The sequence below is a fragment of the Ascaphus truei genome, chromosome 3 (assembly GCF_040206685.1).
Source record: "Ascaphus truei isolate aAscTru1 chromosome 3, aAscTru1.hap1, whole genome shotgun sequence".
Taxonomy (NCBI): Eukaryota; Metazoa; Chordata; class Amphibia; order Anura; family Ascaphidae; genus Ascaphus; species Ascaphus truei.
The window spans coordinates 340,789,220-340,933,398 of record NC_134485.1 but is presented as its reverse complement, the minus strand read 5'-3'; positions in this window follow the sequence as shown (position 1 = coordinate 340,933,398).

Genomic DNA, 144,179 nt, shown 5'->3' with positions numbered 1-144,179 from the left:
ATTTTGTATGTGATATGAAACAAAATCTATAATACGTCAAATATGATCTTAAATACACAATAGTGTACACATCATTGTGACACACATGTCACACTCCAAAAGAAACATTGTATGTAACCATACTGCACTAGCTATTGGCTATCGACATAGTAGGTTTATTGTGTATGCATAACCAAAAAGAGCATGTACATAAAATATAGATTTAGTACACATTATTTCCTCACGTACACACAACACCTTTTATTGGTAAGAAGTATAATACAACCTGTTGATGAATGACATACTGGTGCCACATGCAATTGTCCACACAGCAGAGAAGAGAAAGGTGTGAGAACCATATTCATCTGTTTCCTAAGTGAATGGTATTTGTACAAATTTATCATTACAATGAATTAATACATCTATGTAGTTCTATGAACATATATGTATTTGCTTTTGTAGCCATGCATGTAAAATGGTCTGCAGTTGTCTCTCCTGCTGGCAGTAAACCTGGTAAGTTATGGGCATGCCAGCAGTAATCATGGAGGTTTGCCCTCACACCCTGGTGAGGTGCCCTATGTATGGATGGGAGTGGCTACATGCTCTGGGTCCACAGTTAGTGACGTCAGAGATGTGCCTGTTTCCTGAGGTATATAAGGCACAGCACTGCCCAAAGTTAGTGTTGTTGGAGGGAGAGCGGTGGAGAGAGTTGAAGGAATAAGTCTGTGTTGAGACTTGGCAAATGAAGGGCCCACTAGTGCCGTAACTAGTGGCCCATTTCTACATCAAGCCTGACAAGACCACACTGTGTCCAGGGACCTGGCACAGGGGTGATCTCCCTGTGGGGAGAGGGGATCCCACTCCATTGGGAGGGCGTACCTTTTCAAGGGACAGTATGGCGAGATGTGCAGCTGAGCTAACTGCTGCAAGGGGCAGTCTGTTCACATCAACATCAATAAAGATGCCCTGTTCAAAGACAACCCCACTGTGTGAGTGTGAAGTTACTCTCCAGTGGAAGTCACCACCAAGAAGGAGTTCCTCATTAGACCCATCTCCCTGCGGACGCAGAGATCCTGATGAGGTGAAGGCGCTGCACGTGATATAGGTAGGACTCACACACTACCTCAGCTGCCTGTCTGGGTTGGCAATCCCCGAATACCATCAAGCGGGAGACTCAGGAGTCCTGTTGTCGACAGGTGCACCACCAGACACGACCATGTAGTGGGGGCTGGATAGACCACAGGGGCCAATATGAGATTGGTTGGGGGCCCAAGACCCGTTACACTTACATGAAAAATAGGTGTTTATGACATTCCGACGTGTCTCCACACCACCGGCTGTTTGCTCAGTGTCAGCTGGTAAATTGACAGGATGCTCCTCCTCCAAGCCCTGATGTATGTCGGTTTGTACATTATTGCGGAGTGCCAGATTGTGCAAAATGCAACATGCAATGACAATATCTGACACTTTAGCAGGCTTATATTGCAATGCCCCCCCAGTTCTATCTAAACACCGAAATCGTGTTTTCAGAAGCCCAAATGTCCTCTTTATGATGGATTGGGTAGATAGATGGGCAACATTGTACCTCTCCTCTGCTTCACATTGAGGATGTGCCACAGGGGTCAACAGCCATGGCCTAATTCCGTATCCTGAGTCACCTATAATCCATCATGTAAAAAAATGAAACAATTTATGTTAACATTATTACATTGAACAGTTCATAGAAAAACTAGAATTGTTTGTTAACACATCATAATATGTACTCACCCACTAGCCAACCAGGTCCAAAATAGCCTTTTTCGAAAGCATGGAAGACTGATGAGTTTCTCAGGATAGAGGAATAGTGACTGGAACCAGGGAATTTGGCTACCACATGCATAATCTTCATCGTGGCATCGCATACCACCTGTACATTCAGGGAATGGTAGTGCTTACGGTTGCGGTAAGCATGCTCACTCTGACTAGGCGGGATCAAAGCAACATGGGTGCAATCTATTGCACTCATCACACATGGTATCCCGGCTATGGTATAAAAGCCATTCCTCACTTCCAGCCACTCTGTGTGCTCTGTAGGAAAATGAATATAATTCCTAGCGCGTCTATTCAGTGCACATAGAAACTGGGTAAAGGCCCACGAGAATGTAGATTGCGAGACCCCGCACACTATGCCCACAGTTGTCTGGAATGACGCGGAAGCAAGATAATGTAATGAGCACAGCATTTTAACAAGCCCAGGGACTGCATGACCTGTGGCTGTCACAAAATCTAAATCTCCCCGTATCTCTTCATAAAGAGCTAAGATTGCTGCTGAACTCAAACGATAGCGACTTATAATCTCCTCCTCACTCATCCCATCTAACATGGTTCTCTCCCTGTACAAACGAGGATGAGGCACAACTTCTCTCCTCTCTCTTCTCCTCTCATCTCCTTGCCCTCTCCCTCGACCTCTCCTCTCCGCGTCCCTGTCCCTGACCCTGTCCCTGTCTCTGTCCCTGCCCCTTCCTTGGCCTGTGACATCCTCTCCATCAGCAAGCCTCTCCTCTAATAGAATCTTCCTCCGTCTCATAAACATTCGCATCATTTTCAGGTCTGTAGCTGTCAATGCACAGGTAATTGCCCTCCTTTAAATACCTATGTGATGATGTCAGGTGACTTGATGAAGTGCAAGGTGTTACATTAACATATCCAAGTTGTTAACTCCCAACGTGTATCCAGTACCAATTAAAAGGATTATTTATGTGTGTTCACCAGGCAATCATGATATTTGACAATGATGTAACGTTAAGCTTTGTACAACCATTTATTGGCAAGTATTTCTGGAATGTGTAATGCATGTACCACTTCTGAACGCAACACTCACTCATCTAATTAGGATACAACCATGACATTGACGTTGACAAACTACGTTGCAACATGTGTAATTTGGCATGTTATTGTCACCTGTTCACATGAACTAATTGTTATGTGCATATGCATAATGTATGCCATCAGGATAGTTGCTATTGATTCTGTTTCAATCGTGTAAAAATGAGTAACCAATATAGATGTGTGTATAAGTTAGCATGAAGTGATTGTAATGCATCGTGTACAATGTAAACATGCAATGTTATTGAGTGTCCAATTGCGGACGTCATCAAAAGAGGGAGGTCCCAAAGTACATGTAAACATGAAAACAAACAGCTACATTTACATTTGATCATGCGTTACACATTCAAAGCATTCTGTAATGTATACCAACATTAGTATACGCTGGATCTGTTAGATGTGTGAAATCTGTTACATCATATAATAAATTAAAGCACACTTAAGTAACAAGTTTCATATTATGTGACCTGTTCTTTTAAGAGTTGAGTATAGGATTTTCCCTTGACACATCATAACATTAAGACTAATGTGACACGCAAATCATAACATTGAAAAGTACAATGTTATGCCAATAATAAACGTAAGCGCTGACACGATGAAGTGAATGACATCGACACTGTAATGCCAAGCACATTTTTATTATGAGCAATAGAACGTAAACACTCCTATAATGTTATAAGTCCCCGCTCCATTGACTCCATTGATGTAGAGATGAGCTTTTTTTTCTAAGTGCCGTCCCGGCAACCTTGCCGATCCTTCTCCCCTCCAACTTGCCAACTTTAGTTGGCGGGACCAATTGCCGTTGAAATCTCCATTTCTGAGTGCCGATCAGCACCGATAAGCTGATCGGGGCTACTTGAATACAGCCGATTTAAAAAAGTGCCAAAAAGTGCCAATAAGTGGGTTATCGGCAGCCGCATGCCGATAAATTTTTATCGGCAAGAAAAACTTCCGATTTTGACCACTTATCGGCGCTTACTGAATCTCAAATCCAATTTTGGCGGGAAAATGCTGATAAAAGCCTTATCGGCGCTTACTGCATGAGGCCCTTGGTGTCTCATTTCTCAATTTTGCACATCAAACTGAATAAAATCTTAGTTATTTAATTTAATTAGTTACTCAATGCTTAGGATTCAACACTGAATCAATGAAATAAATGTGAGGACTTCCAATTGTTTATTCAAAGGTACCAGCACCCAGTGCCCTGGAGTCAACAAACTGTTTTAAAGCTGCAGCCCATGCAATATCCTACATGTGTGTTTTCCCCCCCAATAAATCGGTTCTGTACTATGAGAAAATATTTGTAGCATTATTTTTTTAATCAATTCTGAATGACATTTTTAATGTATTATAATGTAACAAGCATTTTTTGTTTCTATAGCAACCATTTACAAAGTCCCATCCCCTTCTTATTCTGAAACAGGCCCTGACACAACCTTTTTGTGGCCTGCCCGCTCTGTAGCAGTGCATCAATTGTATCTAGTGACTGCCTGATCACATGATCTTCCCCACAGAATTTTGCAACGTTGGTCCTCTTCTGCTGCACTGGCAGCTATTTACAGTACTGAATACCTGAGCTGAATCTTCGCCGATCTATCACAGGAGAACGGATCGATCGATTGGCAACTTAGCTAATTACTTATCATTGTGTGTATTGTATTGATGCACATATTAAAGGGAAAAAATGACAGCATGGACTGCTGCTTTAAGGCAAAAAAATACAGTATTGTAGCCCCCACAAAATGCAGTATTTTTATGGTGTAAGTCATTAATTTTGTACCAATTAAAATACTGCACTTTTTACCACGGCCGCTAAAAATATCAGGACCGGCACCAAAATGACTAAATACCACAGATTTTGTCATTATAATGTAGTCATCAAGTTGCGATATTTATCGGAGATGGCCTAATACCAATAAATACCCCATTTTTTAATCACCTACTCCAGGCTGGTGTTAGCTCTAAGTTGCCTATGTATATAATGGCCATTATAACATTATAATGGCCTTTACATACATAGGCAATATATACTAAATCAATATGAAATGTGTGAACATTTTTCACATAACACATTTAATGAGATATTTATACCTTACTACAGGGGTAGGCAAAATGCAGCCTACCCCTACCCGAAGCCACACCTGGCTGTGTGATGGTTGCCTGTGACCTGACCAGGTAGGTACCTGCTCCCCAGTCTCAATCCATGGTACGGACGAGGGAGGCAGTGTCAGAGGCAGTGTGGCGGTGGAGGAGGCAGCAGTAGCACGGTGGAGACAGCAGCTCTGCGGCGAAGACAGCAGCACAGCGGGATCCCACTCAGGTGTTTTTTACACAGGAGTTAGTACTGACCAGAAGTCGGGCCCAACTTTCGTAGTCAACGCCTGGGTGGGCTCCAGCTGCTCTGCCGACTCTTCTGCCATAGAGCTGTGTCTCCACATCTCAACTACTGCAGTCTCCTCCCCTGCTGCCGACGCGCTCCCTCTGAAGCTGCCTCCATCACCTGCACCACAGGTAGGGAATGGGAGAGAGGGAGTCAGGGAGAGAGAAGGGGAGACAGGGAGACAGGGAGGGGGAGAGGGAGAGAGAGAGAGAGAGAGAGAGAGAGAAATAGAGAGAGAGAGCGAGAGAGAGAGAGAGGAGTGAGAGAGAGAAGGAGTGAGAGTGAGGGAGAAGGAGGAAGAAGGTAGAGTGAGGTGAGAGAGAAGGGGAGGGAAGGGAAGGTGAGTGAGTGAGTGAGTGGAAGGCAAGTGAGGAAGGGAGAAGGTGAGTGAGGGAGGGAGAAGGCAAGTGAGGGAGGGATAGGCGATTGAGGGATGGAGGCGAGTGGGAGAGATGGGGAGAATTAAAGAGAAGGGGACAGTGAGAAAGGGAGGCAGAGGGTGAGGGGGGTAGGGGAGATGCAGGTGGGGAAATGTTGGTGAGGAGGGGAGCTTTGGTAGAGTTCATGGGTCACAGACTTAATGTAGAATCTATATTAAGTATGTGGCCTGCAAAGCTTACCAAAGCTTGTCCAGCCAAAATAATTGCCCCCCCTCCCTGTTTTAGTAACACAAGTGGCCGCTAGTCGTGTGATATTATGACTAGCTGATCATTAAAGCCTATAAAGAGGTTAATAAATGAATAAAACTACAATGGGGAAAAACAAGACATTACCATCAAAAATTATAAAAGAAAAAACATTTTAAACATAAACGCATTGATTGTCACTGTTTCTAAATAGGCCCTCTTAATGGAAGCCTACATTGCCAATGTGGCTATCTGTGGCAAGCTATAGTAAAATTGTTATATTTCCTGGATGAAAGCGGTCCTCATTTTCTGTGCGGGCAGCCACCCGGAACCAATTCCAAAAAGGGCTGATGCCGAACTATAAGAAAAAGAAAACATAGAGTCAAGTACAGTACACCAGAAATAAGGAAAAGTCAAAAGGTAACAAAAGAGGTTATTTAATGACTTGAATAAATCATGGCAGCATCCAATGTTTCGGTGCAGACAGGCACCTTCTTCAGGGGTACAAATAATGACACCCAACACCAATAATTAGAGTCCGCAATTAATTACCCACCACCCATCTCCGTCCTGATGTGATGTCGCGCTGCCGAGTGGCCTTTTTTGTTACCTTTTGACTTTTCCTTATTTTTGGTGTGCACGACTATTTTTTTTATCATGATCTTTATTTCTTGACCTGATTTTTTGTATTAGCACCAATTTTTGAATCACTCTAGACCCCCTGCACGGGCATCCCAAGTGGCTGAACCTGATTCTCTATTTTTCATACAACTATAAGAGAAGCCATAAAAAACAATCCCAGGCCTTATGGCCACCAAATAAAATTATAAAAAATAAATATAGGCTTGATCGCCTATTTATATTCCAGGCAGAGGGCCTACTTATAATCCATGGCCATCGATGACTTGTGGAGGGGAATCCTCAATTTGTCACAGCCCTGGATCCTCTGTTGATTGAAATGTTTTCTTCTGTGTATTTTTTCTTCCTTTTCTTCTTAAAATATGTCTTTATTCTTCTTTAATCTTCAGCCACCGGATGTGGCCCCCTTGAAGACTTCCGGTCTGTGAGGGCCTTGGTCTTTGGTACAGGCTAGGGCTGTCACAGAAAACATGTCATTTGGACACATGGTACTGTACATCAACTAAACAGATTGTTTGTCAGATTGAAGACCAGAAGTCTTCAAGGGGGCCCCATGCATTGGCTGAAGATTAAGGAAGAAGAATAAGTTGTATTTTAAGAAGAAAAGAAAGAAGAATAAGATTTTCAATCAACAAAATTTCCGGGGCTTTGTGTCAAGTTGAGGATACCCTGTTGCAGACAATTGATGGTATAGATTATAAATAGCCCATCAGGTCTGGATTATAAATACCTGTAGGCCATTGGGTCAGGATTGATTATTATGGGTTTTTAACTTTAGTGTTTGGGTGGCTATCGGGCCTTAGATTGTTTTTTATTGCTTAACATTGGAATTTTTGCGAATTGATTTCTGTAAAGCTTCTGCTTGATCCGTGCCGGGATTTCACTACGGTCCAGGTTTTCTGTTTCTCCTGCCCTTTCTGCTCTCTGTGGTCATTTTGGGCACTGACAGCCTGCTTTATAAGGCTGCAGTTACCATAGGGAGTCGCCGAGCAAAGTTCTGTGTGTTTGCAGCTCCTGTCGGTCTTTGCAGTTACGCCTTACCCTCTTGCTTGTTTTAGATTCCTGTTGCTGACCTTGGACCGTGACCCCGACCTCGCTGCCTTCCGCCTGCCCTGACCTCCGCTGGCCTCCTCGACTTTGCACCTCTGCCGCCAGCCCTGACCTCTGCCTGTCACCTGGACTTTACAACTCTGCCACCAGCCCTGTCCCTGGCTTTCATACTGACTACGGTTACTCTTACAGGTCTCTGTCCTTGGGTTGTGGTCGGTTTATGTGTATCCCTACCTCAGCCCTGTGGGTTCGCCTCCTGATTTGAGACGAGTACATCACAATTTCAAGGGTTTACCGCCCCTAAAGATGCGGATGGCATTCATCCAGGGTATGGTCAATTACCCAATTTTCTTACAGCTTGCTATTAATTGTCAATATGGCTATCTAGACTTCCATTGAGAGGCCCTAGTTAGTCACAGTAACAATCAATAGGTTTATATTTAAAGTGTTTTATAAAATATATATTTTTTAATTTACATATCTTTATAGCAATTTAATGTTTTTTCCCCATTACTTTTATATGTAACCCTATTTCCCCCACCCAATCTCAAATAGGGTCTCCTAAGGGAAATACTTCTCTTATTACATCGGTCTGAATGGTGCATACCTGCTGGTAACAGGGCACCCTGGGTCTCCCGCATGATGTTATAGGGGAATACCAGGACAGACGTCTGGGGTTGTGCCTGAATTCTACTTACAGGTGCAGCGCCTCCATCTTATGCAGCCCCCAGTGGTCTGGGGTGAAGTATCTGCAAAATAACTTGTCCCTCTTCTCCCAATATACTTCACTTTTAGGCAAGAGGTATAGGTAAAATGCAGCAGTCTTTATTGGTCTTCCTCTTTAGCAGCAGTCTCAATCACAGCAGTTAGAAGGTTCTTCACCTTCAGGATGTCCCTGAACTCACTACTGGCCAAGGGCACCAAGAGTGGTTCTTGCTCTTCCCCTACCCCCTTTTAGGGTAGGTGGTATGGGTCTACCTCAAACTCCCCTAAGGGAGGGCCTCAAGCCTACCAGCTCCCTGGCAGCTTGGCATGTGTATCCTGTCTCTATCAAAGTAGAGACTAACTCACTAAATCAGTAAGTAGCTTCAGTAAGCTCCACCCCTGTGCACCTTCACTGACTCATCGCACAGCATGTGTGGGGAAAACCCATGATTGCTCCTTGCAAACCTGCCCTTACTAGGTATTCCTGCCAGCAGGAGGACATAACTATAGCCCCAAAACTACCCAGGGCTACATGTATGTTTGCATTATTAGTGGCCAAAGCCCTATTAGCCACATTTGTCTAAGGGGGCATTTGACCATTACTCAACAGAGGGGATGGGGTATGTTTGTTGGGGAGGTAGTGCTAGGGGGGGGGGGTGGTGGCAGTAGGGGTTAACTCCTTGTTTGCCTTAGTGGTTACATAACAATGCTTTACTAGTTACTTAGATAGCCAACAGGGGTCGGAAGTGTAGTTTACATTAAATACTAACCACTTTGATACCTGTGGTATACCTAGGTAGGAACAGACATAAAATGGGTTAATGTAATTTCTACCATAGGGTTATGTAATAATTAATAACTAATATTACATAACCCTATGGTAGAAATATGTCGTTACTCTCTCATGCGGTTTTAATGTGGTAATGTATGTGTTTTAATGATTCCATTAATTACCGCATCGCGACTAGTGTTAAAATATCGCACCGCTGAAAATATTACTGCAATATTGATGACTTAGATCGTAAAATTACGATAATACGACCCCTTTTTTTGTGTGTAATATTAACTGAGTTTTAAGGTACATTGATTACACTATGCCAGTACCTCTTAAAATATGAAGGATTATATTTCTTAAGCAGTGCTAAGCCATAAGACAGCGGTGTGCAAACTGGGGGGCGTGATAATGTCTGCGGGGGGCGTGGGTTTTACAGAGGCCCCTCACTGTTCCTGAAGGCACTGTAAGGTCCCGCGCTGCGGGGACTCCCGCTCCCGGCATCCCCCTACCTTGCTCTTCTGCTGCCCCGAATCCCCGGCGGCGTTCCCGTGCCGTCTGCGTCACCCCCGCGGCTGCACTCTCTCTCTTACGGGTTGCGCGCGTCATCCTTACAGGCGCGCGTGGACCCAAGCCTCTCTTACCTGGCGTCCTGAGCCTGGTCCCGCCTCCTTCTTGCGGGCATGCGCACTGGCGCGCTCCCCAGCCCCAGCTCGATAGGTCCGCCCCCAGGCTTCTCTCTCCTATCAGAGTTAACCCCTGGACTGCACCTCCGCTCCTCCCTTTCCCCTGATAAGCCCCTGCCCACTATTTAGTCCTGTCTCCCCATTCTCCCAGTGCTCTGCATAGCTACTATACCTTGGTGCTGTCTGCTTCTGCTTGGCTCTCTTGTTTTTCAGTCCCTGTTCCCTGGATTCTCTGCTGACCTCCCTGGATTTCGACCTTGCCTTTGGACTTTGACCACGCTGCTTTCTGGACCCCTCGGATTTGGCTATTGGACACTCTACCACGCTGTCCTATACCCCTTGGACTCGGCAAATGGACCCTCAATGACGCAGCTCTCTCCTCTCCTCGACCCAGGCTTACGGACACTCTACCACGCTCCCTTCTCTACTCCAGGACCATTGGCTTACGTACCCAACCCTTCTACATCGGATTTGGCAAGTACCGAACTACTTCTATTTCTGTTTCCCGGATCAGCTACGCTACTTCCACACTCCGGCCGCGCCCCCATTTACTGCTAGGTGTGTGGTATTTGTCCTTTCCATCTCAGTCATGGGGTCTCATCTGGTTTGAGCTCAGGCCGAGCGTTACAGGCACTTAAATTAAGTGCCGGGGAAGCGGCGAAAGCCTCTGTAAACTGCACTTACCTCCGGCGGCTTCTGGAGACGCGTCGCCATGGTAACGCGGCGTCATGACGTCAACGCTGGAGCAGAGGTAAGGGGGGGGTTCAGAGAGACGGGAACAGCTGGCAGAGGGTGGCAAGGAAAAAAGATTGTGTTCCCCTGCCATAAGGCACCCTACAACCCATCAAAGTAGTGATGGCATGCGCATCTCCTTAACTAACACTTGTAAGTATGTAATCCTCTTAAACCTTCCCTAATACTGTACATCAACCTCTTAGCAGCAGGTAGCATGCCAATGAAAAAACCTTTAAGTCTGAAAGGTGGGAGTCATCCACTGGGCTAAGGTGCTCTCCTGCTAAGGGCTATGGGCTACAGTTATTTTTTATCTCATGCGGTAAAGAGACAATGGAAATGTCTTCAGATGAAATGCATTCACCTAATTTGATGTGTTCTTTTAAATCTGGGGGGTTTCTTAGAGCTTGCTGGGTATCTGTGTGATCTTTAAAATCGTCTAATGTGAAGCAAATAAGTTCTCAAAAAATGGATTCCATTAGCAATTTTCATCATCTCTTTTCAACATTTAAATGCTTTTCATGAAACCAGACTAGAGGCCGATTGTTGGGCCAAATGTTTCATTTCAAGTAACTACAAAAATGTGTTGTAAAGCATTGAAAAGACAAAAAATGAGCATAAACTTGTAAATGGTGTATAACTGCTTTCTCTTAGCATTAGATCAATTAAGTATTGTCTTAAGATTAAAATGTTTCTGTACTGTACAAAAATGTCTACTACCAACTTCCTTTGTAGAAGGGATGTCATTAATAACGACATTTTTGGAAAACGACATGGCTTGAAAAGCATATACATTCCACAAGTAGGCTCCAACTGAACGTATGCCGGCCTCAGTGTGATTTCTCACTTGCAATATCTTCTCATGCTATTTTAGCTCTAGACCTTCTTGCTGTGTGGCAGGACTTTTTCTCACACAAGCTCTTCTAAATGTCCACCCTATTTTCACTGTGTTTACTTTCTTACTGTTTGTTTTCTCAATTGCTTCTATCATCTCTAGTCATTCATTTCCCTGGACCCTCTGAACAATGCTCTTGCTGCTGACTACAATAAGTCTAATGTTCTCTCCTTCCCTCCACCATTCCCTACTCAAGTGAACTATGTCTATCTTGCCTTGACAATGCAGCTCTCTCACTCACTTTTGCTCTTTCATCCACCATTTCTCTTTCTCTGCTTCTGTACAAAGTAAAGTCTGTTCAGGTATTAGTGCACACTAGTCAAGATAGTGTAGCCCTGGTTCCTATCGGACACAGACCACTACCATATGCTGTATAACCTGTAGGCTCACAGGGCCTAAGCCTCTGCCACGGAGAGCCTGGAATGCTCACAATACTGTTAACTTGGTGCAGCGCCTCCACCTGCGACAGCTTCCGCCCTAGGGGAAGTGGGTCTTCGCAGGAACTTATGTACATGAACACACACACAGCAATACCTTAACCAATATGCTTTACTTATAGCAAGCGTCAACGTAATCAACAGGTGCCCCCTTCCTAGAGGAGACACTACTAATAGCGTCCTATGAACGCTCACTCTACCTCTCCCTTCACCGGGTGATCCCACCCCGTGTCCAGTTCCCTCTTGAGATACGTTCCCCACCCCCATGTGAGTCAATGGATGTATGAGTGTGTGACTGCGTAGCCACCGTGTCCCGGAGTGAGTAATGGTACCGTTGGTGCACTTGAAGTTTACCTGCCGGGCACTCCAGTACACAGTTCTGCAACTGTCTTCACAAAGGATCGGCGTGGGCGTAGATGACGTCACCCGTAGGTGTCCGGGGCGATCCCACCCAGACACACTGCTACTTGGTAGCGGGGCCTGGTCCCAGGCCTCCTGCTGATTTAGAACTGTCCTGTACCGATCGTAGCACAGTAAGGGGATCCGGAACCTGACTATGGCCAGTCCCTAGCTCCGCTGCACATTACTGGGGCTCAGGGCCTAGCTGGGCCTGGGGCATACGGCCTAGGTAGGGGGCGGCTGCCTCCCTACACCGGAGCTCCTTCTCCTTCCTCCACCAGCTAGCTCTGACTCATCGTGCGCCCCCAACACTTCCTATTCCTCCCTCAACTCGTACCTCATTGGTCCTGCCGTGTCACGGGAGACCACGGGGGCTGCTGGGACCCGACGTTCCCTAACTCCCTTCCTCCCCGAGGTCTCCTCCTTCGTGGGCTTTTTACACCCGGCTCTGCGCATGCGCAACCTCCAGCCGGACCTGGTCTGCGCCACCGCCACCTTTAACATGGCAGCTCCCTAACGCGGAACCTCCGTTATTGGAACGTTCCCTAGGTGTAACATATCCACCCCGTCACATCAAAAAGGGGTAAATGGGGGTCCCGGCTACAATAGCTAATAACAACCATAGCATGGGAGTAGAAATGAATCCAATGTAGAATGACAATAATCTCTATTTCTGCCAATCTCACTGAATAAAAATGCTTTAGCTGAAACCGCCTAGTCCCCAGAAACATTGTGCTGTGTTCAGTTTCTGCACTAAAACTAGTAAATATGTTCTACAATCACTGTTTTTATTGAGTGAGTGTAATGGAGATGATGGATGATTGCAGTACTTCTTCTACGCCATAAATGTCAAGCTCAAGTGACCCAAATTAGTCAAACTTATATAAATATGGTATTGATTAAAAAAACAATACTCTGAATTCAAAGATTGAGATTCCTTTAAAGTCTATGAGATGATGATTGTTCATCAATGAGGCTCACTTCAAATGAGTCAGGCTTGTCAAGCTTCAATAGTTTTCCTTCACTAAAACATCTAAAAACCCAGTCTCCTTTGTCCGCTTCTCCTGTGTTCTCTTTGCATTGAACAAACCTTTCCTTTTCCTGTCATGCAAACTAATTACTATGTCATCTTGCATCTGTTTTCCTACTTTCAAAATATGGCTACTAACGCTAGAATTTAATGAGAATGCAGTATATATGTGAACTGTAAAGTTGTACAAATGGTCTGTAAAAAGTTTTGGGAAAAAATAAATCTGCGAATTTCTGCGAAAATCTGCGAAAATCACACATCTCTACTGCTGTTTTTCAAACACCCCCATGTCCCCATACTGTACATACTCCTTAAGAACTATAGACACTCTTCCTCACCTTTTATTGCACTGCAACATTACTAGCGCTAACCTTTCCTTAAAGTAAAGCCTAACCAGTCTAAGTTCTTTCAAAGCTAAAGCTGACTCACATGTTAAACTTTCCTGCAATGTCTTTATACATGTAATGGTGTTTCCCCCACCCTCTGAGATATCCCCCTGTTACCAGGTGTATGGTGCATGCTACCTGTTGGCTCACTATCCTCAAGCGTATCTCGTTCTCCTGCGCCTTAGTGCTTCAGCCGTTTCCTTGGGACTAAACTCTCCTTCAGCCCACCAGTGATCTACTATGTCTCTGTCCTCTAGCAGAAACCTAGTGCGACGCATATGGGACATACCCCTGGAACTTGGGATCCCACCAAGGTAAAGATTTTACTGGGCCCGCCTTAGTGGACCCAGAGCCTGAGGTAGTTTTAGACGAGAACCCTGAAGTGTCTGTATTGGCCAACATGGCATATTTACTCCCCCCAGAGATTACACTGTCCGTGGACTCATCCTCCTCTGGTGCAAAGTCAAAGTCCCAATCCCGCCAGTCCTGGGAAAAGGTTGCTGGTTTCAGTCGACTTTGGGCCCATCTCTTAGCGCTCTTAGAAAACGAGGGTCTCGCAAACATGTTTGGGGCGGTACTAGTAGGGTATTGGGCTGATAAGGTCCTTCAAGTCTCGGTCAGAGTCCTCGGTCTGAGCCCTACACTGATTCGATACCAGATATATGCTCTTGATGTGAGGTTCCGCAAATGGCTGGGGTTTCCAGCCCATCACATGATCCTTGTACTTGGCCATATCTTTGGGGGATTCACAGATTTTCTGAGACCCAGGTGACCCACACCACTGGTAGGTAAAGCGGTACTAACCGGAGCAGGAATCGGTCCTTCCTCGTTCGCATCCTGCTGACGTCATCTGACTCTGGTCTCGCGGGACCCTTATGGAGGTTGATGTCACTTATCGGAAGTACGTCAACATCCGGTCTCTGCTTGGTTGTGTTGTTCCCATCTGCGTAGGAGTCGACACTGGAAGGCACCTCCCCGCCGGAAGTCTCCATCGGGTCCTGCGGAAGGTAAGGAGGTGGCCTCTTACCGCTCCGCTGATCCACCGGAACCCAGGGACTCGTTGGATGGGAAGCTAGTTCGCCGACCAGGCCATAATAGGTCCTGTTCTTGCAGCAAAGTGAAAAGACCTCCCAAGCTCACTCCTCCTTACCTTTTTAACTTGGGAGGTCTTTTCACTTTGCTGCAAGAACAGGACCTATTATGGTTCTTTCCCCTCATACATAGGTAAATGAAAGGGTTCACAGTGTAGTGTAGGACCTGCATTATTGGTTATACCTTGACGTTTGGTATGCAGGCTTATAACGCTTTGGCCAAAGGGTTTAACTAAATAACCAAGTTATTATTATTATTGAAGTATTTGAACTTTGTACTTATTACCATGTATGTTTTGTCAATTTGATGTAGCATTGGGCACCCCTGTCTTTAGGAGGTATAGATAACTGGAAATATAGAGGTATAGCTATAGAAACCGGTTTTATTCTTCTGAACACACAGTATGAAGGCAGTCCCTGCCCAATAAAGTCACTGATCTAGCAGGACCAGGACAAAAAGGTAATCACTCACTCTCCCCCTCAGGGAAGAGGATCAGGGCCTGCCAGTGTACAGCATTCCTGCATGATACCTTGTCTCTCTCAATTGTAGAGACACTAATGAATTAGGTGTTGCAACTCCCTTATGTACAGTAGGGGGAAGGCACTAGGTCTGAACCCAGGATTGGGCAGAACACAGACCTAGCCCCACCTCCTCCCCTGTCACTCACGGAAGCTGCCTGTGTGGGGAAACCCCATGATTGGTACTGCACTGCCTGCTCTTACCAGGACTTGCATGCCAGGGAGGGCAGAACGGTAGCCAAACCAGGCATGGCTACATATAGTACATAATGTATAAAACCCTGTTCACTTAATGTAACTATGTATTTGTAACCATGTATTTGTCATCATAACTCTGTGCCCAAGACATACTTAAAAACGAGCGGTAGCTCTCAATGTATTACTTCCTGGTAAAACATTTTATAAATAAATTAAATAAATTAAATAAATAAATAATGTAAGTTGGGTAACTTTTGTTGCAAGTTGAAAATAAAAATGCTGTGAATGAGGTTGGATTTATCTATCATCCAGAACATGCAATAACGTGCCCAGAACTGTGCCATCAAGCTTACAATAAGCTACAGTATGCTACATTTGTATCTAGTTCTCCAGAGTCTGAGTTTCTATCTTGCTCTTTCCGACATTAGTCTTTAATAACTCTAATCTCCTTAAATCGGTTCCCATTACAATCATGTCACTTACATACTTCTCCTCTTCAAGCACTGCATTCATCTGACCCTCCTTATATTTCACTAGAACTCTGTTCACATCCTGTGATCCTCTCAAGGTTTTCTGACTTTATTGTTACTACTGATCTCTCAAGCGTGAACACTTTTTTAATCACTTTTTACTACCTGAATCTATGTTATCTTTAATTAAAGTAACAATCCTCCCAAAAAACACAATTAAAGTCATAACATAATCCGCTAGTTTATATTGGGGTTATATATTTCTTGATAAAAAAAATGTTTGCAAATAGTTTATTTTTTTATTCGATTAAAACCTAATTACTATTTCAGTGGCATCAGCTGTTATTATGACATTCTCTGTTTTAATGTGTGTGAATTTCAATGGCTATTTTAATTTCCGGGGTAGGCACATTTTCAGCAAATGATATTGCCAGAATGCAACTACAGAATTAAAAAAAGTGTGCTAAATACAGTAACAAAATGACTTCACAATGTCACCAAAAAAAGGATTTTTGGGGGGGGGTGAGTACAGGAGATTGCTGCTTTAAAGTATATTGGGCTATATATTTTAAGAGGTACATGTGCGCTGATGCAGTTGGGTAAAATAAAATAGTACTTTTTTAAAGCGATAGCATTCTGCATTAATAAAAAAAAAGACATATGCCACGTTTACGGTGATGGAGAAAACCAATGCAGAAAACCGTCATAAAAAGTAACGCAAGCTGCACATTTTTTAATACATAGACCTGTGCCAATCCAAATGTACTGTAACTCTGCCCTAACTGCTCCTACTTGCTCCATAAATTCCTCATCTCGTTGCAGACAGACACAGATGTATCTGAAAATGGCACAACTAAGATGCTCTGAGTAATTAGATCAGTGATTCCCAATCTTTTCTGTTTGGCGGAACCCTTGAAATATTTAGAAAAATCTCGTGGAAACCCTATCTGGCTGATACATATTAGGTTCGACAGGGTAAATCACAAAATTTCACACTTCACGAGCCACCTCTATTCCCCACCCTCTACCCATGTATTTCTCTCCCCTCCGTCTCACTCACTCTCCCCCCTCCTACCTCGCATGTATTTCTCCCCTGCGTCTCACTCTTACTCCCTCTTTTCCTCAATCCCCCTCTCTCTTGCCCCTACTCTTCATCAATTACCCCACTCTCACTCAATCCCCCCACAAAATACATACGTAAAAACCCCACCCCCCTAAATACATATTAAAAATACTCCGCCCCGCCAATACATATTAAAAATGACCCCGCCAATACATATTAAAAATGTCCCCGCCAATACATATTAAAAAGACCCCCGTCGCTCCAATACATTTTAAAAAGACCCCAGCCACCCCTATACATTTTAAAAGACCCCATCGCCCTAATACATTTTTAAAAGACCACCACCAGCCAAATACATTTTAAGAAGACCCCCACCCTCCCAATACATATCTCCCCCAGCACCCCTCATGATCAGCCTCATACCTCCCCCAGCACCCCTCAACATCATCATCCTCATATATCTCCCCCAGCACACCTCATCATCATCCTCATATACCCACCCCACTGCATCTCACATCAACCCCCCCTGCATCTCCCCCCTGTAGCTCATAAGCCAAGCCACCACGGATCTCCCTTGCCCCATCCCATACCATCCCATATGCCTACTTCAGGCGGTGGCGGGCAGAAGGTGGCGGCAGGCAGAAGGCGGCGGCATGAGCTGCGGGCAGGAGGCGTGAGGCTGCAAGCAGGAGGTGGTGGTGCAGACTGCAAGCGTTCTAGCTAGCAGCAGGCTCCAGAAATGCTGCACTTCTAGAGTGCGCTCATACGTCCTGAGATCGGGCTCAGGGGGTGGGGGGAAGGAGGGGGATAGAGATAGCCAAGGGGAGAGCCAGGAAAGCCATCGCAGGCCACAGTGAGTGCGGACGGCTAGGCGGAACCCCTGGGACTGCTCCACGGAACCCCAGGTTTCCGCGGAACCCTGGTTGGGAATCACTGAATTAGATCATGAGTTAATTGGGACTGACATTCTTTCTCCCATTCTCTTATTCTTACTGAGCCATGTTTTGGTGATTGCTAGAAATGCAAAGATATAAATAAATATATATAGGGTGGCCTAACCCTCCCCAGGACACCTACCCCAATAATCCACCCTAAACACCTCACCCCCTACTACAATAATGGACAGAAGGTCTATAGGCTTAATATAAATGGCCTATAGGCCTCATATAAACCTATAATTTAAACCATTGATTATCACTGTGGCTACCTAGGCCCTCAAGTAGGTCTAGATAGCCACATTGGCAATCAATGGAGACCCTAAATAAATAAATGTATTACCCCAGCCTGGATGAAGGCCATTTTCCTCATCCTCAGGGGCACCCGGATAATAATTCAGTAAAGGAGCGATGCACAACCATAAAAAAAAATCCAAGCCCAAAGGAGAATTAAAAAAAGTTCTGAAATCCATTCAAAATAATCCCAGTCAAATGGCACAAAAATGGGAATGAAGGGAAAATAAATCCAGACCCAAAGGCCTTTTCTATCCGATGTCATCCTGGGTGGACGTCTGTCCTTGCAACGAATCCCTTGATCCTGCGTTGATAGAAGTGCAGTCTCTGGTGACTATGGGGCCTATTCACATAGCAGTGATAAGTGGTTTAGTGAGCGATAAATGCCTTTATAGCGTGATACTCCCTGCTCTGCTATTCACAAAGCAGCGATTACAGTGCAGTATCACTCTATAATGGCTTTTTATTGCAGAGAAAAACAGCAGAGAAAAAAAAGTCTTCCGATAGGCCAAAAAATGGAAAACCTGCCGTTTATTGCCAGTAACTGCTATTCACAAAGCAGTGATAAATTTATCGTAGTATAAAATCTTGCTATAGGTTGGTGCAAAACAGATTGAGACATGCATAAAAGCATTATTATTTTTTCAGCCCAGTATTGATACAAGAGGCCGGAATTGGCCTCCGGGTGGTCCCCACGGGTGTCTGGGGGTCCTTGGGTGGTTCCCGTTGGCATCTGGGGGCCCCACCGGTGTCTGGGGACCTGAGGTGGTCCCCAAGGGTGTCCAGCGGCCTCCAGGAGGTCCCTGCGGGGGTCCAGGGGCCCCACAGAGGTCAGGGGGTCCTCGGGTGGTCCCTGCGTGTGTCCAGGGCTCTCTGCTGACCTGCTGTACCAATTCTGTGCCAACAATAAAGTGCAATACACTGTTATAAATACACCCCCCTCTCCCCCAATGCATACTGTACAGTAATGGTCAAAATTACTATTATCCAGATATGGATAATAGTGCATTTGCGCATTTAAAATAAAACATAAATAAGCAGCATAAAGTAAATTAAACTTGCACTTACCCCTGCCACGATGAAGACCGTCATCATCCTCATCATCGTCCTTGTCCTCCGTGGGCATCAACAGTGCAATAAAAAATACAAACTAATGGCCCCTAACCCCTTAATCACATTAGCAGTTAGTAATCTCTAAAGTAATTAAGGGGTTAACCCACCCTCCTCCGATACCCACCCAGGAGGCCTAACCACCCTACCCGGGGACACAACCACCGCTACCCATTTATTTGCACAGTGTTAAAGCATGCCCATATAATATGGGCATGATTTAACACTATAGCAATAAATGGGGAAGCAAAAAACTGGCCCAAAATAAAATACATTACATAGAAAAATAAAACCATTTCAAATGCCAATAAACCAATTAATTGACACAGTGTTAAAGCAAGCCCATATAACATGGGCATGATTTCACACTATCACAGTCAATGGTCAACCTAAAAAAAAAAACTTCCACCAACAATATCAAATTAAATCAAAATAATCACAAAATAAACAACAATAAAAAAGTAAACACAAACAAATATATATATATATATATATATATATATATATATATATGTATGTTCCTCCTACCAATTAGATTGTAAGCTCTTCGGAGCAGGGACTCCTTTTCATAAATGTTACTTTTATGTCTGAAGCACTTATTCCCATGATCTGTTATTTGTATTATTTGTTATTTATATGATTGTCACGTGTATTACTACTGTGAAACGCTATGTACATTAATGGCGCTATATAAATAAAGACATACATACAGTACACGCAACAAATGATCCAAGGGGATAAAAAAAAAAAAGAATTATCCACAGATTGCACTCATCCACAAGATATGTCTTGTAGCAGAGACAGATAGTCTTCTAATAATGTTCAATAAAGGAACTCATGTCCTATACCTGGGCTAGTCCAGTTCCAAAATGGTAACAAAATATATACCCATGAGACAAGTGATCAAGCCAGAATATTCCAAAAAACACAAAAGTTTTATTTAATAATTGAACTCACTAAGTGTAAATATATACAGTGTTAGTAAAAATAGATAAAAGTCCCCAACGGTGAGGCATGGATGCATTTAGATGAATTACATAAGCTGTACAATGAAATAAATGCAAATCTATGGAGTGTCATCTAAATAAGCCACATTAAATAGGGCTACATAGGCTATTAGCCAGATGGATTAACCCTATTCTCATACAGAAAATCAGAAAGCGTTTTATTTATCTATGATATACTATCTTGAGATAATGAAAAGTGATCATTGGTAAGGTCAAAATACACCGTAGGTCTCAATGCCCGATATCTATAATAGGTCAACATTAACATAGGTTTGCATAACATCCCAATCTGGATAGTCTCACATCAAGTATTGAAAGGTGCCTCTACAGTATATAGATGGAGAGGATTTCACTGTGTTACAGGTAGATAGTATCTATATAGGGCTAAGCTACATAGTATATCTATTTCCATTCCCATGTAACACTTAGACCACCCTATATAGTAGCAAAGCTAGATGCCATAAAAGATGGTCAATAGATAAAAGCTATCTATAGTGTATAAAGCTAGAGCATGAAATATTACTATACAACCGGTTTCTCTGAGTAGGTGGAGCGCATCCAGCTACAACACAAACAAATACCAGAAATCAACAAAGCAATTACCAAATAAGCACCAGAATAAATTCACATCTTTTCCAAAACTTGACTCTGTCACATGGTTTACTACAACAAATCAGATTGGGGATATACATCTCATAATCTGATTGGTTGAAGTAACATGTGATGGTAGCCATCTTTGTTTTTGTGACGTCATCTTAAAGGGAAAGGAAGCACAGCCATTCTGATTGGCTGGCTTCACTCCTTTTACATGACATCACATCCTAAAAAAAAAAAAACTGGTCACATGGTTATCCCAGCCAATCAGATGGCGTGGGAACCACTTCTCACTCAAATATGACATCACAGAGGGGCCGGGGAGGTTAATTGTAGGTTGAAATGAATGATAAAGACCCGTAGAGGAGATGACTATTAGCACTAGCTGAGATTTAGAGGGGCCAGTATATCTGGGTAGGTAGTATAACTGCAACGGCCATTACAGAGGGGCAACATAGGGGATGGGGGGATATAATTCCCGGAGCACCGATACAAAAAGACTACAATATGCACCAGAAATAGGAACAGATTATACACAGTAGTTGAAGAGAGCTAGGTTCAAGGTAGGCTGGGAGAGAGGCAATACCCCAGCTATCAGGTGAAAATAGTGATGAGATTTAGGAAGTTCAAGATAGGAGTTCCATCAGAGCCTAGTTGGGTCCCAGTTAGAAGTAAAGACATGGTGAGTTCTTTCAGTTGTTATATTTAAGATTTGAGGAAGAAGGTTCCAAATGCGCACAATCTCATCAGAATTGGAAATATATAGAGAAGAGAAAAAGGCACACAATGGTGTAATACTGTATATAACAGTTAGAGCAGAGAAAGTATTGCACTCACTTTTGACGAAGTCAAGCGGGCATTTCGGTTGCTAAGTTTAACCACACTGGTGTTGTAGACTCTCCGTTAATAGGACATCTCTGATGGTGTATACCGTCTCCAGTGGCAGGACTCGCAGTGTCAATACAGGCTCACCGGTAACAGGATATTCTCAATAAAACAAATAAAACACAGATAGTGTAATACTGTATATGTGAGTAGTAGTAGAATGCTAAAAGCAAAATGAGCACTCACATTTTATGTGAAGGTAAAAAGACTTATGGTTGTTAAAGTAACCAACTTTGGAAGGTGGTTCTGGAATCACAGGATAATCCCCTCCCCCCCCCCCCCAAAAAAAAGGAAAAGGCCTCAGGAGAAAAGGAAATGAATCTTTATAATATATAAAAACAAAAAACAGTAAAGCAACCAGATAACCAAAAAGAGCTACACTGAAAGAACTGGATCCCAACTCCCAGTAAACCCCAGTGATGGCCATACACCAGGGGATATAGCATAGAGGAGGTAACAGTGCTCCAGATAGCTCCCAAGGGTCTCGTGCAGTCTGTATAGAGAATAGATAATGTCCCAACGCGTTTCGTCTCATCAGACTTCTTCCTTTTGGGGGGGGGGGGGGATTATCCTGTGATTCCAGAACCACCTTCCAAAGTTGGTTACTTTAACAACCATAAGTATTTTTACCTTCACATAAAATGTGAGTGCTCATTTTGCGTTTAGCATTCTACTACTACTCACATATACAGTATTACACTATCTGTGTTTTATTTGTTTTATTGAGAATATCCTGTTACCGGTGAGCCTGTATTGACACTGCGAGTCCTGCCACTGGAGACGGTATACACCATCAGAGATGTCCTGTTAACGGAGAGTCTACAACACCAGTGTGGTTAAACTTAGCAACCGAAATGCCCGCTTGACTTCGTCAAATGTGAGTGCAATACTTTCTCTGCTCTAACTGTTATATACAGTATTACACTATTGTGTGCCTTTTTCTTTTCTCTATATATTTCCAATTCTGATGAGATTGTGCGCATTTGGAACCTTCTTCCTCAACTACTCAAGTGGCCCAGAACGAACCCATTTGTTATCCGGTGCGGCACCAATCAAGGAAATCCATATATTTGGACTATAACGTATCCTTCTAGCTCACAGGTTTTTTGCGCTTGTTGTTTCTCCCTTTATATTATATTTAAGATTTGCAGTACTGATGGGGTACGCTTTGGGTAGCTATGGTTATGTAATAATGTCAAAAAATTACAGTTATGTTGTAAGTTATGTTAAGAGTCATATGCTGGGTATGGAGCGGGCTCTGCCCTGCTCGGGTTGTCTTCATGCCCTGTCCAGTTTGTGTGGGGGGGAAGCCCCTCAGGACCAACAATGTCCCTTGGGATGCTGGGCACTTTTGGTGTCTGGATCTAAGGACCCTAGTATGTCAGGGTCTGGAGAAGAGTATTTCCCCAGGGGCATTTGGGCGTAGGGCTACATTGACCGTTGAGGGGCCTGTTAGAGTGTTACTGTTTCCCTGTTCTTCTCGTCTGTTTGATCCCCCCTTCCTTTCCCCCTCCCTTTCCCCCTCCAGGTTTGTCGGATTGGTTAAGCAAGAGATCAGACGTTGCAAGTGGCAGAAGGGGCTCCTGTGCAGTCCTAATATGGGGAAAGATAGGATAAGTGGTCCCACACCCACACTCACATGGAGTTAGTAATTATATCACATAATGTCAAAGGTTTGAACAATCCAGGAAAGAGGCGGTGGCATTATCAGACTATAAGAGGAAAAAGGCAGATGTTATCCTATTAAAGGAGACCCACTATAGTCTGGCAAGTCACCTGAATTACTTCGACAAGCAGTATAGGCAGTGGAACCTCTCTTCTGCTAGTGTAAAGAAAAGAGGAGTCGCGATATTGCTCAACAATTGGTTTCCTCTTGTCAAAAGAGATGGGAGGTTTCTCATATTAGTAGGAAAGCTACAAGGACAACATCTGACTTTGGTCAATGTTTATGCCCCTTGTGAACATAATAGAGAGAGGTGATCTGGCACACACACAATCAACAAAGGTAGATGTCACCTGCCGGTGCCCATGGACCAAGGGGGATCGTCCTAACAGGTCCCCAAGTAGTAACACAGGTAAGGAAAACAGTCCAGGCACACGGTCTTATCCAAAAGTAGAAATTTTAATCCAGCATAAATCCAACGTTTCAACTGCGTATAAGCAGTCTTTGTCAAGGTGACAAATTATAAGCTCCCCATTTGCTGAGGATGTACAATGCGGTGCTGGCGGGAGCTTCATTCCCGGACCAAATGCTTCTATCTCCCTGATACTCAAGGAGGGCAAAGACACGACAAACTGTACAAGCTACAGACCAATTTCATTAATAAATACGGATATTAAAATGTATTCCACATTATTAGCTAACAGGTTGAGTCATATCCTACCCAGACTGGTCCAACTAGACCCGGTGGGTTTTATAACTAACAGGCAGGCGTCTGACAACACAAGACATATAATCGATTTGATCGAATTGGCTAACAACAAAAGAGTGCCTACAATGGTGTTGAGTTTAGATGCCATTAAAAGCCTTTGATAGGATAGACTGGTCTTATCTTGAAGCCACACTGAGGGCATTTGGGTTCAGAGGTAGAATCTTAAAAGCAATCTCAGCTCTGCATACCGTGCCATCAGCAAAGGTTTTACATCAGGGATTCCCATCAGAGACTTTCCAAGTTAAGAGTTAAGACAGAGATGTCCGCTTTTGCCATTGCTGTTCGCATTGTGCATGGAACCATTGGCAGCACAGATTAGGAGGAACCCGGATATATTGGGACTACAAATTAATGATCAGACACACAAGATAGCCCTATATGCAGATGACATCATGCTCATGCTGTCAAGGCATCTCACCTCGCTGCCCAACCTTATAAGCTTATTAGAAAAGTTTAATAGAATCTCAGGATTTAAAATCAATCCAAGTCTGAGGCCCTAAATGTGAATCTACCTAAATAAACGGAGAAGCTGATATCCTTACATTTTAACTTTAACTGGCAACCTAAAGCGATTAAATATTCCTGGCCTGAATAGTGGGGATTTCAAAATTTGGGCACAAAAAGGGTATAACAGACTTACAGATCTGGAGGGTAGAATTGGAATCAAATCTTTTGAGCAAATTAAATCAAACAAAAACATCCCTAATTTGGAATTTTTTAGATACCTCCAGATCGGGGCCTATTATAATAGAATTTCTCCACGTCCACCACTGCCGAACTTTGAGAAAATCTGTATTTTAGAAACAGATACTAAAGGGACTAACCTCTTGAATGCACAGAGAAGTGGTCTATTCTAGGGACAAGAACTCACAGAAGCACCAATATATAGCTAGTTGGGAGGCAGACCTGGGAGAATAGTTAGATGAGGAAGAGTGGGACAAAATATATATATAACAGCCAAAAACTCCATCTGCACGACATTAAAGGAGCACGTATATAACCTAATGAGGTGGTATCTCACCCGACTTAAGCTATTTAAATTTGTTCTAGGTTACTCTCCATTGTGCCCTAAACAATGTGGAGAGCCAGCGGACTTGTTGCACATGCTGTGGTCCAGCCCTCGTCTTAAACCCCTGTGGGAAGAAATTAAAGATTGGCTACAGAGGATCTTGGGCCTCGATATCCCTTTGGACCCATGATTGTTCCTGTTGAACAGACCAACGCAGGGAATATCCAGATTTACTCTTAAGTTAATTGCCCATTTTGCAACGGCAGCGAGGTGCGAGATCACAGCATTGTGGAAACAGAATGAGATTCCTACAGTGGCTAAGATTAGAAAGAATTTGGTTTGTGTGCCAGATGGAGAAGCTTACGAGTCTAGTTAATGACACTGGCAATAAATTCCAAAAAGTCTAGTTGCCATGGTTGGCTCAGACAGACATCCCAGGAGTGAATACCACCACAGTGTTGCTTTGATAGCTGCAAATGCATTCTCCTTTGATTAGTGGAAGGGGATCCCAAGATAAGGGGAGCCTATGGGACCGCACGGGAGTCAACCTAGACGGAGAGTCAATAATAATAATAATAATAGCATGTTCTTGTATAGCGCTGCTAGTTGTACGCAGCGCTTTACAGAGACATTTTGCAGGCTGGGGTCCCTGCCCCGTAGAGCTTACAATCTATTTTTTGGTGCCTGAGGCACAGGGAGATAAAGTGACTTGCCCAAGGTCACAAGGAGCCGACACCGGGAATTGAACCAGGCTCCCCTGCTTCAAACTCTCATTGCCAGTCAGTGTCTTTACTCACTGAGCCACTCCTTCTGAGAGAGGCATAGGGTCTAGAGACTCAAAAACCAGACCATCCAGACACTTCCCCTCTCTATCCCTTGCCTTCCCCCCTCACTCCCCTCTCTCCCCTCCATCTTCCCACCCGTTGTTACTTTATTCAGATCATTTGATGTGTTTTTATGATTGACCTAAGATGAGGATTACTGACTATGGAATGTTATGTACTTTTTGTGTAAAACTCAATAAAAATGTAAGTTATAAACAAAATATGACATCACAGGCCGTATAAAAGTCTGTGCAGTCTCATTTTATGGCAAGAAGCTGAAGAGTGAAGATCTCCTCCCCTATTGATATTAATACGTATCAGCTCCAGAGACTCCGGCATCAAACTGATGCAGGAAAAATGCATTTTTTCTTCTTCTAAGTCCCTCTCGCCGCTTTTCGGCAGCTTCTCACCACCTTCCTGCCAACTTTTCCTGGCGGGACGATTTTAATGGAAAATCTCAATTCTAGAGTCGCGATTAGCCTCAATAAGCTAATTGGGGCTACTAGAATTGCACGAGTTTGAAAACCTGCCGATAAGTGGCTTATTGCCTCTCTTTTGGCGATTTTTTTTCTCAGGAATTTTTTTTGCTGAAAAAGGCTTTTAATCAGCAATTTAACGGGGCTTACTGAATAGCAGTAGGCATATTTAACAAAAAGAGCTCGTTAAGTGGCTTATCGGTGCTTAGTCCATAGGCCCCATAGTCAGGTGAAAATGCACTGATTTTATCACTGTTTAGTGAATAAGCTCCTATGTCTTCTTTTCTTCATCTTGTCTCTTCTTTTTTCTCTTATTTTGTCAGTCAGAATGTTGCCCCTTGGTATCCGTCTGGTCTTCTGAGATGTCACAGACCTTACAGTATATAAGGTCTGTGATGTAACAATAGACCAGTCACATGGTACACAACCAATCCTATTGGTTGACGTACACTGTGGTCCCCTCATTTTAGCCAGAAAATGACTTCTTAGGCAAAATTGAGGGAATCACATGGTATATGAAGCAACCTGATTAGTTCATGTATCGTTATTATTTCCGTTTTTTTGAGATGCAAGGTCATCTCTAAGGTAACGAATCACATTGTACATGAACCAATCAGATTGCTTCATGCACAATGTGTTTCCCTCAATGTTGCCTGTTATTTTCAGGCAAAAGCAAGAGGACCACGTGGTACATCAATCATTAGGATTGGTTGTATACCATGTTACTGGTTTTCTGAGATATCGCAGGCCTTATAAAAGGCATGCGACGTCTCAGAAGACCTAAAGAAGACCAAGGGTTAACATCCTGCCTGAAGGAAGAAGAAAAGAAAGAGGACATCTTTAAAGGAAGAAAATAAGAAATACTCACCGGAGTCTGCTCTTCAATCAAATATCCTAAATCTTAGCCATTTGTTGGATTAGGATGAGGATGAGGAGAACAGCCTTCATTCCAGCTGAAGTGAGTAATACATTTGTTTATTTTGGCTCTCCATTGATTGTCAATGTGACTATCTAGGCCTCCATTGACTGTCTAGGTAACCACAGTACCAATCAATTGATTTAAATGATAGTTTTTATATGATGTGATTGTTTTTTTGTAAATAAATATATTTATAAAGCCCTATAAGTCACATTTGGCTATTTGACCTATGGCCCATTACAGTAGGCAGGGGTTGTTTTATTAGGGGAGTGGATTATAGTGGTGGGTGCCCTGGGGAGGGAGGTTAGGCCATCCGGGGAGTTACCAGGGGGTGGGGGGCTGAGTTAACCCCTTTCATGCCATAGTGGTTGTACCGCTATGACATACAATTGGTAGTATGGTAGTTAGGGTGTTTGTATTAACCCGTTGGTGATGTTAGTGATCATGAAGGAATGCGTTATGCATGCCTTCATGGTCACTATGGATTACAAGGGGTTAATACACAGGTCATAGCTAAATTATTTGGCCCAGTCCAGGGTATTCACTTTGGCTTCCTATATTGCTAATGCTTTTCTCTTTACACACTCTCTCTAGGTGACCTAAGCACATCTCTTGGGTTCAAATATCACCTCTATGCTGATGACACACAAATTTACCTTTCTACCCCTGACCTTACACCTGCTGTACAGACTAAAGTTTTTTAATGTCTCTCAGCTATATCATCCTGGATGGCCCTCTGCCGACTTAAATATAACATGGCAAAAACAGAGCTCCTCATACTTCCTCCCAAACCCGGCCCTACTACCTCCTTCCACATTACTGTTGGAAGTACTATAATTCATCCCGTAGCCCAAGCATGCTGCCTCGACTCCTCTCTCACATTCTCATCTCACATTCAAAAGGTAGCAAAAAACTGTTGTTTTTTTCCTCTGTAATATTACCAAGATACGCCCTTTCCTCTGTTGCACGACTGCAAAAACTCTGACACAGAACCTCATTCTCTCCTGTCTCGACTACTGTAACAACCTAATGTCTGGCCTTCCTGCCTTTCACCTTTCTCCCTTACAATCTACCCTAAATGTTGCTGCCAGAATCACTACTATTTCCAAACTCTGTCTCAGCATCTCCCCTGCTGAAATCCCTCTCCTGGCTTCCTATCAAATCCCGTATCACACACTCAATTGTCCTCCTCACTTTTAAAGCTTTACACTCTTCTGCTCCTCCTTACATCTCAGGCCTAATTTCTCGCTATACACCATCCCGACTCTTGCGTTCTGCTCAAGGATGTCTTTTCTCTTCCCCCTTTTATATCTAAAGCCCTCTCCCGCCTTAAACCCTTCTCACTGACTGCCCCACACCTCTGGAATGCCCTTCTCCTCAATATCCGACTAGCACCCTCTCTATCCACATTTAAGACCCACCTCAAAACACAAATACTTAAGGAAGTATATGAGTGGCTCCATGGCTGATAATTAACATCTCATACATAAACCTTGGCAGATGCACTTTCCAGAACGCCTTCCTACTGTCTCTGTATGTTCTTCCTACCAACCAATTCGATTGTAAGCTCTTTGGAGCAGGGACTCCTTTTCCTAAATGTTACTTTTATGTCTGAAGCACTTCACCCCTTTGTGTTAGTTATATTATTTGTTATTTATATGATTGTCACGTGTATTACTGCTGTGAAGCGCTATGTACATTAATGGCGCTATATAAATATACTGATGCAGCGGCCATTATTCGAACACTTACGCGTCATGTACATCGGAATCCCGATTTGAAACCGCTGGATGAATTCCAGCCTTCCCGCACTAAAATGCGAGCGCGGCGAGTGCAGAAATATGAATTTTAGTGTTCTGGCTTTTAAAAACATGAAATTGACACAGTAGCACAGTACTGTACACATTACAATTCATCCATTTTATTGCAAAAGAAGAAACAGAATCCATGAAATTGAAACAAAACATTTGCGATAAGCGCGGGTGCCTGGGGCGATTTGCCGCGTTCATGCTGCGTGGGGAACAGCAGAGAACTCAAAATCGGTGCCGTGATGAGTTCGAATAATGGCCGCTGCATCAGTACAGACATACATACAAGCCAAAGTGGATCACTTCAGAACCCTGGACAAGGCCAAATAATTTTCTGCTACCCGGTGTTGGGTGCTAACAGCACCTAATGCCGATATATCCATGACCTAAAAAGAGATGTTACAAAATGTGTTATTCCCTTGATAAATTGAACGCACTGTTGAGGATATGTGTTGAGGTGGTAGCCACCTCTTTTGCATATCATTATCACAAACGGCCTTTAAAGTTACATGGAGGTCATCGTTACTTAAACACAGCACTTAACGCCTCATTAATGAGCTTTGAGGATCCCCGTTAACACTAGTGTAGCTTAGCCTCCGGCCACTACTTCTCTTCCTGGACTTTTCCAGTGTAAGTCCTGTTAGGTGCAGGCAGTGGAGGGGTAATTGCTTCAACAAGGCCTGTGTGCTTTTGCAGCCTTGGATGTATCAACAGTATCCAAGGGCGGCCTTAGCAACAGCCAGAGATTGCCAGCCTGAGGGAAGGATACTAATTGGTTCATCTGTAATGATGACCAATGAGTATTCAACCTGCTCTGTTAAGGGACAGGGTTGCAATCACCAACCCCAGGTTATAAATTCTGGGACTCTCCTAAGTTCTGGAGTTAGTTAGTGAGTTAGAGCTGTCTTGCTCTCTTTCCTCCCCCTGCGGAGTGAATACATCTACCCTTTGTCTCACTAGAAGGCAGAGGAGGAGTCCATAATGCATGGTCTGGTCCTCAAGCCTTAACCATGGCCTTGCAAGAAGGGAAAGGTAGAAAAGGATGCACCTGATCTGTTGTAACATCTGCCTGCAATAAAGATTCAGTTGTACCAGAACCTGTATGAGTCAATGTCCCCTATCAAGAAAAAGGGTGTCAGTATGGATTCTCCTTCCACACCAAGGACCCATACTGACTGGAGGCACTGCACCAAGCAAGAACTAAGGTCACTTGTGAACCTGTCCTGTTTCTCCCCACAACATCGCGGAGCACTCAGCCCTCCTGTTTATCAACAGGTACAGCCCAACACCTTGAAAGTAGCCAGATAAGAAGGAGACCCCCCAATATCACTTAGGGTGGGGGTACAAGGGCTACATTAGTATAAGTATTTCATGGACTTCTGAGGATCTACTCCATGGGGGTTATTCATTAAACTGCTATAATGCTGATTGGGGCACTATCACAAGGAAACTCCTATTAAATTCAATAGTTCCCAAAACATCGTTAGTACACTTTAATGCTGCACCATTTTCATGTAGAGCACAGCGTACATTGCCAATTCTACTTTAAAAAAACGATATTCTTATCTATATGGCTACTTATTGCTAGCACACAATTCACATGATGATAAAACCATTTTAGTCTTATCCAATGACTGAATTGTTTTAAAATGTGTATACATGAGCACAAAGACACTGCAGTACCTTTTTGCTTTACAGACTTATTATTATCATGTATTTGTATTCCACTGTGTTGTGCAGTGGGGTTACAGAAATTTGATAATGACATAAACAGAGTTACATACAAATACGAATAAGGACAAACCTGCACAAACAGATACAGAGAGAGGTAATTAGGGCCCTGCTCGTGAGCGCTTACAATCTACCGGGAATGAAGGACAATGTTGAAAAAAAGGTAAACTGATTGCTCATTGTGGGAAGGCGTACACCTCAGGTTGGAGTATTGTCCAGCCTGACAGCTCATCCTATTTGTGTTAGGGCTGTTTCAGTGCAGAGTCAAGCAGGGAGTTGGAGTAGAGGAAGTGAGTTAGGCGGTTGTATATGAGTCGCTCAAATAGCTTGGAGGCAAAGGGTAAAAAAGAGATAGGACGGCAGTTAGAGAGGGATGCTGGGTCAATAGAGGGTTTCTTTGGACAACTAAAGTAATGGAACATGCATGTAATAGTCAATGCCTGTCCAGGAAACCGTTTTCTTGACAAAATTATACGTCAAAGAAAAGAACAAAAGCATACAGAGTATGACTTTGCCATTGCAGGGAAAAGGGACACTGAAGGACTCTGCCACCATGTCTACCATTTCTCTTTTAATGTGTATGAGAATATAAATGCATATTACATTGCATCATATGGAGATGCGAAGAAAAAAGTGTCCTCCGTCGCGTTGACTCAGGTATAGTTGTTGAGGATAGTCCAGATAAATGCAAAAGAAGACAACAATATATCAATAAAGGTTATATACCTACTAAAGTACTTATAATAAAGTACTTGCACTTACAAATTAAATGTGGCTTGTACTGATAATTTTCATCCCATCCAGAATAGCAGGGGTTAATTAGGAAAGGCTAGGTAAATTAGATATGGCCTGTACTGATGATTTTCTTCCCATCTGGAGTAGCAGGGGTTAATCAGGAAAGGCTAGGTCTCCAATGCATTCAGAGTATGCAATGGGAAGAAGAGAAAAAGAGAGAAAAGATCATGGCACAATAAATGTATTAACAAGAGATTGCTTAGAACAACGGTGCACAAACTGGGGGCGGGAGATTTTGCTGGGGTGGTGCGGGCGTTTACAAGGGCCCTGCGCTCTTCCCCACGGTATTTAAATTAAATGACGGGCGAGGCGTGAGGCCTCTGTAACTTACTTACTGCTGCTAGCCTGGCCTTCGGCAATGCGGAGGGGGGTCATGGCGTGACGTCACATGACCCCTGCATGCCGGAAAGGAAGTTAGGGGGGGCGCGAGCACCGGAGGTTGTAGGCAGGGGGCGCAGCGCGAATAGTTTGCGCTCCCCCGGGTTAGAACAATATTGCACTTACAGCCAATATGTCTTAAAACAGCATTTTGGATAGCTTCCCAGCGTGTGGTAGTTGGCTTCTCCGAAGCTGGACTTAATTATACCTCTTTGAAAAAAGGGCTGGGAGCCCGAAACGCGTTAGAGTACCTCTATAGCGTCATGTGAACCCTGTTTGTCTTGTTCCTCAATAAAGAAGCTTATTTGTATTGCACCGGATCCAGCCACCGTCACATCTTTTTTCTATATGCAGCTCAAAGCAGTGCACTGCCTGCACGTCCCGTCCAGGGATACACCCTTCAGTATCTATCTTGCAGTTGCACGCTAAACACAGGACTTCTGGCAACATTGCCAAGTGTGAGTACGCTTTATTATTTTTCTTCCATGGATGTTATCTAGTCTAGCTCCAGGGGAGTGTTATCATACCTGGGATTACTAGCTGGGGTCCCACTGTTCATTTATTTTGACCAGTATGGCCAACCTATGTTGTATTTCCCTGTACCTCCCCATTATTGGAGTATTATTTGACTACATCTGCTAGCAAGTCATTATTGGATTATTGCCTGTGTTGATGAGGAAAGCGATATGAATTATTGGATTTATTACTGGACTAAGTGATACATGCATTTTCTCTGAGCACAGTTACAGGGCTTGTCTCTAATATTGCCTATATTGGACTCTTTAATCTTCCTCTATTTACACATTTGTATTGTATTTACACATGACTTTTTATTGTTTATTTATTAATTTTAGGATAGTGAGTAGCGCTACCTTTTCCCCTTTTTTGCATCATGGAGATGCAACTGACTGGACAATACATTGTAGTACATAGCCGCACAAGTCTTAACATGTAACTGGTTCCACTGTATACTATATAACCATTTGTGTGTTCATTACAGTGAACCCCCATTTGAAAATCTACCCTGCAAATCATTTCTTTGACAGTGACCAGCAGATGTTGAGTTACAGTACCTGTTGGCTTTATGCCATTATACAGGAACATAATGGCCTACATATGAATAGTGTTCTCTTGAATTCCCTGTCACCTCTCTCTCTTCATTTTCTTAAGAAATCTTTGCGAATAGATGAAGCATGTCAGTGCATATAGTGATCTGATAAAGTGACAGGTGAGAGAGGTGGACATTTGTCACTAATATTGTATAATGTTTCGTCTTTACATCCACATGACAATTTGACATAACAATCACCACAGAGGTTGCAACCCTTTTCATTTTTCTGTGATACTTGTAAAGCTTTTTGTGACATTCCTTACAGACCACTGGATTGAATTGATGGTTAAGACCTCTTTAGTTACATAGAGAGATCTTTGATATAGTTTATTCTGTTGCATTTCAGATCTATTAAACAATGAATTAAGTAGTTTCATTGAGTAATTTTAGTGACACAATACCGTATAAACATGATACAGTATGTGATAACATGTTTGTACTTTGTAAGATTTAACAGACGTAATTTTTGGTTGTTATGGGTGCAATATTGCAGACAATTTAGTAATAGTGCATTATCAAACACCCTGTGTTTTAACAGCTTTGCTGTCCAGAGGGGACCACAACACCTTGATGACGAATATTTGTTGACCAAAACCTATCTATATGTAGCCCCCTGCTATTTTCCATAGCCTGGCACGTGTCCTGGTAATAGCAGGCAGTGCTAGAGTTAGGCCGTGTCCATAGTGGAACGTGCTATTTTCCCCGCTTCCTCCTCCTCCTCCCGGCGTCACGCTTCAAATTTGCAAAGCGCCGCTCTCTGCAGCGCAATTGCGCTCGCACTATGCGCATATGCATTGTCGTCCTAGTGTATGTTTCAGCATAAGCTTTATATATATATATATATATATATATGTATATATATATATATATGTGTATATACTGTATATATATATATATATATATATATATATATATATATATATATATATATATATATATATATATATGTATATGTGTCAAAAGGAGTGCTACTGGGCATGGCTAATTGTATAAAACAAGAAACAAAGGAGTCCAGAGCACCATCCAATGTGACAAAAATACACAGTGAAATACCTACATATCTCTTGAAAAAGGGTCATTTAGTTAACCCTTTGGCCAAAGCGTATAAGCCTGCGAGCCACTTTCAAGGCATAACCATAATATCGCAGGTCCTAACACTAACTGATTAAAATCCTTATTTACCTGTATAATTAGAGGAAGGATGGTCACGGCATTGAACCTGTCTCAACCAGCTTCATGAAAAGAAAACCTGCTTTACTTGGACAGTGGGGAGGGGCGAGCTTTAAACCCTGGGTGGGAGGAGCATATATAAAAATTGATTAAATATAATAATATATTTATTATATATTTTTGATTTATATATATATATATATATATATATATATATATATATATATATATATATATATATATATATATTTATATATAGTTCCACGTTCAAAGACAGTGACAAGGTCAGTACCTTGTCATTGTCTTTCAACTTGGAACTATAGATAAATTAAATATATATACTGTAATAAATATTTTACTGAACTGGTCCTTCAGCTTATTTTCCCCACTGTTTTGTAGAAATGTGTTTTATGAGAACATGCATATATTTTGGATTGTAAGTTATACAAGACAAATGGCTGTAGTCATGTTTAAGATATGACGTTGATCTGAATCAGTAGCTATCTCCCAAACTCCCACTGCTGTGCAATTGTAACTAAAAGGGTTTACATCCACTACATGGCATTATAACGGTACACATTTAGGGCTTTCTGGTGTTTTTTTGGGCCAATCTCTTTGCTTTTAGGTACTTTGTACCACATCAGACCTATTTGATATTGAGATAGAAACATCTTTGAAGCACCCCAATGTGATATAATGTAATGTACACCAAGACGCCTAACTTCTCCAACTACTCCACAAAACTGCTCATTAATGCAAGTTTCAGACACTGAAGCTGAGAAATGCAACATGTAATTGACTCTTTTAGCATCACTTTAATATCAAAACACTAATTTGAGCTTATCCTATATTTGTTTTTACAGTATTTTTACAGTATGTTTATCCAAAGGAAGGAAATAAAAAACCCCATTGAAATATCATCCAATGATGGTATAAGGGGGAAATGACATCCTTCCCATGTCTAACCATTTTTTGGAGATATCTATTTGTGACCAGGTCTCCCCTCTGGGTTTCCCCTTTTCCTCAATGATTTCTGCTGCCGCCGTAAACAGGCGGACCCGCAGGTTAGGCAGAGTGGAATGCGGACAGAACAGGGAGCGCTCCGATGCTCCAGAAGCTCCGTGGTGGGACGCCGCCATCTTGAGTGTGCACGCGCATGTGTCGTGATGTCTTGCGCATGCACAGAACATCTCCAAGGCGCTGTGGCCATTACAGGGCTTCACCCATGCGCAGTATCAAGCGGCAGTCATGTTGAGAAAAGCTCTGCATGTGGAACTACAGCCCCCTGAAGGCACGGGGGCTGCTAGTCAGGTGGCTAAGTTTAGCCAATCACACGGCCGGATTCCCCTGCTCTCACATTGATACATTTGGAGAGACCACGCCAGTCGGAGCTGGGACAGGGTAGGGTGAGGGTGTATGTGCATGGTGCCTGTGGCCCCTGCACTAGGCCAGAGACCCCTAATAGGCCCCAGCTAGGCCCCGACTCCCATGTAAGATTGTGGATGCACAGGGACAGGCCCCTTAGATAGGGACTCTACTCAATTAGCATTTTTAGTGTCAGGGATACAACAGAATGCCGCACAGCAGGTGCAGCCTGTGGTCTGGGACCAGACCAGCACCGCATATAGAGACTATCAAGGTGGGACCCTCCAGCTGGATACCACCCCAGGTGGAGGCGGATGCCATCACTGACGGCGACGGTGCTGGATCAGACGGTTCCATTATCAGCTGGTGGTACCGGGCGTTGGAGCACCGGGCAGGTATCACACCATCTACAAGTGCACCAACTATAACACTTATTCTGGGTAGCGCTGTCACACACTTCTGGGTGGGTTGTCTACTGTGGACACCAGGTTGGGTAGGAGCCCAGGGCACTTCAGTACGTTGAAAACACTCTAGCCAGGGTGCGGACTAAGTGGTTGGACAGTGGGATACGGTGTGTGGGTAAGGCCATGCGAGGCCTGAGTTATATGTGTTATCATGTTACCGTTTGCATGTCAGTAAACCTGTTATTATATACGCTGTGTGTACTTATTGCATTGGGTCCTGTGAAGGGGTTATCCGGCGCTGTCAGGATCCCTCATAGGTGGAGGCGCTGTCACCAGATGATCCAGGTACACCCCAGGCTCCCAGCAGTGGAGGTTTAGGCCTCCTTTGAGCCGCAGGTAAAGCACCGCTACACTCAGAAGCCGCTACATCTCCCATAGGGTGGGGGAAATTGCGCTACATATTGTATCTGCCATCACAGTCTCCATGGGTAATGAATTCTACATTTGAACTGCCCTTAATGTATAGAACCATTTCCTTTGTTGCTGTTTTCCTATTTTCCTCCAAACTTTAATGGTCATCAAAGTAATTCCCATACTGTAGGTTTAAAATGGCCCAGCATTATAGCATCACTGTTTGCCAAGGACGCTGAGAAGCTGTAATTCCTGCCTAACTCCTTCCATTGACAGTACATATAATGCATGTTTTGTCCCAAACTTGTGTTTCCCTAACAAAAAATGCCATTTTAGTTACTAGTTAAAACCTATGGCTTTTAAAGTGAATGCGAAGTCAGCCACCTATGTCTCTGAGTAGTTATCCTAATGGAGGCTACAGTATGTACCAAACTCTCCTGGGTCCGTACTTGGGGCAAAGAATAGCACCAAAAATAATCAAATAAAAACCACCACTGATTTCTATTGGATGTTTTAGTTTGATAAATAACTGCAATTATTTTTCTAAAAATGTTTGCCCCAGTATTGAGGTTGGGAGACTGATATATAGGCCCCTTTCCCCCACATATCGATTTTCCTCTCTGCTGCTACTGTATTTACAATTATACTGATAAGAAAGGCAGAGGAACAAGAAAGGCATGATGATGATCACAACTATCCATAAAACACTGCTAACCATCAATAAAGAGTAAATCATTTTCCACAACAGGAATCATAGTCCTAGTACTGTACTGTAGTTCACATTTCCAAATTAGGCAGCAATCACCATTATCATTATCAATGAATTTGTTACCAGTAAAGACCACCCACACGCTACTACCTCAAACACATGTCCATTAGATACCAACAATAATACAGTTGTTGTTACAACTCTGAATCAACATGGACCACACAGAGAAGTATTGTATTCTACTATTGGGACAGTGTCCAATTGTGTACATAGCAACACAACACACATCTGCTTTTTTCCCCTTCTGATTCTCGTGTAAATACAGTACGTTTTTATCTACAGATTAAAAATAAATAAATAAAAGGAAGACCAGAATTGCTTTATGTTATAGTATGTAAGAGACAGTATGTAAGAGAGAAGAGGTATATAAAAACCCTAGTCCCCATGGATTAAGGTTTAACACTTTTGTTTACATACGCCATTTCAGTTTGGAAGAATGAATTTTATTTTTGCAGGTTCTCTTAAATTGTACTTTTCCAAATTCATGTCATAATCATTGCCACTTTTAAACTGCATCTGCATTTTTTCATCTGATCCCCTAACTAGCAAGTGACCATGATAGAGATATATATATATACAGTGTTCGACAAATAGGCATAACCACACGCCCGTGGCGACTGGATTTAGGCCGCTGGTGAGCCGTGCTGCGGCTCTCTTAATTCCCCTGCTCGCGCCAAAATGTAATTACTTTTTTTTTAATAATCCCTCTCCCTGATTGGTCTGACGCGGGGAAGAGGGCCGGCTGGCAGCTCTGGGTCAGCCTCTCTCTCTCCCCCCGCCCCTCCCCCTGCCCCCGATCCCCGCTTGCTGCCAGGGGCGGGAAGAGCAAGGGAGGCGCTTCCCCTCCGTCCCATGCTCCTTTGGCAACCGGGCAGGGTAATGGGAGCAGTGAAGCAGGCTGGCACCTCTGACTTCCGTCCCCATGGATGCAGCCGGGGAAGGAGGGGGGGAGGTGTGCGTGCGCGCGCAAAGTTGGCTGCTGGATCCAGCGCGTCCCTGTCTGGCCACGTTTCCCATCGTGGGAGGTTGGTGTGGCCGTGCGGATGTCCCCCGCATGCCCCCACATACACTCAATTTCACCCGCAGGCCCCCCAATGTCGCCCGATGTCTCCCGCATGCCCCCACATACACTCCATTTCCCCCGCAGGCCCCCCAATGTTGCCCAATGTCCCCCGCAAGCCCCCACATACACTCCATTTCCCCCGCAGGCCCCCCAATGTCGACCGATGTCCCCCGCAGGCCCCCACATACACCCGAGTTCCCCCGCAGGCCCCCCAATGTCGCCCGATGTCCCCCGCAGGCTCCCCAATGTCACCCAATGTCCCCCGTAGGCCCCCCAATGTCACCCGTAGACCTCGATGTCGCCCGCAGGCCCCAGATACCCACATACCTCTGGTGAGTGGGACTCCCGGCTCCGTTTCTTGTAGTGTGTGTGTGTGTGTGAGAGAGAGAGTATGAGTGTGTGTGTGAGAGTGAGAGGGTGTGTGTGAGTGAGAGGGTGTGTATGAGTGAGAGTGTGTGTGAGTGAGAGTGTGTGTGAGTGAGAGTGTGTGTGAGTGAGAGTGTGTATGAGTGAGAGTGTGTGTCAGTCAGAGTGTGTGTGTGTGTGTGTGTCAGAGTGTGTGTGTGTGTGTCAGTGAGTGTGTGTGTGTCTGTGAGTGTGTGTGTGTCTGTGAGTGTGTGTGTCTGTGAGTGTGTGTGTCTGTGAGTGTGTGTGTCTGTGAGTGTGTGTGTGTCTGTGAGTGTGTGTCTGTGAGTGTGTGTGTCTGTGTGTGTGTGTGTGTGTGTGTGTGTGTGTGTGTGTGTGTGTGTGTGTGTGTGTGTGTGTGTGTGTGTCAGTGTGTGTGTGTGTGTGTGTGTGTGTGTGTGTGTGTGTGTGTGTGTGTGTGTGTGTGTGTGTGTGTGTGTGTCTGTCTGAGTGTGTGTGTGTCTGTCTGTCAGTGTGTGTCAGTGTGTGTGTGAGAGAGTGTGTGTGTGTGTGTCTGTCTGAGTGTGTGTGTGTGTGTCTGTCTGTAAGTGTGTGTCAGTGTGTGTCAGTGTGTGTGTGTGTGTGTGGGGGGGGGGTAGGATGACTGACTGGGTCACTCTATCTCTATCTGTGTGTCGCTCTCGCTCTCTCTGTGTGTCGCTCTCTCTCTCTGTGTGTCGCTCTCTCTCTCTGTGTGTCGCTCTCTCTCTCTGTGTGTCGCTCTCTCTCTGTGTTTCGCTCTCTCTCTCTCTCTGTGTGTCGCTCTCTCTCTCTGTGTGTCGCTCTCTCTCTCTGTGTGTGTCGCTCTCTCTCTCTCTGTGTGTCGCTCTCTCTCTCTCTCTCTCTCTGTGTCGCACTCTCTCTCTCTGTGTGTCGCTCTCTCTCTCTCTGTGTCGCTCTCTCTCTCTGTCGCTCTCTCTGTGTGTGTGTCGCTCTCTCTCTCTGTCGCTCTCTCTCTCTCTCTCTGTGTCGCTCTCTCTCTCTCTGTGTGTCACTCTCTCTCTCTCACCCACTCTCTGTCTCTCTCTCACACTCTGGACCTGGATATCGTACTTACCCTATGTATCTTAACTGCCCTATATCTACACCGAAATAACCTATACTGCTTACTTCCAGATCTGACTCAAGCTTCACACAGGAGTCATCAAAACCCCCCTAACCCAGAAGACAGGTAAGAAACACCTCCCCTCCAACATATAACATTGCGGGAATGAGGTACCTGAACTGCGGATCAGGTAAGATCACACATACACACACACACGTAACAAGGACTAATTGTAGTATAATGTAATACAATAAATAAACTTATGTCAAAAACGAATGTTGTTCTTACTAGTAATTTATTCAATTTATTTTATTTGACTTTTTTAAGCGGGGTGGTGTTGGGGGCGGGACTAGGGCTGGGTTGGGGGCGGGTTTGGGGCGGGGTTGGGGGCGGGACTAGGTGGCGAGTAGATTTTTTGTTCAGCGAGTAGATTTTTGGGTGATTTGTTGACCAGTGTATATATATATATATTTATTTATACACACACACACACACACACACACACTATATTTCCAGTTATGCTTCTGGACCTAAATTCAAAGCTACTAAACACATTCTAAATTATGAGCGTGTTACATGGCAAAGGGCTTTCATTGCACTGCACCTATATTACTGTACATGTTTCTAAATGGGGTCCGGATGAATAACTACTGTACTGCCGATGATTCGCGAACATTTTACATCTAGCTTGGTGCAGAAGTTAGAGCATTTGAAAAGGGCTTCTGTATGAATTTTATAATCACAGCAGCATTGTACTATAAGACTGCCAGTTGAGTCATCTAAAATGCAAACATCTTCATTTAACAAATCGGCAGTTGTGTCAAATAAAGCTGTGTTTACCTCTTGGGCAGCATGTAGCTTTCAGTAGGATGTGAAAAAAACAGAAAGTGAATCCCTGCGCTTCTCCCATTGGACGGACACTATTTTTAATTTATTTATTTATAAAATGTTTTACCAGGAAGTAATACAGAACATAGGGGGCTATGCACTAAGCAGCGTGTTTGTGCGCCGATTGTAAAATTTTTGCTCGGCCGTTAAAAAGTGAAGCCAGAGGTGCGATTCACTAACAAGTTCAGGGCATTTTGTTCCAGCCGAGCAAAAGTCTGCCCGATCACGCGAGCTGCTTTTTTACCTCACTGCAAACTCGCGCTTAAACTTGTAAAGCATGATAGCTGAGAGAAAAAAAGCCGCCTGTAAAAACTGCATGGAGACGCTGAGTCTTCATGCATGGCTCTTACAGGCGATCGTACTGTATACATGTAGCCAGGTCCCCTCTGGCTCCCTGGTTCATTGCCTCCCTCTTCCCTTACCTCCGCCAGGGTGGGGGCTGTTGTGGGGGCGAGTGTGTTGCCAGGTGCTCCCGGCGGCGGCGAAGGCAGGGTGCCGCCATCTTTACTGTGTCCGCGCATGCGCAGAGGCTCGCACATGCGCAGAAGAGACATGGCGGCCATCTTGCGGTTGGCGATAGGCTCACGCAGACGTGATGCGGCGGCCATTACAGTGAGGGAGAAATGGCAGCAGAGGTGCTCCATAGCGCAGGGCCAGCCCCAGTTCGGGCGATGAGGTGCTCCATAGCGCAGGGCCAGCCCCAGTTCGGGCGATGCGGCGGCCATTACATGGGTGTGCAGGTACCGGGACACTCGCGCATGCACAGTGCAGATCGCGCACACGGCCCAAATGCAAAAGAGGTCTGCAAGGGACTACAAGTCCCAGGATGCTTAGGGGCATACAGGTCACCTGACGCCAGGGAGCAATAGGGATACAGGATTCCCTGAGAGGGAAGGATATGTTTGGTGCGCTCAGAGAGAGGAAGTTAGTTGGAGCTGGGACACAGACGGGAGGGTGGGTATGTGCAGGGAGCAAGTGGCCCCTGCACTAGGCCAGACATCCCCCTTAGGCCCCAGCTAGGCCCCAACTCACCTCAGCTTGTGGTTGCTGCAGGCACTCCCCTTAGGATAGGGACAGGGTACTGTAGAACCTAGACAAGTGAGGGTCCAGCCAGGATATCCTGGCCTTGCTGTTGAAGGTGAATTATCCTCTGCCGCAGCAGAGGCAGAGACTGTCCAAAGGTGGATCACTCCATGCGGGAGCCATCCACCGTTGAGAAAGAGACGGAGGCATCTTGGATCATCTCCTGGAGCAAGGGATTACAAGCAAGCATCTGAGCGTCCGGGTGTGGACATACCCGGCAGGTACCATCCTCTCAACACGTGCACAAACCAGTATACCTTATCTAGTACAGCGCTGATCACGCCTAAGGGTGGGGTTGTGGGTCTCTTGTGTGACTCTTGGGACTTGGGGTACACAGTGTTGAGTGGGAAGAAGGTGTGGGGTTCAAAGCCCTGCGAGGTGACTGGGTAGTTGTACTATTAGTGTTACAGAGTGACACCGTTGATGATATGTAATTGTTCTGTTGTTTTGCATCTACAGTAAACTGTTTTATATATACTCCAGTGTATTGGTTACTGTGGGTCCTGTGTCAGGGGTCATTCTACCCTTAGAATCCTACACAGGTGGAGGCGCTGTACATTGTGAGTATCGTTCCAGAAGATACACCCCATGCTCTCACTGGCGGAGGTTCAGGCCTCCTGTGAACCTGACAGATAAAGCACCACACCTGGTAATACTTATAGATTCCCCTCACATGCACTCTATTTGTGATTGGGGGGGGGAGACTGTGTTACATACATATAAATTATAAAACTAGTGTACATGAGCAGGGGTCTTCTGAGCTGAACCGCATTGGTTTCAGCCTCGGGGACCCTCTATTTCATGAGATACAGGCCCTGTTATGGGGTGCCGGGGGGAAGGGGGGAAGGGGGGAAGGGGGGAAGGGGGTGGGAGGGGTAAGAGGGTGGGAGGGGGAGTAAGGGGGTGGGAGGGGGAGTAAGGGGGTGGGAGGGGGTGTGGGAGGGGGTGTGGGAGGGGGTGGGAGGGGGGGTAAGGGGGTGGGAAGGGGGTGGGAGGTGGGAGGGGGGGTGAGGGGGGGTGAGGGGGTGGGGGAAGGGGGTGGGAGGGGGAGGGGTGTGGGAGGGGGTGGGAGGGGGGAAGGGGGGTGGGAGGGGCGGAGGGGGGAGGGAAAGGGGAGCGGAGGGGGGAGGGAAAAGGGAGCGGATGGGGGGAGGAAAGGGGAGCGGAGGGGGGGAGGAAAGGGGAGCGGAGGGGGGGAGGAAAGGGGAGCGGAGGGGGGGAGGAAAGGGGAGCGGAGGGGGGGAGGAAAGGGGAGCGGAGGGAGGAGAGAAAGGGGAGCGGAGGGGGGGAGAAAGGGGAGCGGAGGGGGGGAGAAAGGGGAGAGGAGGGGGGGAGAAAGGGGAGTGGGGGGGGAAAGTGAGGGAGTGGGGGGGGGAAGTGGGGGAGGGGGGGAAAGGGGAGAGGGGGGAAAGGGGAGAGGGGGGAAAGGGGAGAGGGGGGAGAAAGGGGCATGGGGGGGAAAGGGGAGTGGGGGAGGGGGGGGGAAGGGGAGAGGGGGAGTAAGGGAGTGGGGGGGAAATGGGAGTGGGGGGGGGAAAGGGGAGTGGGGTGGGGGGAAAGGGGAGTGGGGGGGGAAGGGGAGTGGGGGGGGGAAAGGGGAGTGGGGGGGAAGGGTAATGGGGGGGGGAAAGGGGAGCGGGGGGAGGGGGAGGAAAGGGGAGCGAGGGGGGGAAAGGGGAGCAGGGGGGGAAAGGGGAGCGGGGGGGGGAAAGGGGAGCGGGGGGGAAAGGGGAGCAGGGGGGGAAGGGGAGCGGGGGGGGAAAGGGGAGCGGGGGGAGAAAAGGGGATTGGAGGGGGGGAGGAAAGGTGAGCGGAGGGGGGGAGGAAAGGGGAGCGGAGGGGGGGAGGAAAAGGGAGCGGAGGGGGGGAGGAATGGGGAGCAGAGGGGGGGAGGAAAGGGGAGCGGAGGGGGGGAGGAAAGGGGAGCGGAGGGGGGGAGGAAAGGGGAGCGGAGGGGGGAGGGAAGGGGAGCGGAGGGGGGAGGGAAGGGGAGCGGAGGGGGGGAGAAAGGGGAGCGGAGGGGGGGAGGGAAGTGGACCGGAGGGTGGGAGAAAGGGGAGCGGAGGGGGGGAGAAAGGGGAGTGTGGGGGGAAGTGGGGGAGGGGATGGGAAAGGGGAGTGGTGGGGGAGGGGGTGGGAAAGGGGAGTGGGGTGGGAAAGGGGAGTGGGGGGGAAGTGGGGGAGGGGTGGGAAAGGGGAGTGGGGGGGAAAGGGGAGTGGGGGGGAAAGGGGAGTGTGGGGGAAAGGGGAGTGGGGGGGAGGGGAGTGTGGGGGGGAAAGGGGAGTGGGTGGGGAAAGGGGAGTGGGGGGGAAAGGGGAATGGGGGGGGGAAAGGGGAGTGGGGGGGAAAGGGGAGTGGGGGGGAAAGGGGAGTGGGGGGGGAAAGGGGAGTGGGGGGGGAAAGGGGAGTGGGGGGGAAAGGGGAGTGGGGTTGGGAAAGGGGAGTGGGGGGGGAAAGGGGAGTGGGGGGAAAGGGGAGTGGGGGGAAAGGGGAGTGGGGGGGAAAGAGGAGTGGGGGGGGGAAAGGGGAGTGGGGGGAAAGGGGAGTGGGGGGGGAAAGGGGAGTGGGGGTGAAAGGGGAGTGGGGGGGGAAAGGGGAGTGGGGGGGGAAAGGGGAGTGGGGGGGGGAAAGGGGAGTGGGGGGGGGAAAGGGGAGTGGGGGGGTGGGAGTGGGGGGGGAAAGGGGAGTGGGGGGGGAAAGGGGAGTGGGTGAGGGGGGGGAAAGGGGAGTGGGTGAGGGGGGGAAAGGGGAGTGGGTGAGGGGGGGAAAGGGGAGTGGGTGAGGGGGGGGAAAGGGGAGTGGGTGAGGGGGTGAGGGGAGGGGGAAAGGGGAGGGGGGGGAAAGGGGAGTGGGGGGAGAAAGGGGAGTGGGGGGTGAGGGGAGGGGGAAAGGGGAGGGGGGGAAAGGGGAGGGGGGGGAAGGGGAGTGGGGGGGGAGGGGAAAGGGGAGGGGGAAAGGGGGAGTGGGGGGGGAAAGGGGAGTGGGGGGGAAAGGGGAGTGGGGGAAAGGGGAGTGGGGGTGAGGGGAGGGGGAAAGGGGAGGGGGGAAAGGGGAGTGGGGGGGAAAGGGGAGTGGGGGGGAAAGGGGAGTGGGGGGAAAGGGGAGTGGGGGGGAAAGGGGAGTGGGGGAGTGGGGGGGGGAAAGGGGAGTGGGGGAGGTGGGGAAAGGGGAGTGGGGGAGGGGGGGAAAGGGGAGTGGGGGAGGGGGGGGAAGGGGAGTGGGGGAGGGGGGAAAGGGAAGTGGGGGAGGGGGGGAAAGGGGAGGGGGGGAGGGGGGGAAGGGGAGTGGGGAGGGGGGAAAGGGGAGTGGGGGAGACAGGGGAAAGGGGAGTGGGGGAGGGGGGGGAAAAGGGGAGTGGGGGTGAGGGGAGTGGGGGTGAGGGGGGGAAAGGGGAGTGGGGGGGAAAGGGGAGTGGGGGGGAAAGGGGAGTGGGGGGAAAGGGGAGTGGGGGGGAAAGGGGAGTGGGGGAGTGGGGGGGGGGAAAGGGGAGTGGGGGAGGTGGGGAAAGGGGAGTGGGGGAGGGGGGGAAAGGGGAGGGGGGGAGGGGGGGAAAGGGGAGTGGGGGAGGGGGGAAAGGGAAGTGGGGGAGGGGGGAAAGGGGAGGGGGGGAGGGGGGGAAAGGGGAGGGGGGAGGGGGGGGAAAGGGGAGTGGGGGAGGGGGGGAAGGGGAGTGGGGAGGGGGGAAAGGGGAGTGGGGGAGACAGGGGAAAGGGGAGTGGGGGAGGGGGGGGGAAAGGGGAGTGGGGGAGGGGGGGAAGGGGAGGGGGGAGGGGGGGGGAAAGGGGAGTGGGGGAGGGGGGGGAAAGGGGAGTGGTGGAGGGGGGGGAAAGGGGAGTGGGGGAGGGGGGGGAAAGGGGAATGGGGGAGGTGGGGGAAAGGGGAGTGGGGGAGGGGGGTGGAGAGCAGTGGGCATATGTATTGTCATAATTTATGTACGTGCATGCCCCCCCCCCTCCGGGCGTCCATCCCCCCATTGGTTCGGCGGGTGGTCGCTCCCTCGTTCCCTGTGACTCTCCCCCCCCCCATTTCCCGTGACTCGCGGCTCGCCGCCCCCCCCCCCCCCGTTCCCCGTGACTCACCCTCCCCCCCCCGCCGTTCCCCGTGACTCGCGGCTCGCCCCCCCCCCCGTTCCCCGTGACTCACCCCCCCCCCCATTCCTCGTGACTCGCGCTCCCCCCACGGCGCCCGCTTTCCCCCAATGTGCCGTCCGGCTGAGTGAGGCGTGTGCAGGTGGCGGCAGGAAGCGCCCTGTGTGGGCGTGTGTGGGGCCTGTGTGGGCCTGAGGCGCGAGGCTCCGCGCCTGAAATAGGAGAGTTACTGTCAGGGAGCGGCTGGGGTAGGAGGGCCGCGCTTCCCCTCCGTCTGGAGCCGGTGCAGGGCGGTGCACGTGATGGGGGGGGGGCGGACAGAGGGGGGGGACGGACAGAGGGGGGGAGGGGAGGGGGGGGGGGTGTGTATGTGTGTCCTGTCTGTCTATCTGTGTCCTGTCTGTGTATCTCAGTGTGTGTGTGTATCTTTGTGTGTGTCTCAGTGTCCTGCCTGTGTGTGTGTGTGTGTGTGTGTGTCCTGTCTGTATATGTGTGTCCTGTCTGTGTATCTCAGTGTGTGTGTGTATCTGTGTGTGTCTCAGTGTGTGTGTATCTTTGTGTGTGTCTCAGTGTCCTGCCTGTGTGTGTCTCCGTGTGTGTGTGTGTGTGTGTGTCTCAGTGTCCTGCCTGTGTGTGTCTCCGTGTGTGTGTGTGTGTGTATCTCTGTGTGAGTGTATGTGTGTGTCCGGCCAATGAGAGGTGTGCGGGGGCGGGCCAAGGGAGCCAATGAGATTGCCGCTAGGGACACAGGGAGGGACACAGGGAGACACATACAGACACGGACACATAGAACACTTTCACAAATATATAGTAGATATATATTTGTTTTACATTTTCAGTAGAATGGGAAACACAAGAATTGGTCACATCTCTTGATTCAAATTTGGAGTCATGTTTATGCCCCATCAGAATGTGTATTGCTATAGTATAGACTAATGCTGGAATTAAGCATGAGTAAATTCTGCTTAGTGTATCTACTAAAAAAAGGTTTCTAAATTTAAATGAAAAACTCCTGATCCAATAGTAAATGGGATTATAACTACAGTACATTGTGTGATACATGTAATATATACATGTAATATGAATACCTATCATAATGTTGTGGCTGAGTATTTGCAAAGAACGTTAGCTGAAAGAATAGCTCTGTGATGAGGACACTATCTTTGAAGTGAGTGCACCCAGTCCAAATCCCAAGGCATTTTATTTCTCTGTGCATAAAGCATTGAAATTAGATTGTAAGCTCTTTGGGCCAGATACTCCTAACTAGTAAATTATATTTATAGTACTGAGCACATTTTATATAGCGCAATGTTAGAAAACAATATGCACATATAATTTATTAGATTAAGACAGGGAACCTATATTCCAAAAATAAACATTTTTGTTCCTGTGGTATACAGTGCTTTAAGTAGAACATATCCCTAAAGAGCTTTGTACGCTTGTTTAACTATATTGCTTCTAATGCAAGTTGGATTTGTGTAGCCGAGTTAGTTTGTAAAATGGAGAAAGCAAGTGTGGATTTCTCCTGAATTGCTTCTTTGAGAGCGTGTTTATGGTGAGTAATGCATTGAGTTCCAAATATAGTAAGCGGCAAGGAAAAAATGTTGCATTCATAAAAAGGCAGTAGAGAAAAATGGAGCAAAGAGGACTGAGAGGTACTGTAGGCTTGTGAAGAATGGTTGGTGTGCAGATGAGATGAGTACATAGATCAGTGTTTTTCAACCAGGTTTCCTAGGAACCATTGGCTTCTGCGGGCATCCCAAAACGGTTCCCTGCAATTTTCAGGTCATTTGAAAATTGTACCACATACAGAAGAATTTACAATGCATCTGATCTCAGGCGCGCTATTAGAGAAGGTTGGGGTTCCTCACAATGCATCTGATCTCAGACGCCCTATTAGAGAAAGTTAGAGTTCCTTACAATGCATCTGATCTCAGACATGCTATTAGAGAGGGTTTTCTTTTCTATCTGTTCCAGGATACTCAATTTGGAAGCCATTTGAAGCAGCTTAATTGAAGCTGTAGCACCTGTCCCCCCGACCCCCTTACGGGAGATGTGGCAGCTACATGGGTGTTCTCTGGTGCTGTTAGCTCACCTGGGTCTTGCGGGAGGTCTGAGGGCTCCGCTGGTGTTGTATGGGAGCAGCGCCTCCATCCCATGAGGATCCTGGCAGAGGCAGGATGGTCCCCACAGGCAACTCTCTTCTCCAAATAACACACAGTATTGTTGGTGCAACTGGATCTTTATTCAGCCAACAGCTGGTCATCCTCCACAATCCCTGGAGCAGACCCTGGGGGCTTAAGGCCCCAAGAGTCCCTCCTCAGCTCTTTCACCCCCTGACGGGGCAAAATAAATCACTCCCACTCCACTGAGGGAGAGAAGACACACACCAACCACACCCAATCAATTTGGTGGAGTGTCAGCTTTTATACCCGGGGGGAAGGACTTGTAATCCTGCCCCATAACAGGGCAGGTCCAGGTACTGACAGGCATCACACCATATACATGTGATCCAGTCAGTACCCTCCCCAGGTATGACACTTCAACTGCTGGTTTAGGCCTGACCCTGGATATGGCAACACAGTACCTATCCAGGCTGCAACTGCAGGCTAGGCCCAGCGCAGGAGTTTAACCCCAACACTTCCTGTTCTTATCAGGACTTATAGTTTTGAGGCCAGTGAAAGGTTATAGCCAGGGGCACTAGGCTACATCCTCCCTCTAGTGAAAAACGACCCTGCGTGAGGAGCATAATTCTGCACCACCCGTAATTGTGCCGGTCCACAGAATTACAAAACACATAAAATACACTGCATACAATACATTCAATTTTTTGGCATAACTGGTTCTTCCTTTCCAAGAGAACCTTTCACCCAGTTGCAGTACAGTTCCTGCTGTATGTACCTCCCGCCTCAACATGCAGTACATTTCCTGCTGTAATCTCCCTTTACAATTTGCAGCACCTCCCCTGCCATATCAATAGTAGTGATCAGGGTCTGGCTTCTGTACAAGCTTACCCTCTTTATCAGGCTCTATCACTGAGCAGCACCTCTTCTTGCCATATATTCTACCACTGACGCCCTTACCCACTCTTCCCTATGAGCTTCTGCGGTTCTCATGAGCGCTTCAGGGAGATAAGGGTAGTCAAACTAATGAGAGCGCCTGAACCGCTGGACTAGGACTCTCTGCACATCTACTCTTCATGAGATTTTGACCACACGCCCTGTCTGGCAATTCCCAGAATTGTGGTCCCTCCCAGGGGGAAGCATAAAAATCTTCCTCCTTCTCTTATTGCTCAAACAGTCCCTGGTCCATATGTTGGCTATGCTTCCTCATAACCTCTGCCTCCTGTTCTGTGGTAAATTTGCCATTCTCCCACCAGTGATCTACCTGATCGCCCCTCTCCAGGATAAAGCGCGTCCTGTCTAAATGTGGCACATAACCCCTGAACATAGGATCCCACCACTGGTACTCATCGTTAGCTTTGTAACAAACATACATATTACAGTATATATCGGGCCTGCACAACTTGTAAAGTGAGAAGGACAGAACTGCTCCAAGGAAAACTGATTCGGGCCGCATGGGTAAAATCATCATATTTCCGCCAACACCCCTCATCATCATCCTCATCATATCTTCTCCCCCCCCAACAGATCATCATCATCATTTCACACGCACACCCCCCCCCCAAGATATGGGGGTGATGATGAGGGGCGCTGGGGAGATATGAGGATGGTCATACCAGATAGGGCCGTAGACTGTTGTCTTGAGCCCCAGGAATGCAGTTCCATTGCCACCCCCCCTCCCCCCCCCAGTGTCGGCGGACTTTGCGAGACTCCCTCTCTCTCATACACCCCCATCTCTCCCCCTTACACATAATTCTCCCCCTCTACATCACACACAATACCCCCTGCACACCACACACATCCCACCCCCCTGCACCTCACATCACCCTCTCCCCCACTGCACCTCACATCACCCTCTCCCCCCTGTACCTCACTCACATCACCTCTCCCTCCCTTCATCTCACATCACCCTCTCCCTCACTGCATCTCACATCACCCTCTCCCCCCTGTACCTCACTCACATCACCCTCTCCCTCCCCTGCACCTCATATCACCCTCTCCCCACTGCACCTCACATCACCCTCTCCCCCACTGCACCTCACATCACCCTTTCCCCCCTGTACCTCACTCACATCACCTCTCCCTCCCTTCATCTCACATCACCCTCTCCCCCACTGCACCTTACATCACCCTCTCCACCTGTACCTCACTCACATCACCCTCTCCCTCCCTTCATCTTACATCACCCTCTCCCCACTGTACCTCACATCACCCTCTCCCCCTGTACCTCGCTCACATCACCCTCTCCCCCACTGCACCTCACATCTCCCTCTCCCCCTTGTAGAGCGTGGGGGGGTGGGGTCAGGCGGCATTAAACTGCTGGCGCTCCTTCCCTAAGTTGTCGGCAGAGTGGGAAGTGGTCGGCAGAGCAGGCTCAGGGGGGGAGGGAGAGCATCACAATGCTGGTGCTCCTTCCCTAATGTGTCGGCAGAGCGGGTGTGGGGGAGCGTGTTACAATGCTGGCGCTCCTTTCCTCCTGTGTCTGCAGAGCGGTCTCGGGGGGCGAGGGGTGCACAGGGAGTCATCGCGGTCCGCATAGGGAGTCCAGACGGGCCGTATGCGGCCCGCGGGCCGTATATTGTGCAAGCCTGTTATATACATTTCCAACATTACACTTGGGTGACTTGGGTGCCACGGGCATAGTGGGTGATTGTGGCCGAGGGGACAGGGGATGGATGATATTTGTTACTTAGGCCAAGGGTCTCTGGGCAGGTGGTGGGGACGGTAAAACAGACAGAACAGGTAGTAGGGGATTGGGCTGGCACCTTTTTGTCCATGACTGGCTTAGCATCAGCCACCTCCGTACCCGGAGAAAGAACAGTGTCCTGGGCCCCAACCTGGTCAACAGAAAAATAGGACAATTTGCGCAGATCACACTGCGCAAATAAAAGCGTTAATTTTTCCACACCCCCAAGCGTTTTTTATATTGTACAGTCCTGGTCCAGGCCTTTCACGCCCCGAGGCTCGGGACCACGGCCTCAGTACTGGCTTTAACCAGCAATTGGTCTCGCTCCCGCTCCTGGCACTGCAACACCACAGGTTGTACTGCGGAAGTACTCACCGGAGCAGAAGTGTCACTCGGAAGATCACATTGAACGACGGCATCAGTTGGAGTAATCCCCACCGGCAGCGCCAGAGGAGTTCTAGAAGCAGCAAAAGAAGTAGTATCGGATGGTACTATGATCAGGGACGCCTCTGCATCAATCTGCGGGGCTGAAGCATCCTCACGGGCCCACTCGCGTCGTAGGTATTCCTTCACACGCTCCTCAGTGGCGGCCATGCAGGCTTCCGCCTGGCCTGCTGCATTTCCTGGTGCTGCTGTTGGAAGTGTCTCGTGTCCTACCGCCCATGCCGCATTGATATTCTGGATCACCACTGCCGGGTAGTCACCTGGCACCAGATCTGCGGAGACAACTGTCACATCAGGAGTGATGGATGCACCATCTGGTACCTCGATGATGGATGCACCCTCGCCGACTGTCCGCCTGGATCACCGTCGGGGTTACCTCATGCTGGAAATCGGTCACGCGATGCAGAGTGAAGAGCATCCAGCAGTGCTCTTCCGCCTGGGCACAGCTGGGCAACAACTCCGCCAGGGCGAAAGAGAAGTACTCAGGACCTCTCACACCGGCCGGCGTGGAAACAGGTAAGTCCTCCCTTGATTCTCTTGGCTCCCCCGGGCTGGAAACACCGCTCTCTTGGAGGTGGTGAGCGCTTAGGGACTCCGCTCTTGAGTCCGGGCTGGGGTGGTAGTACTCTCCACGAAGGACAATGCTGGGAGCATTGCAGCTGGAGTGGAAGAGATCAGACAAAATGGTTAGGTAGTCCCTCTCTGTATCTGCAGAGGAATTCTCCACCACCCGCTGGAGCTTGTAGATCAGTTTGACCCGACTCCACATCTCCGCCGAGGATAAGCCCGATATAGGTTGGTCACAGGCCGGCAGTCACGGTTGCATGTAGGCTATATCTCACCGTTGGCAACGGGCGTCATCTCCTATCTCGCCTTCCAGACATCCGCAAATAAGGCAGACGTAATGCAGGAACTTCTCTTCCCTGTCCCGCAACATTAGGATGCCTCTGGGCAATGCACATCATTGGTAGGGTAGCTTATCCATGATGGTAGAAGTGGGGACATGTAACGTTGCTGACTGCAAGACAAGATACGGACCCGCAGGGCAGGGGTAGGGAGTAATACACCAACCTTGGCCTGGGATCAGAGGCCTGGGATACAGGGGTAGTCAGGTATGGTTCCAGGATCGAGGCAGGTGGCAGGCAAAGGGTAGTCAGGTCCGGTTCCAAGGTCGAGGCAGGCGGCAGACAAAGGGTAGTCAGGTCCGGATCCTTGGTCGTGGCAAACAAAGAGTGGTCAGGTTCAGTTCCAAGGTCAAGACAGGCAGCAGGCAAAACAAAGGCAAGGCAGCGCTCAGACAGGACAAGTTAACAAGTACTTTGCACGAGCAAAGACTAGTAGCAGCTGATTGCTATATAAAGGCCAGAGGCAGCTGCTGGCAATGAGAACCAAAGAGAGGCTGATTTCCTGTCAGGGGAGTAAGGGCAGGATTTGCCAGGAACAAGATGGCCGTGGTAGCTTTGGACCAGATGATGTCACTTCCTGTCTGCATTCATCCTGAATGTTCAGACAGATCCCTTATAGGACAGTTTGGATGTAAGTCCCATCACGGGCGGTGCTGTCTTTCAAGTCATATCCCCCTGGGGCATGTGCTGCAGCGTGCCTTCGGCTGATACCTTGATGGTCAGTCACATCTCAGCCCTGGAACGTGTAACAAATAAAGGTACCCGACAGATAGTCCAAAGTGGGGGTGCTGTCTTTCAAGTCATATCCCCGGTAGGCATACTTATCTGTGGCACCTGGCACGATACAGTCTGTTTCAAGCACCTCTCAGATCTTGCTTTAAATGTCCCGGACAAGGTAAACTGATGGCCTTGATACAGTGTGGGTCAGACACCTCTCATGCGGCAGCGGTGGAGTTTGCATCGTGAGCAGATACCATCCTGGAGTATCCGCTAGCAAACAGCTGGGAATACTGGCCTGGATACGGTGAGTGTCCCCATTCATTTCTCCTGCAGCATATTCTCATCCAAATTAAGCTGCCCCTGTTGCTCATCTCAGCAGGACCTCCAAATGTAGCACATGTAACCTCCCCAGCCCCCTTTATGGGAGATGTGGCACTTAGGGTTCCTGGTGCTGTTAGCTCACCTGGGTCTTACAGGAGGTCTGAGGACTCTGCTAGTGCTGTATGGAAGCAGCAATGGGACAGGCTTTTCCTCCTTAGGGTGCCGCTCCTCCATCCCATGAGGATCCTGGCAGAGGCAGGATGGTCCCCACAGGCAACTCTCTTCTCCAAATAACAAACAGTATTGTTGGTACAACTGGATCTTTATTCAGCCAACAGCTGGTCATCCTCCACAATCCATGGAGCAGACCCCATGGCCTTGAGGCCCCAAAAGTCCCTCCTCAGCTCCTTCACCTCTTGACGGGGCAAAGGGAATCAGTCCCACTCCACTGAGGGAGGGAAGACACACACCAACCACACACAATCAATTTGGTGGAGTGTCAGATTTATACCCTGGGGGAAGGGCTTGTAACCCTGCCCCATAACAGGGCAGGACAGGCATCACATGTAGTGCCAGATCCGTTGGCCAACAAGGGTTCCCCTTCCATCAGCAGGCACCTTCGTGGGCAGCCCCATGGCAGGCCCCCTCCAGGAGATCCTTCCACCCTCAGATGCTGAGGGTAGGCAAATTCTGCTCCCCCCTGTGCTGTGGCCCTCCCTGCCCCTTAGGCCCATACCTCCTTCAACCTCCCCTCAACTCCTCCCCAGGCATATAGCTCCTCCCCCCATGCCCACACTGTATTTTCTATCCCCTCCCACCCCCACCAGGCCCATTACTCCTCTGTGTGCTGTGGGGTAGTGGTGAGGCGGGGGCTTCTCCTTTCATTTGTCCTTTGCCCAAACATTTTTGTTGGCGGCCCTGATTGCCAGCAGCATTTATTCAAATCTGAGTTTTTAATGTACTAAGGGAAGAAAAGCAAGTTGTCATGTGCCTTGTACGTTTTGGTCTCAAATTTCATGTGCCCCCTGAATTAGTGATCATTTTTGTTGTTACAATATGTAGTTTAGCAGAATGAACCTATGAAAAACGTGAACGTTTCTGTGGGTGCATATTTTTCCTGCTCACTGCATCACCAATCAAATTATTGTTTTATTTGTTTTCCCTTCTTTTGGCATTTCTAGAATTTAACATATATATGTCAAATGTGCAGCTCTAGAGTTCTCATAGCCTTGTTTCTTTGCTATTTCCCCAGGGTCCTTTAGTGAAATAATCAACACAAACTTTTAAGCAAGTAAATGTAATTTATGTCCCGCGTGTGTAACCAGATGGGATGTGGAGTGGAGTGGTTACTTAAGATTTGTAATTGTACAAGGCAATTGTTACCATGAAGAAATATTAACATTAAAGATCAACTTCACTTCACTGTGTGTGACACAACCTCAGTTAAATACTAAATGCATTTTTTCATATCTGGGTTTTTAAACACTTGGGAAATAAATTACCTTTAACTTTTCATTTCTAATCTTCTTTAACTCCCATATTTTGGTACTGTACGATAATCAGATAATAGGGATGTAAAAAAAGAAAATTGAACAAAATCATGAAAGAACATATATCATAATTTCCAAGCTTCAAAACGTTGCCAGAGCACAGCACAGTTTTTTTTTTAAATTAAAGAAAAATAATCTTACTGAAAGAACATAGAATTGTTTATACATAATACATCTGGTGCAGTTTGTTGTACTGATTTTGCCCCAGTTTTACATCCAGGAAATGTTCATGAATAGGTCCCCAAACTGTTTGGAATTTCTGAGACATGATGCTTTTGATCCTTCTCCCCTTCCGTGCAGTGTTCGTCCCGCCAGTGCTCACTCCTTAAGTCTTCCTCCCCAATGACCCTCCCCATTCACCCTCCCCTTTATTCTCTTTCTGCATGGTCATGGACTTCTTGCTCCTCTCTTCACAGTTTGCCCCTCCTATTTATTTACCTCTTTGTTGAGAACAAATCATGAGGAATGTAGATAGTGGAAATAGAAATGAAACCAGTACGAGTCAGTCCAAATCTTACTGTGGTCACAACCCCAAAGCAAGATCTTCCACTGCACATCTTGGATTCTTCATGTTGGAATAACAATAGGGAAAGCAGAGGACAAATGTTGCACTCCAAGGTCGGAAGCATTTCAGATTGATCTGGGATACACATGGGTACAAAGAAAACAACAACTCTGAATACGTCTCTGTCTAAGGCCATATTCATTGTGCTCTGAAGTCACTTTCTTGTGTTGAAGAAAAAATCAGCTCAATTCAAATAAACTGGACTAAAATCTTCTCCAGCACGGGTACCCAGCTTCACAGCATTTTGAATATGGACTTCAGTTGTGTATTACTTAGGTTTGTGAGAATAAAGGAATTAGACCTTCCTCATTCACTTCAACTCTGGATCCATTCCCAGTCCCTGTAATCTGGGATTTTAAATAGTTCCTGTACAATGATATGCAATAGGATCTGATTTCCTACCCTTAAACACTCTCACCATTGTAGAAGTGACGGCTCCCACAACGTTGTGCAAACGTGTTCTCATCTCTGAGTGCCACAACTTTTCTATCTTTACAAACTAACAATTTAGATTTTAAGAAAAAAAAATAATACTTTTAAAATTGTTTTTTTTTTTTTTTAAATCTTAAAGGAAACATCTTGAACATTAAAAGAAAGCTCCTGCTAGTTTATATCAGTATAAAGCTCATCTGCAATAATCTACAGTGTTAGGCTGAGCTTATAGTGCCTGGCGACGGCGATGCGACGTCGCGCCAAAACAGATCAATTTACTCCGTCGCCAGCGCTTATAGTAATCGTGATGTCGACGGAGCGACGTCGCGTCTGAAAATTTGGAAGCCGGGTCTATTTGATGTTTTAGAGACAGTCGCCACATGACTGTCTCTAAGCCAATCAGAGACCTTTGGTGACGTCGCTGGCGAATTTCGCTTCAAATCCAATTACAACTTTCGCTGGTGGCGACGGCGACGGGTGACGTCATTGGTCACGTCGCCAGCACTATAAGCGCGGCCTCAGCATGAGTTGAATGAAATATTGTAATTATATATTTTACAATAGTCCACTTAAATGCGAAACTTGCTTGTTGAAACACTTGAAGTCAGTGAAATGCTGTACACTACCGTACATTTCCCCAGGAAAGACCCTATCTCCCTCCCTTACTCAATAAATATAATTATTGGTACTCTGACTATTTAAAAAAATATATAACACACACAATAAGACTGATATTCCTAGAACATCTGTTGACATCATCACTTTTCTGCAGAATCCATAACATATTCATGCTCAATGAGGGTTAAAAATAATAAAAGAACAAAACAGCTCTTGTTTCTATTAGCTGTGCGAGTCTAGAAGGCAGACAGCATGAATGTGGAGCTTCACTTGGGAATACCACACTTAGCAAAGGGAATATCTAAACACACAATCCTTCCACCTTCCCTTACAGCCAAAGGTGGGGTGTTTAACTCGTTCGATGCAGGTAGGGATTTAGGGATTGCAACATATTCCACAACTTTTCTCCACACATAAAAGCAAGTGGTTTTGGAAGAGAATTGCCTTTCCTACGAAGAGTTTACAATTTAAAAGAAAAACCCATTATATCCTATGAAACAAATTGATGTCACATTGTACAAGTATTTCCTCGAATACAAGAAATATTAATAACAGTTTAGTGGTCTAAAGATGAGTGTTACATGGAATTTTTAAATACAAGTATAAACCTATATGTAAATCCTTTCCAGTCCTCGTCATAAAATGTATTTAGCAGGGATTGCACATATAAATAGTTACATTAAATGTAATAGCAGACAGGCTGACATAGGCCCCAATATACTAAGCAATGCTCCCTCATCAACCAGATCAAGAAGAAGGAGGAAATAAAAAGCTGGCATGTTTCTTTTTTTTTTTTTTTTAACCTATGTTTGATTAAAAAGTTAATATTAATTATATTTCATAAAATGTAATATAAATGTTGTATATTTGGACATTTTTTTTAACCTATGTTTGGTATTGGTGTATTGCTACACTAGCGGTAATTAAAAATGTTATATGTTTATACAGGCGTACCCCGCATTAACGTACGCAATGGGACCGGAGAATGTATGTAAAGTGAAAATGTACTTAAAGTGAAGCACTATCTTTCCCCCACTTATCGATGCATTTACTGTACTGCAATCGTCATATACGTGCATAACTGATGTAAATAACGCATTTGTAACAGGCTCTATAGTCTCCCCGCTTGCACACAGCTTCGGTACAGGTAGGGAGCCGGTATTGCTGTTCAGGATGTGCTGACAGGCGCATGCGTGAGCTGCCGTTTGCCTATTGGGCGATATGTACTTACTCGCGAGTGTACTTAAAGTGAGTGTCCTTAAACCGGGGTATGCCTGTACTGTTGAATATTGTGCTTTTATTACCATAAAAACATTTCCTTTTTTTAATGATGTAACTCGGCTTGCCTTATTGCTCTTTGTTTCCCACCTTTAGCAAGTGTCACTTGATATTTTCACATGAAGTCTATTAGGCAGATCCTACAGCCACATCCCACAATACCTCAAAGGGATTCCTACATTTTCCAGAAATTAGACAGCTGTATATAATGCATGTCATCTTCTATATAATATATAGTATAGTATAATCTTCTATATAATATATAGTATATTCTTTCCCTCCCCCTCCTCCCCCCAGAGATTAGGCATCTGAATATATTGCATGTGATCTTCTAATTTATTAAACAATATACACCAGCCCTAAGTTCTGATAATTAAGGATTTTGATCACAAGATTGCTCTTAATAAATATAACCTACATAACAAATGTAGCCCTCTTTCCTACTGCTCTAGAGTAACTGCCGGTACTGTACACACCTGCTGGGTCAGAGAGATCTGAGCCTCCGCTAACTGGGAGCCTGGGGCAATAACAATACTTTTGGCAGCGCCTCCACTTACCCAGGATCCCCAATGAGTGAGATTCCCCTAGACAAGAACAATAGTAACACACTTCAGTTTGGTAACCGTTTACTGATACGCAGAAGTAGAACCTTATCTTATAACTATAAGTGAGAACGCACATAGTATGTATATCATTGAACTGTTTACATGCAATAACATCTACCCGTGGCTCGGCCACTCTCCTATAGAGAAATGTCACTCCTATCACCACGTGCACCTCACACTGTGTCCACTATAATATGTATATATGCGCAGTTCCCTGGCCACGCCACCCAGTGTCCCCAAAGAGTCCTCCCCAAGGCGGGATCAGCGCCTGTTGTTACCGGTGTTGGTGCACTTATAAAATACCTTCCAGTCACTGTGGTGACCGGCAACAAACTTCGAAAAGGATCCGCCGATCCAGCGCAGCCTCACACGAGTGGATGATGTCCAGCAGCTTGGGCCCAAACGACTGTCACCACCGCAGCTCCGCGACACTGTGTCCCTATCTGACTATGCAGTAAGGGAATAGTTGTCACTACCTATATAGGGCGTCCCTGCAGCACCCCTGCAGGCCTACACAGGTGGGTCACTGACCCCCTGCACACACACTACCTCTCCCCTTGCTCCTCCGGTGCCCTCTGGCTAGCGTGGTCTCTCCCCCAAGCTTCCCTTTCCTGCCTGCCAACAAATCCCTGCATTCTATTCGCTCCCTGGCGTCAGGTGACTTCGCTGAGGCTCCTGGGGGTTGTAGTTTATGGTATTGCCTCTCTGTGATTGGCCAGCCGTTCGCGCGCTTTGCCCTGCGCCTGCGCGAACTCTCTCTCCGCTCTGGCAATCACTCCTTCTATTGCGCAACAACATGGCAGCGCCCTGAGCTGCCAGACCGCCGCAGAACACCCGAACACTCCCTCAAAAGGCACCTTGCAGCGGAGGTGGACATGCAAATCATAACATCCCTACATAAAGAAAACAACCAACCTTAATATGATAAACAAATTTTTATGCCAAGAATATATGCCATTACCCCTGTTGATATTACATCGAAATATCGTGTGTGTCCTTAGAAATATGTTGAGAAACAGAAATGTCTTAATAAATGTTAAAATATCACACACATATTTTTACTGAAAATACATGTACTATTACATCACAGTATGAAACCACAGTTGTGTCTCCAGACGTAGTGATGAGGTGAGTTCATTTGGTGGATTTGATGGTCCATCAGAAAGAGGGGCCACAGCAGGAGCAAGTTGGGCCACAGATGGAGGAGCCACAGATGGGACTGGAGGTGCAACAGAAAGAGTTTCCACCTATGACATATTCAAAATAAAAAACTCCTCACCCGCTGCTTGTGAAGTCTCCATATCAGCCACTTCTCCCTCTGAGGCAGGTGGTTGAGTGGTCTCTGACATGTGACCCTTTCATTTTTTCAGCCTATTTGATATATTTCTCACTCAATCCCCATGAAAATTTGCACAATTGTAGGTCTGCTATGTACACTATACTGTATAAGAAGCAAAATGTAGACAATTTACTGATGTTAACTAAATTGAAGTCACTGTATTATGTCAACAAGTATCAGATACACTGCGGTATGTTCTTGTTCATTAAATGAGACATACTGTAAGAGTTTTCTCTTTGTAGCTTGTAAATGTGTTAAATTGTTGTAATCTAATCCGAAACACTAAGAATACTATATAAAGTTTGCGTTCAAAATGTGTGTTCAAAATGTCCTTCTTCTGCTGAAATGCACACCCTAAGACAAGAACGTCAGTCTGATTGCATAATCGATAACGGGTTGATCCATCTGCTCCCACTCCTGAATGATAAGAATTCATTTTTTCAGTTCTTCAAGTGACCTCCCTTTATCAGGAAATATTTTATATAGGACCATACATGTCTTGCTCTGTCACATGCACTTTATAAAATAATTATCTTCTTCACTAAACACCATTTTGTAACTATGCACTCGATGAGGTCATTGTGCCATCACCAATTCCAAAGGATATTTATTAGATTATCAAATCATTTTTAGATGTAATGTACTGTGACAGACCTATCATTGCTTAAATTGTCATGAAAAATAGATTTTTCTGCAAGATATGATGAAAAAATAAATAGGGTCCTGTGTTCTCTGAACACAGAGTTTATTTGTCATAAACAGTATACAGTACCATTAAAAATTACATATTACATGCACAAAAGATGTTTCATATGTTTAAAGGTATTTTATATATATATATATATATATATATATATATATATATATATATATATATATATATATATATATACACTGGCGACACACTTTATTCGAGCTCGGCTAGTCCCACGAATTCGGGTATACCCGGGTGTATTGAGGTTTGTGACTGTTTTCTGCCCGAGTGCATTGAGGTATTTTCCAGGCAGGGATTGAAGCATTTTATTCCCACTGGCTGCAATACTGCACAGTATATATATCTATACTGCATTACAATTCATGAATTTATGCCATCTGGTAGACACGCGAAGCATTGCAGCCTATTAAATCCTAATCATTATCATTTAACAGATCAGCCGCCCGTCAGCCAGGCATGAACCCAGGCTGGGAAGGCAAACGCAACGGGGCTTGTCAGAGGTGAGGAGCGGCGCATTCCAGGTATCTGCCAGGTACATACTGGGTATTTGCTCGAATAAAGTGTGTCGGTGCAGTATATATACTTTTTTTTTTTTTTTAATGATTAAAATGCTTTTTTACATTGAGCCAAATATGAACTAAACTGTATTAAGGTTTGATATGTCTTCAGTCACATTAATATGATTGTGATCTATGGAATGCTAGAGCTTCTAAATAAATAGTCTACGTAGGCCTAACATTTTAGAAGGTTATGCAAATAACCATTTTTGCTTACAGACATGATTAGCCTTAATTGTCAGTGTCGTGCTCATGGGAATATAAACATTTTTGAATGAGAAGCTTTAAACACAATCCTTTCACAAATATTTACTAAAGGTTGGGCTATGGTTTTAACTCACATTACACTGTCATTTGGGCCAACATAAGTCTTTGCACACATAAAGGAATCATGGCCCTATATTAAGGAACATTATTCATCAATGCCATAACCAGCAAGACCAATCATGTTTGTGGGAATATGCTATAAACCACCAAATATCTGTGAGATTGAGGAAGCTAAAATACATTTGCAAATGGAGAAGGCATCAAAACTGGGTCATGTTTGCATAATGGGGGATTTTAATTATCCAGACATAGACTGGGGCAATGAGATTAGCGTTACAACAAAAGGAAACAGGTTTTTGGGGGTGCTTAAAGATAATTATATGACCCAAATTATTGAGGAACCAACCAGGAGAGGGGCAGTTCTGGATTTGGTCATATCAAACAATGTAGAAGTAATAACAAATATTCAAGTCCTGGAACATGTGGGTAACAGTAATCATAACGTGGTCTCATTTGAAATAAATTATCAAAAAACAGATTTCTTGGGTTCAACAAAGACTTTAAACTTTAGAAAGGCAGATTTTAATAAACTGAGGTCTAATCTAGTAGTAATACAATGGGATGATGTTTTTGCAGGGAAAAATGTAGAAGATAAATTGGCAGTCTTTAAAACATTGTTAGAAAAGCACACTTGGGTAATAAGTATAAAATAAATAAGTCAAAACCAATGTGGCTAAATAAACAGGTAGGGGAGGAAATGGACAAGAAGAGGAAGGCATTTAGATTCTTTAAGTCAGAAGGGACAGAGACATCGTATCAGAATTATAAGGAATGTAACAAAAATTGCAAAAGGGCAATTAACAAAAATGGATAATGAAAAAAGGATTGCAATAGAAAGTAAGGTCAACCCTAAAAAGTTCTTTAAGTACCTTAATAACAAAAAAATGAGAAAAGAAAATATAGGACCCTTTCAGTGTGAGATGGGTAGGCAGATTATTGGAGATAAGGAAAAAGCTGAGGAATTAAACAAATTATTTGCCTCTGTGTTTACCAGGGAAGAATCAAGTTCAATAGTAGCGCCACAGGAGGAAGCCACAACCTCCATATTAATGACCAATTGGTTAACTGAGGAAGAAGTTCATAAGCGACTTGAAAAAAATAAAGTAAATAAGGCACCTGGCCCCGATGGCATACATCCAAGAGTTCTCAAGGAGTTAAGCTCAGTAATAGCAAAACCATTATATTTAATATTCAAGGACTCCATTTCCACAGGCTCAGTACCACAAGATTGGCGTAAAGCAGATGTGGTGCCTATATTTAAAAAGGGAGCTAGATCACACCCGGGGAATTACAGACCTTAAGCCTGACTTCAATAGTAGGGAAACTACTTGAAGGTTTAATACGGGATAATATTCAGGAATACCTAATGGAAAACAAAATTATTAGTAATAGTCAGCATGGATTTATGAAGGATAGATCTTGCCAAACTAACCTTATTTGTTTCTTTGAGGAGGTAAGTAGGAATTTAGACCAGGGTAATGCAGTCGATGTGGTCTACTTAGATTTTGCAAAGGCTTTTGATACGGTTTCACACAAGAGGTTGGTGTACAAAATAAAGAAAATTGCACTCAGTAATAATATATGCACCTGGATTGAAAACTGGTTAAAGGACAGACAACAGAGGGTTGTCATAAATGGAACTTTTTCAGGTTGGGCTAAAGTCGTGAGTGGAGTACCTCAGGGATCGGTACTGGGACCCCTGCTTTTTAACTTGTTTATTAATGACCTTGAGGTTGGGATCGAGAGCAAAGTCTCCATCTTTGCTGATGATACTAAATTGTGTAAGGTAATAGAATCAAAGCAGGATGTAATTTCTCTTCAGAAGGACTTGGAGAGACTGGAAACGTGGGCAGGTAAATGGCAAATGAGGTTTAATACAGATAAATGTATGGTTATGCATTTGGGATGCAAGAATAAAAAGGCGACTTACAAATTAAATGGAGATATATTGGGGGAATCCTTGATGGAGAAGGATTTAGGAGTGCTTGTAGACAGCAGGCTTAGCAATAGTGCCCAATGCCATGCAGTAGCTGCAAAGGCAAACAAGATCTTATCTTGCATCAAACGGGCAATGGATGGAAGGGAAGTAAACATAATTATGCCCCTTTACAAAGCATTAGTAAGACCACACCTTGAATATGAGTACAATTTTGGGCACCAATCCTAAGAAAAGACATTATGGAACTAGAGAGAGTGCAGAGAAGAGCCACCAAATTAATAAAGGGGATGGACATTCTAACTTATGAGGAGAGGCTAGCTAAATTAGATTTATTCACATTAGAAAAGAGGCGTCTAAGAGTGGATATGATAACTATATACAAATATATTCAGGGACAATACAAGGAGCTTTCAAAAGAACTATTCATCCCACGGGCAGTACAAAGGACTCGGGCCATCCCTTAAGGTTGGAGGAAAGGAAATTTCACCAGCAACAAAGGAAAGGGTTCTTTACAGTAAGGGCAGTTAAAATGTGGAATTCATTACCCATGGAGACTGTGATGGCACATACAATAGATTTGTTCAAAAAAAGGTTGGACATCTTTTTAGATGGGAAAGGTATACAGGGATATACCAAATAAGTATACATGGGAAGGATGTTGATCCAGGGATTAATCCGATTGCCAATTCTTGGAGTCAGGAAGGAATTAATTTTTCCCCTTAATGGGGTTTTTTGTTTGCCTTCCTCTGGATCAATAAGTAAGTATAGATATAGAATAAAGTATCTGTTGTCTAAATTTAGCATAGGTTGAATTTGATGGACGTACGTCTTTTTTCAACCTCATCTACTATGTAACTATGTAACTATGTAACCAGCTTGTTTGTGTATTACAGCAGGCCATTGAGGTCATGCTCCCTGACTCGAGAGTGCCAACCATGATATCTCGTGCCAGCAGCTCCTCAGGTCAATCGGCCACCCCCTCTTCAACATTGGCCTCATATCATCAAGTTAGGCGGAGCGGAGGGAACATCAACAAGCAAGGTGACAGTAAAGTCCCCCGTTACATTTGAAAGTTTTTACATTTTAAAGTTATCGTTTTACTGTTAAAGTTTAAGAAAAGCCTCACTTATATTTTGAGGAAAATTTCTTAACTGGGTTAATCATATGCACACGTGGTACAAAATCTACATTTGTTATCTACGTACATGATACATTCTAAGCCATACAGTCAAAACACTACACTGATACATAAACATCGTTCATTGCCCATACAATTACAGGACAAAAAACAAGTCCATTTACCAAACGCCATGTCTACTTTCATACATAAAGTGACCAGACATACCGGTTCGACCGTTTTCAGATGTCCTGTCCCGGTGTCTCGAAAGGCCACTTAAACTGACATATTTTGTACTGGTTTGGCTCTTGCGACCGCGTATGCACGGGCGAGTGCCAACTGCATCTGAGTGAGCCACATTTATAGGAAAGTGTCTGCTAACATTAACCTACCGTGTTCTACTTTTATTGATCAGGTGCCTCATTTTAAGCTTCATTACATGAGTACCCCTTAGTGGACTCACCCAACATGTCCCCAATCATCGACATTGGGCCTTAAAGTATGAAGGAAGATGAGCCGAATGTCACTGTCCTACCTGTTTTGACTGCTCAGTGATTTGATAGATGAGACAGAGGAATGTTTTTTGGACCAGAAAACTGTGTGTCACTGGGAACACCTTCAAATTAAACAAGCTGTGGCACAAGATATCAAAGACAATAAGAAACAACTGGCAGACAGCAATGCTATGCTGCAAAAGCACAGAGAACAGGGACAAGCTAAGAGGAGTGGAGCAGGTCCAAGCAGGGAGGCGTAATACACAGAGGAATCAGTAATCTTAAGTTATTTTTTACTAACTAATGTACAGCGCCTTGGATAATGGCACTATATAAATGCTGTTATAAATAAATGGTGTGCCGGTCCAAAACCAGCCATGTATTTTTTGCCGCGTCCCGGAGTCGATGGTTGTCCCAGCAACTGTGGCACCTAAAAAACCTGACCCTACAACTAGATCTAGAAGAGGGCGAAACAAATTAACTTGACATTTCTGGTCAATAATAACAGACAATAAATGTTTGATGCAACATTTTGTATAGATATAATTTGTTACCACATAATTACTTTCTTGAACACTAATAGATCAATATAATTACAATTAAGTCTGCAGAACAAATCAATCCCAAAATGTATTTTAAAAAAAATATGTGCGTAACCATTGTGTACATTATCCTAAATAAGTAGCATTACAAATAAGCAACATATTTCCCATAAAAATAGTTGAAACGTCAAAAGGAAGACATTTCCACCTACTGTATGTATAAACAGAGCGTGCACCATTTGTATTATGTTGAAAAATGTAGTGTGAAAAATCGTCTATCATAATATGCAACCTGCAGTATAGCAAACATCCCTATACATGTGTAATCTCTTGATAGGAAACAACAACAACAGTAGCAGCATAGAGGAGAGAACTTCTTTTTTTAAACAAATGATATTTCTGAGGCTACAGCTATCTATACATGCTGCCCCCTGGTTTGTGTTCCTCTCTGGTGCGTAATGCTGTTAAGGAGCCAATGACTGAGCAGCAGCAGATAGACAACCACGCCCAGAAGACCCTTCTGCTGGAATAGGGCCACATGACAGGACAGCCAATGAGCAAAGGTTGAGGTGTCAGATCTTCAGGAAGCTGATGCAGTGAGGCTGTGGGCAGAGCCTCCTGCACAGAGGGCGCGGGCACTCTGCTTTGCCTCTTTCCCATAGGTGGCTGGTTGATTTGCTATGCACAATTTGTTTGCCGACCTCTTGGGCCACCCACAGTGTTCACAAGGTGTGCCCTCAACTAGGTCTCGTAATCCGGTCCGCACTCTTTGAACGAGAATGCACTTGGGATTATCAATGCCAAATCGTGGCTACCTCAACCCCGGGATGTCTGTCTGTTCCAGCCAAGGCGTCCAGACTTTTAGATATTTGTTGCCAGTGTCATTGACCAGACTCGTCAATTTTTCCATCTGACATATGTTCCATAATCGATTCCGAATTTTTGGGATATTTGGGATCTCTGGTTGTTTCCACATAGCTGCGATCTCGCACCTCGTTGCTGTTGCGAAATGTGCAACTAGTTTATTGCCTGATTTTGAGAGGCCCTTCCATGGTCTGTTCAATAGGAACAGCCACAGATCAGGAGGAATTGTGAGGTCAAAAATCCTCTGGATCCAATGTCTAATCTCATCCCACAGGTGTGAGATCCGAGGGCAAGACCACAGCATGTGTAACAGGTCTGCCGATTCTCCACACTGTTTGGGACACAGCGGGGAGTATCCTGTGACAAACCTTGATAATTTTAATGGGGTGAGGTACCACCTCATCAGTACTTTATATGCATTCTCCTTCAAAGTAGTGCATATGGAGCTCTTAGCAGTAGCCTCTAAAATAGCCGTCCAGTCGTCCTCCTCCAATTCCTCCCCTAAATCTGTTTCCCATCTAACTTGGTACGCCAGTTTTTGTCGTTGCTGTGAGCTCCCAGAACCGACCACTTCTCTATAAATCTGCGATGTAAGTCCCTGTGTGTCTGTTTTCGTCAGACAGAGCTTTTCAAATGTGGTAAGTGGCGGGAAGGGGGAGTTTTTGGAGAAGAACGCTCTGACCTGGAGGTAGCGGAAGAATTCGGAATGTGGGACATTTTTTCAGATCGAATTTGTTCGAATGATTTAACCCTGTTCGGTATACCCTCCAGGTCTCTTAGCCTAAGATATCCGTTTCTTTTCCAATGCCCTGCGGCATTTGCCACTAGTCCCGGTGCAAAGTCAGGGTTGCCCCACAAAGGGGCCATCATGGAGCGTCTTGAGGTCAAGGTATGATTATATTTTGCGGTCTCCCACACTGACAATGAGTTGGCCACCGAAGAGAGCGGCCGTTCAGCCCATTTAATAGCTGTTTTGGGTAACCATAGCAAATTATCTATCTCTAATGGGGCACAAGCCCTCTTTTCCAGATCCACCCATCTTTTCAGATCAGGGTTGGTCTGCCATTGTGTGAGTTGACACAATTGCGCCGCCTTATAATAAGAGACCAGGCAGGGTACCGCTAGGCCTCCTATCCATGTGGTTTTTTTCATAATTGTCTTATTTACTCTCGGTTTTTTCCCTCCCCAGATAAACTCAGAGATATCAGACTGAAGTGAGAGTATGTCCTTCAGTCTAAGTGGCACCGGTAGAGTCTGAAACAGATATAGGATACGGGGGAGGAGATTCATCTTGACACTATGTATCCTACCTATCCAGGAGATCTTATAGGGCATCCATTTTTTTAAATCTGCTTTTAATGTCTTAATTAGCTTGGGGTAATTAGCGTCATAGATGCCCCTGTAATCTTTGGTAATGTAGACTCCTAGATATTTAATGTGTTTTGGTTGCCAATTAAAATTAAAGTTCAGACTCAGTAGCTTTTAAGTTTCTTTTGGGAGGCTGATATTCAGGGCCTCGGATTTGGTTTGGTTTATTTTGAATCCTGATATTCTATTGAATTTATCTAACAGGTCAAATAGGTTCGGCAGGGAGGTTAGAGGCTTGGAGATCAGCAGCAGTATATCGTCTGCATACAGGGCAACCTTATGTGATTGTGATTGCACCGTAATCCATGATATATCCGGGTTGTTACGGATCTGCGCTGCCAAAGGCTCCATACATAGGGCGAATAACAGGGGGGATAACGGGCACCCCTGTCGTGTGCCGCTTTTAATTTGAAATAGATTAGAGGGGAAACCCTGATGTATGACCTTGGCAGCGGGGCCCGAGTATAGCGACATTATCGCCCCACTCACTCTTTCCCAAAAGCCGAATGCCCCAAGCGTCTGTTTTAGATAGGGCCAGTCAATCCTGTCAAACACTTTTTCTGCATCCAGACTCAACATCATAACGTTTAATTTTTGATTAGTGGCTATTTCTAGCAGATCAATGATTCGTCGGGTGCTGTCCGCAGCTTGTCTTCCCATTATAAAACCGACTTGATCTGGATGTATGAGTCTGGGCAGGATATGACTTAATCTATTGGCCAGAAGTTTGGCGTAAATTTTAACATCCGTGTTGATTAGGGAGATTGGTCTATAAGTTTTGCAATCCTGCGGATCTTTCCCTGGTTTATAAATTACTGATATGGACGCCTGGAACATCTGCCTCGGGAAGGGGGCTCCTGCCAAAACGGCATTGTAGATACGGAGCAGCCACGGGGCTAAGTTCTTTGTGAACGCCTTAAAGTACTGCCCCAAAAACCCATCTGGCCCCGGGGCCTTTGAGGGTTTGAGGTCTGTGATGACCTGGGTAACTTCTTCCAATGTGAATTCAGCCTCCAACCCCTGCCTGTCCTACGCGCTCAGCCCTGTTAGGTTGGACCGTGCTAGAAAATCTTCCTTGGCCCTTGCCGTTTTGGGATTATGTGGCACTTTCTCTCCATTATATAAATTTTCGTAAAATGATTTGAATTCCTCAACTATGCTTTTTGGGTTGGATGTTGAAGAGCCGTCCTTCAGACGCACCGCCTGTATGTTATAATTGGGCTGTCTAGTGTTTAGTTTGCGCGCTAGCATGGTATCCGGCCTGTTTGCCTTTTCATAGAATTTCCTCCGTGACCAACTCAGAGATTTATCAGCCTGGGAGACCAATAGTAAGTTTAGTTCGATTTTGGTGTTCTTTAACTCTAATAGGGCCCTCGGATCTTGTTTCAGTTTGTGTTTTGATGTGAGAGAATTTAATTTGGATTGGAGGGCTGCTATCTTATTATTACGCTCTCTCTTTCTACGGGCTGCAATACCAATTAGCGTGCCCCTTATGGTTGCCTTATGGGCCTCCCAGAGGGTGAGGTCGGAGCTCACCGAACCATAATTAGTCGTGAAGAATTGATCTATCTCCTCTCCGACTGAGTCACAAATATGTGGGATCTTAAGGAGTGACTCATTTAACTTCCAATTTGCACCGGGTCTATCAGGGCGAATTTGGTTGCACCTCAGCTCTATAGGCGCATGGTCCGACCATGAAATATCATGGATCGTTGCCTGGGCGACCAAGGGGACCAGTCTACTAGATATGAAGAAGTAGTCGATTCTGCTGTAAACGTCGTGGGGGTGGGAGTAAAAAGTATAGTTTTTTTCCGTGGGGTGGAGTTCCCTCCAAATATCCACTAGCTGGGCTTTCTTCAGACCTGATTTTAGGGTGTCTATCACTTTCTTACGACAGTTTCTAGCGATTCCTGATCTGTCTAGCTTCGGGTTCATGGTAAGGTTGAAGTCTCCTGCTAAGATTATGTGACCTTTGGCTACCTGATTGAGTTTCTGAAAAAAGTCCTTAAGGAATTCGTGGCTTTGTTCCCCCGGGGCATACATCGAGGCTATTGTCAGTGGCTGTTCTTGTATTGATCCCACCACTATTAAGTATCTGCCTTCACTGTCTCTCCTAATCGTGTCTAGAGTGAATGGTATCCTGTTATGGAAGAGAACTCCGACCCCTCTTTTTTTTCTGCAGCGAACGCCAGGTAGAATTGTGTGAATTGTCTATCTAGGAATTTGGGTACACTGTTACGGCTAAAATGAGTTTCCTGTATTAGGAGGATGTCGGCCTGTTTTGCCTTAAGATCCGTAAAGGCTACTTTTCTTTATGTAGGGTTGTTGAACCCCTTTACGTTAATAGATATAAAATTCAGCGCCATATAGTTAGGTCGGTGTCTGGGATCTGCCTAGAGATGTTATGATTCTGAGGTGGTCTAAATCTGGTCTAAATCTGGGCCTCCTATTATCGTGAGTGTGGTCTGTGGTAGGAATGTGCATCGGGGTTGGCCTTGCCCTGCCCTGGCGAGAGGCCCGCAGCCTCAAGGGAGGAAGAGGGGGGGATGAGTAAGGAAGGGGAGGGGGCAAAACTGGGTAAATAAAAAGAAAAAGGGAAGAGCCTTGTCTGGGCTGATCCAGAATCGGCTCTCGTGCCCTGTTTGTCGGACCGCCAACCGGCACCCATCTATCGGGTGTGCCAGCCTTTGTGGGCTTGTCCTCTGTAGGGCGAATTGGCTCTCATGGACTACCTCCATGAGATACCTTTTGAGGCGCCGGCAAAGACCAAAGATGTCCCGCACCGACATTGAACTTTGTGTATGTGTTGCGGCATAACATAACAATCTTTATTGCAATTTAATGAAACTGTAACTTTAAACTTAGCTTAAGTCAGCTTCGGCTCCACGGACCCATCCCGGTGCTCGGGGGCCTCCCCGGACCGACGTCTCCCCACTCCCGTTGTTGATGCCTCTGTGAGAGTCTGCATTGGGGGCTTACGTACCCTCGCTCGCCCGTCCTCGGCTCTCATGCGGAGTGGGGGCCTATGTCTCGGTCAAGGAGCGGTCCATTGTTGTGGGACCTCCCCGAGGGTGTCCCCGAGCACCCCGATACGCCGCCAGCCGATCGCCGTGACCATTTCCAGACCTTAAAGTAGAAAAAGTACATTAATCATTATCTATCTCGGAAATCTGAAATCCTTTGGATTAAACAAACAAACCCTGGGCGGGGAGGAGGGGTGTGGTGGGGTGGAGGTTGGGGGGGGGGGAGCTGGTAGGGGGGGGAAGGGGCCATTGGGGAGGGGGGGGAGGTGGGGAGGGGGGGAAAGGGTGGGGAGGGGGGGAAAGGGGGGGGTTGGTGGGGGGAGGGGGGTGGTGCTGGGAGGGGAGGGAGGGGGGGAGGTTGTGAGGGGGGGAGGGGGGTGGTGGTGACGAGGGGGGGAGGGTGGCGGGGAGAGCGGTGAGGGGGGGGAGTGGCGAGGGGGGGAGCGGCAAGGGGGGGTGGGGGGGAGCAGTAAGGGGGGGGTGGGGGGGGCTTTCCCCTCCGCCGACCTCCCTGTTGGGTCGCCGGAGTTTATCTGCTCCAATGCTGAAGCCCGCCCAGGGCTCTCGGGAAAACTAGCCCTCCGTAGCTGCTGCTCTCCATCTCCTCGGTCCAGTCTCCACTCCCTCCCACCCTTCCAGTCCCGCCGCCTTGATCTGGCTTTGGCTATCGATCTCTCCGCACTCGGCGCCCTCCGACCCGGAAGACCCCCGAAGGGGCGGAAGTGCCCGAGCGCCGGGGAGTCTTTGTGATGACGTCGCGGTGTGTGCAGGTCTGTAGCTCGTCCCTCCCCCTCTTCGCGCCTTTAGCCTGCTTTCCTACTCACAGCCTCCATGTTCGTCGCAGAAGAAGGGATCCGGCGTCGCGTTGCTGCAGTTCTTGGAGAAGACCACCAGGGGGGGACATCTCAGGAATACCTATGGCTGGCCATTTTGACACGAGGGGGAGAAACGGGGTTCGGATCCCTTTAAGTGCTCTACCGGTCCGGCGGATCTGTGCAGAACTCGTGGCTTCCTCTGGCCCGGCTCCCACTCTGCTCCAGGACGTTGACGGGGTCGGATCAGCCTCTGATTCAAGGTAAGGTGGTTGAGAGGAGCCAGGGCTGGGGGGGTTCTGCTGCAGTCCCATCTTCTTGAGGAAGCTGTTTCCGTCTTCGACCCTCCGCAGCGTGTTCGCAACCCCGTTCCTCACTACCAGGAGGGCGAATGAAAACATCCATCTGAATCTGATTCCTTTGTCCTGTAGAATTTTGGTCACCGATCCCAGGCTGCGACGTCTTAGGAGGGTAGCCGGGGATAGGTCCTGGAAGATCTGGAGCTTGACGCCTTCATATTCCATGGATCTTGCTTCCTTGGCCATCCGACAGACTGAGTCTTTTGTTTTATAGAAATTAAAACGTACTATTATATCCCATGGGGGGGCTCCTGCCTGTGGTCTCGAGCGAAGGGCCCTATGGCACCTATCAAGGTGCAAGTCCTGGGCAGATTTGTCTGGCAGTTTAAGCTCCAGCCACTGCTGTACAAATTCCTCAGCATCGGTCACCGTCTCTGGCACCCCACGGATACGGACATTATTTCGTCTGTCCCGGTTTTCGGTATCCTCTTGTTTGTCTGTGAGGTCTCGAATCTTATCCTGTAACTGGGCTACTGCTTTATTTGTCTGTTGGAGGGCCCTCGTGTTGGCATCCATCTTGGTCTCCAGGGACCCGGTCCTCTCCCCCAGCCCATCAAGGTCCCTCCGCAGATTCCACAGTTCTCTGTTGAAGAACTGTTTCATCTCTGTGCAGAACTCCCTGAGGTCTTTTTTGGTGACTGGTTCATTATCGTCCGCTCTCACAGCTGGCCCGGTTACCTCAGCCACTGCTGCCATCCCTGCTGTAGGGGGATCAGGGCCGTCTCCCGCTGCTGTTTTTTTTTAATTAAAATATGTGGTGACCGAGGGGTCTTTCTGTTTGGATTTCCCTCGTGCCGGCATCACCGGGTGTTCCCCTAAGTGATCTTGCTGAGCTGCTTCATGAGGGGTTACTTTAATTGCCGCTTTTTAGTGATTATTGTGCCGATGCGAGCAGAGCTAGAAACCTAAGCTTCCATCTACTCTGGCTTCGCGCATGCGCCTCTCATAAATACTTTTATTTGGTTATTCACACCCTGGTGTCGTGTCCTATTGTCTGACCTTTGGCCACATGCCCAGCTAGTGAGAACGCATGTCCATAACGGGGAGTAGAACTCAGGCCCGCGCCTCAGCAGTAGAGGTTAGACTGAGGTCATTAAGTGATGGATTACACATGTATGTTACCAATAAGACATTTCTACTTTGGTTGGGGGTTAATGAGCACCTACTAAAGGTTAAAAGACATGCCAGTTGCACTATTAAACAATTTTTTTTCTATTGGAAACTATGAACATTTGAATTCAATGTTGGCAGATACATGCATGGTCTACTTTATCAAGTGAGTGTTTGATAGGGGGTGTCAATAGTCAGCTAATTATGATATGTGACTTAATGAGTCCACTGGTGAGTTCACATTGCGATGGTGCAAGGAAGGAGTGACACAGTGAGTAAATACTAACAATAACACCATGGCAGAGCCTGGTTCAAATCCCAATATGATCCCCTTGTAACCTTGGGCAAGCCAATTTATCTACAAGCCAAAAAATTACCACCTTTCCTGTGCAGGAAAACGTGCCTGCAAATATTATATGTATAGCACTGCATACACTGTCAATGCTATACAAGATCAATATTTTAATTATTAATGATAATATTAATTGCTGCTATTTATTATTATTTATTGCTGTTTTTTATTATTATTATTATTGATATTTTTATTATTAGTAACATTAATGGGTATGATAGTATATATGTACTGTGTTATGGTATATTGATATTTCTAAAGGGGATCAAATTATTTGTACAATATACTGTACATCATGCGTTAAACTTTAGTGTAATATGGCTAAAATGAATATAATAATTTACACACATACAGTAAACCAGTTCATGTTCTGAAGTCCAGAAATTGCTTTTGTGACTTGTAAGGATGCAAAACTGCTTCTATAGAGACTGTGGGGGAGGGGGGTGGGGGGGGGAGAGAGGGGGGAGAGGTTTTGAGGGGGGGAGGGGGTGGTGATGAGGAGGGGGGGAGGGTGGCGGGGAGAGCGGTGAGGGGAGGGAGTGGTGAGGGGGGGGAGCGGCGAGGGGGGGGAGCGGTAAGGGGGGGAGCAGAAAGGGGGGGGCGTGGGGGGGAGCGGTAAGGGGGGTGTGGGGGGGGGATTTCCCCTCCGCCGACCTCCCTGTTGGGTCGCCAGAGTTTATCTGCTCCTATGCTGAAGCCCGCCCAGGGCTCTCGGGAAAACTAGCCCTCCGTAGCTGCTGCTCTCCATCTCCTCGGTCCAGTCTCCACGCCCCCCCCCCCCCTCCAGTCCCGCCGCCTTGATCTGGCTTTGGCTATCGATCTCTCCGCACTCGGCGCCCTCCGGAAGTCCCCCGAAGTGAAAGAAAAAGGGAAGAGCCTTGTCTGGGCTGATCCAGAGTCGGCTCTCTTGCCCTGTTTGTCGGACCGCTCCCCGGCACCCATCTATCGGGCGTGCCAGCCTTTGTGGGCTTGTCCTCTGTAGGGCGAATTGGCTCTCATGGACTACCTCCATGAGATACCTTTTGAGGCGCCGGCGAAGACCAAAGATGTCTTGAACCGAGATTGAACTTTGTGTATGTGTTGCGGCATAACATAACAATCTTTATTGCAATTTAATGAAACTGTAACTTTAAATTTAGCTTAAGTCAGCTTCGGCTCCACGGACCCATCCCGGCGCTCAGGGGCCTCCCCGGACCGGTGGTGGGGGGGTTGGGGGGGAGCTGGTAGGGGGGGGAAGGGGCCGTTGGGGAGGGGGGGGGAGGTGGGGAGGGGGGGAAAGGGTGGGGAGGGGGAGGGGAAAGGGGGGGGTTGGTGGGGGGAGGGGGGTGGGGAGGAGGGGGTGGTGGTGAGGAGGGGGGAGGGTGGCGGGGAGAGCGGTGAGGGGAGGGAGTGGTGAGGGGGGGGAGCGGCGAGGGGGGGAGCGGTAAGGGGGGGAGCGGAAAGGGGGGAGCGGTAAGGGGGGGTGTGGGGGGGACTTTCCCCTCCGCCGACCTCCCTGTTGGGTCGCCGGAGTTTATCTGCTCCTATGCTGAAGCCCGCCCAGGGCTCTCGGGAAAACTAGCCCTCCGTAGCTGCTGCTCTCCATCTCCTCGGTCCAGTCTCCACTCCCTCCCCCCCCCTCCAGTTCCGCCGCCTTGATCTGGCTTTGGCTATCGATCTCTCCGCACTCGGCGCCCTCCGACCCGGAAGTCCCCCGAAGGGGCGGAAGTGCCCGAGCGCCGGGGAGTCTTTGTGATGACGTCGCAGTGTGTGCAGGTCTGTAGCTCCTCCCTCCCCCTCTTCGCGCCTTTAGCCTGCTTTCCTGCTCACAGCCTCCATGTTCGTCGCAGAAGAAGGGATCTGGCGTCACGTTGCTGCAGTTCTTGGAGAAGACCACCAGGGAGGGACATCTCAGGAATACCTATGGCCGGCCATTTTGACACGAGGGGGGGAAACGGGGTTCGGATCCCTTTAAGTGCTCTATCGGTCTGGTGGAGCTGTGCAGAACTCGTGATTTCACGTGGATTCCTCTGGCCCGGCTCCCACTCTGCTCCAGGACGTCGACGGGGTCGGATCAGCCTCTGATTCAAAGTAAGGTGGTTGAGAGGAGCCAGGGCTGGGGGGGTTCTGCTGCAGTCCCATCTTCTTGAGGAAACTGTTTCCATCTTAGACCCTCCGCAGCGTGTTCGCAACCCCGTTCCTCACTACCAGGAGGGTGAATGGAAACAGCCATCTGTATCTGATTCCTTTGTCCTGTAGAATTTTGGTCACCGATCCCAGGCTGCGACGTCTTAGGAGGGTAGCCGGGGATAGGTCCTGGAAGATCTGGAGCTTGACGCCTTCATATTCCATGGATCTTGCTTCCTTGGCCATCCGACAGACTGAGTCTTTTGTTTTATAGAAATTAAAACGTACTATTATATCCCATGGGGGGGCTCCTGCCTGTGGTCTCGAGCGAAGGGCCCTATGGCACCTATCAAGGTGCAAGTCCTGGGCAGATTTGTCTGGAAGTATATGCTCAAGCCACTGCTGTACAAATTCCTCAGCATCGGTCACCGTCTCTGGCACCCCACGGATACGGACATTATTTCGTCTGTCCCAGTTTTCGGTGTCCTCTTGTTTGTCTGTGAAGTCTCGAATCTTATCCTGTAACTGGGCTACTGCTTTATTTGTCTGTTGGAGGGCCCTCGTGTTGGCGTCCATCTTGATCTCCAGGGACCCGGTCCTCTCCCCTAGCCCATCAAGGTCCCTCCGCAGATTCCACAGTTCTCTGTTGAAGAACTGTTTCATCTCTGTGCAGAACTCCCTGAGGTCTTTTCTGGTGACTGGTTCATTATCGTCCGCTCTCACAGCTGGCCCGGTTACCTCAGCCTCTGCCGCCATCCCTGCTGTAGGGGGATCAGGGCCGTCTCCCGCTGCTGGTTTTTTTTTATTAAAGTATGTGGTGACCGAGGGGTCATTCTGTTTGGATTTCCCTCGTGTCGGCATCACCGAGTGTTCCCCTAAGTGATCTTGCTGAGCTGCTTCATGAGGGGTCACTTTAATTGCCGCTTTTTAGTGATTATTGTGCCGATGCGAGCAGAGCTAGAAACCTAAGCTTCCATCTACTCTGGCTTCGCGCATGCGCCTCTCATAAATACTTTTATTTGGTTATTCACACCCTGGTGTCGTGTCCTATTGTCTGACCTTTGGCCACATGCCCAGCTAGTGAGAACGCATGTCCATAACGGGGAGTAGAACTCAGGCCCGCGCCTCAGCAGTAGAGGTTAGACTGAGGTCATTAAGTGATGGATTACACATGTATGTTACCAATAAGACATTTCTACTTTGGTTGGGGGTTAATGAGCACCTACTAAAGGTTAAAAGACATGCCAGTTGCACTATTAAACAATTTTTTTTCTATTGGAAACTATGAACATTTGAATTCAATGTTGGCAGATACATGCATGGTCTACTTTATCAAGTGAGTGTTTGATAGGGGGTGTCAATAGTCAGCTAATTATGATATGTGACTTAATGAGTCCACTGGTGAGTTCACATTGCGATGGTGCAAGGAAGGAGTGACACAGTGAGTAAATGCTAACAATAACACCATGGCAGAGCCTGGTTCAAATCCCAATATGATCCCCTTGTAACCTTGGGCAAGCCAATTTATCTACAAGCCAAAAAATTACCACCTTTCCTGTGCAGGAAAACGTGCCTGCAAATATTATATGTATAGCACTGCATACACTGTCAATGCTATACAAGATCAATATTTTAATTATTAATGATAATATTAATTGCTGCTATTTATTATTATTTATTGCTGTTTTTTATTATTATTATTGATATTTTTATTATTAGTAACATTAATGGGTATGATAGTATATATGTACTGTGTTATGGTATATTGATATTTCTAAAGGGGATCAAATTATTTGTACAATATACTGTACATCATGCGTTAAACTTTAGTGTAATATGGCTAAAATGAATATAATAATTTACACACATACAGTAAACCAGTTCATGTTCTGAAGTCCAGAAATTGCTTTTGTGACTTGTAAGGATGCAAACTGCTTCTATAGAGACTGTCTCGCCACTCTTGAGGTGGCGTGAAAAAAAATGCGTATTTAGAAGCGGTTTGGATTACGAAGCTATGCGAATTCCAGTTGTCGTTGAAAAGTGCGAGTTGGAGGCTTTTTTGACAAACCGATCGGATTTACAGAGCCGGAGTGAAAACGCTTCTGAAAAACCGTTTTCCGCATGGATTGGACATGCGAAAAGGGCTGAGAGAATAGCAAACCATGCCAATCCAATCGGCAAGGACTCTTTAGATACAGATTGATAACTTGTAGTTAATAGGCGCCGAAGACTTCTACCTTCTACCTTGAAGTCAAATCAAATCTCAAAACTATTATGGGAGATTTCAATGCAAAGATTGATGCCCAGCAGAAAGACAGAGCATCCATTGGTCAGTGTGGAGACGGATTGGTGGAATTTACAGAATGGGAAAATTCCTACATCATGAATTCATTTTCCAGAAGAATTCAAATAGAAAATGGACATTGTGTGGACTAGAGATGGGCCAATCTGCCCACATCATTTTTCTATATGTTCTCTCATTTTCCTGTTTCATCTGTTTTGCGGTGTAAAATTGGATTTGGGGGGTTTTAATCTGCGCGGATTAATCAAAAACTGCCATTGCATGCAAACCATGGACGGATGTGTAGGATCAGATTCGCGGATTCAGCAATCTGTTGGCGGATACTTAAGATTGGATTCTACAAATCCGCCCATGGGTTGCGGAATCCCCGGAGTTTATTGGCAATAATAATAAAAAATACTGCAAAGCGCAAATCGCCCTTTTCAGATTGATCCACTGAAATCCACGGACCAAAGGAAACGGCCGATTCGCCCCCAAAAAAATCACCCATCTCTAGTGTGGATCTAATGGACTCAAGAATTAAATTGACTGTTTCCTAGCTAACAAGAAACCTATGATTGAAGACTTACAACTACAATCAATAAGATGGGGATGTAGCGAAAATCCTTGCAAAACTATTTAGCATGTTGCTTAAAGAACAGGTAAATTTCAAAATCGTGAAGCAATGCCTTAGTTATTCTCATCCATAAGAAAGGAGACAAAAAAGACCAATCAGTCTACTTTCAATCACATAAGAGTTTAACAAAGATACACACTTACAGCTGCAACATACGCTGGCATAGAGAACAGGTGAGATTTTGCTGTGAATATAACACAATGGACCATAACTAAGTTGTACAACAAGAATTAATTTCCTAAAGTAATGAATACGATCTACCACTCAGCTTAGGATTCATAGGTTCGAAAAAAATATTTGATTCTGTGTACGCCATTTTAAATACACTAAGAAGACAAAGTGTTGGAAAAGCATACATCAATATTATAAGAGACTAGCTTTTGTGCCCAGCTTCGCCCGGGTAATGTAATATTGAATACATCTCCCCCGCCCCCCTCCTCTCACCCCCGTTCCCCGCTGCCGGAACATCTCCCCGGCCCCCCTTTCCCCCGCTGCTGGATGTAGTGCGGGGTGAGATTTGTCTCTGTCTGTGTGTGTCTGTGTGTGTGTCTGTGTGTCTGTGTGTGTATATGTGTGTCTGTCTGTTTGTGTGTGTGTGTCTCCCCCTGCTTTTTTGAGCTTCCAATGTGACTCCCACTTAGAATAATAGTGTAGATATTTACGAGAATGCCCCATCAACCATTAAATTACATAAAGACACAAGCAATATTAGGGTAAGGACAAGAGTAAGCGATAGGGAGATACCATGTCACCAAAGATTTTGACAGCTATAGTTGAAGAATTGTTCAATATATCGAAATGGGAAGAAAAAGGAATCAGATCAATGGTGAATACTTAAATCATCTACTGTGTGATTTGCAGATGACATTGTTATTTTTATCACAAGTCCAGAAGACGTCCAGCAACGAATCAAAGAACTCTCTGAAGCAAGTAACAAGGTGGGCCTACATGTAAATCTCAGCAAGACCAAAGTAAAGTTAAACACATATTTCAATTCTACACAGATTGAAATAAATGGAATAGAACTAGACGCAGCTAAAAGCTATGACTACCTTGACCAGCAAGTATCATAGATGGGATTATTGGGCCATGCGCACACACACACACAGTTCCTACAACATTTCATACAACAGCTTGAGGAACAAAACGAAAAACAAAAGTACCACGTGCAGAAGTGACCAGAATTAAAGAGCTACACATCCAGGCAGGAAAGTTACACTGTAATGGAGAAAGCCACACGCCACAGTCCAACCGGGGTGGACTGCGACAGATTGTGACCCACACAAGGGTCTGTGACCAAAATTCTATCCCACCACTTTTGCAGGGGGGGGGGGAAACAAAGAAAGAAAACCCATGGGTTTTTCAAAAATGGCCGCTCAGAAAAATAAAAAGTCTACAGAGGTGCCTGTTAGCTTTACGAACTCTGAAAGTGAAGTCTGCCCACCTGCAGGACTACCAGCTGGAGTTCTAGCATATATGGAGAAAATCACTGCAACAGTGCCTCCTGAGGTCAGGGGAAGAATACACCTGATACCGCCAACATGGAGGACAAAATGTGGAGTTCCTGTAATGAACCTAGCCACACGGAAGATTGTCCCTTCCAGTCCTGATACCGATACTGATGAGGATGTCTCTTATGTGGGCCCAGAAATTTGAGACACCCACAAAACACCCCATAGGATGGTGGAGCTGCCTGAACTCTGTATGCACCTAAAAAAAGGTCTCAATAACCGTGAATATGATTGACAGTAGCAAGAGTGAGACTAGCTGAACACCGAACATTTCCGCCAGCTAATGTAACTGCAAGAAAAGCATGGTAGATGTTGTGAAACTGCTGAAGTTTCAAACAAAGAAGGAGGCCCCCAGTGTAGGCCTGTTGAGACAAAGTTGTCCCAAGCAAAAAGGCAGAAAAAGAAACAAGGTTCTCCGCTTACTATGGAAGAGTCAAACAAGTCTGCAGATCCCGCAGAGGAAAAGGGGGGCCGAGATGCCCTGCAGCCCAGAGCAAATGGAGGATTCAACCTAGGAATGATGGAATCCCTAGATGGTCCCAAGGCAGAGATCATGTAGCCTGAAAAAGTGTCTCTCCATTCTTGATAGTCAGAAACCCTCAACAAACCATACCAGGGATGTGGAGCCGGACCAAATGAATGACAATCCCTTTATGAACCCTGAATATGCACTGCCAACAGGCCAGGAACAATTGTTTAAAGATGTTCTGGGCAAGCAGGCCAGATACATTGTCCTACTACAGCACCAGCTGTTCCAGCAGGGTAAAAGACAGAATAAACTACCGCCATAGACGATAAGCGGGAAGAGGCTCCATCTTGGTATAGAGTTGGGACACTCTCAAAAGAAGTTTTGCATCCTCAGTATGGAGCTCGAAGTCTCTCAGGAAGAGATATGCAGTCTCTGTGCGGAGCTGGCGGTCTCCCACAAAGAGTTTCACAGTTTCGGTACCAAGCAGGAGGTCTTTCGGAAAGAGGTTCAGGGTCTTAGTACAGAGCTGGATGTCTTTCACCGGGAGGTCAGTGGTCTTAGGACAGACTTGGACATCTTCCAGAATGAGGCTCACACTCTCTACATCAAGCTGGATGCCTCACACCAGGAGATAAGCAGTCACCACCCAAAACTGGAAATCTCTAAAAAGGCATTTTACAGTCTTGCAGCAGAGTTGTAACTCTCTAAGAAAGATGTCTGCAGTCTTAGTATGGATCTTGAAGTCTATCAGAAGGAGCTTTACACCCTCAACCGAGAGCTAGGATTCTCATGCCAGGAGATCTGGAGTCTCAACTCAGAAGTGGGTAAAAGGAAAGATGACTATGAGAAGGCCCTGTGGTTTATAGAGACTGTGGAAAGAAAGAATAGAAACCTGACAGAGGAGGTTTCATATCAAAATGGGACTAACTTTAGTTCCCCTGTGGCTACTCTTTGAGCTATGAATGGCTAATTTGTTTCAGTGGTTTCATATCTGGCTGATCAATTCAGTATAGGAGAAGAGAAGCTTCATTAAGAAGTTAAGGAGAAGCAAGAACTCCAACGAGAACATTTAGAAGTACAGTTAGCATTGGAGAAAGCAGAAGGTGCTATTCACCAGGAAAAGAGCAAATCCCTGGGTCTGCAATTGGAACTCTCTCAGATTAGAGTTGACTCTGAAAGAACAAAGAGAAGCGTGCTAGCACTTCAGAAATACCGGCAAGCTCTAATCCAAGAAAGGAAGAAGTACGAACATTTGAAACAATCAGTAATTGTGGACCAGTCAAACGTTACGAAGTATCTGCAGCAAAGATGCTCCAGGAAAATTAAGGAAGCTGCTAGTGTGTGTCTGGATATAGGTTATACGTCACAACCAAGCAAACTGTGCTTTACTTTAAGCACATCCACAATATCATCTCAGTGTTACAACCGGCGGTCCATAAAACCCAGGGAAAAAGAAAAAAAATTTGGACTGAGACGGACAATGCAAATTCAGTTCTGATACCGTACCCACGTGGCCCAAATCAGTTTCCTCAAAATGAAAATAGCCGCTATAAAGATTTAGTCTTTCGCTAGATTATGTCAGTGATCATACCCCTAAAGATTCAACCGTAGCTGCCTACTTGTCTTTGTAAAGGGAAAAAGCACAAGACTACAGGCTGCAAAAGGAGAGGCCACGGGTAACGGGGAGGTGGGAGCAAAACTTCAAAAGACTGATATACGGGAATTTAGGGATCATAAACCAGCCACAAATGACCCCTCTATGGATAAGGGGGTCATACTTCTTGTGGCTAAGCCCGTGATGGATAAGGAAGCTGTAAGCCGGGGTCTCCCGGTACAGAAGGAACTTCCAGATGGCGCTACTGCAGTAAAAATACCCCGCCAGACATCACTTGGGGCTTCTCCACATATTGAAGAATCAGATGCAGGTGTCCCCCTAGCCTAAGGGAAGAAAAGGTTGCACGAACCAGGAGAAAACTTGTTGCCAAATGATTAAAGGAAGACTTGGTAAAGTGGAAAAAGGAGCTTGAGCCAGGAGTTCTCTGCAGAGATGAGGAAGCTAAGCACATCATAGAAAGACTGTGCTGGGGAAAAGTCCTCCTCAAGTGACTAAACTGTGCTGAATTCAAGGACCTTCTGGAAGAAAAAATGGTTATCTGCACCAGCCACAAGGACTGGAAATAGGTATTTTGCATGGTCTGGATGAGTTCAAGACCACAGTTAAATATGATTAACCAACATATAGTTATTTACAGGGTTCTTTCCCTCTCCGGTGTTATCTTATTTTGAACTCTTATTAAACACCTATTCAGGGTTTAATGGGTGTTATGCCACCCATTGGCATAAAACAGGCTTAAAGCCATGTTATTTCAAGCTAACATGAGGCAGTGCTAATTTAACATGCTGTTAAGCCTATGCAAATGAGATAACTAATAGTTGTTATTTTTACATATATTTAGCTTTGTGGATGTACGTTAAATTCAGGGAAAATAACGTACAGTATGTTACTGATTTTAATAACAGTACATCATAAGCTCTAAATTAACATACAGTAGCTTAATGGATCTGGGCCCAAGTGCCTAACTGTCAGTCATTTTCTATTTAAAAATCTGTAGGGATTATATCCCAGCACGTGCCTTTACCCTGCACTAAGCGGCTCTCTGAATTGGCTGTATGGCTCTATACAATTTGGGACTTCCCCGTGGTCCTTTAAATTTTCCACGTGCTCATTCCCCTGTACTAGCTTAGCTACTCGCAGGGCTGGGCTTAGGATGTGCGGAGTCCAAGGTGACCCACTGGCAGCGGAGCTCCTCCGGCGGAAGTGCTGGGGGGTACTTACCTCGAAGGGTGACCCTCCGCTCTGGAGAAGATAAGACCCCCTCACCACACACACACATACACAAACAGATACTCTGGGGTGAGGAGCACACACTTACCTTGGGGTGAGAGGTGGTCCTGCCAGTCCGGGGGCGCCACCTTCCTCCTCCAGCTCCCTCCTCCGTACTGGTAGAAGTTTGGTCTCAGTGCCCGGAAGGAGGAGGGAGTGTGGGGCCCAAGACAACCGCCTTGCCCCATGGCCGGCCCTGCCTGGGATTTAAATATCCTGATGGCCTGCTGTCATTGCGCCTGGTAAATCCTCACAATTTTATGCATCTTAAACTATTTCAGTATCTGTCCTTGGGGTAAGTCACATATATTTTTATGTACTCAGTAGTAGAGTACACAAATCAGATAATGCCAGTAACGGTTCCCAATACACAAAACGAACTAGCAGATTGGGATAAATATGTTGTGTAACATGATGCAGTTAATGTATCCATTTTCCCAAGTGGAATATAATTCATCTGACTGACCAAGGACAACCCCCTCTAACATCAGTGTAGACGTGCTTTATTACATCACGCTGATTGTAAAATGTAGGGATGCAGCTGGCTAAAACACAAACAGACTGAATAATCAAAGCCTCATATGCATCAAAGCGCACTTTTTCAGAATTCTTAATACTTAGCCTGCTAAGTTTTGTAACCTGACTGTACAAAGCCTGTCCTACTTTAAAAACAGATTCACAGTAGTCGGATGTTTATCCAAGCTTTGCCTGACTTCAGATCATGCATTCAAGGAGGGGGGACCTTTTCTGGGCAGCTTACACAGCCTAATTAAGCCTAATTAAGCAAGGAAAAAACCCTAATGAGACATTGTGTCATTAAAAATGTTGCTAACAGTTTGACTGAAATTTTTGTTCCAACAACTATCATAGTGACTTACATTATGAAATGGGACTCACCAACACCTCGATAGATCTGTGAAATGCTAATCAATGACTCAATTTTACTAAGTGTAAGATACTGTATACTAGGCAGTACCAATCAGAACCTATTTATTGCAGTGGTAATACGGCAATGACCCAACACATAGAAACAAGAACTTCTTGCACACTTTGTACATCAAAACAAATTGCTTTTTTCATAGGGAACAAATTAACTTTTTTTGTGGCGAGGTAAATTTGAAACGGAATCGCATTTACCATTAACATTGTGATTAAAGAGTCTCCTGTTCCCTCCAGACATAATAAACACTAATGTTGATGCATGAACAATTTTCTTTTGACTCAATGTAAACAAATGAGTACAATCTTATACGTGTCTGTATTGTGCCGCCCACAAACCACTTTGATGTCAATGGCGCCTTCTCTGCAATGTGTTTCAGGCCCAGTCAGCAGTTTAGTGATTAACATAGACATAAAGAAGAAATAAGTACATTAACCTTGTGCAATTACCTATACTCAGAGACTACACTCAATATAAATCCCCTACATTTCTTCCTTCAACGTCAAGTTTTTGGCTGAAGAAGTAGCTCAGTACTAATCTTACTGCCTTTGAAGTGGGTGAACTCCGTTTCCTCATTACCTTGGGCAAGTCACCCAATCTCTCTGCCTCGGGCACCACAATTAGATTGTAACTATATGGGGTAGGAACTAATTTTGCTGGCAAATTCTATCTATTAGTGTTGTCAGTGCTATACAAAAAAACAATATAATATTTGTATTATTATTATGTGGTTAAAATCTCCAGCTGTAGGGAATGAAATATTTGAGTACAATGAATGTGCATTAAATTTAAAAGAGATAAAATAGTGCTTCTTTTTTTGTCTCTCTTTGTCTTGGAATATTTTTCTCCTTAGTAAAATTGCAGTTTGTCAAGTCTCAGTTTCTGTGGAGCCCCAGATGAGATAAAGCCCTGTCCTGATGATGACCCTGCAAACTGTGGCCAACAGAGGTCATGCCTGGGCAATGTACTGCAGCATCTGGAGGACCTTGTTCTGCAGATCCAGTATGGTAAGTTCTGAGGCTCCACGATCCAATCTTTTGTTTCACTAAACACCAAGGGTCTTGATAAACTCTGTCGTGATGAGGAAGAGCAAGAGTTCAGAATCAGGTACGATTGTCCGAACAGCATGATCTCTGACTTTCCACAGTTGACATTCATGTCTGAAGTTTTCCCGAAGCGTGGTCCTTGTGTGGTGATTGTGGATCGTTCTAATCCCTCGTCTCTTACTCAGCGAAGAGTTCTAAACAAAGAAAAAGATGTGAGAAAGGGCAGCCTTTTCTGACCCTTGTGAGTACACAGAAGTGTCAGTCTTTCAGCTGTTCACCAGCACCCCACTCCAAATGTACAGGTACATCAGTTTAAAATACGAGCAAAAAACCTCTGGCCCAAACCCTTGCAGCACCCTGCCCATGAAGAATGAATGAACAGGGCTGCCCGGATGTGGTGGTGTTTGAATGGGGTGTGTGGAGTGTGTCTAATAAAAGCTATGCTGTCTGTGATCGTGCAGCCAGGAATGCTGCATGTTTGGTCAGGGTAAACGATCTCCTGGATAACACTCTGCAACCTGTTTTCTTGTGCCTTGGTGAGGATCATGTAGTTCACATTCAGGAGAGAGATGGGTCGCCAATTTTTAAGGTCGCCTTCTGTTTGTACAAGAGCATTTGCATACCTTTCTTCAGCATACTTGGCATCCTGCCCACTATTACCATCTTCTTGCAAAGTGTGATCAGATCCAAGCCAATGAGGTCCCACAGCTTAATATATATTTCAGCAGAGAGACCTACCCACCTTGAGGGATTTGGCAGCAGGATGGAGCTCATCCAGCGTGAGGGGTGGGTTTATCGCTGCCTTCCCCGCAGGGGATGTCATGTTATCCATGACAGCAACGTGTCAAATAAATGTAGCCCCCTTTCCCTATGCCTAAGGGAACTATGTGGTACGGGCAGTATCTAGGCCTAGCCCAGGAAGCACTGATCCCTGGACACTACCTTCTGTCTTGCCGCCTCTGTCCGACTGAGCACGCTGGCTCCTTGTCCCAAAGGATATCCTGTCCTTTTCAGGCTGCTTCAATCCCATTGGCTGGGACAGCCCACGTGATTTCCTTCCCCCTGAGGATTCTGGGACAAGTAGTTCCGGTTTAGGCTATGCGGAGTCAGTCCAAGATGGCCGCTGCGCTATTCCCGCAAAGCCTTTTGGGGATTGTAGTCTCTATGGGCTTTTGAAGCCATTTAAAGATGGCTGCTGCCCCGATCGCAACTGCGCATGCGCGGCAGTCTGAACCAACCGCAGCCACCTCTCCCCACTCGTCTGGAGCTCTTGCGGGCAACCCAGCAGTTCCCATTCACCGGAGGTAAGGAGAGGGACTCTGCTACATCAATATAAATCCTAGGTGCTCTAACCCCGTTCTTAGTCCCCGGGTGCAGCAGAAATCTCAATTCTGGTGCCTGTGTTGCGACGGTGACTTAACCTGTCAGTCAGCGCTGCAGCTGGTCAACAGGGCCTGACAGTGACTGCAAACTTAGGAGACACAGAGGGTACTATATGGGAGGCCTCCTTTTGCACCTTCATAGGTTCAACTGGTTCAATGTTTCTTTGCTGGGGAGCAGGGTCCAGGCATTTTCTTTGATACTGTCTGGGGGGCTGGGTGGTGGAGGGTAGTTGAATAGTGTTTAGGTCTCTTTCTGTCAATCCAGCAAAGCTCCTGGCACTACTAGGGCAGTCCCTGTAACACAATCTGCTGCATCAACGGTTCCAGTGAGGGGAAGGGATCCTCTTCCTCCTCTAGGCAAAGATGGCATTCATCCACTAGTATTAGGCAAACCCAGCATTCATCCACTGGTGTTAGGCAAAGCCGGCATTCATCCACTGGTGTTAGGCAAAGCCGGCATTCATCCACTGGTGTTAGGCAAAGCCGGCATTCATCCACTGGTGATAGACGAAGCAGCATTCATCCACTGAGTGTGCATTCTATTGAGTTTTAATTTTATACATAAAAATATTTCTATACTGTCTGCACTATTGTGTGTCATCTCTATTCCCCTTAGATATTACCTACTGACCAGACTATCTGAACTACTATTGAATCTATAAAAAGAAACACAGATTCAACTTTTTGTTTTCTCACCAGTACTTACAGCAAACTCCATTTTGCCTTCCTATTCATTTTCTGCTCCCAGTGTTTCAATTAATCATGGGTCTTCTTAATTTGTGAAATTACCAAATAATACTCACAAACCTGCTAATTACTTATCTTAATTTTTAACTAATTTATTAGAACCTATTCCGCATTGCCTTTCATTGCTCATCTTTGCACACTCAAATATACTCTAACCTTACCAAAAGTCTTATATACACTGTTCCCTTCCCAGCTATCTACACAAGACCATCATTTAGCCCTCCTAGGTCTTCATATGGTCTATATGTATGATTTATCTTTAAACTCCTCTGCAAAAGTTTCCTTGTATGAGGACTTTGATTGTCATTTTCAAGCACAATCCCATGTTTTCTGAATGTACAAGGTCACCAACTTATTGTATCCTTCATATTGACCAAGGACTCACTGGGGCCTATTCATTAAACTACTAAAATTGCTATTCTGTGTAACATGCACATGAAATAGTTGAAAATACATGAGCATACAGGGGTAAACAAAAATATAAAATACTTAGAAGTCAGACAGATTTTTCTGGAGTCAGCGTTTTGTTAGGCACACAGGGTCAGGGGGAGGCTGTTGACGGCTCTGTAAGTGTATATCTGTGACACACTGACACACACACATTCTCACACTCTCACATGCCCACACACAGACATACACACTCTCTCTCTCTCTCTCTCTCTCTCTCTCTCTCTCTCTCTCTCTCACACACACACACACACACACACACACACACACACACACATTCTCCCTCTCATACACGCACACTCACACTCACACAGACATACAGACACACAGACACTCTCTCCGACACACCCACACACAGACACTCTCTCACACAAATTCTCTCTTTATCAGACACACACACACACTCCTTCCCTGTCCCCTCCCACAGTGTGCATTGAGAGCAGGGGCAGGAAGAACACAGGGGGGTTCCACCTAGCTCCGCCCCCTTCCAACACACTCCACGCTCTCTAACAAGCTCCGCCACCAACTCTCAAGTGGCCCATATTTCTTGCTCTCCAATCCGCTTCCCTCACTGAGCTGCGCAGGTGACTTGATCTGTCAATCACCACTTCTGCCAGAGCACCAGATCCAGCTTTGATATTGCATATGTGATTGAAAGGTCACTGCGCACAACAAAGATGCCAGGGGTACACTTTAGGTACCTGGGTGGCCAGGCACCCGGGATTTTTCCATCCATTATAGTGGTTCAGATTTCCAAATAAGGATTTTCACCATTAGGGATGTTTACCCATGGTGGAAGATTCGTTTTTGCTGACAAAGAAGAATGCTTTATTAGCATACATTAAGCAAGCTAAAGGGGATGGGTAGTGTCAAGGGTATTTGGAGAACATAAAATCTACATTCCAACAAAATAATTGCTGAGTAGGCAGGGCATAAACATCCACTTAAATGTGAAGGACATACTGAAATTAATAGTGAGTCCTTAAGAGGCTCTGACAAGAGGGTGGTGGCAGAATGTAGGAGGCTATGTAAACAATGTGTAATGCTCATATTCTCTTATTTAAATGATCTTTACTGTAATCAGAACAGAACTAGAGGTTTTCTCTGCAAGGAAATATCTCCCTTTTCCCTAGTATGCCACCTAGTGCTTATTTCCAGATATTGCAAACCATGTCTCAGATAGGGTTACTTTCTCTACTCCTATCTTTGAGGCGACGTGAAGATGGAATTTACAGATGGATTGACAGCTAAGATTGGAATTAAGAAGTGCTGTAGAAAGTAAAGAGACCATAGAGAGAAAGGGGAGAACAGTGGAACTACTGTATAGATGAAAATACTGATTTTGTGAATGAGAAAAGGAAGTCTGCATAAGTGTAATGTAAACTTGTCAGGACCACTATGAAGATGACCAGTTGAATGCCATTAAGAGAATCTTGACTTCTCTGTATGCACATGTGGTGGTAATGGAAAAAGTGGTGGTCTTAGTAACCAAACCACGTACACTCTGTGTTATCAGATTGTGGCCAAAAAGGATGGAGGGAGGATGCTAACTTATTACATTGAAACATTAGATTGGAATCATATGAGCTCATATTTATGCTCCTTAAGTTCTTAAGAGGTGTGTATTAGCATAACTACCAGAACATCGGAACATATAAAAGGAGATAAAGAAATATAAAGTTACAAAAAAAAATGCCGAGTTTTGTTCTTTACCTTGATTGAAATAGTTTATGTATTAGGCAAACACTAATGAAACATCTGTTTTCCTAATTCTTGCACATTTGGTGAAATTGTGTGGTTTCAATTTATGTATGCCATTAAACCGTGAAAGGGTTAACCCTGATTTTCTTCTACTGCTAAATCGATCAGTGACTGGGTAGTTCAAGATAATGTTATCTTAAGTCTGTCTGAGCACATTTTGCATGCGGCTGATATGGTCTTCAGTTTCCAGTACTATCCCATATACTGTAAGCACAATGATCCTTTTATAGGAACTAACTGTAAGAGCCATTCAGGCAGTGATGCTCTTGGAGTTGGCGATGGGGGGTAAAACAGAGGTGCTTTTTTCATGAACAAGCAAGTAGTTAAGGCATAGGACATTCCTCAGTCTTTTCAGCTTACCCAGCACTGCGAGCTTTTTTTGCTACTCATTCCTTCTCTGAAACTCTGTTGGGACCAGTCTTTGCTTAGATGTTACTGTATTAGGCTTTTTTCCTTCTGTACCGTTTACATATAAGGAAAAGCATGGTACTGCTTTCTTCAGAGCTTGTGAGTTTTTCTGCAACAAATATAGCACTGTTAACTGCTGAAGAGACGTGGTAAAAGTTCATGTTTAACAATGTATTGAATTTACGTCCTGAGTTTTCATCTCAGTTCTAATGGAGCCAGTAGATATAGTATTAACATTAAAGACAAATAATTGCATGTGAGAATAACATTTTGCACAGCTGAAAATTATCATCAACTTTCCAACTGATGGCTCATTTTCAATTCACTATACTGCAGTACCAGTAAACCTGCTAATAAATTGAATTATGTCTGTATCCCATACTGTACTGTATATGGTGGCTGTGGTTTGTGCTCTTTTTTTAGGATCTAGATGAAAGCAGATTAAGTGATTTATTCTATATCAGCTGTAGCAGCTGATTGAGCTGCTTTCGGATTAAATTCATCAGCCTCGGCTGATATAGAATAAGTCCCTCAATGAATAGTAATGCACACTGACTTAATGACTCCTCGATAAAGCACTGAGGGTGCGAAACGCGTAAAAGGCTTCTTACACCTCCTTTGGGTGATGTTTCATTAATAACATTTTTTTTAACTTTAATCTCAACCTGGCTCCTTTGGCTGTGCTCTGCTGTTTGTTTGTTTTCCCCATAGTTCTTCACATTGACTTAATTCTTGACAAAAAATTTCGGAACTTTGACTGAACCGCAATATTTTTCATGTCTAAAAAAGGGCAAATTTTACATGGTTTGCGACCTTATGCGAAAGTTTTGCACATATCTCTATTTATTACATGCTCAGGATTACGCTAATTTTTTTTTGTTGCTTTTCCAACTGTGAGATGTATCTCTAACATTGATTAAACAATTAAAGTTTATCTGCTCAACTCATTTTTGCATATTAAAGAAGATATGGAAAAGTTGCCAGCTGACACAAATTTTTCCTAATAATTGTCATACTGTATGATTGTCAGAAAAGTACCTGAGTAGAAATGGGTGAAACTGTCTCACAAGTTTGCAAATTTTAGCGAAATTTGGACATTTACAGCTGACAAAAATATGTGAAATTTCCCCAGGAATATTTTCCTTAGAGAGCACATTTACACCACTTTCTATTTCATGAATACCTGCGTAAATAAACTCTCTACTCACGAGAATCATTAAACATCTTTAAAGTCAATACATTCCTGCTAAAGAAAAAAAAAACTAGGTGGATTGAGAAATAGTTTAAAAACTGTCCTTTTTTAAATTGCAATTAACTGAAGCAAAACCAGAAAATGTCCCACGGTGAGCGAGCAATTAGCACACTTGAGAATTTAGTTGGTGGCCTTTCCAGGCCCAAGGGAGCTGACAAAGTGCCATATAAATTGTAATACAATAATCCAACAATGAAATGAAACAAAGATATTTAAAAAGCAACAGGAAAAATGCAAATAATAACTGTTAGATAAAACATATCAAGTGTATGCGGTGCTAAATCAAAAGAAAAAGCACAGGCAACTTGAAAACTGATCTTTACTTGTGATACTCTAAATGTTCCTAATATGTTTGTAACATGGTATGTCCCATAATTCCTCTCTTTCCCACATAGTATATCTGTTATGTAAGTCATGTTAGCTCCAGGCAGTAACAGGTTAACCTATTGGCCAGTGACCCCCTTATGCTCCTCTTGTAAGTGCCTGCGAAGGGGAGAGAATGGGCTGTCAGACTCTCCCATGGCGAGGATGAGACCATCAAGTCTCAAGGCCCCATACTATCGGGGTAAGCACCATCCAGAAGTCCTGGGACTTTGGACATCAACATTGGCTCAGGCGGAGTCAAGTTAATGATATTAGCCCCACCTCTGAGATTCATCCAGGGGAGGAGCTGATTAAGTACAGCCAATCGGAGCTGTTGTCCCGGATGGGAGGAGTCTTAAAAGCAGACCGCTGAGCTTATTCTGCTGTGAGCTGTTAGAGAGAAGCTGTTATAATATTGTGAGATACCACCGCAATATGGCTGCCTCTAGCGACGCAATTGATCTGAAGTATTCAACTACTCCCTCCCAGGTGGCTACCTGATGGTGAGGGTTGGAGACCAAATTCATCTGTGCTGTCTGTGCGCGCAATGTTGCCTGCCTGGTGGCCCTATCGGCCTAGATGTGCGGTGCAAGAACTATGGCACATACTACCTGCGGCCTGCCAGCCCAGTGCCTGCGGAGGTGTGTGTACCTATTTCGAGAGCCATTACCCCGACTGGTGCAGTCTCTTTCCTGTTTCCTACTACCACGGATGCTGCTGGCCCATGCACCCTTATAAATGTGGCCGGAGGCTCCAGTGGTTCCGTGCCACTTATGGTATGTCTCATAATACTTCTCTTTCCCACATAGTATAGCTGTTATGTAAGTCCTGTTAGCTCCAGGTAGTAACAGGTTAATCTATGGGCCAGTAACCCCCCCCCCCTTATGCTCCACGTGTAAGTGAATGAAGTAAGGTGGTGACTCATGGCCTGTGTTCAGCCTATCAGAGATAGGTACAATCCATGAGCCCGCCCCTTCCAGAGACTTCCAAGTGGGAGTAGTAAAGTTAGTTTAGTCTTGCTCTGCCTGCGAAGGAGAGAGCATGGGCTGTCAGATTCTCCCATGGCATGGATGAGCTGGCCCACCCCAGGCCGAAAGGCCTGGGAACCATCAAGATTCAAGGCCCCATACTATCAGGGTAAGCACCATCCAGAAGTCCTGGGACTTTGGACATCAACATCTATGCTGAGTGAAGAACTGCTGCAGTTTGACCAATAATTATATCTGTTCACTATACCTGTGCCTGGATGTCAGTTCCTGGGCAAGAGGGGTAAGGAGCATTGTGGTGGGAGCTAACGTCCTGCATCCCAGGAGCCCATCACAACTGGAGACGCTGAAGCACTGACGATACAGAACCAGAGAACCCCAAAAGCCTGTCCTGTTGCCCCTTACCATTGTGGCTACTCAGCTCTCCTGAACCAGCAGGTATACCTCAGCACCACACACTAACATTAGTAACAGTAACAGCAGTGGATCTCCCACAGGGGGGGGGGGGATAGTGTTACATGTTGCAAATATAACATTTACAAACACAATTCTTTCTGCTAAAGGTTCCACTTTATATTCAGCATTTTCAAATGTTCCTTAAGAGCTTTCTATTACAATGACGCTTCTTTTTAAAAAAAAATGTTAAACACCAATAGCTGATTCTTTTATATAAACTTGATTCTTTTTTTCTTTTCACTCCAAGGCTCATCATGTCATAGGTATTCTAATTTGTCTATTTTTCACTGTTCTACTGTAAGTTGTCCCTAAGAGGGCCCTTCGGTTCCAGAACAATTCACTGGTATATCGCTGACATCCACTGGATAAGAATACTCTTCTGGTGGACACTAAATGGCTGCCAGGTCAACCTTACTCCATCAGCCAATAGAAAGTTGTGATGTAATCCATGGTCATATTTGTAGCTTTTTTGTGTGTCAGAAATGGTGTCTCTGGAATTGGGTGGTTCCTGAAATTCGGCAAATAATGAATTGACCCAGGAAGCTTTTAAAAATATGCTGCTGTTAAAACTCAAATGCGATTGTCCTATTTCTTACCCTCTCAGGCCAGAGTTTTATCCTGTATGCCATCATACACGTTTTCTTGTTCCATATATCTTCACAACACACTGAATGTGGTCACACAACTGGGTTGGGAGAATTACTGTTGTGCATGCCACACTTTAGATTACAGAAGAAAGCAATCACGTGAAATCCTTTCGCTGAAGCACTCGCAATCTTAATATAATTACCTGAAACTGATAGAATTATTAACACATTTTATTCATAATTAAAAGGTAATTAAATAATCCATGCATTTGAAGAGGTAATTTGTATAAATATTCTTATTCGCACAGTTCCCACCATGCAGTGTAAACTTTAGGAAAGAATCCATATCCTAAGAGTTTACATACTAAACATGACCATTAATTATCACTAATGACTTGCCATTTATTTATACACCCTCTGCCTTTCTGACCAAAAGAGGCTTGGATACAAATTGGTCAAAAGATTACACAATGCAATTAAAATAGGTTAGTTACAGGCATACCCCGCATTAACGTACGCAATGGGACCGGAGCATGTATGTAAAGCGAAAATGTACTTAAAGTGAAGCACTACCTTTTCCCCACTTATCGATGCATGTACTGTACTGCAATCATCATATACGTGCATAACTGATGTAAATAACGCATGTGTAACAGGCTCAATAGTCTCCCCGCTTGCGCACAGTTTCGGTACAGGTAGGGAGCCGGTGTTGCTGTTCCGGACGTACTGACAGGCGCATGCGTGAGCTGCCGTTTGCCTATTGAGCGAGATGTACTTACTCGCGAGTGTACTTAAAGTGAGTGTCCTTAAACCGGGGCATGCCTGTATTATGTTATATGAAAACCTAAATAGTCAAATTATTACAGAACTGTCGGAGAAAAATGAACACAAGAACTGCAGTGAAATGTTTCAAACCTTCTCTCCATATAAATATGATTTTCCTTTGGAGAAACCCCATTAACATACAGTATGCTTTTCTTGCACTCTCAGGAATGAGGTAAGTAGATTTTAGTTTCAGTTTCCCAACAATTTGGAGACTTCATTCCTGTGTTGCGTGTAATCTTTAAACTATTTTCTCATTATGCCCTCTAGCGTGACTTTCCAAGCCTGTGTTAAAAGGATCATATACTTCTGCAAGAGCTTACAGTGCTCTGCTGACTCGCATGTTAGTACATATTTGTTTTACATACAGCAATTCTACAAAGTCTTGATTTTCAGGAAACTCTCCTGACTCCTGGCTAAAAATACTTATCTCAATGAGGAAGGGATTTAATTTCACCCCTTTCTACTTTGCCAAGCAATTATTGTCGTCTGTTTCTGACATGTATGTTGAGGCTGATCACATCCGATCATCAGTTGTCAGCTCACAAAGATGCTTGTAGCCAGACACTTAATGAATACCCAATCTCTTTGGTGATTTCTTGGACTGAAGTTTGCAAATATCTGTGTTTGTGTCGCAAACATTTTAAAACATTTAGTTAAAGTTACATGTTCACGAAAGTGTTTGGGAAAATTTAAAGTCCAAAATACAGTGGTGTGAAAAAGAAAGTACACCCTCTTTGAATTCTATGGTTTTACATATCAGGACATAATAACAATCATCTGTTCCTTAGCAGGTCTTAAAATTAGGTAAAATCAACCTCAGATGAACAACAAAACATGACATATTACACCGTGTCATGATTTATTTAACAAAAATAGAAACCTGTTATAACAGTCCACACGTGAAAATTCTTGAGGCAACGCCGATAGGGAATGCACCCGCACTCGGCTTGGCATTGAAAGAACCTCTCCCGTCTCTGGTGTAAGGTAAGGCGAAGGGTCAAATCTGTCTCCACCTCTCTCTCATCGTCTGTTTTGTCACTGCTTACTGCTCTGTTCCAAACAGACGCCGGTTAAGGAATGCACCTGCTCCCGGTTTGCAGCACTCAGTGGTCTCAAGACGTCATACAGGGCGGATCTCCAGAAGTCATTACACCTGGCTTGTGCTGCTCACAAACGGGTGTATACTGCTTAGTCTCGTTTTCTGAGTTGAATTGTAACAGGTAACCGTGTATAGAAGGCTCTTAGATCATTGAATCGCTAAATATATACATTCCTATTCTTTGATAAAGCGTGGGTAACCATGCGAAACGCGTAAGAGGACTTTTTTGCTGCCTCTGTTTGTGCCAATAAATTTTTGTACTTAACTTATTGCAAGTCTGGTCATAAGTTCTTTCCAAGGCAGCTGCACCGCCACCGACGATTTTCTGCATGCTTTTCTTTATGAGATACAGGCCCCGTTATGGGGTGCCAGTATCCCCCTGCAGGATTTAAATCCCCCAGTCACGTGACGCGGCAGCTTTAAAAGCACAGGGGATACCGGCAACCCATAACCGTGCCTGTATCTCATGAAGTAGGGGTCCCCGAGGCTGAAACAATGCGGTTTAGCTCCGGAGACCATGCTCAAAATCAATATTTTTAATGCACGATTGCCTGTTAGAGCCGTGCATGAAGACGCAGCGTCTCCATGCAGCGCTTACAGGCTGCTTTTTTTTTTTCAATCAGCTATCGTGCTTTAGATTTTTAAGCACGATAGCAGGAGTTGAAAAAAAAGCTTGCGTGATCGGGCATGTTTTTGCCTTCACCAACCAAATGCGCATCACTTCTTAGTGAATCCTGCATCTGACTTAAATTTTTATCATCGGATTACAAATTTCCCAATTGGCACAAAAGCTCACTGCTTAGTGAATCGTCCCCATTGTCCTTTATTTTAATTGATAATTACCCCAGGCACAATGCTGCTTCTTTGTTTTGGAAATAAGCCTGCTCCGTTGTCTTGTTCCATTGCATTGCATCCATGTTCACTGCTTCAGGTTTCTTATAAGGTCACTTTCTTACTTCTATACAACTTGTACGTTTCTCCAGTATGCATTCACTAGGGTGTGCTAGAAGTCAGCTGTAATATATGTACATTTGTGATATTGCTGTTAGCACAGTTGCCTACAGGATCCATTCTGGATTTGTAATGTGGACCAAGGTAGCAGTATTTCATGTACTGTATAAACCTTCTAAAAATATATAATTTCATCAGAAATGATGGCTACTCTTCCGTGGCCATAGATTACTTAGGACCAGAAAGCATTAGTGAGTAGAAGTTTCCAAGGTTCTCATCCTGGCCCCCCAAATTGTGTCCTTACCTTATTTCCAGGAAGGATGCAAACTTCTTTGGGCTGCCGGGGTGTGGGCTCCACCCCCGCTGTCCTCTGATTTGCTGTCTGCTTCTCCAATCAGGGACAGGCTGCACAGAAATTCATGAGTGCTCTTGACTGTGCCCGAGCCACTATCCACTGCCCAGCCCCGCCTCCAGTCTCAGTACCAGGCCAGCACTTCCAGCCGCACCTGTCATCGCGCCACACTCACGCTTGCGCTGCCAGCCCTCCGCCACCGTGCTTGCGCTGCCAGTCCTCCGCCAGAATTTACCGGCCTGTCCGGGTGAAAAACGGAAACCTGGCAACCCTTGCGCCCAGAGCTTCATCCAATATGACAAAAATACACAGTGAAATACATACATACTGTATGTATGTATGTATTATGTATGTATGTATGTATGTATATATATATATATATATATATATATATGTTACGGTGGGTGAAAAGTTGACTAAAAACCCTCCACCGTATAGCATATAAAAATATTACTTTTGAGCACATTCACATGTCTTAGACAGGTCTGCAACCCTGCTTTTCACCATTATCTCCTAGCATACAGTGCTACCACAGTAAGGGATTCTGGGAAATGACATGCAAATGAGCACACAGTGCCACCTTTTGTCTCAAGACCACATTAAATAGTTAAACCCTTAAGCCAATGCATGCTGCTTTAAACACAGCTTTTAAACATACAGTAGCCTGGGATGAGATGAGATGCAAAGCCAATAAAGGTGGCACTGTGTGCTCATTTGCATGTCATTTCCCAGAATCCCTTGCTACAGTGGTAGCACTATATGCTAGGAGATAATGGTGAAAAGCAGGGTTGCAGACCTGTCTAAGACATTTGAATGTGCTCACAAGTAATATTTTTACATGATATATACATCTTGAAAAAACGGTCATTTAGTTTAACCCTTTGGCCAAAGCACAACTTTTGACACACACACACACACATATATATACACATATCCACTAATATATAGGCTATTTTACTGTATTACACAGTGCTCGCTGCTCGCTTGCGCTGTAAACCCTGATCGGATTGAATGAGCCTTGTGGGCACTCATAGTACACCAGGACTGATTTTTACTTCCTAAACAAGATGTGGTGCATTCCAGCATAGGGCTGCGGTCCACAACAGCTAGTTATGCAAGGTTTTTGGTGTTTTTTTTTATTTTACACAGGTGAGCATGATTAATTATCACTTGGGTTTGATAGATGTGGGTATAAAAGGGTATGCACTAGCATTCACACACTGCACGTCCCTGAGGAAGGTCACATTCTGATGACCGAAATGTTGGATGCAGTGCCTATGTATTTATTCTGAATACATCAACTTTGGATTTCCCTGACTGTGTGCTGTCTCGTTTTTCCTGGATCTCCATCTGGTAAAATCTCTCTGTGTATGTGCATATATGGGATAAGCATCAGTGAATAATCTGTTTTTAGTGTGCCAACTGCTTTTCATTTTTTCTATACACCATATATGAGTTGGGCACCTGCCAGTTATACTATCAAAAATCCTCCAACTGGAGTTTGTTATTTATTGTCCATTATTTTTGGCCTGAACTGTGGACATTTTTTAAGTATTGGCCTTTTTAATTGAATGTTGGTGTGTTACACATAAAGGACACAATATGGAGGAATTTGCTGACACTTTTGGAGTGTTTTCATCTATCTTTGAATCTGCCAGCTTCAGTGAAGCTGAGATTTCAAAAATCCGCTATACTGAATCATTTGAGTCTGTACTGGGACCTGAGAAGGCTGTTGATGTGTTTAACGACTTGATCAAATTAAAGAAAAGGGAAGTAGATTACTACCTACACGGAGTCACGTTATCACATTACCACAAAGAAAAATTATTACCTCGTGGTTTCAGAATTAAGAACCAGCCCACTATAGGCAGAACAGACCCTGAATTCTGTAAGCGTTGGATTGCTATACTTAACAAATGTTCGTTTGACTTGGTTATACTTGTCATAGACCAGTCTAGCAAAGAAATACTAAAGGTCAAGAAAGAGATAGATGTTATAAAATCCAAACATGGAGAGACTTTAGAAGCAGATACGACGACAAATTGGATTGACAAGATGCAAACTTCAATTGACACATACAGGAGTAATCTAGTAAAATACAAAAGGGAAAAACTGAAGATTGTAGAGTCTGACTACAAAGACAGGAAAGTGTATAGGTGGCTGCTGGGTTTGAATGATTTACCTACAGGTGTGAAGGGTCGCCAGCGTGGACAATCGCGGAGAAGACGTGGTGGGTACACAAAATCTGGGTACACTACAAGTGATACTGAGCTATCAGATGCCACAGATACCACCCCAGACAACGCAACGGCCGAGCCGTCTTTTTTAGGCCAAGGACCAGACGGGAGAACAAAGCCACCCCTTGGGACCGCAGATGTCGCCGGAAGACCAGGCGAGGAGGCAGAAAGAAGGCGTTATCCCGAACGTTATCCAAACAGAGGAAGGGGATCGAAACAACTGCCAAAGAGACGGTAATATTTCATCTTTCTTCGCAAATCCTTACAGTGGCTGAGACGAATATCCTGCACAAAGGACTGGGTTTTGTACCCACCCACAAACAGGACCCATTCAAATGGGAAGTTTATCTTTTCAAATTGAATTGCCATCTGAAATTAAAAGATTTTTTTTCCAGACCTGGAGTGTCCCCCACACCTGACCCGATGAGCACCAGCTTTAAACCGAAAAGCACATTTGACCCACAAGTGTCCAATTACAGCATCTCTGCATTCATGAACTTTTTGAGCAAAGAAACCAGAGGTATGATTAAGTCTCATAATACTAGCTTTCAAAACCTCACTATGGATGAAAGGAAGGCCATTAAGACCTTAATGCAAAATAAAAAATATCATCATTAGAGCTGCCGACAAGGGCGGAGGGGTTGTTATATTGGACTATCTTTATTATAAGCACGAGGTCTTGCGCCAACTGGGAGATGCAGAAACATACATGCGTCTGTCAAAACATCCTACCTTGACTTATAAAGCTGAAGTTGATTCAATTATTCGATTTGGAGTGGTGAATGGGTGGATTTCAGATGATACTGGTAAATTTCTCACACAGCAGCATCCCAAAATGCCAGTTTTATATATCATCCCAAAAATACATAAATCTGTCACCAACCCACCGGGCAGACCAATAATCTCTGCTAGATCTTCATTATGCCATCCACTATCCCAATATGTGGATTTTCACCTGCAGCCGTTGGTCGCATGTATGCCCACATACGTCAAGGATACAACATTTGATCCATCAAACAGTTTATTGGTCACGCTTGATATAACGAGCCTATATACAAACATCCCACATTGTGAGGGTTTGGATGCCATTCGGAGCAAACTGACGAACAGAAGTACATCAGGTGGGCCACCATCCGAGTTCCTTCTACTTCTTGTAGAGATCATTCTAAATAAAAACTTTTTCAGATTTGAGAGCACATACTATTTGCAACTGAGTGGGACAGCCATGGGCTCCAACATGGCACCTTCATATGCCAATCTATATATGGATGTTTATGAGCAAACTCATATTTTACATGATGCCCCATATGCACAGCACATACCAATGTTTTTACGGTACATCGATGACATTTTTATCTTATGGAGTGGGAATCACACTGAATTAAACATCTTTTTGTAACATCTGAATCATATACCATCCAAAATAAGATTTACTATGTGCTATAGTGATCTGGAAATATCATTCCTAAACACATTGGTGTACAAGAGTCGCGATAGATTGGCTACGCGTTTATACCAAAAGGTAACGGACAAGAATACCTTACTCCACGCAACAAGTCACCATCCGGTTCCTCTCAAAAATGGTTTACCCTATTCCCAACTTCTGAGGGTGAAACGTATTACAAGTGATCCAAGTCTAATCGAGGGAGCTCTGATGTCCATGGCAAATCGTTTTCTGGAGAGGGGGTACAGCCCTGCAGATGTTAAGTATGCACTGGACAGAGTCAACACACTGGATGAGAAATCCCTGGGGAGCAGTCATCAAAAGGTGGAACAACAGACCAGATTCAATGTGATCAGTACATTTAGTACGGCTTCCACACAAATCCAACGTAGTGTGAAGCAGAACTGGCATGTCCTTGCACAAGATGATAAGATAGGGCATTATTTTGTAGAACCACCTCTTTTTTGCTTCAGGCGGGGACCCTCAATTGGAGATATGATTACTCAATCCGATCCAGTTGAGAAATATTCCAGAAACACTACATGGCTAACACTCAAACCAGGCTCTTACAAATGTAAGGGTTGTACCAACTGCCAATATATGCAGGTTGGACCAACATATTGTCATCCACATAGTGGGGTGAAGATTAAAATACAACAAGTTCTTAACTGTGAATCCAAATTTGTAATATACTTGATCAAATGCCCTTGCGTGTTGGTCTATATTGGAAAAACAGTTAGAATGTTAAAAGAACGTATTGCCATTCACAGGTCAACCATACGCAAAGCATTGTTATCGGATGCAAATGACCAGGAGTTCAAATGCCTTCCGGTTGCCAAGCATTTTAGAGATAAAAAACATTCATTGGCAACCTTCAGATGCATGCCCATTTTGCAAATCCCAGTGCCCAATCGAGGGGGGGACAGAAATAGACTTTTATTACAAAGTGAGGCTAGACATATTTTTGAACTTCGGACGATGGCTCCATTTGGCCTTAATGAAGACTTACATCTGGGATGCTTTTTGTGATGATTATATTCTATTGTAGATTGATTCCTTCTGTTTTATGATTCTTTATGTTCACTTTTTATCCACGTGGTTTTTTGGTTATACACGCACTAATAGTTGTTCGGTGGCATGTCTAATGGGTTCTGTAATTAATAAAACATGTTGATTTATTTGCGGTACATACGTGAGCACTGTTAGGACGTATAGAGTTTGTGTAAATTAATTTTATGTAATTAATGAAACGAGTTGTGCTATATGTGTAGATATATTTATTATAGACATACATGCGTTTCCTCTATGCATTATGGTTAAAGTGCATAGTATCAATCTCTACATAGTCTTGTGCTTTATGCAATTAGTTTGATTATATATAACATCCAGGTTCGTGTTAACTATACTTAAGTGAACCCATAGATATGTTATGACTAACTGATGCCTAACGTTAAACTATATGGTGTTTTTATGTATACTTCTGTTGTGTCACTTGTGGCCCCTGAGTTCCACTTAGATGCTTTTTTGCATAAATATGTTTTTAAACAGCAAAAGGTGTAATATACAGTGAGCCAGTCTTGGACTTCATCCACAGGGTTTTACACAGCGCTGTGCACATGCGCAGTACATATTGGGCAGCAATGTATTTCATTTGGGAGTGCACTGGCCTTTAAGGCGCATAGGAGCAGCGATAGCTGTATTAGTGTGCTAGGACTGCTGTGCAAACCCCATGGATGTTTGCTTGGATATTGCAACATGTTTTGGGGCTTTTGAATAGCTTTGGACCTTATATCCACTAATATATAGGCTATTTTACTGTATTACACAGCGCTTGCGGCGTGCTTGCGCAGTAAACCCTGATCAGATTGAATGAGCCTTGTGGGCACTCATAGTACACCAGGACTGATTTTTACTTCCTACACAAGATGGTGGTGCATTCCAGCATAGGGCTGCGGTCCACAACAGCTAGTTATGCAAGGTTTTTGGTGTTTTTTTTTATTTTACACAGGTGAGCATGATTAATTATCACTTGGGTTTGATAGATGTGGGTATATAAGGGTATGCACTAGCATTCACACACTGCACGTCCCGAAGGAAGGTCACATTCTGATGACCGAAACATTGGATGCAGTGCCTATGTATTTATTCTGAATACATCAACTTTGGATTTCCCTGACTGTGTGCTGTCTCGTTTTTCCTGGATCTCCATCTGGTAAAATCTCTCTGTGTATATATATACTGCTGCGGCCGAGTTTATTCGAGCATTTGCCCGTTCTCGGCCGCAGCAGTTACCTGGAGCGCGCCGGAGGGTGCCGGGCGCGCGCCGAAGCAGCGGAGGAGAGGCCCGCCGATCGCGGCTTCCCCCTCTCCTCTCCGGGTCTGCCGGGTCCCCCGGAACCTCCTGCCGCCGTCCCCCACATCGCGGGACACCAGGGCTCCCTCGGGGAGCCCTGGACGTGCGTGCAGGGGGCGCAGGCACCCGATGACGCGTGACCGCGCATCGGAGACGCGCGGCACGCCGAGGGGCTGCCACTTGCAAGCCGGGAAATCTCCCGGCTTGCGGTACTGGCCACACTGCAATAAAGTGTGTCGCCAGTGTACATATATATATCAAAGACAACACAAAAATTAAGTAGCGCTAAAGAGGATGTGAAATAACCCTAATAAATGATCAATTATAATAACATATTTAAAATATTAAAATAAATTAAAATTACCAAAATTTAACCTAATAATATCTACAAACCATAACGTGATAGTGGAAAAAAAGGAAAAATCCAAAATGAATGTTCCACTCAAACAAAAAATCCAGAGAGAAATATAGTCCCAATAGAAGATCCAGGGAGCTTCTTTGCAGCTTTAAGGGGAGTGGTATAGCCAACCACTTTTGGAATCTATGAACAAAAAACAAACAAAAGCGCAAGCTCCATAGCACGTAACTGAGTAAAAAATAAGGTACATTTATTTAAAAAATCAGCAACCCATAAGAATGTGCACTTACAGGATTTTAAGCAGAACCATTCGTGGGAGAGAAATCTCTATTGTGGTCATCTGCGGTGATAGGGTGAGTCCCAGGTTTGCAGAGTGGATGTAAACAGCCTAAGTTCACCATGAACTCCTGTCCCAAATTGGCAGCAAGATAAAAAGGTATCCAATGCCTGCACGTCCTTTGCTCCCTCATACAATGGTTGCTAGCACTTGAAATTACCGCCAGCCGGAGCGCAGGGAAGCCAGGGACTCCAAATACACCAACACGAACGCGATGACGTCACAGCTCTACGCGTTTCGTCACACTGCGGCGACTTCGTCAGGAGTGTTGTAATTGGTCAAGGACAGTCAATTAAATAGGCTGGATCAAGTAAACCTATTTTCACATTCGTACTAAGTTTCACCACAAATCGTATAACTCTAAAATTACTATAAATATCAACATTACAATGAATAACAACAAAAAAACATCAATAATTATGTTGTTCACATCATACAATGAAAATAGCTAAAACTAAACTATTTAATTATGTATAAACTCAATTAACCCAATGACGTGTTAGAGAAAGCTGTCCCACTATTACCAATCTAAGTTTCATCAAATATGGAAGAAAATATATATATACCAAATTAAAATTAAAGCCTAAACCTATAATATTAGTTCCAAAAAATATTAATAAATCAATATATTAATTAGAATATAATAATATAAATATATAAACAACCAAATACCACTACACCATATAAAAATGAATTATAGAAAATCTAAATAAAGTTGAAAAAATTTATTAAAATCAACCTATTTAATTCCTTGTGTGATGAGAATGACATTCACAAAACAATCTTTACATTATATGTACTACCAGAAATTATTAAATTATAATAATTCACATAGTGCATTAATTAAAATTATATCTAATTACATATAATAACAACAATTGTTACATAAAAAATAACTAAAATTATAAAAAGATAAAGGAAAAAAATGGATTAACTATTAAATAGCACCTACTCTAAGCAAATATCATATAATATAGAGGAATCCCCTCCAAAAACACAGAACCATATCCTAGGATAGGGGGAGGGGAACCAAACTAGCAACCAGAGCAGCAAGGCAGAGAACAGCAAGGCAGGACACTAAACCAGTGTGCTAGTATCCCAGCACTCATTAAGACCCCTGGGAGAAAGTGTACCAAGTGAGTAAATCCAGGTCGGTTGAATGTGTGGATCTGTTAGCTAAATCAAAGCTCAAACAGTGCAAACAATCCATGCCTTTGGCAGATATCAACACAAATAACTGTGGGGTTAAGTTTATTACAAAATGTAATGGTTATTCCCACAAAATTAGACAAATTATCAATTGCCACTGGAAAGTGTTGCTCTCAGATCCGCACCTCAGCAGTCAGTTGTCCACTGTGGCACCACTGGTCTTCCGCAAGGGTCTAAATATCAAGAACATCTTGGCCCCAAGTAGACTTAGTGATTCTTCAGTTGAGAATAGTGGTTCACAGTTGGTGTCTGGAAACATTAAGTGTGGCAGATCTAGATGTCTAATGTGTGGACATCTGCATCTGTCGGATACTTTCTCTTCATTTAGCAACAAGTCTGAATATACATTAAAAAGTTCAATCAACTGTCTCTCCACATATATAGTGTATGTTTTATCTTGTCCATGTCAATTGCAATATGTGGGTCGCACTAAAAGAGCACTGTGTGTCAGATTCCTGGAACACAGACGTTCCATCATTAAGGGAGTCTGGCACACAGTGTTCCTCGACATTTTTCCCAAGTACACCAAAAGGATCCCAAGGGACTTGTTATTATGGGTATTGAGAGTATTCCGAGTACCCTATTAGGGGGAGATAGATTTAAGACACTATGTATGAGAGAGTCTTTTTGGATTTACTCACTTGGTACACTTTCTCCCAGGGGTCTTAATGAGTGCTTGGATACTAGCACACTGGTTTAGTGTCCTGCCTTGCTGTTCTCTGCCTTGCTGCTCTGGTTGCTTGTTTGGTGCCTCCCCCCCCCCCCCCTATCCTAGGATGGGGTTCTGTGTTATTGGAGGGGATTCCTCTATATTATATGATATTTCATTAGAGTAGGTGCTATTTAATAGTTAATCCAGTTTTTTCCTTTATCTTTTTATAATTTTAGTTATTTTTTATGTAACAATTGTTGTTATTATATGTAATTAGATATAATTGTAATTAATGCACTATGTGAATTATCAATTTAATAATTTCTGCTAGTACATATAATGTAAAGATTGTTTTGTGAATGTCGTTCTCATCACACAAGGAATTAAATAGGTTGATTTTAATATATTTTTTCAACTTTATTTAGATTTTCTATAATTCATTTTTATATGGTGTAGTGGTATTTGGTTGTTTATATATTTATATTATTATATTCTAATTAATATATTGATTTATTAATATTTTTTGGAACTAATATTATAGGTTTAGGCTTTAATTTTAATTTGGTATATATATATATTTTCTTCCATATTTGATGAAACTTAGATTGGTAATAGTGGGACAGCTTTCTCTAACACGTCATTGTGTTAGTTGAGTTTATACATAATTAAATAGTTTAGTTTTAGCTATTTTCATTGTATGATGTGAACAACATAATTATTGATGTTTTTTTGTTGTTATTCATTGTAATTTTGATATTTATAGTAATTTTAGAGTTATACGATTTGTGGTGAAACTTAGTACGAATGTGAAAATAGGTTTACTTGATCCAGCCTATTTAATTGACTGTCCTTGACCAATTACAACACTCCTGACGAAGTCGCCGCAGTGTGACGAAACGCGTAGAGCTGTGACGTCATTGCGTTCATGTTGGTGTATTTGGAGTCCCTGGCTTCCCTGCGCTCCGGCTGGCGGTAATTTCAAGTGCTAGCAACCAATGTATGAGAGGGAGCAAAGGACGTGCAGGCATTGGATACCTTTTTATCTTGCTGCCAATTTGGGATAGGAGTTCATGGTGAACCTGGGCTGTTTACATCCACTCTGCAAACCTGGGACTCACCCTATCACCGCAGATGACCACAATAGAGATTTCTCTCCCACGAATGGGTCTGTTTAAAATCCTGTAAGTGCACATTCTTATGGGTTGCTGATTTTTTAAATAAATGTACCTTATTTTTTACTCAGTTACGTGCTATGGAGCTTGCGCTTTTGTTTGTTTTTTGTTCTTATATATATATATATATATATATATATATATATATATATATATATATACTGTATATTGTGGTAATATATGGGGGTTATATGAGCTTACTGAGTATCTGTGTGTTTGTGTTTTGTAACGTTATTTGTGCATATGTAACTGTTGGATTTAGGCTGTCAGTAGCACACACATTTCTTTTATTGAAAAGTAGGCTTCACCGAGGCTACAGTGGATACACTGATACACACACATACATCTAGCTTAACCCAGAGCCATGGGAAAAAAGCACTGGGGAAGAAAGCCGCAGGAAGCAGCAACAGCTTTCCGGCTGCATGCGGCTAAGGTGGCTACATCTATCTGTATAATATTATACTGTATATAAGCTAAGTATTTGTAAACATGAACGTCTTGTGTGTCTGTATGTACATGTGTATATATATTTTTCTAACAGTGTTTCCCCCACCCAATCACAGATAGGGGCCATTACAGGATGTGTGGTGCATATACCTGCTGGCAACAGGAGGGCTGAGTCATCCGCCGATGGTAGTGGGGACACAGGAACAGGCTTCTGGGGTTCATATCCCACATATCTCCTTAGCAGTGCAGCGCCTCCATCTGCCGTAGACTCCAGGAACTGAAGTGATCTCCCACAGTAAAACTAATTACCTCCCCCCCCCCCAGTAAGCTCACGCACCAGGCAGGAGGTATATTGCAAAACAGGAATGGGTTTATTACTACACTTTACCCACCTTAAGACACATTTGCTTAAAGAAGCATATGAGTAGCACTGTGGCTAATACTATACACATGATACATCAAGCTTGTCCCCCTGCAGACGCACTTACCAGAATGCCCTACTACTGTCTCTGTACGTTCTCCCTACCAATTAGATTGTAAGCTCTTGAGCAGGGACTACTCTTCCACAATGTTACTTTTATGTCTGATTCACTTATTCCCATGATGTGTTTTTTGTAGTTATTTGTTATTTATATGATTGTCATGTATTACTACTGTGAAGCGCTATGTACATTAATGGTGCTATATAAATAAAGACATACATACATACACTCTGAGGTAACAGTTACACAGCAGTCTTCCGGATAGAGTCCATCAGGTCAGCTATCACTGAAGATGGTCCCTGGACCGTCACTACAGGCCAAGGGCACCCGCAGCCGTCCTAGCTCTTCCCCAGCTCCCTGGCAGAGGTAAGGTCCACACTCACTCTTCCCCGGAGGGAAGAGCACATGGGAAGGCCCCAATCTCAGGCTCCCAGTTGTGTGACCTACCTTCCTCAGAGGGGAAGGACATACTCTAACTTTAGGGCGGTCCTGCCCTTAAGTACAGCCAGACGGCGGGCACCCCGTTGTCCCAGCTACAACAGGATGTACCACCCTCTGCTGTCACTCAAGTGCAGTACCAAAGGTGAGGGGGAAACCCAATACTGACTAATGGCAACCTGATAGTACCAGGGTTTACTGCCAGCCCATTGGGTAGAATAGTAGCCAGGGGTGGCCGTGCTACACTACATATTGAATCTAGAAAACAGAAGCAGAAAGAGAGTCAAACCTTACATAGTATACTTCCTTTATGGAGTATGCAGCTAGGAAAATAAAATAATTGGCCTTACATTTATGGAAAACATACACAAATTCTGCGCTCCTCCCAGGATGGCTTGCAATTTATTAGTGATATTTAACATTTTGATCCTAAGTCTAATAACAAAGAGTGAGGCGGAACTATGACCAATATCATCGGTAAAATCTGAAACGGTAACTGTAAATTGGACGTTTGTCCCACAAGTCTACAACAAGAATGCCTCAACATTCATGCTATCCGCACCATAGTCGATGCATCCTGTAAGCAAGGAATTGTCACAACCAGCCTAAAGCGAGGCATCACAAAAGCTCTGCTAAAATAACCTTCTCTTGACTCTTAAGATCCTGCCAACAATCGACCCATAGCAAGTATTCCATTCCTCGTGATACTAATCAAGAAAAATGTTACGTACCAAGTAAAATGCCACCTTGAAACTAATAATATACTGGACACTAACATGTCAGGATTCAGACCCACACATGGCACTGAATCAGTCCTCCTCACTATATGGGATGATATACTACACCTACTCGATAAAAGGACATGATGTGGTCTTCATAATTCTTGATCTTTCGGCTGCATTTAACACTCTTAATAATAAGACGAACCACTAGAATGAATGAAATGGCTGACCTTAGAAACACTGTGCTTGATTGGATCATCTTATTCTTGAAAGACTGCATGCAATTCACCTATAAGGGACAACATACAGTATAGCACCATATGCCAATGTTACATGTGGAGAACCACGAGGCTCACCGCTTCCCCTCTCCTGTTCAACATCTGCATTAAACCTTTGGCAGACCTCATTAGAATAAGAGGACATAGATTCCATCTTTATGCTGATGACACTCAGATATACATTGGAGCATCCAATAATCAGAAGGAAGAAGCCGATACGCTTACTCAATGTCTTAATGATACGACTGAAATAATGATTCTACAAGAAAAGGACCACCCTACCAATGAAAAAATGGCCAGGGCTCAGGAACTCCGACCTTCGATAGATAATAACAGTTACATTAAAAAAAACAAGTACGAAATTTAGGAATCATCCTGAATAACCAAGCCACCCTAATATCTCAAGTCGACGCCACAGCTAAAACTTCAAACAATGCTCTGAGCAGTGGCGTAGCTAGATACTGTATGCGTGGGCCCCCAGGCAAACATTTTTTTCAGGGCCCCATTAATATTAATACTCGCTGCAATTTTTTCCCCTCCCTCCATCCTCTCCCTGATCCTCTCTCTCAACATCCCTCCTCATCTCTCCCCCTCATCAACTTCATCAGCTCTCCCCACATCATAATCAGATCTCTCCCTCGTCACTATAAGATCTCCCCCTCATCATCATGATCATCATCATTATCAGGTCTCCCTCCTCCTCCATGCCTACCTGTGGTAATGGAGACAGGCAGCCGTGGCGGCGGGCACCCAGTGCTAAAGGATAAGCCAGTAGAAGAATCAGCACTTGAGGCAGAGGCAGAGTAGGACAGCATGAGGTGAGGAGCGCGCTCTAGCAGCAGACACCGGAAGTAAGAGAGACTTCTGGGTCAGATCCCCTGCCGTCCTGCTTTCCTGCTCCCCCTCTATAACAAGGGCTGATTGTTCTACCGGCTTATCCTTTAATACCAGGGGCCTGCCACTGCTGCATACCATCTCCCCCACCTGTCTCTACGGGGGCTGGGGGGAGAGCGGGCCCCCCAAGATCGTGGGCCCCATGGCTCACTCACACATGTTGCGGAAGAACAGGAGAGGTGTTGCCTGGTGATCTATACCAGCAGACGTGCCTGGAAGGACGGGGTATCCATCCAGCATCATTCCAGTACACAGTGGCTTCAATACTCCATAGTCTCTGTTTTATCCCTTTTAAACGCACAGACGTCTGTAAGTGCAATTTTAAAGAATCTTGTGTCAAGTAAAAGAATATATTACATGTTACAATACCTAACTTCAGTTAGTACAGGCATTTTACATGTTAACAAAGGAGAACAGACCAGAACAATCAATCCATTCACATAAGCCTGGAGGTAACCCTTGTAGAAATTGATCCTATATGAGTAGCTCTATAATTTTTTCAGGACTGTTGATATCTGATCATAGCCACTTCCGTGCTATATAAATAAGGTAATTCATTTGGGAACGAAGAATCTTGCCGTCCCGGTACTTCCATGCATGACATTTTTGTGCACGGATGGCTACAGTTATTCTGACTCTGGCGAGAATCTCTGCCTTAAGGAGAGGATACTCCACAGCATCTTCTAAATCAAGGTTGTGACAGGCCTTTTGAGCTTAACGTCATAAAAAAGGTATGAGTATACAGGCCATTGTACCTGGGGTAAGTCCTCCCTAGAAGAGGTTCTCTTGAATGTCAGCGGTTAGGTCTCAACATCATCCTCTGTAGTCATTTAAAAGAATGTATCTATTGGCCCTGATGACATGACAATCCTCCATCCAGTTAGTTCCCACATTGCTCGCTCTTGTAAGACCCCCTCCCAGTCTCTTAAACACTTCCAGTAACACAGCTCTATCCTGTGTAGCCTGGTAGCAGGTTTTTAAAACAGAGTCTGACTCAGGTGCCACCAATTAGTCAGGACTACGCAGATTAACCCTTCTACTGCTGTACCCAAGAAAAAGGGCTTTAGACATCCTTCAACTCACGTAAACCCCCTCTATCGGTACGGTTAATTGTTCCCTCCCCTCTTTCCTCTAGCTTTCCTGTTGGTCCCATCCTTCCCTTATCTTTTTCAGCCATGCTTTTGATGGAAATGCGTTCTCGCAATATTTTTCCAAGCCCGAGTCAGAAGCAGAAACAAAGTTTTGCCTCTTTCCTGCCGTGGGCTTGTGCACATCAGGCTAAACTGCGGTTCAAATCATTCAGAACTCGTGAGAGTCTGTGGGAGCTAACCCCATAAAAGGTTTGGAATAGCTATGTGGCCCACTGCCTTAGGACTTAGCACTTTGAATTAATATCTAAGGGTAGAAAAAAATCCTTCTTCTGGTTGTCTTTCATAGCCCACAGGATATGCTTAAATCAATTCTAGGGACAGAAATCTAACATGAATAGAAAATAGTGCTGAAGCATTTCTGTAAACAAAGAATTTGGAGAAGGTTAAGACAGAACTAAAAACAAAAGAGTGTCAGGCCAGCAGAGACTGTTCCTGTAACAGATACAATGTTCCAGCTGGTGAAATAGCAGGAAAACCTGTGAAAATAATCATGACAGAAGATGTAATGAATTGGAAACACATGTACCCAAAAGCTCTTTTTTTACTAATACAACACTACCTGTTCTATTGCATAGACTTTTGTTTGTATTTTATTTGTGGGGATCTGTGCCAACAATCACCTATTCACAAAATGAGTGGAGGTGTTTATAACTTCAGGATTATCTGATTATCTGATTATCTGATTATGATCTCTTTATGCTGCCATCTATGTTGTCTTCCATTCTAATTAGTTATATACCATCATATGATTGTATCATCATATATTACAGTATTTTTAATGCTTTGTAAATGTTAGTTAACATGCTGTTATGATAAATCAGCACTCTATCGCCTATAAATATGTTCCATATTATAACTCAAAGCTTCCAAATTGAGAACATCTGGTACCACTTATATAATTATTATCACCTATTGAGTTTGGGATTATAAATCTGTCACTAGTGGATGGGGCACCAACCCCTGTTGAAGTCGTGACATAACAACGAAACACATAGTGATGTTTCTGTTGCTGTTGCGTATCACATTACGACCCCGGAAGGACAGGTCAGACGCAGTACAGAGACAGAACTAAAATCATACACCATTGGTTGCCGGAGGACTTTAATAACAAGCCCACCAGCCATTTAAGGCAAAGCAAATCATAAAATAAACACCTACTCCTTCATAGGAGAGTGACTAAACATGCAGTCCCAGACCTCTCTAACAGGACCGCTAGCTAAGCTGGTTATCAGCCCAAAACATTTACTAGTATAGACAAACAAAATATACAGTCTTTAAGCACCGCGATATAGAAAATAGTTCTTATCTGTTCTGTTGGGGCTAGGCCCCATGAGAGTCTAGGGAATTCCTCCCAGGGCTCCAGGTAATTCCCTCTGGAGTCTGCAACAGCTTCAAGGTCCTGGACAGGACATCTCTGCTTCAGCACAGTCTCATGTCCTTCCTTCTTCTTACTGGGAAATACAACCCAGGCAGTCCCAGCAGGCTCCGTGACCACGGTCCAATGAGCCTAGGGGACTGTGTCAGCCTCTTCCTAGCTGGGGAGAACTCTCTCTCCCCCTTCTCTGGGGAAAAGCAGTCTCTCCCTGTGTGCAGGCAACTTCCTGACTTTTAAAACTCTTGTTCCTTCAGGAGTTCTGCTAGTTGGCTCCAGCTGCAGTAAATTCCTGCAGAGGAGTTTAACCTCCTGCATGCTAGAATCTATGCACTGCCAGCTTTGTAGTACCCAGACACAATGATTATATCACATATCCCCCTCCCCAGCGCAACATTGTCCTGTGGCGTAGCATGTGCACCAGCCTCTTCTTTTGGAGACTTCCGACATCCATCTCTTCTTTTTTCTTGCCTTCCAGTTGAAGACTTTTTACTTTGGGGCAATTACTAGGCCTTCTGGGCTTAAAGACTGGTACTTCGCTACCTCCTTGTCTCTCACTTGTTTGAGTTTAGCATTGAAGCTCAGCTTTTGACGTGTCACTTCTTGCAAAAGTTCCTGAGCATCCTGTAGTCGGTTGTCTCCGAGGCACCATACACCACAGGATATGCCTCACACATTGGCAACCCAGCGGTGACTGTAAGACTCCTGTCCTATGTACCCTCTGATGCTGCACTTGAATTACTTTATATGTAAATGAGAATTGGGGCTTGTGGCCCAAAATATATCTTTTGCACGTTTCTGAAACAAGGTCGTGCTTCTCTCTTTTTCTGTCATTACACAAAATAGATAATACAACCCCTTTTCAACTTCTGAGGTGTTGCTCCATCTAAGAGACCTTCCAGGTTGTCTTACAAAAAGTATTGTGGAAAAGAGATGGATTGCAGCTCCCAGCAACCATGTGGGGCTAAATAAAACAGAGATAACAACAGTGCAATATGTATATTTATTTATAAAATGTTATACCAGGAAGTAATACATTGAGAGTTACCTCACATTTTCAAGTATGTCGTGGGCATAGAGTTAAGATGACAAATAATACATGGTTACAAATACATAGTTACATAAGTGAACATGGTATACATTATATAACTCTTAAATATTAATAAAAAGGTGGGTAATTGATATACTCACAAGGTGGATATTCAAATCAAGAAGAAGGGGGTAGGATGGTCCGTGGTTCACAGCAAATTATTGCTGTGAACCACGGACCATCCTACCACCTTCTTCCTGTGACATCATTTCCGGAGGAGCACGCTGACGCCAGTTACACCAGAGGAGGAAGCCGCTGCAGAATTCCCTGCACCAACAGGGACGGCTTTTTCGTGAGTACTCCTAACCTCCACGCGGTATTTCAGGGAGATTATTGAGGCGGTTAGTGCCGGGCTGTGATTTACTTGGGGGCGCCCCTTAGGGAGGTGTCCCCCTGTACCTCTATCCGGCTTATTATTACCCAACTCCCTGTTTTCAATACCGGAGGCTTATTGTTTCATTAATCATTGCTGGGTCTCTCTTCAATCAAGTTGCCATAAAGTGTGTGCACTACCTGTTAGCAGCCTCGGTATACTGGGTAATTCCATATTCTCTAGATATTCAAATCAAGCTCATCAAAGGAACTTTAATCTTCTTGATGGTAAATAGCAAAATAAAAAAAGGCATTGGAGCTCACAGGCTGAAATGAGTGGATGCTCAGATCTCTCTTCTGTTCACTGTCCTCGTTACTCCTCATGAGATACCCTCCGACGATTTTCTCTCAGAGAGGTGGAGGAAGGAAGGGATGGGTCGTCCGTCCAAACAGCTCTGCTTACGGCCCCTTTCAGCTTGCCCTAAGCATTTCACAGGATACCTGCTTCCTCCGGGGATCACATGATCTCGCAGGGTGCACTGTTCATCACTACATGCGGTTGAGAACCATGATGTGTGACTGACCCATGCAACTGGGAAACACCAGTGCAGACCACTGTAATTCAAACAGATCGTTTTAAAAAGCAGCTCTACCGCTTAGCCGGTAATATGTGATTTAAACCATTTTGTATTGTAAGGGCAACCTTGTCTTCTATTATATGTACATTTTAGTAAAATTGGGTGTATTTGGCACTTTTTCCATTTCTTTCAAAAGTCAACAAATACCTTGCCTCAGTATTGCACATTATGATTGAATTAAAAAGAAAGGTATTATTTTAAACTTTCACCTGCTAGAAAAATTCATACTTATAGGATCATTCCTCACTGTGTCATTTACAATCAAATCTATCTAGAATTCAGATGATTAAACTAATAATTTTTTTTGTCAAAAAGCCAACATTGATGGAGTGAACGCAGGGTGTTGTTACCTGATTTTTATTTCCTGGAGGGTCTAGAAAATGGCATTAGAGGGTATAAGCCCTTTTTACAGCAGCCAATTGAAACACTAACGCCTGTATTTTCATGTGGAGCAATTGCAGTCCTGGTTTTCAGCTGTTTGAGCAATGCTTAAGAGAATCGGCAAAGTTATCTAAAAATCAATAAACAGATGTTGCAATATTTAGCACAGCTCTGTTCAAACAAATGGTAATTCGTGCAATATTTATTGCATTATTTGTGATGACTATTAGCCCGTTACCGAGTGTAATAACAGCTTTCTCCTCTTAAAGCTGCAGACCAAGCAATATCCTACGTGTGATTTTTTTTAAATAAATCAGTTCTGTACTATGCAAAAATACGTGTAGCATTTTGTTTGTTTTTAAAACAACTCTGAATTATATTTTATGAATTGTAATGTAACAAGCATTTTTTGTTTCTATAGCAACCATTTATAAAGTCACATCCCCTTCCTCTTCTGAAACAGGCTCTGGCACACCCCTTTTTGAGCCCTGTCCTCTCTCTAGCAGTTCACCAATTCTATCTAGTGACTGCCTGGTCACATGATCTACCCCACAGAACTTTGCATCTTTTGTCCTCTTCTGCAGCAGTGCACCTGAGCCAAATCTTTGCCGATCGATCACAGGAGAACAGATCGATCGGCAACTTTGCTAATTACTTATCCTTGTGTGGATTGTATTGATACACATATTAAAGGGGAAAAAAGCATTTTTTTTTCTGCACAGGATTGATACCCGAGGCCGGTGGGGGTCCTCAAGTGGTCCATGCAGATGTCTGTGGGTCCTCGGAGTGGTCCCTGTGGGTGTCCGGGGCCACACAGGGTCCGGGGTCTGGGGGTCCTCGGGTGGGCATGTTTTAACAGTATGGCAGTCAATGGTCAACCTAAAAAATAAACCACCAACAATATACAATTGAATCAAAACAATCACCAAATAAACAACAATAAACAAGTAAACTCAACAAAATTACCAGCAATCAATAAAGCAAAAACCAAATAAACACCAGAATTAAAAATGAAAACACCAACAACAACAAAAAACAATCAATAAATAAAAGAAAACTCCAAATAAACACCATTATTAAAAAGCAAAAGACCAAAAATAATGGGGGGATGACAATCTAGTTTCCTTTTTGATGATCCTGGAACCTAAAAATCTAAGATTTTACAGGACGTTTACCTGCAATTAAAAAGGTAAACACCTCAGGATCCAGCAAGAGTTGCATGGTCCAGCTTTAGTGGTCCCCCAAGTTCAGCTTCTGTACAAAATAAACAAACTAAAAAAAACAAGAATTAACCAATTGTTATTCATTATTCCTTAGACCAGGAATGTGACTATAATCAAACCAAACTTTCAATAATAATGGACAGGGCCGCTGATGGGGGGGGAGCTGGGAGAGGTGTCTGGGCCTGGTGTCTGCGCGGGTCCCAGCCAGTGCTGCACGTTGGGCCCGACCTCCGGCCCAAACCGGCTGCCTGTCCTCTTGCTGCCGGACCCCGGCTCTCCCCAGCTGCGGGCCTTCCTCACTCTGTCCGACGCTGAGCTGCTGGCGCATGCCGGGCCTCCCTCGCATGCCAGTGGGGGGCGAACTTGCAGCACTGACCGGCCTGACAACCCCAAAAGTAGATAAAAGTATTTAGGCGGTGTTTTTTTATATGTATTTGGGTGGTGGGGGGTTCTTTTATATGTATTTGGGGGGGAGAGGTTATATATATATTTGGGGGGGGTGGGGGTTTATATGTATTTTGGGGTGAGTTTTTTTGTATTTGGTGAGTGGCGGGGTTCTTTTATATGTATGTAACACAATTTCCCTACCCCCGAAGGAAATAGCTGATATTGTGTTACGGTGCTAACCTGTTAGGCTTACAGAAGGCCTACGCCTCCACTCCTGGGGAGCCTGGGGTGGCTGGTGCACCACCTCCACCCGTGAGGATCCCTGCATTGGTGGGGCAGCCCCTCACGGGAACCGTATAACTATATAGTATACCTTCAGTAACCACAATCCACACAATGTATATGCAACATTATTTACTGTGGTCCCACAGCATTCTCCGCAATACAGTATACACACGCACACACACAATAATAACCAGCAGGTAACAATAACAGTAATTGTCCCCCCACAGTGCTGATGGTGCCTGGGCACCTAGAACTCGGTGTCCTGCAGAACAATCCCCACCCAAAAATATATGTGAGGGCAGCGTTACCCTCCCGCGTGTAGTGTTGGTGCACGTGGGTACCTTCCTGGGTACTCTGCTAAACAAGGGTATTCCTTTAGACAGGCCGCATCTATTATCCCACGATGCAGGGCCTTCGACACAATCCCCTCTCGCCTTACTTCCAGTAGCACCGCGCAGCCGTTCCACCAGGCCTGGGGAGTCCTCCGCTGCGGTTCCATCTGCTTGGCTGGTTCTAACACACACACTAGGGGCACTAGAGAGAAGAAAGTGCCCTACTGAATGCACTCATCGTGACGATAAATTAATATTGATTAAAACCATTTTATTGAGTATTAAAAAATAGTCTGGAAAGGGAGATCAGGTATATAAGTCCATGGCTTGTCCCTAAGAAACCGCTACCTATTACATGCTTAATGAATCCAGTGGCGCTTATAGCAGAAAAGTAGCTCACGATATGTCAAAAATAATTACTGCCTCATCACACCAAGGGAACTGTCCGTAGTTAGTAAACAGATATAATTCCTGCATTCTGTGTATGCTTGAAATAAATGTATATTGATGTATATCAATGATTCTAAAACATGAGGCATGGTGTATGTATGACACCAGCCAAATGCACGAAAAGCACAGAATCGTGCCAGAACTAAGATAAGACAGTGAATATCGAAGGCTACTATTGATTGGGGTGAGACAGTGTAGCTCACATTTTATTACATTCTGCTACGCGTTTGGTAGCAACATACACCATGCGTACTGATACATGAAATAACAATGAGGTATAAAATACAGCTTGTATCGTGTATAATTGTAGTTTGTTAATGCATTAAATAATGCATTCCCCAGCAACTTGTATTAGGTAGTGACTCCTAGATTAGTTGGGGTACAGTATAAATCTTTAATCTATGTAGGGAGAAGCGGTATGTGGCTAGATATATCATGTACCAGCAATTAGTATGACACATTAATTGATAACAATCCCAAACACATTCTCAAAGTAGTCATGGCCAGTCAGTAAGTTCCTGCTGAACCCTTTTAGTTATGGTGTGTGAGGGATCTGTTACTGCCATCAATCAGATGTTATTTACCAGGTTTGTATATACAAATATAAACAGACTGTCTGCGCTTGGTTGTATCTAAATTTATGCTACACTGTACAGTATATAGAGGTACACTCTACCAAGTGTCTTTATACCTCGAGGCGCGGTTCAAAGACCGCATCCAGTTATAGCCTCTTATAGTGAAACAACAGTGTAGCTACCATAGGGTTATTAAGCCTGCAACATATTTCTAGCTTGATACATACTTACTGCACCGACACACTTTATTCGAGCAAATACCCGGTATGTACCTGGCAGATACCTGGAATGCGCCACTCCTCACCTCTGACAAGCCCCGTTGCGTTTGCCTTCCCAGCCTGGGTTCATGCCTGGCTGATGGGCGGCTGATCTGTTAAATGATAATGATTAGGATTTAATAGGCTGAAATGCTTTGCGTGTCTACCAGATGGCATAAATTCATGAATTGTAATGCAGTATATATATATATATACTGTGCAGTATTGCAGCCAGCGGGAATAAAATGCTTCAATCCCTGCCTGGAAAATACCTCAATGCACTCGGGCAGAAAACAGTCACAAACCTCAATACACCCGGGTATACCCGAATTCGTGGGACTAGCCAAGCTCGAATAAAGTGTGTCGCCAGTGTAGATACAATGTTAGGTCGCAGTATATGTAGCACATAGTCACAGATATCATAGGGAATAATAGCCCATACTTTCCTTTGGATACAATGTTGAGTCGCAGTATATATAACACATGGTCACAAGTATCATGAGGAATAATAGCACATATATTCCTGGGTGTGTTATAAATATAACATGCTGGGCACTGACAGCAAAAGAAACACACCACAGACAAGATGTATGCGCAATACTGACGGCAAAAGCCACTGATAATCGGTAATAATAGGTCAGTTCTACTAACCTGTGAATAAAATCCGCTTGTGTAAGTACCTGCAGGAGGAGTGAATGCAATGGGCTAAGAGGCAACAAACACAAGCTGAGGGTGGGAGGTAGGACAGGACGGACACACGACACTACACACACAGACAAAAAAACAGACTACAGTACAGTACACAGACAAACACACAACAACAGTGAGTGTGAAATAGACTCAGACAGACAATCAAACACACTACAGATGCGATAATAGAATGTACTTAATGTTTGTGTGTATTTGAATAAGCTGCTGCACCGCCAGGACATTCAAACTCGCTTCTCCCGCCTGTGCAGTTGCTTATATTTAGCTTGTAGTCCGTCCCACTCCCTGCCCATGAGGAGGGCCCTGATTGGATCCCCTCTCTTTATATTTTTTTTGACAGCTTTTTCTTTTTTTGTCGGACACTTTTTTTTCTGAAACACGGGCCCGGCGGCGGCCGACTCACCGGGCCCGGGACGCCAACATCAGCAGACCTCCCCCTCCCTGTTGGTGGCCCTGGGTATATGCACCATACACCGTGGTAGTGGACAAATCTACCACCGGGTGGGGGAAACACTGTTACATATGTAAACAGAGAGGATCTGAAAATAAATCCCTGGTTACCCTTAACAGCCCCAGATTACAAAGTACAGGTTTAGTGAACACTAGTTTTGCATCTCATATGCCAAGAAACAACTACAAACAATAAGGACTGAGCACTGCAAATCGTGACTGGATGAACCTTTTCTCCTTGACAATGTGAAGTCATTTTACTAAACCTATTTCCAGCGAACAGTTTAATTCAAGGAAAAATCCACCGTCTCCCAGTGATTCCTGTTTAATTAGATTTTTGTTTCTATTAGACATCTTGCTGCAATAAAGTGTGTCACTGTCTGAAAGTACGTCCATCACCTCTTCTGCTTTTGGTAAAATGAGGCTCTTTCAAAACGGCCAAGAAAAATGATGTCCAAAATGAAGCTACAGTAAACGATTCATTTTGCTGCCAAATGCTGCAAACTCTTTTATGAATGGAAAGGCGAATCCAGAACAGTAGCGTTCCTGTTACTGCATTGTGGTTTTTCTGAAATAACGAACACTGAGCTCTGGCTGATTTCCTGATGAATTTATGTGAGGAGCACTCTCCTTCTGCAGTGAAGGCCTTAATCATCTCTAATTATAGTTTTCTAAAAGCTGTACACAGCCTGTCTAAAATCCTAGAATAAGTCTAACCCTCGTTTTGGGCACCTCCCTATTTCTCCCAAGCTCCCCTGTGTATGGAGATGAATATACACTGAAAAGTGGAATGTCACTATCTACAAGAATACAGTTCCTTGGAGCACTGTGGCTTCTTCCAGCAGTGAACGGTTTCATTCTCACTCGGTGAATCTTTCATGACTTCTATTCACAGCAAATGTCAACTTTTAAAGCAGTAAAGTAGTAGTAATCATCATTTGAAAGAGATGTTAATACAGCCCAGAGAAACATACACGCCAAAATGTTTTACGGGTGAAGTTAAAAAGACTTGTACAATTCAATTATAGGCAGAATGGCAATGTTACCCTTAGGAGGTAAATACACTTGTAATCCTCCTATGAAGTTATTCAAGGCACTCGTCCTGTCATAGGCACTACTTATGTGGGAAAAGCACAAAAATAACAAATTCAGCACTGATCACAGCAGTATGCCAAAGCCATAACTCATTAAAATACAGAAATTATTACAATTACAGTAGGGAGTTCATCTGTTTGCCAAACAGCTCCTGACACCAGATTAAAACCTCATGGTTTTCTTTCAAGTGTGTTTCTGCTTCCGTGCACAAAATACAGTTTTATGTTCCTGATTGATATAGCTTTGCTCTGCTGTAGTCTAGGTTTATTGAATACAATGATATATTCGGTACAAGGGGAATGTTAGTACGGTTGTAAAACAATCTGCTTGCACTTTCAAAATTGTCATCTTCAGGGTAAAGTGTTATCAACCATTAATGTGTGGTTTGCTAGTATCACATTGAGTGGGGATTGGTACATAGCTTTTCTTACCTCATTGTCAATCTCTGACAGCTTCCTTTATTCCAATTTCACGGCATCTGTTGACCCTGAGTGAAATGTACAGTACCCTCTATGTAATAAGTTATTAATAGTACAAATAAATTGGTAAACACACAAATACAAACAAATATTAAATACTGTATGTGCTTTGTGGTCATGCCAATAGTCATGTCTTGCAATTAATAGGCACCAGGAACTTTTCTTAAAACCCAATGATATATATCTTCTCAGGGGCTTTCCTTTAAATTTGGGTTTGACCACAAGCCAGGCAATAGTACAAGGTAAAAACTGATTGTAAATATGGAGAACAGCCCACAATGTAGATTTGTTAATCACTAGCTGCTACTGCAGAAGATCCTTCTGTGAAGCAAAACATTGAGCACTTCCATCCTTATTCATTGGGGTCCATTGTGGGTTAACGCATCAAATGCAGCGTTAACTCCCATTGATAGGAGTTAACACTGGATCAGCTGTATTAACCCATAACAGATCTTAATTAATCACTTTCAAGGTTATTTTCTTCTTAATTAGATACTTTTTGTCAATGTATTTCTTAAAAGTCCTGGTAACACATGTAGCCAGGTCCCCTCTGGGTCCCCAGTCCTCCGGTTTCCCTCCCAATACCTCCGCGGCCGTGGGGGATGTTGCGGGGAGGTGCAGGTGGCGACGGGCTTGTTGGACGCTCCCTCCGTAGGGTGCCGCCATGTTGTGTGTGTGTGTGCTCGCACACGCGGAGGCTCGCACATGCACTGAAGAGTCAGCAGCGGCCATTACACTTAGCGCCTGCACAGTTGAGTGCCAGAAGAGTAGTGGCAGCCATTACCGGTTCGCTCATGCACAGTACCCTAGGCGAACGCGGTGGCAATAGGGGAAGGCTCTGCAAGGGACTACATCTCCCAGCAGGCATAGGGGTATGGAATCACATGGTGTGAATCGGCCAATAGGGCTGCCAGGATCACAGGCAGCTAGGGGATACATTTGGCATGCTCAGCGCTTGCTGTTAGTCAGAGTTGGGACGCAGATAGGGGACGTTGTAGGTGCAGGGTGTCTGTAGCCCCTGCACTAGGCCATGTATCCCCTATGCCCCAGATAGGCCCTGACTCACCTGGGAAGCTTGTGGCTGCTACAGCGACAGGCCCTTAGGTAGGGACCCTGCCCTATTAGCTGTTTGATACGTTCAGGGTGCTATCTCAGTTTTTTAAATAGAAACTTGACAAAAGTCCAATTATTCGGTAAATATTTTTCCTCTGAGACCTTCACAAAGGCAGTATTAAGGAATAAAAGGAGGATTACAAGGCCATGGATTAATAGAATGGGTGTTAGAATGAGGGGGAAAACAATCTTTAAAGAAATCAAATGACGCAACGTATGGTCTCTTGCTGTGTTTCTTTTTTTGTTTACCCGGTCAACTGATTGATTGAAATGTGCTTTCCTTCCCCCCCTCCCCTTCACACACCCCCCTCCCCCTTCCAATGCACTTCACAGCATGGTTGCAGTAGTTACTAGAAAATGAACCCACAATGAATTCCCAACCTGCTTCCGTTTGTTTGCAGAGAAAACATACCAATGCTATGCCTAAGGTATGTGGACTATGCATCTATGCACTGTACCCTTCCCAGTGAATATACCGGCATGTTGGGTTTACAGAATTACTGGCTAGAAATTCTTTGTGGGTATATTTGTACTAATAGTCTCTTCATTGTCAGAAGGGACATTACAGTGTGTTTAAAAGATGCCAGTGTAATTGCATTCATATTATTATTCAATTGCAGATCATAAACAACTTCATTTAGTTATCTGATCTCCCAGCCTTGAAGATTTTTACTTAAACTGGGCAACTGTATCTCAGGCCTCATGTCACTGGTGCATGTTCATCCGGTAGTTATTGAAAGCAGGTTGTGTTATCGCTGAGTTAAGAGGAGCAACTAAGAGGCAAAGGGGAATGGGGGGGAGGGGGGATAAGTGTAGAATGCATGTTACCATAAGTATTAAGAGATATGAACGTGGCTCCAAAAGATTTGTAAAAGGACACAGCAATATGGAGACTATTATACAAAAGCGCGTGCTCTCACACTTGCTATTTTCCCACATGAAATAGCGCATATCAGTAAATGTACAGTATTTGAGATGTGCAAATCTATTCAAAATGCAGTCCTAAAATTGTAAGCGTTCAATTGTGCTTCCCTGGGAAACATTTTTGCCAAGCCCCAAAGGGTTAATAATTAGCAAGCGTTTCACCAAAATATTGCCAAAACAGCACTGGTGGCAGCTCAGTCAGTCAGCTCTGCAGTTCGCACAGACCTTTTTTTGAAAACAAAAAAACTAAATTTGTACATAATCTGTATTCTGTAATTGGATATGCTTCCTGCTCAGGATCGGGTAACAAGCAGACTGGCATAGCATAGTCTTGGGAAATCAGATGTACAGTACATTCATTTTTATGAATGAAGCCTTTGCAAACTGTTATGGGACAGATTGGTTCTATGATCTGTTATTACAGACCCAGCTGTGCTGAACACTTGTTCAGATAGCATGCTGGCTTGTGGACAGCTGAGGCATTGTGATGCCACGCGTACCAGCTCAGGCACATTTCTTTATTTCCACTCATCAATTTAGAGTGTAAGAGTTGGGATTAAGATAAATTGTGTCATTCGTGAATGCCTGCACCATGTTAGCTTCCTTTTTTCCACCTCCTTCTCTGTTTGCGGGCTCACATGCTCAAAACCTCGGCTAATACTACTAACACTACTATGTTCTTCCATTATTCCTTGGCTCGATGTTGGGAACCACTTGAGGTAGACACATACAGTAACTGTGTCTTTTACTACTGTCAGGAATACTCATATGCCTACTACTGCCCAGTAATGGTTCTGCTTTTTCACTAGCATCTGTCACCCACTGCCTGGGATGAGTCTGTCCATAGCCTTTCCCTTTCCTTCTCCAACTCTACCTTTCCGCCTCCCTCAATGCTTGCATTCTAGACACAAGTTAATCCCTGCACTGTCTATTGTCTACTATGCTATGCTGTGCTTCCGCCTAGGCACAACATCTTTGTTTTGGTCCTTGAAACTTTGATATAGAAAGGTGACCAGAAGATATTCCTCCTTAGTTTTCACAGATACTACACAAAGATAATTTCTCAGGCAATCGATCATGGCATCCACCTCCCACAAAGTGGACTAACATGCACACAGTGTGCAAAAAAAAGGCAGGTGTAACTGTAAAGGGGAGAACTGGGGGAAAAGACAATGGAGGGAGGGGTAGGAAAAAAGGGGGAGGGAAAAGGAAGGGAGAAAAGATTGCCAAAAAGATAACAGGGGGGCAACATATCGGGGGATAAACTCCTTCTTCTGGCCCGTTCCCACAGATCAAAAACAGTCTATGGTACTTCCCTTAGTGCCCTCAGATATACCTCCCTCTCTGCGGACATAGACAATCCAAGAAAATACTCAACAGGCACAGTTTCAAACACAAGAGTCTCTGCAGAGGAGACAAGACTCCTCATTAGCAAGACACCTAAATGCAATTTAATCCCCAAAGGGGGTAACGTTACGTGCCACCACGGAATGACATATGCGACTGGATCCAGGAAGTTCTGCAAGTGAGGACACCAAGCCGTCCCTGCAGAGCAGTGTCCATTTATTACCCCGCCTCCGTCTGACATCATCAGGGTGGAGATAGTGGAATCGTGGCTCGCGCAGAACACTGAATCTCTGGGTCTCACGTCAGGAGTCGTGACGTCAGCACGTAATGCAGTTTTTGACCCATCCTCTGGTGTGTCCATGAGAGAATACCTGAAGCATCTCTGGAGCGTCTCAGTGGCCATGGTAATGTCTCCAGAGGCAAAGACGCAAGGGGAGAGAAAGAGAAAATGGAATTTAAAGAGGAGCACACAAACATAGAAAATGTACTAGTATTATGTTGGCAATAATGTAATAGGTACATCGTTAAGTGACCCCACATAACACATTATCAGGGCAGAAACAGACTCTACTGGCCTAAAATGACAAGAGACAAAAGACATGGATTATTCCATACTGTATGTGCACACCCTGATATTAAATATATAGTAAGGAAGGATATGCAAAAGATAATAAACATAACTAACCCCGTCATCACAGATGCCAGTATAAGGATCCTAAAGGTGAAGTATCCTATAGTAATGTCATCTATTGAATGAATTTGTCTCTTAAAAAATAAAGAATTACGGTAATTAAAGAGCTTGTCTAATGCACATACCAATACACATAAAGGACAAGCTACTGTATTTGGCTAGTATCTGTAACCCTGAGGACATAGCCCCAAAGCATTTAGATCAATCAAACAACCCTTAGAGTTGGTATGAAAAGGGATCCAATAAGAAGGTAAGGAACGACATAAAGAATGGAGAGCCGGGTAGAGGTGGGTAACAGCCACTGCAATCAAGAATGAATCCCTAGCACAGTGCGAGGTGAACGGCATAATGGCAGGAATAAGCCAAGGGGGAACTCATCAATATAGAGAACAATGGCACAATCGATGGATGCAGTGATCTGGGGAGAGAGCTACAGAAAGCAAATCAATATCAGAGATCAAAAAACAGGGCTAATGGTCACCAAGAGTCATATATGTTGGGATGAGGCTCACTGATAGAGCTGGAGCCACAAGCAGAGGAGATCCGTCAAATGGCTAGATCCCCCTGCTAGAAGCAGCAGCTCAAATCACACCCCTTATTAATCCCATCAGGCATCAAAGTGCCCAGTAGCCTAATCCATTTAGACTCCTTTTGCAGCAATCGTCTGACCAAATTGCTTAATAGCCCTTCAACTGATAGGGATGAAGATAGTTTTGGATATTTGGGGTAAGGGGATAAAGCGCTGATATAGAGATTAGGATAGAGCCACTTCTATAATGGGCACTTAATTAATAATCTAGAATTGGTGCTTAATGTCAAATAAAAGTTAATTAGAAATGCAGAGATGGCATGCTTGGTTCAATTTCAGCAGACCTCATTGAAATGTGATGTCAATCGTGACGTATCATGTTGTGGGTGGTACCCGACATGCGTTTCGCGACACGCGGCTTCCTCCACAATTGAGGATTACTCTTTCTTGCTCTGTTTTATAACTACTGCTGTACTCACATAACCCATATACAAATTAAATCATTAATAACCACACCCAATGGGGTGGCATACGTCAACATTATATGAGGTAAACTCATTAAGGATTCTGGGGGGAATTGCTGCATCAATGCCTGGTGAATTGCATGTGAACTATGATCCTATGTATAAAATAGCGAACTAGAATCCTGCTAATTTGATTTTCAGTCCACAATGTCTGATTGTATAACCTTATTGACTTGAAATGTTATGCACTGAATTACACATTATTATTGGCAGTACTAGAAACAGGAATTTTGGAACAATAATTGAGGACTAGACCCAGGGACAGTATTTTTGAATGAAAAATAATTTACATGTACTGTAGAAGGGAGACATTTATTTGAGGCTGTCTGTGCATGAGGAACACACCCTTTTCCAGATTCTTATAATTCAGCTGAAATTCTTTTTCTCAACTGCTGCTCTTTTCATCTCACAATAAATATTCCTTTTGATAATTTGTAGAAGGTTTTTGCCTCTATCTACTTTTTCTCTTCCTGCCACCCACGCCTGCGAGTAGAACTAAAATGGCAGATGAAGACCCCTGAAATTGGGAACAATACAATAGAACTATGACTTTGCCAGGATAAGAGTCTTTAGGTAAAGGAAAACACTGTTAATAAAAGTGCTGCAAAGTCTGCTACCAATTTAATCAAGGTTAACAATAAATAAAGGGATATTACGATTGCTTTGTTATTGTCTCCTGAACAGTTTACTAGATGAATGAAGAACAGGATATACAGGATTAAAGAGGAAAGCATCTGAGCAAATACCTCTTCATCTCCTCAGCTGTTCAGAGCTCCCGCATTAAGTAGATAAGGTGTGCGCAATCTTAACCCGCTGTGCCCCCCTGCCTGCTTCCCTACCTGCTCGCCCCCCCCCCTCCCCTACACTCTCCAGCATCAAATGACGCCACGGAGTCACGTGACGTCATGTTGCCATGACAATGTGACGTCATGTGACTCTGCGACGTCATTTGACACCACATTACCATGGCGACGCATCAATGAAGACAAGGTAAGGATAGTTGCAGAGGCCTCATGCGATCCCCCGGTATTTCATTTAAATGCCTGAGGGAAGAGCGTGGAGTATCTGTAACTGCCGCGCCCCCCCCCCCCATGAAAACTCTTGTGCCAGTTTGCGCACCCCTAAACTAGATGTTTGTGAGGTTGAAGAAATGTTCTTGCAAATAGAAACTACTGGTTACATTTCTCAGCACAAGTAATAAAAAAAAGTATTATAGAATACAAATTTTTCACTTGCACACACATCTACGGTACATCAAATCTGGCGAGAATTTACCTTATAAATCTGACTGTATTCACTCAATTGCTAACATTAAATAGAATGCTATGCTGCAGTAAAAGAGGGCCTACACAAGCATAAAATAGTAAATAAGCAACCATTTCTGAACAAAACTGCTCAAACTGAAAATATTAGAGACCCAAAACCTTAAAGCAGCATTACATGTGTTTAATAAACAAACAAAAAAATAGATTTGATGGTGGGGTCTCCAGAGCTGAACCGTGTTAATGCTGAACCGGAAATGTTATGCTTCCCGACAAACTGACCTCGGAAAGGGGTGCCGGTATCTCTGCGTATCTGTACATGTCCCGCCTCACGTGGGCCAATAGGAAGCCGCAAGGGATGATGTCACAGCTTCTTATTGGCCCACATTTAAGCCACCATTATGTTAGCCACAACTAACCCAGCCAGTGCTGATACCGGCACCTCCTTCTGAGGTAAGTATCTCAGGAAGCAGGGGTTCATGGAGCTGAAATTAATGAGGTTAAGCTCCGAAGACCGCGGGGAAGGAAAGGGACTTGGAGCACAGCAGATAAAAGGACAGGCTGGCGGCAGTGGCAGCGTGCAAAAACTTTATTGCGGCAACATAGCCATCATAAAAACAGGACAGGTTCTCTGACGCGTTTCGTCTAAGAGACTTAGGGGTTCACTCCCTTAACTACCTAAGCTCCGAAGACCCCCTGCTTCAACTATTTTATTTATTTTTTATTTACAAAAAATGTCACAAGGAGTGCTGCTTTCAGAGATTTGCTCTTGAGTCCTGTGCCATCCTTTTTTCTCTTGACACAACAGATTTGTAAAGTTTAGTCTTACAGTATATACTTTATATTTTGTGTAACCCTCCTTACCCAGCACAAAAGGAGTTTACAATGAGTACAACAATTTTCATAGCAATGCTCAGTCTCTCATACCTGTTCAGGGTGCTTGGTCAGTGCAAGCTGGTCGTGGATATGCATACACTCTAGAATAAGGATGGGCGCCAGGAACTTTTATAGTACAACAAGCGCTTTATTCATATCCATTTATAAGGCTCACCTTACAAGGACATAAAAATGAAAAATAAACACAGAAGCGCACGAAGGGTCAAGATATACAGTTAGGTCTGGAAATAATTGGACACTGATACAAGTTTTGTTATTTTGGCTGTGTACCAAAATAAATTCAAGTTACAGTTAAATAATGACTATGGGCTTAAAGTGCAGTCTATCAGCTTTAATTTGAGGGTATTCACATCCAAATTGGAGAAAGTGTTTAGGAATGACATCTCTTTAATATGTAGCCCCCTCTTTTTCAAGGGACCAAAAGTAATTGGACAATTAACTCAAAAGCTGTTTTATGGACAGGTGTGGGCTATTCCTTCGTTATTTCATCATCAATTAAGCAGGTAAAAGGTCTGGAGTTGATTCCAGGTGTGGCATTCGCATTTGGAAGCTGTTGCTGTGAACCCACAACATGCGGTCAAAGGAGTTCTCAATGCAAGTGAAACAGGGCATCCTTAGGCTGCAAAAAAATAAATAAAATCCATCAGAGAGATAGCAGGAACATTAGGAGTGGCCAAATAACAGTTTGGTACATTCTGAGGAAAAAAGAACGCACTGGTGAGCTTTGCAAAACAAAAAGCCCTGGACGTCCATGGACAACAGGGGTGGATGATCATAGGATCCTTTCCATGGTAAAGAAAACCCCCTTCACAACATCCAGCCAAGTGACGAACACTCTCCAGGAGGTAGGCATATCATTATCCAAGTCTACCATAAAGAGAAGACTTCACGAGAGCAAATACAGAGGGTTCACCACAAGGTGCAAACCATTCATAAGCCTCAAGAATAGAAAGGCCAGATTAGACTTTGCCAAACAATATCTAAAAAAGCCAACCCAGTTCTGGAACAGAATTCTTTCGACAGATGAAACTTAGTACCAGGGAAAAAGGAGACCAAAAGCGCACCAGCACAAATGGAGCAGGAAGGACCCAAAACAAAAAATGATTAAAAGGGCCCTTTTAATCATTTTTTGTTTTGGGTCCTTCCTGCTTCGTTTGGGCTGGTGCGCTTTTGGTCTCCTTTTTCCCTGTATTGCATTGAGTAGCTGCACAGCCTGCCTACCTGCCTTACCAGGATGTGAGTATTTGTATATTTTTCAGGGGAATCTGCCAATGAGACTGATGGTGAGTGGGTTGCACCACACACCATCTGTCTTCAGGAGGATAGTACCCATAATATCACACAATAGGTACTATATCAATTGTTAGTACCCTGGTTTAGTGGTTTGGCTTATTATTTTTGATACTATACCTGCATTTGAGCGCTTCAGCTATTTTCCACATCGAAACTTAGTACCAGAATGATGGGAAGAAAAAAGTATGGAGAAGGCTTGGAATGGCTCATGATCTGAAGCATACCACATCATCTGTAAAACACTGTGGAGGCAGTGTGATGGCATGGACATGCATGGCTTACAATGGCAGTGGGTCACTAGTGTTTATTGATGATGTGACAGAAGACAGAAGCAGCCGGATGAATTCTGAAGTGTATAGGGATATATTGTCTGCTCAGATTCAGCCAAATTCAGTGAAGTTGATTGGACGGTGCTTCACTTTACAGATGGACAATGACCCAAAACATACTGCGAAAGCATCCCAGGAGTTTTTTAAGGCAAAGAAGTGGAATATTCTGCAATGGCCAAGTCAATCACCTGATCTCAACCCAATCGAGCTTGCATTTCACTTGTTGAAGACAAAACTTAAGGCAGAAATACCCACGAACAAACAACAACTGAAGACAGCAGCAGTAAAGGCCTGACAAGGCATCCCAAAGGAGGAAACTCAGCGTTTGGTGATGTCCATGTGTTCCAGACTTCTAGCAGTCATTGCCTGCAAAGGATTCTCGAAAAAGTATTAAAAATGAACATTTTATTTATGATTGTGTTAATTTGTCCAGTTACATTTGAGCCCCTGAAATAAGGGGACTGTGTATGAAAATGGTTGCAATTCCTAAACGTTTCATACAATATTTTTGTTCAACCCCTTGAATTAAAGCTGAAAGTCTGCACTTCTATTGCATCTCGGTTGTTTCATTTCAAATCTCTTGTGGTGGCGTACAGAGCCAAAATCTTGAAAATTGTGTCAGTGTCCAATTATTTCCGGACCTAATTATATGTAATAGACAAGTAAAATAGTAACAAGTAAAACTTACATATAAAATTATATAAGTCCAGTAGAGGCCAGTGCACAGGTAGCCAGTTCAAACGAATGGTAGGCGCAGGAGGTATATGCTGAGGCTCACAGATCAGTCCCGCGCGCTGGGGCTGGCTTGCTCGGCAAAAACTCAGATGTTACTTCCGGGTTGCGGCTTCTCGCAGGACCCGTGTTGAGTAGTCCACCACAATCGCCGGTGTTCTGTACTTCCAACACACATCCCACTCGAGCGAGCCAGATGGAAGTGGCTCAAACCTCTGTGGGAGGGCTGGAACTTGTACAGCCAAGAGTCTGGATCCCTGTATGCACTGTGTGATCTCCGCCGGCGGCAATTGCTGGATATACCAAAAATGTACCCGAGAATCATGCTTGATTCCAGGATACATATAGGCACATTGTCCGGGCAATATCTCCCATTGATAACGCCTACGCGACTCACCACTAGGGTTCCCTGCTTCAGCATAGCCCAGAAAAGTAAAGGGGGCATATGGATGCAAAGTGCCCCTTTAACTATGAGGGGTCGCTAGGTAAAGGATACCCAGGTCTCTCAGAACCATTATAGAGGTTCTGGGGTGCGCCAACCATATATAAGGTTGTGAGGGGATTTTTAAACTCCAGTCCTACGTCTATTTTATAGTTTGTGGAGAAAATAGGCTAATAGAAAATAAAGTGCAGCTTTTTATTCTATTCCCCATACATAGAGACTTAGGACAAGTAACAGTATATTTTTATTAACATTTGTGTTTGGTGTAACATGTACTGTGCACGGTATTATGAGCTGGGACTTTCAGAACCAATGTTCTGAGTGAGCCACTGGGCTACCACCTTGGTGCCAGTGAGTCTACTTCCTGATTTAATTCCAGGACATTTGGAGCTAAGTCCCGGTCAAACAATTTCAAGTACTCCCGAGAGAAGGGAGCGGTGGCGTCTGGAATTTCATGCCGATTGGGGTTCCAGGGCATTTCGGGCTAAGTCCCGGTCAACTAAAGACTCTTGTTTAACATGCCAAATAGCTAAAGTACTGCACCGACACACTTTATTCGAGCAAATACCCGGTATGTACCTGGCAGATACCTGGAATGCGCCGCTCCTCACCTCTGACAAGCCCCGTTGTGTTTGCCTTCCCAGCCTGGGTTCATGCCTGGCTGATGGGCGGCTGATCTGTTAAATGATAATGATTAGGATTTAATAGGCTGCAATGCTTCGCGTGTCTACCAGATGGCATAAATTCATGAATTGTAATGCAGTATATATATATATACTGTGCAGTATTGCAGCCAACGGGAATAAAATGCTTCAATCCCTGTCTGGAAAATAACCCAATGCACTCGGGCAGAAAACAGTCACAAACCTCAATACACCCGGGTATACCCGAATTCGTGGGACTAGCCAAGCTCGAATAAAGTGTGTCGCCAGTGTAGGAAAGTCTATTTTTTTACCCCAGGCAAAGTAAGTGTGTCTCTTCTTATGTAGTTTGTGTTCCATTGTGTGTATGCCTTTTCATACAAATACATTTACAATTTATTTCAGTTTACAGGTTTTGCTCAATTTATGATCCTGGTAAAAAGGTATAAATGCCTGGTCTCCTGTGACAGCGGTCCATCCCCAGACCCCAGAATTTGTTACAAAATAGAATATGAAATGAAGCAATTGGTTATCACTGTAGCTACCTAGGCCCTTTCATTTGGCACCTAGATAGCCATAATGGCAATCGCTGGTGACCTGTTATAGAAATTGGCTTTCTTACCAACATTAAACTACACTGTCAAACCCCCTTAGCTATCTTAGTGGCTAGTTGTTAGGATGTGCTCACCACAAACGAGACGGGACCACGGTGCTGAGGTGGGAAGGTAGGAACACCACCCACAGCCACGAGGGCACGTCTTGAAAGTAGATTGGTCGGGGATTCCGGATCGGGGCAGGAGAGGTACGGTTGGTAGAGAGTGCCTTTTGCCAAATCCAGGGTTAGAGAGAGGGACGTTGTCGTTTACCGTAAGCCAGGATCGGGATGCCAGAGGTGCGGAGAGTCGAGTAACCGTGTGCCGAGTTCGGGATGCCAGAGGTACAGGAAGACGTAGCGGAAGCCGGTTTGGTACACGAGGAGGTCTGTAAAATAGAACTAGGGAGGCAGAGAATGGTAAAAACAACTGGAACTATGCTCAGCCAAAGAACCAGTGATTTTGGCAGGTATATAAAGGAGAGAGGATCCAATAGCATTGCAGCCATAAAGGGGTGTGTAGAAGGAGCCAGCTGCAGCAGGGATAGGTCCCTTATGAGTCCCAGGAGATGAGGCATAAAGGGCAGCAATCTGGCTGCATTCAATAGCAGCAACAGTTTGGTTCGCTGTACCTTTAAGAGGCGGTTGCGCCTCCGTGTGGCCGCGCCTCCGTGTAGCAGCGCCCGCGGCTGCGTGCGCGGCCCCACGCCCTGATCCGAGGGCAGAAGAGGAAGAAGAACGTGCGCGCGCGCGCACTGTGCAGGAACTCGCGCGCTTCTCTCCGGCGTCCCTGCGAGCCATGAGGATGTCAGGCGAGGCAGCAGGTAAGTGGGAGACACGCCGTGAACGGCGTGTCTCCATAATCCTTACAGTACCCCCCCCCCTTCAGGGGCGACCTCCGGGCGACCATGATAAGGCTTGGAAGGGTTTTTGTGATGAAAAGCCCGTAGAAGCTGAGGTGCGTGAAGATCCCGGTGAGGAATCCATGAACGTTCCTCTGGACCGAACCCCCTCCAGTGAACCAGGTATTGTACTCCTCCTCTGGAAATTCTTGAATCCAGGACAAACTGGACCTCGTACTCCTGTTGATCCGAAATCATAATCGGAGGTGGAGAAGAAGTTTTCTTGGAAAAGCGAGGGCTGCGAAACACTGGTTTGAGTAAAGATACATGAAAAACTGGTGGAATCTTCATAGAAGGTGGAAGGCGTAGTTCGTAAGCCACAGGGTTAATCCTCCTAACCACGGGAAAGGGACCGAGGAACTTGGGAGCAAGCTTCATGGTAGGAACCTTCAGCCGGATATTCCTAGATGAAAGCCACACAGTGTCCCCTGGAACGAACTCCGGCACTTGTCGTCGAAGGCTGTCTGCTTGGAGTTTCTGTCTCCCTGTAGCTACCTTCAAGTTCTCCTGTATCTTAGACCACAAAACCTTCAGGTGAGAGACGTGTTTGTCCACTGCTGGCACCTCTGATGGTAGTGAAGAGAAGGGTAACCGGGAAGGATGGAATCCATAATTTATAAAAAATGGAGATTCTTGGGTAGAGTCATTGCGGAGAGAGTTCAGGGCAAACTCGGCCCAAGGAAGTAGATCCACCCAGTCCTCCTGTGTATCCGTGATGAAACATCGGAGATATTGTTCTAAGCTTTGATTGACCCTCTCCGTTTGCCCATTGGTCTGTGGATGGTATCCTGAGGAGAACTGAAGAGCGATCCCCAACCTTTTGGAAAAGGCACGCCAAAATCTTGACACGAATTGCGAGCCCCGGTCAGAGACAATGGTAGAAGGAACTCCGTGAAGGCGAAAAATCTCCTGAATAAACACATCTGCCAGCCTGGGGAAATTTGGGAGGAACAAGGTGCGTTTGTTTGGAAAAACGATCGATGACCACTAAAATAGTATTCTTCCCTTTGGACTCTGGAAGTTCCACAATGAAATCCATAGAGATATGACTCCAGGGACGATCTGGAATGGGTAATGGAAGGAGTAGCCCAGCGGGTCTGACACGAGGTACCTTGTTACGAGCGCAAATGCTACATGCTTTGACAAACTCCTCTACGTCTTTAGCCCTCTCTGGCCACCAGAAGGTACGTTGAACCAGATCGTTGGTCTTCCGTATCCCTGGGTGTCCTGCTGATTTAGACGAATGACACCACTCGAGGACCTTCTTGCGGTGTTGAGGTGCCGTGTAGAGTCTTCCCTCCGGAACCTTGAGTCCCCTCGGAGTCTGTGACTGTTCCGACTGAATTTTGCTCATGACCTCAAAGGAGTTGGCAGACAGGATACAACTAGAGGGGATAATAGACTCAAGCTGTTCCTCGGACCTGTCATCCGCAAGAAATTGTCGAGATAGAGCGTCCGCCTTTAGGTTCTTGGAGCCAGGAATAAAAGAAATAAGAAAATTAAATCGTGAAAAAAACAAAGCCCAGCGGGCTTGTCGAGCATTCAACCGACGTGCTCCCTCCAAGTAAAGAAGGTTCTTATGATCCGTAAGAATGGTAATGGGTGTCTCAGTGCCCTCTAAGAAATGTCTCCACTCTTCCAACGCCAATTTGATCGCCAAAAGCTCCCTATTTCCGACATCATAATTCTGTTCGGCGGAAGAGAATTTCTTAGAAAAAAAAGCACAGGGATGCAGTCTGGCTAACGGAGAAGTTCTCTGGGACAGAACAGCCCCAGCCCCAATGTCCGAAGCATCTACCTCCAAGGTGAACGGGAGTCCAGGATCTGGGTGGGTGAGGATGGGAGCAGACACAAAAGCCTTCTTGAGACTCTCAAACGCTTCTTTAGCGGTCACTGACCATGATGACGGATCTGCCCCTTTCTTAGTGAGGGCGGTTATGGAGGATACGGTATCAGAAAAATTGCGGATGAACCGTCGATAATAATTCGCAAAACCTAAAAAGCGTTGCACGGCTTTGAGAGTAGTCGGAAGAGGCCACTCCAAGATAGCTTTAAGTTTCTCCGGATCCATTTTGAAACCGGAATCCGAGATAACGTAACCCAAGAACGCCACAGATTTAAGGTGGAACTGACACTTCTCCAATTTCGCAAAAAGATGGTTCTCCCGCAAACGTAATAGTACTTGTTGAACGTGTTTAATATGATCTTGAGCGGTCTTAGAAAAGATGAGGATGTCATCTAAATAAACAATAAGAAAAGTGTTGAGAATGTCCCGAAAGATCTCGTTGACAAAATCCTGGAAAACTGCTGGTGCATTGCACAACCCGAAAGGCATAACAAGATACTCGTAGTGGCAGTCATGGGTGTTGAAAGCAGTCTTCCACTCGTCCCCCTCTCGTATCCTTACTAAATTGTAGCCACCTCTCAGATCCAATTTAGAGAAGATGGTTGCTCCGTGGAGGCGGTCGAATAATTCCGGAATCAAAGGCAGGGGGTAGCGATTTTTGCGGGTGATATTATTCAAACCCCAATAGTCTATGCATGGACGGAGAGATCCGTCCTTCTTCTTGACAAAGAAGAAGCCTGCTACGACCGGGGAGGAAGACTTTCTGATGAAACCCCTCTCCAAGTTCTCGGCAATGTAGGTGTTCATAGCCTTTGTCTCTGGGAGAGAGAGAGGATAAGATCTTCCCCTGGGAAGAGGTGCGCCAGGAAGTAAGTCAATGGGACAATCAAACGGACGGTGGGGCGGTAGTACCTCAGAACGTGCCTTGTCAAATACGTCATGGAAATCCCAGTACACAGAAGGTAAGGAGTTGATCTTCTCGGATATGGTAGACACTCCTCCAATCCTATGGAAAACCCTGGTACATGTCTTGGCACAAGAAGGAGCCCACTGAACCGGTTCCCGATCCGTCCAGTCGATGCGAGGATTATGAAGTTGAAGCCAGGGAAGACCCAAAATCAACTCAGCAGAGGGCGTGTGGATGACATCGAGAGTAATGATCTCTGTATGGACGTCCATGAACTGCAGTAGGAGAGGTACCGTCTGAAGCGTGATAAATGCTGGCTTTAGAGGTCGACCATCGATGGCCTCCAGACCTACAGGCGTCTTCTTGTTGACAAAAGGAATATTGTTCTGTCTAGCAAAAGTTTCATCAATGAAATTACCTGCAGAACCGGAATCAATGAACGCCTGTGCCCGGGTGTGGAACCCCTCTCCAGACAGCATTATAGGTAAGACTATCCTGGTGGGAAGGATGTTTTGGATGATGGAAGAAGGGGTCAATATTCCCAATGAAACTCTCCCGGATCTCACTGGGAGCTGGCGTTTCCCGGTCTATGGGGACACTGGGGCAAGGCGTGAGTGGAATTGCCACAGTACATGCAAAGACCGGCCGTGCGCCTACGTAACTTCTCAGCCGGAGATAGTCTGTTGCCCCCCAACTGCATTGGTTCAGGAATGTCCCCGGAAGAAGGTGACGGAGCCACGAAGGAGGGTGCAAGAGTTCTTGGAACCCGTAAACGATAATGAGAACGTTCGTATTTACGTTCCAGCAGGCGTTGATCCACCCGAATAGCCAGAGCGATTAAGTCCTCTAGGTTAGTAGGACGATCTCGTGCGGCGAGCTCGTCCTTTAGGGTCTCCGATAATCCTTGCCAGAACGGGGAAGATAGGGCGTCATCGTTCCAACCCGTCTCAGCAGCAAGAGTGCGAAACTCCACCGCATATACAGCAACCGAACGGTCTCCCTGGTTAATGTGGTGAAGAGCAGAAGCTGCCGTTAACTTCCATGCTGGTGTATCAAAAACTCTTCGGAATTCCTCAACGAAGAGATCGATGTCCTGTGTGAGCGCCCCCTGTTGCTCCCAGATGGGAGAGGCCCATGCCAGTGCCTGGTCGATGAGAAGGGAGTAGATGTAGCCAACCCTGTAGACAGAAGACACAAAGCGAGAGGGAGAGAGACGAAATTGTACAAGACATTGGTTAATGAAGCCCCGACATCCTTGAGGATCCCCCGCATAATGTCTTGGTGGCGGAATACGTGGTTCCGGAGTGAACGAGATAACGAAAAAGGATTAGGCTGTGCAGGGGGTGCCACGAGTGGAGATTGCGGAGTGAGGGTTCAGACCTGAAGAGTAAGAGAGTGGAGGCTTTGCTGTATGGTATCCACCCGTCTATCGGATTGCTCCAAATAAGTCTCGAATCTGGTAAACAGAGCAGTATGGGCATTTAAAGTCCGCTCCACCTCAGCTTGGTCCATGTTTGTTGGGCTGAGCATAATGTTAGGATGTGCTCACCACAAACGAGACGGGACCACGGTGCTGAGGTGGGAAGGTAGGAACACCACCCACAGCCACGAGGGCACGTCTTGAAAGTAGATTGGTCGGGGATTCCGGATCGGGGCAGGAGAGGTACGGTTGGTAGAGAGTGCCGTTTGCCAAATCCAGGGTTAGAGAGAGGGACGTTGTCATTTACCGTAAGCCAGGATCGGGATGCCAGAGGTGCGGAGAGTCGAGTAGCTGTGTGCCGAGTTCGGGATGCCAGAGGTACAGGAAGACGTAGCGGAAGCCGGTTTGGTACACGAGGAGGTCTGTACAATAGAACTAGGGAGGCAGAGAATGGTAAAGACAACTGGAATTATGCTCAGCCAAAGAACCAGTGATTTTGGCAGGTATATAAAGGAGAGAGGATCCAATAGCATTTCAGCCATAAAGGGGTGTGTAGAAGGAGCCACCTGCAGCAGGGATAGGTCCCTTATGAGTCCCAGGAGATGAGGCATAAAGGGCAGCAATCTGGCTGCATTCAATAGTAGCAACAGTTTGGTTTGCTGTACCTTTAAGAGGCGGTTGCGCCTCCATGTGGCCGCGCCTCCGTGTAGCAGCGCCCGCGGCTGCGTGCGCGGCCCCACGCCCTGATCCGAGGGCAGAAGAGGAAGAAGGACGTGCGCGCGCGCACACTGTGCAGGAACTCGCGTGCTTCTCTCCGGCGTCCCTGCGAGCCACGAGGATGTCAGGCGAGGCAGCAGGTAAGTGGGAGACACGCCGTGAACGGCATGTCTCCATAATCCTTACACTAGTAAAGCATTGCCATGCAATGCTTTACTAACCAATAGGTAATGAAGTGTTAACCCTTATCCCCCACACCCTGAGAGGCCTAACCACCCACCCTGGGGCAAATACCCCCTTCACCTAGCCCTACACCGCCCAACAAACCTACCCCTTCCTCCCTCCCCCACTAGACCAGTGGCCATTCAAAAGCAAAACAAAATAGACATTAAAATATAGTGAAAAGCCCCCACATTCTAAAGAACCCCTTTAAACCATAAATCAATGGGGGCCTAGATACCCACATTGGCAATCAATATTGACCTGTAATATAAATTGGATTACTTACCAACATTAAACTACACTACCAATCCCCTTGGCTACATTAGTGGCTTTTACTACTCAATAAAGTAATGAAGGTGTAACACATATATCCACCCCCCCCCCCCAAACCCCCCAATCGCAGATAGAGTGCATGTGAGGGGAATCTATATGTATGTTACCGAGTGTGTGGTGCTTTTACCTGTCAGGTTCACAGGAGGCCTGAGCCTCCGCCAGTGAGAGCCTGGGGTGTATCCTCTGGAATGATCTTACATAAAGAGTGCCTCCACCTGTGTAGGATCTAAGGGTACAATGACCCTGACACAGGACCCACATACAGTAACCAATACACCAAAGATATATATAAAACAGTTTACTACATAGCATAACAATACAACAATACAACAGTGTCCCTCTGCAACACTAATGACACAACTACCCAGTCACCTCGCAGGGCTTTGTACCCCACACCCTATTTCCCAAAAGTCACCAATAGTCCCGTAACCCCACCCAAGTGTGGAACAGCGCTGCCCACAAAGATGAAGTGTATAGGTGGTGAACTTGATAATTTGGATGGTACCTGCCTGAGGCTCCTGCACCCGGGTACCGCAGAACTGAAGAGGACCCTTCTGTGTCAAGTGCCAAAGCCTCAGCGATGGTGTCCTCCTCCTGGTGGATGGTCTCCCTCTGATGACCTCACCGCTCAGATAATCTCTGTCTCTGCTACTGCAAGGAATGATTCCCTGCAACACTGACCCTTCTTGCCAGAGCACGCAGCACTGCAGCTGTGTCCCTTACTAAACTGACTGCTAACAGGGCAAAGTCCCTAACTGCAGGGGCCTACCCTAAAGCAACCACAAACTAAAGGGGAGTTGGGCCTAGCTGGGGCCTAGGGGGTAACCTGGCCTAGTGTAAGAGCCACTTGCTCCCTACACACACTACCTCCCCTACCTTTTCCCAGCACCAATTGACTTACTCACTCAGTGCAACAATGTATCCATTCCCTGCTGCAGGGAATCTGTAAGCCCTATTGGCTGTAATTCAGCAGGTGATAGGGGTGAAAGGGCAGTCCCCAGAGGCTTCTGGGTATTGTAGTCCCTTAGTGACCTCTTTTAGATTCGAGCCACATACGCGAGCTGCACTGAGCATGCGCGAGTTTGTAATGTCCGCCGTCGCTGCTAACTGTGCATGTGCAAACTGGGGATGTCCCTGCCTCTTCTGCCACTTCTCCAGCCCAATAATGTCCGCCGCGTCACATCTGAACATGTTTGAGCCTCCAAGATGACAGCGCCCTGCCTCCGACGCCGCTTGGAGCCCCCAGCGACACGATCGCCCATGCAGCAGCCCCCACTGGAGTGAGGGTAAGGGGCACCAGGGGGAACCCTGCTACATTGGGTTAACCCCTACCACCCCCCACACTCGAGGAGGCCTAACCACCCACACTGGGGCAACCGTTCCCATCACCAAGCCCCCTACCCCCACCCTGCCCAACAAACCTACCCCTTTTCTCACCCTCCCCCCACTAGACACTAGATTAATGGCCATTCAGAAGCAAAAAAATGAATACATAAAAAATATAGTGAAAACAAAAACATAATAAAAAAAACCTTTGAACCATAAATCCATTGATTGTCACTGTCGCTAACTAGGCCCTATAAATGGGGGCCTAGATAGCCACATTGGCAATCAATATTGACCTGTAATACAATTGGATTACTTACCCCAGTCGGGATGATGGCCGTCCTCATCTTCATGGCTGAAACCAAATGTAACACATCCAATAAAGGGCTGATTTCAAACCATAAAAAATTAATCCACACCCTAAAGCATAAAAAATCAATCCTAATCCAGAAAAAAAATCCAAAAATAATAAATACAAAGCCTGATGGAAAAAAAACAAAGTTAAAAATGTGTCCAGGACTGATGGCCTATTTGTAATCCAGTGCAATCCTTTGGCTATGATTTTGGATCCTCAATTTGCCCCGCAGTCCTCGCACCGCTGTTGATTGTAGAAGCTTATTCTGTAATATGTATGTTCTTCTATCTTCTTTTCTTGAAAGATGTCTTCTTTTCTTTAGGCTTCAGCTACCGGATGTGGCTCCCTGTCTCCTGCTGGCCCCACTTCCTGTGACAATGGCATCATTAGAGGACGCTGGGACAGCAGGAAAGAGGGAGCCTCTGATTTACATGTATCCCCTGCGGATCCTACATGTCACTCTTAAACCGCATGTCACCCACTCCCCCCGTCCCATCTAACTCACTCCCCTCGTGTCACCCATTTTGTCCCATATTTCCCCCCTCATGTCACTCTCATTCCCTCTATGTCACTTTCTCATCCCGTCACTAACCCTCCCCTCCAGCCCCCACCCACCGCCATGTCACTCTGTTTACTCTCTCTTACATATCCTACTCCCTCCCATTGTTTGGGGTCAGATCCCCTATATCTCACTAATTTTAGTAATTGGAGGTTGACACCCTTTTTACATAGCTCATTTAATTGCACTGGCTGCATTTGTAGGATTGTAGCCTAATTTCAAAGCTGGCAAACCTATCTCAAGTTACAGTGTAATTACGTTGTTTCATGGCTGACTACTTTATAGCAATTCAAAATATAGAACTCGGTGTGATAGCACTTTTACTGATGCCTCTTTAGTGCCTTTACTTAATGCCATCTGTGGGGTATGCTATGCTTTCAGAAAGCCGAGCTGGGAAACTGGTGCAAAAATCTCGAACTAGAGTTTTAAAAAGAAAAATATTTAATTAAAAGCAACACAATTGTTTCCTTTGATAACTAATGGAGCTGTTTGTGCAAAAGTTTTTTTTTGCAGATGTCAGTCCTTGCTAAGTAACCACCCACGTCTGGATAATTCTGAGACATTTCTTTTGATTCTAAAGCGGTGATTCTCAACCAGTGGGGCGCGCTTCCCCAGGTGGGAGAATCAGGATTTTAGGGGAGGCGTATGCAGTCTGAAAAAAAAAAAAAAACCATATTCAATATTATAATATCATTTTTTATTTGGAAAATGAAAAAAAGAACAATTTTACCTTCTCACTATATAAAGTATGCAGCTTATTGCATCATCCTATGACACGCAGTAGTGCACCTATTATCGTTCCTTTATCTCTGCGTTACGCTGCAGAGTTCGTCGTGTGCAGGTGGTGCCACTGTGCAGTGGGCAGGCTCTTTATGTCATTATCCCATTTTCATCGACATACCTCTTGCGAAGCGAGTTTTTCTGCACTTGTGGTTATACAAACTGAAGTTGGAAGTTACCTATTGTGCTCTATCTTTCACAGTGCCCAGAATATTGTGGCACGCATGCATCCTCAATGCTCACATTGATAACAATTGAAGCAAATAATATATGTTTAATGTAAAGAAATCTGAAGATCGAAATAAATATTTTAAAAGTTTACAAATGACTTCATTTGTTTTTAGTCACGATATTTCACATTTCAAATAACATTATTGGGGGAGACAGGTTTGAAGGGGGCGTGAGATTTTTATGTTTATCATAAGGAGGCATGGGTTAAAAAAGGTTGAGAAACACAGGAACAGAGACTGATGATATATCCGTATGCACATGCTGCTTTTTTTTTTATAGGCTGCTTACCCTCCTGTTGCAGCTCTAGTGTAATTAAGTGTTTATGGGGCCTTTGAACAATGTTACAAACTCTATCCTTCCCAACCAATCATAGAGCAGTACATGGGCCACTACATTATGTCTTTATTCCTGAATCCTGCCTTATATTGTTACAATACTGTACATCACCACTGCTTAATCTCTGGAGGCCATATTTACTAAGTGGGCTACTCCATAAGCAACTTATTGCTTTTCAGATTCTGAGTCATCCTTCGCTGTTGAAAAGTATATATTTTGTCAAGATGACGATATTCACAAAAAACTCAGGGGAATTTTTGTTAACGGTGCTATAAATGTATATAATCCGCAAACAATTGTGAGGTTCACAAAAGATTATCTCAACAGTCCAGGTGACGTTTTGCAAATGTTGGCAATTTCGCAAAAATGATTCACCTGTTTTGTGTTTTGCATTGCTACTTAAAAGAGCCGAAGCAAAGCAAAAGAAGCAAAAAACAGCACTCCAGAGGACTTCTGGAAAAAAGAAATAATAAAGTTTTATTACAGAATATAAACGATTCTGTAATAAAACTTTATTATTGTTTTTTCACTAAGTCCTCTGGAGTGCCGTTTTTTGCATCTTTAGCTTTGATTGGTGTATTTCTCTGTGCCAGAGAAGAACAGAGCTCCCGTGGAAGATACATTGTGGGCCCTTGTGAGAGCACCTCTCTTAGATATTTACTTGAAAGAGTCAAAAGAGAAAAATACAAAAAGGCATGTGCTGTAGACAAAAAATCTCTGATTCCTAATTCCCGCAGCTGTGGCTAAACCATAAGGGCCAAAATAGAAAACAACAAAAAGGTTGAAGAGGGCACAACACCCCACTTCTAAGACTCACAGTCCATAGATTCCTTCACAGAGGATAATGGAGTTGTTTTTTGTTCAAATCACCATTTTACTATTCAGGACATAATGCAAAAAATAAATTTCAGGCTCCAAACATCCTTTCCTTAGTGGTTAAATGGAGGTTAGTTTTGCTCCTTTAATGTATTAAAATAATTAGTGGTCAAACAGATGCAGCGGCCATTATTCGAACACTTCACACGGTGTATACCTCGGAATACCCATGTCATGGCGCGGGATTTTTTCCAACCGTACCGCCTTAAGAAACAAGTGCAGAAAATGGCATTTTAGTGTTCTGGTTTTTAAACACCTGAAATTGACACAGTAGCACAGTACTGTACAAATTACAATTCATTCATTTCATTGCACACAAAGAAACAGAATCCATGAAATTCAAACAAAGCAACCGTGATAAACACGAGTGCCTGGGACGATTGGCTGTGTTAATGCCGCGTGGAATACAGGAGAGCACACGAAAACGGCTCAGTGATTTGTTCGAATAATGGCCGCTGCATCTGTATTTACTAAGCATTGCTTTGCCATAAGACAACTTCTTATTTACTTGAATGGGCTGTAAGGTGTCTTCCGGCACCAGAAGATGTTTGGAATAGCACTGCTTTGTAACTATGGGCCATGGTGCTCTCATATTAAATTGTGTGCTGATGGAAGGGGGTTGCAAGATTTATCTGCTGCCTAATACATTATTTTAGGGGAGATTACAAATTAGACAGGCAATTATGCTGGCAAATAGAGATGTGAAGTGAAATCCTGACAGCCTACAACAGGCTTTCTTTCAAAGATGAAAAGCATAGGCCACTCTGTATCAGTAGAGCTGAATGATCTTGCTGCAAAGCACCTGAAACCTTGCTTCAAATAATCATTCTTTGTCTTTTAATTACTGGTTTATGGTGATAGCAGATGTTTTGACTGATTGTATGCATGCAGAAGGCCAAGTACCATGCACCTGGCGACTCGCATGCTTGAGTCCTGATCCTGAGGTATTTTCACCTAGCTCTAAAATCACACAGCAAAGGAACAGACAGTGGTAAAAATGGGTGTTGATTGAGGAGGGCTGGGACGTTAAAAAAGCAGTGAACTCCTTGTTTTAGTACGTTTTATCATTACCACACAAGCGCCTACAGTACATGTGTATTCACATCTTTAATGATACATTGTTTTGGATGTAGTAGGAAACTCAGGAGCTACCATTTATCTGCTACAATCCCTCACTGCAGATGTGCAATGCTTAATCTAAGTAAACATCTGATATATATATATATATATATATATATATATATATATATATATATATATATATATAT